Source organism: Anolis sagrei, chromosome 2 (assembly GCF_037176765.1).
Source record: "Anolis sagrei isolate rAnoSag1 chromosome 2, rAnoSag1.mat, whole genome shotgun sequence".
Classification (NCBI taxonomy): Eukaryota; Metazoa; Chordata; class Lepidosauria; order Squamata; family Dactyloidae; genus Anolis; species Anolis sagrei.
This window is the reverse complement of record NC_090022.1, coordinates 178428629-178550524: the sequence shown is the minus strand read 5'-3', so window position 1 is coordinate 178550524 and position 121896 is coordinate 178428629. Positions and strand designations below refer to the sequence as shown.

The 121896-nt window shown below is 42.6% G+C and overlaps 5 protein-coding genes across 5 annotated transcripts; 4 read left to right on the top strand and 1 right to left on the bottom strand.

Moving 5' to 3' along the window:
- The first annotated feature begins 1778 nt into the window (after nt 1–1778).
- PIM2 (Pim-2 proto-oncogene, serine/threonine kinase) lies at nt 1779–18956 on the top strand. The gene is made up of 6 exons (XM_060763137.2): nt 1779–1951; nt 9702–9808; nt 10763–10813; nt 11825–12197; nt 16513–16689; nt 18299–18956. Exons 1-6 carry the CDS (start codon nt 1912–1914, stop codon nt 18472–18474), a joined length of 924 nt encoding a protein of 307 aa, XP_060619120.2. The 5' UTR covers nt 1779–1911; the 3' UTR covers nt 18475–18956.
- An 11596-nt stretch (nt 18957–30552) lies between these two features.
- On the top strand, nt 30553–52075 carry SLC35A2 (solute carrier family 35 member A2). Its single transcript, XM_060763138.2, has 5 exons — nt 30553–30769; nt 34558–34740; nt 35866–36017; nt 37919–38646; nt 49996–52075. The coding sequence occupies exons 1-5, from the start codon at nt 30700–30702 to the stop codon at nt 50021–50023; spliced, it is 1161 nt and encodes a 386-aa protein (XP_060619121.1). The 5' UTR covers nt 30553–30699; the 3' UTR covers nt 50024–52075.
- A 1733-nt stretch (nt 52076–53808) lies between these two features.
- Nucleotides 53809–61591, bottom strand: PQBP1 (polyglutamine binding protein 1). Its single transcript, XM_060763139.2, has 7 exons — nt 61430–61591; nt 59422–59628; nt 58348–58459; nt 57747–57856; nt 56197–56307; nt 55805–55865; nt 53809–54022 (listed from the first exon to the last, which is right to left on the bottom strand). The coding sequence occupies exons 2-7, from the start codon at nt 59486–59488 to the stop codon at nt 53866–53868; spliced, it is 618 nt and encodes a 205-aa protein (XP_060619122.2). The 5' UTR covers nt 59489–59628; nt 61430–61591; the 3' UTR covers nt 53809–53865.
- A 2295-nt stretch (nt 61592–63886) lies between these two features.
- On the top strand, nt 63887–77541 carry TIMM17B (translocase of inner mitochondrial membrane 17B). Its single transcript, XM_060763140.2, has 6 exons — nt 63887–63994; nt 69295–69394; nt 71565–71628; nt 74140–74268; nt 74378–74488; nt 77101–77541. Exons 1-6 carry the CDS (start codon nt 63969–63971, stop codon nt 77187–77189), a joined length of 519 nt encoding a protein of 172 aa, XP_060619123.1. The 5' UTR covers nt 63887–63968; the 3' UTR covers nt 77190–77541.
- Nucleotides 77542–106559: 29018 nt separating this feature from the next.
- On the top strand, nt 106560–117268 carry CDK20 (cyclin dependent kinase 20). Its single transcript, XM_067464203.1, has 8 exons — nt 106560–106660; nt 106759–106872; nt 108518–108706; nt 108831–108952; nt 109797–109859; nt 111345–111468; nt 112009–112164; nt 116513–117268. Exons 1-8 carry the CDS (start codon nt 106586–106588, stop codon nt 116699–116701), a joined length of 1032 nt encoding a protein of 343 aa, XP_067320304.1. The 5' UTR covers nt 106560–106585; the 3' UTR covers nt 116702–117268.
- Nucleotides 117269–121896: the final 4628 nt, after the last annotated feature.

Below are 121896 nucleotides of genomic sequence, written 5' to 3'. Positions count from 1 at the left end.
GGGAAGTGTGGGCCTGCTTTTGGCTGATGAGATACGACTGTGGTTGTTGTTGTTGTGTGCTTTCAAGTCATTTCAGACTTAGGTTGACCCTGAGCGAGGGCCGGGTAAATGACCTTGGAGGGCCGTATTCGGCCCCCGGGCCTTAGTTTGAGGACCCCTGAATTAGAGGCATACTCTCCTGACGTTTCGCCTGCATCTATGGCAAGTATCCTCAGAGGTAGTGAGGTCACTACCTCAAACTACCTCACTACCTCTGAGGATGCTCACTACCTCTACGTGGGGTTGCCTTTGAAGACGGCTCGGAAGCTCCAACTAGTCCTGCGTTCGGCAGCCATGATACTAACAGGAGCGGAGCACAGGGAGCATACAACTCCTTTGCTGCACCAGCTCCACTGGCTGCCGATCTGCTACCGGGCTCAATTCAAAGTGCTGGTGTTGGCCTATAAAGCCCTAAATGGTTCGGACCCAAGCTACCTATCTGAACGTATCTCTGCCTATGAACCCACCAGGACTCTAAGATCTTCTGGGGAGGCCCTGCTCTCGATCCCGCCTGCATCACAGGCACGGCTGGCGGGGACGAGGGACAGGGCCTTCTCTGTGGTGGCCCCTCGGCTGTGGAACGCCCTTCCCATGGACATTAGATCAGCCCCTTCGCTAATGGTGTTTCGAAGAAAACTAAAAACCTGGCTGTTTGAACAGGCATTCGGATAAATAGTGCAACGAACACGATGAATATAGGAAACAGAATTTGGATGACGAATTGGATCACGATTTTAGTTACGAGACGTTAATGTGCTGTTATTGAGATGTCATTAGTTTGTATTTTATACTGTTAATGGTTTTAATATTGTATGTTGTTGGATGTCTTTTGCTCTTGTTGTGAACCGCGTTGAGTCGCCTACGGGCTGAGAAACTGCGGTATACGAGCAAAGTAAATAATAAATAAATAAAATAAATAATAAATAATAGATGCAGGCAAAACGTCAGGAGAAAATGCCTCTAGAACACGGCCATATAACCCGGAAAAACCTACAACAACCCAGTGATTCCGGCCATGAAAGCCTTCGACAATACATGTATAAATATGTGAGAGGAAGTCAAAGGGAGCAAGCTTGTTTTCTTGTTTTCTGCTTCCCTGGAGACTAGGATGCAATGGAGCAATGGCTTCAAACTACAAGAAAGGAAATTCCATCTGAACATGAGGAAGAAATTCCTGTGAGAGTTGTTTAGCAGTGGAACTCTCTGCCTCAGTGTGGTAGAGGCTCCTTCTTTGGAGAGGCTGGATGGCCATCTGTCGGGGGTGCTTTGAATGCAATTTTCCTGCTTCTTGGCAGAATGGGGTTCCAACTCTATGACTCTGAATTTTTGATTCTTGTCCGCCTCTCCTCATGACTTGAGGCGGATTACAGAATAATTCAAACACATAAGCATTGCAAAAACACAACTGATACACATATTTAAACGTATTCCTATAAAACCTAGATATTAAAACCCATTTCTATAGAATACATATTAAAATACACCAATGGTGTCAAGCAGCATCCATTCTTCGCTGCAGGGAAATCTACACAACAGAATTTCCACGACGTGGCCTCTCTTTTTTTCCCGCCCTTTCCTTCCCTTTGGTAACCATTGCGCAAAAGCGCTTTCCCAAGAGAGCGGGGAGAAACCCCAGAGCGCGCGCTTCCTCCTCTTTCCATATAAGGAAAGGGCTCATTTGCATTCCGGGGCGGGGCTATGCAAATCAGCCGGGCTCCCTGATAGGCTCCGGCGCGGGCTTGGTTTCGGGCAGTAGGGCTCGAGGTTAGAGTCGAGGCAAGTTGGTTTCTGGACTTGTACCGCGATGATACCGTCCGGACGGGAGTAACCCGGCTTTTGAGGACGTTTCGCGGATAAGTTGCCTTTGGGAAGATGGTCCCCGAAAGGAACGAAGTGACTTGGAGTCCAACAGGTAAAAACCTGATGGTTTTCATGTGATTTTAACGATTTGGGATAGTTTTGATGTGTTTCCAAAGTCCCTCATATCATATAGCAAAGTTATATCATATTTTATAAATAGTTGTTATAGTGATATATGTTAATACTATATATATGTGAGTGTGTATATATAGAAATATATAAAAATATTATATATATTTATTATATATAAATAATAAAATATAATATTTTATATATATTTTATATTTTTATATATGTACACACACACATACATTTTATATAATATTTCCTATGTTTTAGCTACCATTTCCCATTCCTTTCCTACCTATAGCACTTTTGGGATGCTTTGTATTATAAGTCTTGAATTGTGTTGTTTTGAGTGTTGAGTGCCCTTTAAGAGAAGGAAGCAGGAGACTAAATCATCATCATCTCTGAGAACCTTGCTTCTTCCTCTCTGGGATTTTGGGTACGTCTACACTCTGGAATTAATGCAGTTTGGCACCACTTGGACTGCCAAGTGTGTTTTCCTTTTAACCTCCTCTGCCAAAGAGGATTGGGGCTTCGCCAAACAATCGGGGCCAGCTAACACCTCCCAACAAATCATTCCCTCAGGCAGGAAGCAGCCAGGCTTTGAAGCTACAAGGCTGTTCAGTGCTAATCAAGCTGGCAATTCACACTTGCCACAAGCAGACGAGAGTTCTTTCTCCCACCCTTGACATTCCACAGATATATAATAATAATAATCATAATCATAATAATAATAATAATAATAGGTTCTTGTGGGTTTTTTCATTCCACAGATATATAAACCCTTTTTCCTAGTTCCAACAGACCTCACTACCTCTGAGGGTGCTTGCCATAGATGCAGGCAAAACGTCAGGAGAAATGCCTCTAGAACATGGCCCTATAGCCCGAAAAAACCCACAAGAACCTAGTGATTCCAGCCATGAAAGCCTTCGACAATACAATAATAATAATAATGTCGAAGGCTTTCACGGCCAGAATCACTGGGTTGTTGTAGATTTTTTCAGGCTGTATGGCCATGGTCTAGAGGCATTCTCTCCTGACGTTTCGCCTGCCTCTATGGCAAGCATCCTCAGAGGTAGTGAGGTCTGTCAACCGAAAACAACCCAATAATAATAATAATAATAATAATAATAATAATAATTTTTTTGTCATGTCAGGAGTGACTTGAGAAACTGCAAGTCGCTTCTGGTGTGAGAGAATTGGCTGTCTGCAAGGACGTTGCCCAGGGGACGCCCAGATGTTTTATCATCCTTGTGGGAGGCTTTTCTCATGCCCCCCCATGAGGAGCTGGAGCTGACAGAGGGAGCTCATCTGCACTCTCCCTGGATTCGAACCTGCGACCTGTCGGTCTTCAGTCCTGGCAGCACAGGGGTTTAACTCACTGCGCCACCGGGGGCTCCATAATAATAATAATAATAATAATATTTATATACCGCTCTATCTTATCAAATAAACTCATAGCATTGATTCCTTCCATAGGATTGAGCCAAACTGGGGTCAAACTGCAATAATTCTGCAGTGTTGATGCTCCCTTTTATTGAGACACTTAGGGTCCTTCCACATAGCCATATATCCCATAATAGCAAGGCAGGAAAACCTACCATATCTGCTTTGATCGGGGTTATCTGAGTCTATACTACCACTACTTTGAACAGGGTTATCTGGGTCTATACTGCGATATAGCCCAGTTCAAAGCAGATAATGTGGGATTTCTATTCAGCTGTGTGGAAGGGGCCTAAGAGATCAAAGCAGATAATGTGGGATTTCTATTCAGCCTAAGAGATCAAGCAATGCCCAATGTATAGTAGTGGTGTTTGTGCTCACCTTCTCTGCCTTGAAGGATTGGCTGTTGTTTTGTCACATACCGGGATTCTTCCTCCTTGCTTTTAGCTAAATATTTTGGGTGCCGAGTTACAGCGCCGGAGGCAAACAAAACAAACAAGCAAGGTGCATCTGCACAATAGAATGAATGCAATGTGACACCACAATGGTTCCCATGACACTATACCAGGCCTGGGCAAACTTGGGCCCTCCAGGTGTTTTGGACTTCAACTCCCACAATTCCTAACAGCCTACCGGCTGTTAGGAATTGTGGGAGTTGAAGTCCAAAACACCTGGAGGGCCCAAGTTTGCCCAGGCCTGCTCTATACTGTGGATTCCTAGGATGTAGGCTTCTCATCAAACCTTCTACAGCGCTTTTTAGTCGAGGTGTCTGAGGCCCTTGTGAAACTAAAAATTCCAGGGTTTCATAGCACTGAGCCATGGCAGTTAAAGCAGTGCCAAAGTGCACCAATTCTACAATGTAGATGCACCCCTAGTCACATCGTATTTGGGCTTGGTAGAGTCTGCTTCTACTGCAGTGGTTCTCAACGTGTGGGACCCCAAGTGTTTTGGCCGACAACTCCCAGAAATCCCAGCCAGCTTACCAGCTGCTAGGATTTCTGGAAGGCCAAAACATCTGAGGACCCACAGGTTGAGAACCACTGTTCTAATGTATGCAGGGATGCATGAGAGTGTTTTGATGGGAAAAGGAACTGAGTTCTAGCTCTTCCAGTCATTGTCTGGTGTGATGGAATTAGAATAAACCTTAGGAAGGAGACAATTAAAGCATTTGGCTAGTTGAGGTTCAATAAACAGGACTATCACCGCAGTTATTTGCCCATTCTTTCTAAAGTTTCCATCTACTGCAGTGGCGCAGCCCTATGCCAGCAGGACTGAAGACTGACAGGTCATGGGTTCAAATCTGGGGAGAGCGTAGATGAGCTCCCTCTGTCAGCTCCAGCTCCTCCTGCGGGGACATGAGAGAAGCCTCCCACAAGGATGGTAAAATATCAAATGATCCGGGCGTCCCCTGGGCAACGTCCTTGCAGACAGCCAGTTCTCTCACATCAGAAGTGACTTGCAGTTTCTCAAGTCACTTCTGACACGACAAAAAAAAAAATCCACACTGTAAAATTAAAGCAGTTTGACACTCATTTAACTTCCATGGCTTAATGCTATGGAATCTGAGGAGTTGTAGTTTTACATGGTGTGTAGCCTTTGCACCACTTTCTAGAATTCCCTACCCGTTAGCCTTTATTGCACTATATGTGAAATCTGTTCCTGGTTTGAAAGTGCTATTTCCTGTTTAATTGTGCGGTGCTTACATTGAAAGTAGCTGTAATACTCCAGAAACTTTGTTTTTGTGGCTGCCACAAAGTATATTGAATTGATTGAGACTCTGACATGGGTCCTCAAACTTTTTAAACAGAGGGCCAAGTCACAGTCCCTCAAACTTGAAAAAAAATGAATGAATTCCTATGTACACTGCACATATCTTATTTGTAGTGCAAAAAACACTTAAAACAATACAATAATTAAAATGAAGAACAATTTTAACAGATATAAACTTATTAGTATTTCAATGGGAAGTGTGGCCGTGCTTTTAGCTGATGAGATAGGATTGTTGTTGTTGTGTGCTTTCGTTTCAGACTTAGGTTGACCCTGAGCGAGGGCCGGTTAAATGACCTTGGAGGGCAGTATCTGGCCCCCAGGCCTTAGTTTGAGGACCCCTGCTCTATGAGATGGTCATTGAAAAACTATAACAAAATGTGCAGCAGGATGTCCTGCAAAACAAAGTTTTGCAGTTTTTAAAAATCATGCTTTTGTGAGAGAACTAATTAGGAAATGAGTTTTATAACCCAGGAACAAAAATTGTATTGTCAAAGGCTTTCATGGCTGGAATCACTCAGTTCTTGTGGGTTTTTCCGGGCTATATGGCCATGTTCTAGAGGCATTTCTCCTGACGTTTCGCCTGCATCTATGGCAAGCATCCTCAGAGGTGACCTCACTTCTGAGGATGCTTGCCATAGATGCAGGCGAAACGTCAGGAGAAATGCCTCTAGAACATGGCCATATAGCCCGAAAAAACCCACAAGAACTGAACAAAAATTGTGTTGCATAGTATTATTAAAGTGGTTTCAAACTATATTCTTTCTTTAAGATATAGGAAGCCCAGTTCTCCATGGCATCTAGTCACCTTTGGGTGTAACTACTTGATAGGTAGGGATCAGAGTACTATATGCAACCAGGGGCTGGTGAAAGGGCACAACACCTAGTAAGTAAGCAAGCAAGCAGCAGAGTTAGAAAGGTCTTTGCAGCTGAAGCATCCTTCCCTGGCATTTGACTCTCTGCTGCCCCCTGCCGAGAGGAAAGTGTATGTGCACAAACGAGTTCAAAGTTGGCAACATTGATTCCCATTCACCAGGAATCCGAAATCCCAAATGCACGGAAGCTGGCCAACCAAATGCATAAAATGCCTTGCGCCAGCTTTTGAAGCTTCACTAGCTTCTTCATCAGGCAAAGATGTTGGAAATCATACAGGAGAAGAAAAGCAATGTTGGGTTGTGGTGAGTTTTCTGGGCTGTCTGGCCATGTTCCAGAAGCATTCTCTCCTGATGTTTCACCCACATCTATGGTGGGCATCCTCAGAAGTTGTAGGGTCTGTTGGAAACTAGGCAAATTCCATATATCTGTGGAATGCCCAGGGTGGGAGAAGCAGACACTTGTCTGTTTTAGGCAAGTGTGAATGTTGCAATTGGCCACCTTGATTAGCATCAAAATCTATATAAATAAAAATGTAATGTTCGTTTGTGGGAGTAACATAATTCAAAAACCACTTGACTAATAGACACAAAATTTGGACACAATAGACCTATCAGGCCAACAAGTGACCATCACTTATAAAAGCACGGAAAAACACAGCAGAAAAGACTTTAAAAAACAAAAAACAAAAAAATACACTAGCACATGTGCTCCAGATGATGCTAATACATTACAATGCATCCCAAAACCACACACACACACACACACATATATATATATATACACGCAAACACACATATACACAAATATATACACACATATATAAACACACAAAACACAGACTGGGCCACAGTGACGTGTGGCAGGGGATGGCTAGGAATAATAATAATAACTTTATTAGTATACCCCACCAACCATCTCCCCAAGGGGACTTGGGGTGGCTTACAAGGGACAAGCCAAAAATTTACAAATAGAACACAACCAATTAAAAGACATCAGATAAAATATTAAAAACAATCACAATTGTAAACAACATCAAAACAATATGGCTGAGAAAAAAACATAACTGAAGTTCAGGCTCCATGAGTGCAATACATCCTGAAGTGTGCACAAGGAAAGTGCAACAATCAGGTAGCCAGGGCTGGGAATAGTGTCATCAAAAGTGTTGAGGTGGACAATAAGAGGGCCGACATAAAGTGCTGAACTTGAAAGTAGGGACAGGGTTAGGGTTAGGGTTAGTCTTGCAGCTTCAAAGCCTGGCTGATTCCTGCCTGGGGGAATCTTTTGTTGGGGGTGTTAGCTGGTCCTGGTTATTTCCTGTCAGGAATCCCCCCCCTTTTTTTTAGTGTTCCTCTTTATTTACTGTCCTGATTTTAGAGATTTTTAATACTGGTAGCCAGATGTTGTTCTTTTTCATTGTTTCCTCCTTTCTGTTGAAATTGTCCACATGTTTGTGGGCTTCTCTGTGTAGTCTGGCATGGTGGTTGTGAGAGTGGTCCAGCATTTCTGTGTTCTCAAATAATATGCTGTGTCCAGGTTGGTTCATCAGATGCTCTGCTATGGCTGACTTCTCTGGTTGGAGTAGTCTGCAGTGCCTTTCATGTTCCTTGATTCGTGTCTGGGCAATGCTACTGCGTTTGGTGGTCCCTATGTAGACTTGTCCACAGCTGCATGGGACACGGTAGACTCCTGCAGAAGTGAGAGGATCCCTCCTGCCCTTTGCTGAACATGGCATTTGTTGCATTTTCTTAGTGAGTTTGTAACTTGCTTGTAGATTGTGTTGTTAGAGTCAAGCCATGCATTTGGTGCTTATATTGTCAGTTGATTTGGATGGGCACTTGATAACTTGGAATCTCTATTTGAATTTGAATGAGATACCTTAAAGGTGTTTCCAGTTTTTGGGGGTTTTTTTGTCGTGTCAGGAGTGACTTGAGAAACTGCAAGTCGCTTCTGGTGTGAGAGAATTGGACGTCTGCAAGAACGTTGCCCAGGAGACGCCCTTGCAGATGTCCAATTCTCTCACACCTGAAGCGACTTGCAGTTTCTCAAGTCACTCTTGACATGACAAAAAAACAAAAACAAAAAAACTGGAAGTGCCTTTAAGGTATCTCATTCAAATTCAAAGAGGGATTCCAAGTCATCAAGTGCCCATTTACAAACAATAAACTCCCTTAATTGAACCATCAACCAAGCATCCTGGAACTAATTAACAGATAATCTGCCGAACAAAGGGATGCTGCCATAGGAAAAATGGCTGATGGAGAGGTTTCTGTGACATGGATTGTAAAGTATAGTAAAGGCATTCCTTGTGCCATTTCCCTCTTCTTTTTTTCTTGGAAGATCTCTCACTTTTAATTTCCTGATTTCAGCAGATAATGTTTTGAGTCTCTTTATGCTTTGAAAAGGAGGGAATCATCAGGTAAACTCCTATCTGTAGGGCTATAAAAGGCAGGGAGGGGAGCCACTGGTGTTATAGTTTTTTACTTTTGTTATCTCTGCAAGCACAGATGTGGCAGGTTCTCAGTCGGGGTTGTTGTAAGTTTTCCGAGCTGTTCCAGAAGCATGCTCTCCTGACGTTTCACCCACATCTATGGCAGGCATCCTCAGAGGTTGTGAGGTCTTCAACAATATAGGTTTGCTATAGAGAGGACTTTATAATTCCCTTTGCTGCTTTATCTGCTGGAAAGGTCCAATACTTTAGCCAGCTGTGCAACAATAGGTGCAGCCTTCTCTATTGGGTTGTTGTAGGTTTTTTGGGCTATATGGCCATGTTCTAGAGGCATTCCCTCCTGACATTTCGCCTGCATCTATGGCAAGCATCCTCAGAGGTAGTAGAGCTCACTACCTCTGAGGATGTTTGCCATAGATGCAGGCGAAACGTCAGGAGAGAATGCCTCTACAACATGGCCATATAGCCTGAAAAAACCTACAACAACCCAGTGATTCCAGCCATGAAAGCCTTCGACAATACAGTCTTCTCTATTGTTGAATCATCTTTTCTAGAGAAAGCTTCCCCTGTTTACCTTTGCCTTGCTTCCCAGATGTTAACAGTAAAGGAACGGCCATTCATGAAAAGGATGACTAAAAAAGAATGCCTCTCCATTCACAAATGTCAACATTACGCCCAGATATCAGGAGTCCAGAGTCCTCCCCTCCTCCCCTCTTTCTACCTTCATATCTTACCTGGGCCAAGAGCTGTTTAATTAAAAGACACTGTGTTGAATTTTCGTAGTTGCTAGGCTGGGGAAGCCGGTTCCCGTAGGGTGGATTTGTCCGTTTCTGTGAGTCATTGTAAGGATTGGAGTGGCTTTGCCATGACACATACTTCTGGCAGGAGACATGGGAATTTAACCAAAGCCTGTCTTCTGCTTGTTTTGCTTAGCAGTCCACTCCTTCAGTGCTCTGTAAACTCTGATTTGGGCAGCTAGCGATGTCTTTCCCCCTCTAATTGATCAAGAACTAGCACTTTCTTTGTGCCCATTAACTTATCAAGAGCTATATTTCCTCTTGGAAGTTTTGACCTGCTGATGAAACAGCTATGGTCTAGGTATGTCTGTAACTGGGCCATGACAGGAAGCTGGAGCTTTGAAAGCCCTCAGGTGCCTTACTGGAAATCCAATCTATTTATAATGTTGTTTTTGTGTCTCTTCTAGGGAAAGACAAAGAATCTTTTGAGGCTCTGTACAAGAGAGGGACTCTGTTGGGCAAAGGTGGCTTTGGGACAGTCTACGCTGGACACAGGATCGCTGATGGACTTCAGGTGAGACTGGTGTGGATAGCAACTGTAGGGTTGCTTCATTGATCATATGCCAACAGATATTAAGTTCATGATTGTGTGGAGTAGAGGAAATAAAAACCCAAGGACTTCCTGTATCCCTGTTGTAAAGTTCTCCCTTTGATGAACTACCACTCTCAGAATCTGCCCCCCAACCAACACTGAGATAAATTAACTTCTTGATGCTCTGGTTGTAATGTGCTTGAAGATTGTGGCAATAATAAGCAATGAAGGCCTCTAGTAGTAGTAGTAGTAGTAGTAATAATAATAATAGCCATTATTATTATTATTATTATTATTATTATTAATAATACCAACAACAACAACAACAAATGCCATCAGAGCCAGAATTAAAAAGTCGACAACAGATCCCAAATGTAGACTCTGCAAGGAAGCAGATGAAACAATAGATCACATCCTCAGCTGCTGCAAGAAGATCGCGCAGACAGACTACAAGCAGAAGCACAACACCATTGCTCAGATGATTCATTGGAATTTGTGCCACAAATACCATCTGCCTGCGACAAAGAACTGGTGGGATCACAAGCCGAGAAAGGTTACAGAAAATGAACACGTCAAACTACTCCAGGACTTCCAAATTCAGGCTGACAGGGTTTTGGAGCACAATACTTAAGTTGAAGGCCAAAACATCTGGGGACCCACAGGTTGAGAACACTGGCATAGAGTCTCAAATAAGTAAAGAAGGAATGTTGGCAGGTGCTGCTTAAGTTAAAGAGTCACAAAGACTGTGCCTGTCATGAGGAATTGGTAGTATTCCTCATGACTTTCTGGCACATGAATACATTGTATGTTTAGTGAGGAAGAACTCTGTAGAACTTCAGTAGTTCTGTCTCTGACCTTGCTGCTCTTCTTGGGAGTGAAGAGAGGTGTCAGTGGTTTGACTTAGGCTCTTACCTCTCCATTTGTTTTCCTCCACAGGTTGCGATCAAACATGTTGCCAGGAACAAGGTTTCAGAGTGGGCAAAGCTGGTGAGTTTCAAGAGGACCTCCCCATGGTTATTCAAATGCACTCCACCTCCAGAAAAATCTAGAGTGCCATAGATTTTACCCTAACCCATGCTTTCGAGGAAACCGTGACATTTACTTACCAGTTTAAGCTCATAGTATAGATCTTTTGTTTCTTTTGGTTTGGATCTGAGTCAGGGGTGGGCATCTTCTGTCCCTACTGCAAACCCCACCCATCTTGAGAGATAATGGAATCTCTCTGTGTGTGTTTCTGTCACCTGTAGGCATATGGGAACCTAGTCGATTTCACAGTGTTTCCTTAGACAGGCAAAGGAAATAACTGGTTGTGCCAGTTCCTATAAGATACATCATATAGCACCTGGTATTCATTGGTAGTCTCCTATTCAAGTACTGAGAAAGGTTGACCCTGCTTAGCATCCAGGTTCAGACAAGATCTGGTGTCTTTAGGGCAGTGGTTCTCAACCTGTGGGTCCCCAGGTGTTTTGGCCTACAACTCCCAGAAGTCCCAGCCAGTTTACCCGCTGTTAGGATTTATGGGAGTTGAAGGCCAAAACATCTGGGGGCCCACAGGTTGAGAACTACTGCTTTAGGGTTTTTAGTAGTCCAGCTGTAGCTGGAGGGCACATATGTCTCATCCTTGGTTGCTTATCCAAAATAAGCAACCATTACCTTCCAGTTGTTTTGAACCAAAACACCATAGCCTCTTGCCAGTGGCTAGACTAGAAAGGGCTGATCAGAATTGTAGTCCAAAACTAGCTAGAGCAGTGGTTCTCAACCTGTGAGTCCCCAGGTATTTTGGCCTTCAACTCCCAGAAATCCCAACCAGTTTACCAGCTGTTAGGGTTTCTGGGAGTTGAAGGCCAAAACATCTAGGGACCCACAGGTTGAGAACCACTGAGTTAGAGGACCACATGCTCCCCATCCATCCTGGAAGGACCACTGAATGGAGTAGGCTTTTAGGACTTTCATTTTTTTCATCCTTGTGCTGATTTTTCCCCACCTTCTTTTTTGCAGCCTAATGGGATGGTGGCACCTATGGAGGTGGCGCTGATGAAGCTTGTGTGCTCGGGAGCCGGGCACCGTGGCGTGATTCGGCTCTTGGACTGGTATGAGGCTCCTGAAGGTTTCTTCCTGGTGCTGGAGAGGCCCGAGCATTGCCAGGACCTCTTTGACTACGTGACTGAGCAAGGGCCCCTCCCTGAGAAGCTATGCCGGCAGTTTTTCTGCCAGGTGGTGGAAGCGGTCTGCCACTGCCATGCCCAGGGGGTGGTCCATCGGGACATCAAGGACGAGAACATCCTGGTGGACTTGCGCACTGGCAACATCAAGCTGATCGACTTTGGTTCTGGAGCCATCCTGAGGGATTCTGTCTACACAGACTTTGATGGTAGGTTGCAAGAATTGCTGGCTGCTTTTTTGGTGTGTGTAAAAGCAATATAAAACTGAGTCTAAGGGCCCTTGCACACAGAATATCAAGGCAGAAAATCCCACAATATCTGCTTTGAACTGAGATATCTGAGTACTGTATATACTCGATTATAAGCCTAGTTTTTCAGCCCCCTGAAAAAACTCCACTCGGCTTATACTTGAGCCAAAGTTGTTTATTATTTTACTCTGTTATTAGTATTATTTTATTATATTTATGTTATTACTCTATTATTATTTTTATTACATTTATTATTTACTCTATTATTATTGATATTATTACATTTGCATTATTTTACTCTATTATTTTTATTACATTTATTATTTTACTCTATTATTATTATTAACTTTATTATTTTGCTCTCTTTATTATTATTGGAAGGATACGTAAGCACATTTACATTGAAGGTGGCTAGAATAATGGTTTCATCAGAGCTGGACAGTCTTACATTACAGTTTTATGTAAATATTCAAAAACATTTAACCTACTGGTACCTCAATTAATGTAATTTTATTGGTATCTAGTTTTATTTTGAAATTGACCAGTAGCTGCTGCATTTCCAACCCTCGGCTTATATTCGAGTCAATACATTTTCGCAGTTTTTGTGGTAAAATTAGGTGCATCATCTTATATTCGGGTCGGCTTATACTCGAGTATATACGGTATTTACTTTTTTACTTGTAAACCGCTCTGAGTCTTCTTCGGGGTGAGAAGGGCGGCATATAAATGTCGTAAATAAAATAATAATAATAAATAATCCTTCCACACAGCCATATAACCCAGAATAGCAAGGCAGAAAATCCCACAATATCTGCTTTGAACTGGGTTATCTGAGTCCACACTGCCGTATATTCCAGTTCAAAGCAGATAGTGTAGGATTTTATTCAGCTGTGTGGTAGAGGCCGAAGAAGTAGAAGAAAAATCACTGTGTGCGTATGTGTAGTTATATATCTGTATTTATGAGGCAAGACTATCAGGATGTTCTCTCGGCACGATTTATGTAGAAAGGCTTTGCCTGTGTATTCCTCTAAAGCTGAGAGAGTGTGACTTGCCTAATCTCACCCAGGGGATTTTCATGGCTGAGTTTTGAACCCTGTTTACAAGAGTCATTGCACAGTACTCAAGCCATTACACAGCCCTGGGTCTATATTTCTAGCTAGATAGATATGTTGTTGTGGTGTTGTTTGCTTTCAAGTTGTGTCTGACTTATGGTGACCCTGTCATGGGGTTTTCTAGAACTGAGAGTATGAGGCACTCAAAATCATAACGCATTGCTGAGCTGGAATTCAGACCCTGTTCTCCAGAGTCATAGTTCACAATGCCACACTGGCTCTATATCTATAACTAGATAGATGTCCAGTAACCTAATTGGGTAGACATCATTTTGATGCTGCTTCCAGGACCATCTTATTCATATTCCTATAGCTTTTAACTTATTTTTCCAAAATAGATACAATTATGCCACAGTTCTAACGATTTTTAAAAACCCAACAACTTGACTTTCCCAGAAGATTCATTGTAAAACGAAATCTAATTTGTGCTTAATGTTGTTCTATTCATTTAAAGATGACACTTCTTGCTTTTTCCCGAATTTTGCTAGCAATTTTCAAGCTGAAATTAACATCTGCAGCTACACTTAAGTGCTCCTAATCACTTTAGGTTGTTTAATACTAGAACAATTGAATTTGAAAAGGGATAATTAATATCGCTCCTTCCAATTTTCTGAATCCATTTTTTAATATACTGACTCATATCCTATGGACTAGTCCGAACTAGAGTGTACCCTTTGACTCGTTGCTAAAGGATGAGTCAATACTTATGGAAATCACGTTGATTAAGTGAAGCAATAAGTTGAATTCATGCCCATTTCTAAATTTCCTGGTTCTAATTTGGATGCTGCTTTTAGTGCTTTGTTTTTAGGAAATTCACTTAAGTTGCATACCTTCCAAATGTCCTCATACGGAGAAAACAGTATTAATTCTGTGCATTGTCGAAGGCTTTCATGGCCGGAATCACTGGGTTGTTGTAAGTTTTTCGGGCTAGAAAATGCCTCTAGAACATGGCTGTGCTGGTACAGCTGTACCAGAAGCCTAAATTTCCTTTCTATGCATGGGTTTGTTTTGGCCATGCATTTTGCGGTTGGGTGGTTCCTTCCAGGCTGCAGCCATAGGGCCAGCCACCTGCCTATCAGCGTTAAGTTCTTTAGTTTCGCCCCTTTCCCCAGGGTTCTGGGAGGGAAAAGAAAGTTTTTAGTTCAGTCTTACAATTTAGAACAGGGGTCCACAAACTTTTTAAACAGAGCGCCAGGTCATAGTCCCTCAAACTGTTGGAGGGCTGGATTATAATTTGAAAAAAAAAATGAATGAATTCCTATGCACACTGCACATATCTTATTTGTAGTGCAAAAAACACTTTAGAACAATACAATAATTAAAATGAAGAACAATTTTAACAAATATAAACTTATTAGTATTTCATTGGGAAGTGTGGGCCTGCTTTTGGCTGATGAGATAGGATTGTGGTTGTTGTTGTTGTGTGCTTTCAAGTCGTTTCAGATTTAGATTGACCCTGAGCGAGGGCCAGGTAAATGATCTTGGAGGGCCGTATTCGGCCCCCGGGCCGTAGTTTGAGGACCCCTGGTTTAGAAGCTCAGTTACAGGACATGAGAGCTTTCCCCACCTGTAGAGAAGCTCAGTTTCTTACAAAACTCTGGGGGGAAATAGTCCCAAAGCCTCTGGGGAAGACAGCCCTAAGGCTTCTGAAGAAAACAGTTTTACAGATAGATCCAAAGGTCTCCAGCTGGAAAATCTTCAAAGTTTTGGCCGGTAAGGTATACTCGGGTACCCAAAAATCAAATTGGAACCGGGAGTAAGGCCCCACGCCAGCCAGCCTAAAGACAGATTTTCCAGGGAGGGGTCCTTGTAAAAGAAAGAAATAGTTCACGAAGCAAACTGCCTGTCCTTTGTGGGCAAGTTAAGAAGAATGTGTGTGTTTTGTTGAAGATCTAAGCATTAATAAAAAACTTTGTTAAACTTTCCAAGTTTCTAAAGACTTTGTTTAGGAAAATCCATAGGGCCTCTCAGCCGAGGCACCCTGGCATCCCACTGGGCACAAAGAACACATCCTATTTTAAAAGGCAATTGCTATAGGCCCAGCACATGTCAGCACTATGGCCATATAGTCCGAAAAACCTACAGCAACCTACAACAACCCAGTATTAATTCTGTCACCTTCCTTTCTTGTGGGAAAAGCCTCCCACAAGGATGATAAAAACATCAGATCATCCTGGCGTCCCCTGGGCAACATCCTTGCAGACGGCCAATTCTCTCACACCAGAAGAGAGTTTCTCAAGTCACTCCTGACACGACTATATATATCTCCCTTTCTCAGTTGCTTTTATAATGTTTTTCCTCCCATGTTTCCCTTTGTCCTTTTGCTGTCTGAATTCAACGTACAAAATAGCTTGCACACAGTTGATGTGCTGCAGTAGGAGGAAAATAAAAGTTCACTCTTCATTATAATTCAGGCAAAAGCAAACTGCTGCAGCCTCTCCTAGTTTGTATGACAGGGGTCCTCAAACTAAGGCCCGGGAGCCAGATGCGGCTCTCCAAGGTCATTTACCCGGCCCTTGCTCAGGGTCAACCTAAATCTGAAATGACTTGAAAGCACACAATTACAACAACAATCCTATCTCATCAGCCAAAAGTAGGCCCACACTTCCCATTGAAATAGTAATAATATTATATTTGTTAAAATTGTTCTTTTTAATTATTGTATTGTTTTTAAATGTCTTTTGCACTACAAATAAGATATGTGCAGTGTGAATAGGAATTCATTCTTTTCTTTTTTTTCAAATTATAATCCGACCCTCCAACAGTTTGAGAGATTGTGACCTGGTCCTCTGTTTAAAAAGTTTGAGGACCACTTTTGTATGATCTTGGTCACATCCTAATGCTGCTAGGCCACATTTTCCACATTTCATCAGTGTTGTGTTGAAGGGTATGAAATTCATGGGTTCACCCTAAGCCATGCCTGTATAACCTGTGGTCCTCCCAGAACTCTAGCCAGCTGTTCCAATGGTCATGAATTCTGGGAGATGAAATCCAAAACACCTGGAGGGCCTCAGGTTGTTTAGACCTGCCCTAAATTGACACGTGACTTGAAGGCACACACGTGCACACATTAACACAAAGTTGTATGTGCAGAATCGTCCTTCTATTAAGATGTTGCCTGATGGCAGAAGTAACCTGTTTGTTCTTGCCTGCCTTTCTTTCAGGAACACGTGTATACAGTCCTCCTGAGTGGGTGGAAACTCAGCAGTACCATGCTCTTCCGGCCACAGTCTGGTCCCTGGGCATCCTCCTCTATGATATGGTGTGTGGCGACATCCCCTTTGAAAGGGACGAGGACATTCTGGCTGCCAGCGTGGAGTTCCGCACCCCGGTCTCTGCTGGTGAGTGCGGGGTGGTGGTTTCTTGCTGTTTTTCGGCATGGATCAATACAGTTTTAAATCAGGGGAGGGATGACCCCTATCATTAGACAGAATGAAGGACCTGCCTCATGCAACATACGTTCTGAGTGTGAAATGAAGATTGCAAGATCTTGTATAATTATTATATTATACAAAGGGACTTTTTGCAGCTTAGAGACTTACAGATAGTGAAGTTGGAACAATAAAATTTTGTAGACTTAAAGTATAAGGTAAAGGTTTTCCCCTGACTTTAAGTCCAGTTGTGTCCAACTCTGGGGTGTGGTGTTCATCTCCATTTCTAAACCGAAGAGCCAGCGTTGTCTGTAGACACCTCCAGGGTCATGTGGCCGGCATGACTGCATGGAGCATAAGATATACCTACATTGTAAAAGTAATGTAGTTTGACATCACTTCAGCTGCCATGGCTCAATGCTATGGGATCCTGACAGAAAAGGTTAAAGAACTTGTGATTACAACTCCTGTGATTCCATAGCACTGAGTCATGGCAGTTAGTGGATGCGAAACTACATTTTCTATAGTGTAGATCAGCGGTTCTCAAAGGGTGCTCTGCAGAACTCTTCTTTCTTTTCTTTTTTTGGACTGTGTTAATTAATTCACATAAACACACTCTATCCATCTGCCACTGCCCTGGCCCATGCCTGATATATATACATGATATCTAATATAATATGTAAACATATTAGATATCATGTGTGTGTGTGTGTGTATATATATATATATTTATATATCTTGTATATATATTTCTTGGGGCTCCACGAGAAATTTTTGCTCCTTTTTTGTTATTGTGAGGAATAGGAGAAGACTCTTCCATGGATGTTAAAATAATTTGGCAGGCTCTGTGTACCTTGACTTGTCTTGGAGAATAGGAAGAAAAGACAGTTAAGTTTTCAATAGCATCGGAAAAGACCATAAGAGCCATTCAGTCCAACCCCCTGCCATGTTTTGGCTAGGCCAGGTCTGGACTGGGAAATCTAAATTCAGTCAAGTGGTGCTCATCCCCATTTCTAACCCAAAGAGCTGGCGTTGTCCATAGACACCTCCAAGGTCATGTGGCCAGCATGGAGCGCTGTTACCTTCCTCTCGGAACGGTACCTATTGATCTACTCACATTTGCATGTTTTTGAATTGCTAGGTCGGCAGGAGATAAGCCTAACAGTGGGAGCTCACCCTGCTCCCCGGATCCAAGCCACCAACTTTTCAGTCAGCAAGTTCAGCAGCTCATTGGTTTAACCCACTGTGTCACCGGGGGGGGGGGGGGGGGGTTATGTTCGATATTGAGTTGATAGTGATGTTTGGTAGTGAGGTGATTTTATAGAGATATACATTTGTCTTGCAATAAAAATGGCTATAATGCCAATTCTTGATTATAGTTGGGATTGATATACCGGGGATAGGTTGAATAGCAAAGATCCTACTTCCAACAGACCTCACTACCTCTGAGGATGCTTGCCATAGATGCAGGCGAAAAGTCAGGAGAGAATGCCTCTAGACCATGGCCATACAGCTCGAAAAAACCTACAACAACCCGATGCCTGGCTTCCTTCTGACTCTGTCAATTCTTCTTTCTTAGATTGCCAAGATCTCATCCGATGGTGCTTGGCCCTGGAGCCTTCCACGCGGCCCACACTGGAGCAGGTGCTCTTGCACAAGTGGCTAAAACCGGACCCCCTTCTTCAAACCGAAGAATTGAAGACGTCTACATCTCTCAGGGCCACACTTTGCAACAGAAACAACGGAGAGACCTAACTCTTCTTTTCTTGCCTTCTCCCCCCAATGGGACGGATCGGTGCTAATGGGACTGTTGCTCACTGAATCTCAGGCAGACAAGCTTGGTTACTGGCCGAGAAAAAAAGTTAACCTGGTTCTACAGGTTTTTTAAAACAAACTGAATGAATTAATGAGGGAAACAGGGCTGTGGAAAGGAATTGTAGCATTCCAACTCAGAAGTCTTGCTCTCAACAGCCCAAATGATGTTTGACCAGACATCTCCATAAATGTAAATACTTGTGTATTGTTATTCCCCTGACCTATGGGGAGAAATGGACTTCAGGCATGGTTTCTACTGGCCCTCAATAATTATTTTCATTCCCTCTGGGACTTACCAGAGACTTATATGTGTGTGTTTATGTATTTTTGGGTGTGTGTGTGTCCTTTTATTTTATTTTTTAAGGAAACATTTGCGCAGACAAGTTTTGTCCAACAGTGAAATCTATTTAATAAATTTAAAAATCATTTTGTAAAATGTCTCCATTCTTAAATCTCTACGGTCGAAGAACCTTTTCGTCTCAGTTCACTGTCTCTATTCCTCGATATACTAAAGGGGGAGGAAAGTGGAAAGCGAGTTCTCATAGCACAATGGCCAAGAGGGAAGGAGGATGTAAATACATAGGCCCCGGTCTTGTACACTGGATCTCCCACTGCAAATATTTTGTGGTTCCTGCAATCCCTGGTGTCCACCTTCTTGGCAATTGGAATGTATAATGAGTGTTTCCAATCTATGGACCATTGTTTTGTTTACCATATTGGTTGACAAATTTTAGTTAGAAACTAGCCGTACCCTGCCACGCGTTGCTGTGGCCCACGTGGGGGTTCTGTGTGGGAGGTTTGGCCCAATTCTATCGTCTGTGGGTTCAGAATGCTCTGTGATTGTAGGTGAACTATAAATCCCAGCAACTACAACTCCCAAATGTCAAGATTCTGTTTTCCCCAAACTCCACCAGTGTTCACTCCACCAGTGTCCAATTCTGGGCACCACAATTCAAGAGAGATATTGACAAGCTGGAATGTGTCCAGAGGAGGGTGACTAAAATGATCAAGGGTCTGGAGAACAAGCCCAATGAGGAGCGGCTTAAGGAGCTGGGCATGTTTAGCCTGAAGAAGAGAAGGCTGAGAGGAGATATGATAGCCATGTATAAATATGTGAGAGGAAGCCACAGGGAGGAGGGAGCAAGCTTGTTTTCTGCTTCCCTGGAGACTAGGACGCGAAACAATGGCTTCAAACTACAAGAAAGGAGATTCCATCTGAACATGAGGAAGAACTTCCTGACTGTGAGAGCCATTCAGCAGTGGAACTCTCTGCCCCGGAGTGTGGTGGAGGCTCCGTCTTTGGAAGCTTTTAAACAGAGGCTGGATGACCATCTGTCAGGGGTGATTTGAATGCAATATTCCTGCTTCTTGGCAGGGGGTTGGACTGGATGGCCCATGAGGTCTCTTCCAACTCTATGATTCTATGATTTACATTTGGGCATATTGAGTATTTGTGTAAAGTTTGGTCCAGATCCATCATTGTTTGAGTCCACAGTGATCTCTGGATGTGGGTGAACTACAACTCCAAAACCAAAGGACACTGTCCACCAAACCCTTCCAGTATTTTCTGTTGGTCATGGGAGAACTGTGTGCCAAGTTTGGTTCAATTCCATTATTGGTGGGGTTCAGAATGCTCTTTGATTGTACGTGCACTATAAATCCCAGCAACTACAACTCCCAAATGACAAAATCATTTTTTTTTAGTGAAGGACATACATTGGGTTGTTGTGTGTCTTGTGTCCAAATTTGGTGTCAACTCGTCCAATGGTTTTTGAGTTAATCCCACAAACGAACATTGCGTTTTTTATTTATATTAGAAATAAAAGTTCGTTCTTTCTGCATAGCCTGAAGCAGCTATTGCTATGCCAGCTATTCCTAGTTATTTATTTTTCCCAACAGCTCTGAGTATATCTTTCACTTTCTAAAATTGTAGTTTCATCTCCAATGGTTCTTCCTTGAGTGAATCTGTCATACTTTCTTCTCTTTTATATAGTTCTTCTATGTATTATTTCAATCATCTTTGCATTTCTTCATGGCCATGTAATGCATTTATGTGGCATTGAATTCTTGCCTTTTGTAAGGCTGCTCTGAGTCCCTTTCAAGGTGGAAAGGATGGGGTATAAATACAGTAAATAAAATTCCCAGATGATTGTAGAGCAGTCCCACTTTTCCTTTAAATTTCTCTTTGATTTCTCGGATCTTGTGGAATATATTATTATTATTATTATTATTATTATTTATTTATTTACTTTGCTTATATACCGCTGTATCTCAAGCCCGAAGGCGACTCACAGCGGTTCACAAACAGTAAAAACAGTAGAAACAGCAGTGGTTCCATACAACATATAACAATTGACTTAACACATTATCCATAAATTACCAATAAGCAATTACAATGCACAATTATTACAAAAAACAACCGTACCCAATCTTCTCATCATCCAAGCGTAGTCCAGGTTCGTCGTCCATTGTTCCATTTCTATGTTCCATTACCAGATTGCACTAAATTACTCAAACGCCTGCACAAACATCCAGGTCTTCACCTTTTTGCGGAATACCATTAAAGATGGTGCTAGTCTAATGTCCGTAGGAAGGGCGTTCCACAGCCGAGGAGCCACCACCGAGAAGGCCCTATCTCTCGTCCCCTCCAGCCGAGCTTGAGAAGCAGGCGGGATCGAGAGAAGGGTCTCCCCGGAAGATCTCAAAATCCTGGTGGGTTCATAGGCAGAGATGCGGTCAGATAGGTAGCTTGGGCCAGAACCGTTTAGGGCTTTAAAGGCCAACGCCAGCACTTTGAATTCAGCCCGGTAGCAGATCGGTAGCCAGTGGAGTTGGCGCAACGGGGGTTGTATGCTCCCTGCGCTCCGCTCCTGTTAAAATAATGGCTGCTGAGCGTTGGACTAGTTGGAGCTTCCGAGCTGTCTTCAAAGGCAACCCCACATAGAGAGCGTTGCAGTAGTCTAAACGGGATGTAACCAGAGCGTGGACTACCGTGGCCAAGTCAGACTTCCCAAGGTACGGGCGCAGCTGGCGCACAAGCTTTAACTGTGCAAATGCTCCCCTGGTCACCGCCGAAACCTGGGGTTCCAGGCTCAGCGATGAGTCCAGGGTCACACCCAAGCTGCGAACCTGCGCCTTCAAGGGGAGTGCGACCCCATCCAACACAGGCTGTAACCCTATGCCCTGTTCGGCCTTGCGACTGACCAGGAGTACCTCTGTCTTGTCTGGATTCAATTTCAATTTGTTCGCCCTCATCCAGACCGTCACAACGGCCAAGCACCAGTTCAGGTCCTGGACAGCCTCCTTAGTAGCAGGTGGAAAGGAGTGACAGAGTTGGACATCATCATATATCTCTTTTTCTTTCCTTTTATTCTCTTTTTCTATTTCTCTGCATTGATTATTATAGTACTTTGCATTCAGGGTTCTGATTCATTTTCTGTCACCTTTTGCTTCTCATCTGGCCTTGACTGCTTGGAGGGTTTCATCTGTTACGCACTGAGCCTTCTCTTTATCTTTGGCTGCAGATGGTATCCCTTTGCCTGCCTTCCTGACAATGTCCCTGGCTTCAGTCCAGAGTTTTAGTACCTGAGTGACTGGGAAGGAAGGAGGAAACAAATACCTGTACATATACCGCCTGGGGAGTATTTACAAGTTGAAGCAACCCATAAAGCCTTGCAAAACTTAGTAAGCTGCTGTTTTACTAAGCTGCACAGCCTAATTGTAAAGCTGAGATCACCAAACATGGAGAATGCATACCCTCATCTCCCACCTGGAAAGCTAGAAAAAAGAGCCAGAGCCTGATATCTGACAACTCTAGTTAAAAACTATAAACAATTGGATGGTTATCAAAGCATTAGGTTTTTCTGCCTGCATTTCAGACAAATCCCTAGAAAAACACCCATGTTTTCATGGGTAAAACACTGCATCCTAACTAGCTTTCTCTTTCCATCCACGCCAGAGGCAAAACAACAGACCTTTACACTTAATTCATTATCTAAAGTCAAAAAAGTTGGCACATAAGGCAGAAGAGCCCTCAAACAACTCTTCTTTAGTAAGCTTTTTTTCATGTCAGAAACTTGAGAAACTGCAAGTTGCTTCTGGTGTGAGAGAATTGGTCGTCTGCAAGGACGTTGTCTAGAGGACACCCAGATGTTTTACCACCCTGTGGGAGGCTTCTGTCATGTTCCCGCATGGGGAGCTGGAACTGACAGACAAAAACTCACCCCGCTCCCTGGATTTGAACCACCGACCTTTTGGTCAGCAGTCCTGCCGGCACAAGGGTTTAACCCATCGCGCCACTGGGGGGCTTCTGGTAAGAAGATGAAAATCAAACAGGTTTTTGGTTTTGGTTGTGCCAGGAGTGACTTGAGAAACTGCAAGTTGCTTCTGGTGTGAGAGAATTGGCCGTCTGCAAGGACGTTGCCCAGGGGATGCCTAGATGATTTGATGTTTTTATCATCCTTAGCTATGCGGATCTTTGCTGTCAGTGTGATGTCTCTACTTTTCAATATTTTATCGAGATTGGTCATTGCTCTCCTCCCAAGAAGGAAGCATCTCCTGATTTCCTGGCTGCAGTCTGCATCTGCAGTCATCTTTGCACCTAGAAATACAAAGTCTGTCATGGCCTCCACCTTTTCTACCTCTCTTTCTCAGTTATCAATAATTCTTGTTGCCATAATCTTGTTTTTTTTATGTTTAACCGCAACCCAGCTTTTGCGCTTTCTTCTTTCACCTTGATTAGAAGGCTCCTCAGCTCCTCCTCGCTTTCGGCCATCAAAGTGGTGTCATCTGCATATCTAAAGTTGTTAATGTTTCTTCCAGCAATTTTTACCCCAGCCTTGCATTCGTCAAGCCTCGCACATCGCATGGTGTGTTCTGCATACAAGTTGAATAGGTTGGGTGAGCCCTCTAGATGGGTTGGGTTCTCATTTCCAACATTAACAACCAATTCTACCCAGAGATGTTGGGAATTGTAGCGTAACACAGCTGGAAGGCAGATATATTGGTCATTAAATTCAGCTCCGTTCAGACAGGAAATACGAGTTTTTCAGGCATTTGCGAACTGCAGCTCCCATCATTCCTCATCAAACCATGGCTGTCAGAAGGTGCACTCCGACAGTGCCTGGAAAACTGCAGGTTGTCTATTCCTATAAGGCACTGAGGCTGGATCTACACTGCTCTAAAATCCAGTTTCAGAATATGGATTAATTGCAATGATGCGGATTATGTGGCCGTGTAGACTGACATAATCCAGTTCTATGAAGTTAATCCCCATTCTGAAACTGGATTATAGGGCAGTGTAAATCCAGCCAGAGTCTTATGCATGAGATAGAATCATAGAATCATAGAATCAAAGAGTTGGAAGAGACCTCATGGGCCATCCAGTCCAACCCCCTGCCAAGAAGCAGGAATATTGCATTCAAATCACCCCTGACAAATGGCCATCCAGCCTCTGCTTAAAAGCTTCCAAAGAAGGAGCCTCCACCACACCCTGGGGCAGAGAGTTCCACTGCTGAACGGCTCTCACAGTCAGGAAGTTCTTCCTAATGTTCAGATGGAATCTCCTCTCTTGTAGTTTGAAGCCGGTTCTCTTGGTTCTCTTCTCTCCTGCTGCTTGCCACTCCCTTTGTGAGAAGCAATGCCAGGTGGAAGGCTCACAAGAGGAGAGTTTCCCGTAAATCCTCTCTGCTGGGGATGTCCGTCCAGGAACGGATCAAGAAGTGACGCACCACAGCACCCAGACGTCAGTCCAGTGTTTACTTGCCCGCTCGAGTACACATTTCCCTGCCACACCTTGCTACAGGGCCTGTGCCACCCACCTGAATAGCTCCTGAATGAGTGCTCTGGATGCCTGTCTTGGCCCTTCCCTGTTGCAGCATCCGGTCGGAGGTTGAAATTCAAGAAATGAGTGACAGAGACAAGAAAATGGGTCACCAGTGGCTTTCAAAGAGGAAGATTTAGGGTTTCGAAGAAGAGCGTCTGTTACAAAGCCAAGTAAGGGAGAGGCCAATAGCAACCACTAAGCTATTATTACTTGTAGATAAGGCTTCCTTAACTTCTTGTGCCCACTAGATGGGTTGGGCTCTCATTTCCAACATTCACAACCAATTCTACCCAGAGATGACAGGAATTGTAGCGTAACACAGCTGGAAGGCAGTATTTTATTTATTTATTTATTTATTTATTTATTTATTTATTTGGGGTTCTTTTACCCCGCCCTTCTCACCCCGAAGGGGACCCAGGGGGGCTTACACAGTAAAGGCACGATTAGATGCCAGCATCACAACAATCATCTCAACTTACAGTAAAATTCACAATTACTAACATCTTCATGCATTATTCCAATAAAAATCAATAAAATCAATACAGACCTAAATTCCTCCCTTACGTTGTCAGTGTTTGCTGTCTCATAGATCCGTTTTTAATACCATTTCGTCCATCCTGCTGGTCTTTAATTGCCTGGTTGCCCAAAGGCCTGGTCCCATAACCAAGTTTTCACCCTCCTCCTGAAGGAGAGGAGGGATGGTGATGCTCTGATTTCCCCGGGGAGTGAGTTCCACAGGTGAAGGACCACCATTGAGAAAGCCCTGCTCCTCGTCCCCACCAGCCTCACTTGTGAGAGTGGTGGGGTCGAGAGCAGGACCTCCCCAGATGATCTCAAGCTCCGAGGTGGGACGTAGCGGGAGATACGTTCGGACAGATACAGTGGACCGGAACCGTACAGGGTTTTATAGGTCAAGACCAGCACCTTGAATTGTGCTCGGAACTGAACCGGCAGCCAGTGGAGCTGGCATAGCAGGGGGGTGGTATGCTCCCTGTATGTCGCCCCGGTGAGCAATCTGGCTGCCGCTCGCTGGACTAGTTGAAGTTTCTGAACAGTCTTCAAGGGCAACCCCACGTAGAGAGCGTTGTAGTAGTCTATTCGGGATGTAACAAGAGCGTGGACCACCGTGGCCAGATCAGACTTCCCAAGGCAATACTACAAATTAAAGGCCAACAGCAGGCCTGTAGCCAGGATTTTGATTCGGGGGGAGCTGAATTTGATTCGGGGGGGGGGGGGGGGCTGAGTTTGAGTGAAAGAGGGTTTACCCTAACAAACCTTTTGTATCGTTAAAAGATTGCATGACAAAATGGGTGGTACACTTTGGACACTCAATAAAAATGGAAAATGGGAGAACATCTGGAACACCTGTACAAATATTCATAGGATCTCCAAGAAAATTCGTATAAAATGATGTACCAATGGTACATGACACCACAAAAATTGACCAAAGTGCTATAAAAACATCAAGGACCAATGCTGGAAATGGGGAACCCATGTGGGTACATTTTATCATATGTGGCGGGGCTGTAAAAAGACTACTGGAAGCGCATCCATGAAACAATACAGGAAATATTTAAAACAAAATTCCAAATGAAGTTGGAGTTTTGTTTTGTTTTGCTAGGAATGACTGACACAAATTTCAACAAGAATCAAGTGGTTGTATTAAATTATATGGTCATAGCAGCCTGAAAATGGAAGAGTGAAGAATTTCCAACCAAAGAACGGACATTGAAAATATTAGATATCATGATCATGGACAATCTAACATATCATCTGAGGATCCATCAAGGCAAAATGAAAACAGCAACAGACTGGACAGCTCTCAAAAATTATTGGAAACAAGAAAAAATATTGTAAACTAGCCGTCCCCTGCCACACGTTGCTGTGGCCCAGTCTGTCTATATGTGTTTTGTGTGTGTATATATATTTGTGTATATATGTATATATGTGTGTTTGCATATATATGTATGTGTGGTTTTGCACATGTGTTAGTGTATATATGTGTGCTTATATATATATAGTTTTGTGCATGTGTTGTAATGTGGTTTTGGGGGGGGGGTTGGCTTTTTAAGTCCCTTCAACTGTGTTTTTCAGTGTTTTTATGAGTGATGGTCACTTGTTGGCTTGATAGGTGTATTGTGTCCAAATTTGGTGTCAATTTGTCTAGTAGTTTTTGAGTTATGTTAATCCCAAAAACGAACACTACATTTTTTATTTATATAGATGTATAAAGACGGGGTGAATAAAAGTAATATGAATTGAATTAGATCCAGATGAAAAGAATGGAAGTCAAACAAACTACTTTGGAGACCACCTTTTTTTTACTTCTTACTATTTTGCTTTTTTTCTCTCTTCACTTTTTTCACTTTTATTACTATTATTATTACTATTATTATTTTTTCACCCACTCCCATACCCCTTTACCCCCATACCCTAACTCAGGGATCCTCAAACTAAAGCCCAGGGGCCGGATGTGGCCCTCCAAGGTCATTTACCCGGCTCTCGCTCAGGGTCAACCTAAGTCTGAAACGACTCGAAAGCAACAACAACAATCCTGTCTCATCATCCAAAAGCAGGCCCACACTTCCCATTGAAATACTAATAAGTTTATATTTGTTAAAATTGTTCTTCATTTTAATTATTGTACTGTTTTTAAGTGTTTTTTGCACTACAAATAAGATGTGTGTGTATAGATATGTGTACATGTGTGTGTGTATGTGTGTGTTTGCATGTATATTCTAATAATAATAATGATAATAATAATGATAATAAACCTTTATTTGTACCCCGCTACCATCTCCCGAAGGACTCGGTGCGGCTTACACTAGGCCGAGCCCAAATACAACAATAAAACAGAAGCAACAACAACAACACAATAACTCAAAAAACAAAGCAATAACAATAACAACACCCAGTGACGCAATTAAAAACACTGGCCGGGCCAAATGTAATAATTAAAATTAGAAGTGCTGGGCATGACAAGGTGGGGTGTTTGGAGGAGGATGGGCATGCAGATATTCTAGATCTCTGATAAAGTGCATTGGGACATAATGCTAGGAGTTTCCTTATTCTGGAAAGGCACACTGGAACAACCACGTTTCTAAGCTCCTCCTAAAGATTGCTAGCGACGGGGCCTGTCTGATGTCCTTAGGGAGAGAGTTCCAGAGTCGAGGGGCCACCACCGAGAAAGCCCTGTCCCTCGTCCCCACCAATCGCGCCTGCGATGCAGGTGGGATTGTGAGCAGGGCCTCTCCAGATGAATGAAGAGATTGTGTGGGTTCATACACAGAGATGCGGTCACGCAGGTAGGTGGGTCCCAAACCGTTTAGGGCTTTGTAGGTAAGCACCTGCACCTTGAATTGGGACCGGAAAATGAATGGCAGCCAGTGGAGCTCCTTAAACAGGAGGGTTGACCTCTCCCTGTAAGGAGCACCAGTTAACAACCTGGCCGCCGCCCGTTGGACCAATTGAAATTTCCGGGCCGTTTTCAAGGGCAGCCCCACATAGAGTGCATTACAGTAGTCCAATCTGGAAGTGACTAAGGCATAATATAATATAATATAATATAGTATAACATAATATATTGTATATACATATAATGTTTATAATATTACAATGTAATGCAATATAATAATATATTATAGTTACAATATAATAATATGATATTATAGTTATATAGTTATCTTACATGTAATATTACTAATAATATTATGATATAGTGGTATGGTGCAATATTGCAATGTTTAATGCTGATATTGTACTATGCTAATAATATAATATATTGTATGTAATATATACCCTGTAAGTCGCTCTGAGTCCCCTTAGGGGTGAGAAGGGCGGCATATAAATGTCGTAAATAAATAAATGAATAAATAAAATATGTGCAGTGTGCACAGGAATTCATTCATGCTTTTTTTCAAATTATAAACTGGGCCTCCAACAGTTTGTGGGACTGTGACTTGGCCCAGCTTGAGGACTCCTGCCCTAACTCTTTAAAATAAAAATTATTTTGAAAATGAACACATTCTGGCTACCAGTATTTAAAAACTCTAAAATCAGGACAGTAAATAAAGAACAATAATCAGAAATCACGGGAATTCCAGACAAGAAACAATCAGGGCCAGCTAACACCTCCCAACGAAGGATTTCCCCAGACAGGAAGCAGCCTGGCTTTGAAGCTGCAAGGCCATTAAATGCTAATCAATATAGCCCATTGCAACATTATTCCACAAATATATAAACCTAATTTCCTAGTTTCCAACAGACCTCACAACCTCTGAGGATGCTTGCCATAGATGTGGGCGAAACATCAGGAGAGAATGCTTCTGGAACATGGCCATACAGCTCAGAATACTCACAGCCATTCAGGTTATCTGCTTTGAACTGGAACTAGCTTGGGGACCCGGCGTTGCCCGGGTTATTTGAGAAAGGACTATTGTATCCAGTTTGGCCTTTATCAGTTATTTATATGGCTGGCAGTGGTCTCAGGAAGTTAGTGATGGTACTGCGAGTCGCATAATCTGTGGTCCATCCTCCTCCAAACTGCATCAGGATGTAGAGTGGATCATGGGGGCTCTGTGTGCCAAGTTTGGTCTTGATCAGTCATTGCATGAGTGTCGCTGTGGTCTCAGGAAGTGAGTGGAGGTACTGCAAGTCCCATTATCCATCGTCCATCCTGCTCTAAACAGCACCGGGATGTAGAGTGGCTCATGAGGGGTTGGTGTGCCAAGTTTGGTCTTGATCGGTCATTAGATGAGGGTTGCAGCTGTCTTGGGAAGGGAGTGGAGGTACTTGAAGTCCCATCATCCATCGTCTGTCCTGCTCGAAAGAACACCAGGATGTAGAGTGAGTCAGGGGGGCTCTGTGTGCCAAGTTTGATCTTGTTCAGTCATTGGTGAGGGTCTCAGTGGTCATAGGAAGTGAGTGAAGTGATTGCAAGTCCCATCATCCTTCTCCAAATTCTTCTAAACCGCACCAGGATGTAGAGTGGGTCATGCTGGTTCTGTGTGTGAATTGTGCTCTTGATCCATCATTGTTGGCAGTTGTATTGGTCTCAGGAAGAAAGTGGAGGTATTGGAAGTCCCATCATCCATGGTGCATCCTCCTCCAAACCATAGCAGGATGTAGAGTGCATCATGGAGACTCAGTGAGCCAAATTTGGTCAGCAGTGTAGATTAATAAAATCCAGTGTAGATTGATGAGCAGTGTAGATTAATATAATCCAGTTCATACAGATAATATGGATCTGCTTTGACAATCTGGATTATATAGCAGTGTAGAAAGAGCCTTGGTCAAGTCACACTCTCTCACTCGGTATAATATTCTTAGAGGCAATTTTTAAGAATTTCCCTGAGGTCCAACTTTTGCCTTAGAATCATAGAATCAAAGAGTTGGAAGAGACCTCACGGGCCATCCAGTCCAACCCCCTGCCAAGAAGCAGGAATATTGCATTCAAATCACCCCCGACAGATGGCCATCCAGCCTCTGCTTAAAAGCTTCCAAGGAAGGAGCCTCCACCACTCCGGGGCAGAGAGTTCCACTGCTGAACAGCTCTCACAGTCAGGTTCTTCCTAATGTTCAGATGGAATCTCCTCTCTTGTAGTTTGAAGCCATTGTTCCGCGTCCTAGTCTCCAGGGAAGCAGAAAACAAGCTTGCTCCCTCCTCCCTGTGGCTTCCTCTCACATATTTATACATGGCTATCATATCTCCTCTCAGCCTTCTCTTCTTCAGGCTAAACATGCCCAGCTCCTTAAGCCGCTCCTCATAGGGCTTGTTCTCCAGACCTTTTATCATTTTAGTCGCCCTCCTCTGGACACATTCCAGCTTGTCAATATCTCTCTTGAATTGTGGTGCCCAGAATTGGACACAATATTCCAGATGTGGTCTAACCAAAGCAGAATAGAGGGGTAGCATTACTTCCCTAGATCTAGACACTATGCTCCTACTGATGCAGGCCAAAATCCCATTGGCTTTTTTTGCCGCCACATCACATTGTTGGCTCATGTTTAACTTGTTGTCCACAAGGCCTTCCTTTGCGTTGCTTCAAATCGGAGTGATTACACTCTGAGAAACCCAGGGTGGGGAAGAGTCAGAATCAACTCGGAAGTTGGACGCTTTGTGTCACTCTACTCCTTTAGTAAGACTTTGTTGCTTTCATCGCCCCGCCCACTGCAAGCGTGGCGCTCGATGGCACCTAGCATTCCCCGCGCACCTAGCATTCCGCGCGCTGCCCCCTTCCGGCCTTTCCTCTCCTTCTCCGGAAGCGGAAGTCGTCTGGCGACAGGGGGATGCGGAAGTGCCGGCGACGGCGGGGCAGCTCGGTTGCCCAGCGGTTGCCACCATGGCAGCGGCTGAGGGCCCGGGAAAAGGCAATGGCGGCGGCGGGAGCGGGAGCCCGGCGGCCTCAGGAGGTGAGCTTGCCTGGGCCGGAGGAGCCCTTCCTTGAGGGGACAGCAGACAGCACACAACGCCAAAGGGGTCGCTGGCAAGGCTTATATACAGAGGGCTCTGTGGAGCTTGTTTTGCCACAGGTTTTTATGTCAGGGAAACCGCACATGTGTGGCCTGGGGGAGCGGGTGCCCTTATTTACTGCATTTATTTCTATTTTAATTATTCTATTTATTTATACACCCCTATGCCTCAAAGTGGGACCCACAGATACAATGAGTAAAAACAGTACCACGAAGGTTGTTGTAGGTTTTTTCGGGCTATATGGCCATGTTCTAGAGGCATATTTTCTCCTGACGTTTCGCCTGCATCTATGTCAAGCATCCTCAGAGGTAGCGAGGTCTGTTGGAAATAGGAAAAAGGGTTTATATATCTGTGGAATGACCAGGGTGGGACAAAGAACTCTTGTCTGCTGGAGCTAGGTGTGAATGTTTCAACTGACCACCTTGATTAGCATTTGATGGCCTGGCAGTGCCTGGAGCAATCTTTTGTTGATTAGATGTCCCAAATTGTTTCTCTTCTGTTGTTTAGCTGTTGTAATTTTAGACCTTTTTTTAATACTGGTAGCCAGATTTTGTTCATTTTCAAGGTTTCCTCCTTTCTGTTGAAATTGTCCACATGCTTGTGGATTTCAATGGCTTCTCTGGCCATCAAATGCTAATCAAGGTGGTCAGTTGAAACATTCACACCGAGCTCCAGCAGACAAGAGTCCTTTGTCCCACCCTGGTCATTCCACAGATAAATAAACCCTTTTTCCTACTTCCAGCAGACCTCACCACCTCTGAGGATGCTTGCCATAGATGCAGGTGAAACGTCAGGAGAAAATGCCTCTAGAACATGGCCATCTAGCCTGAAAAAACCTACAACAACCCAGTGATTCTGGCCATGAAAGCCTTCGACAATACATAGTACCATGAAGGCTTAGGAAGAATCTCTTCCTCAAAGGGAAGGAAGGAAGTTGTGTATTTGTATTTATTTATTTATTTCCTATCCATTCCCTGCCATGCGTTGCTGTGTCCCAGTCTGTGTATATGTGTTTTGTGTGTGCATGTATTTGTGTATATGTGTGTTTGCGTTGCAATGTAATTTTTGTTTTTTGGCTTTTTTTTCTGCTGCGTTTTTCAGTGTTTTTATGAGTGATGGTCACTCGTTGGCCTGATAGGTGTATTGTCTCCAAATTTGGTGTCAATTGGCCCACTGGTTTTTGAGTTATGTTAATCCCACAAAGAAACATTATATTTTTATTTATATAGACTAGCTGTACCCGCCATGCGTTGCTGTGGCCAACCTTCTCTCCTTCTTTCGCTCCTTCCCTTTTCATCTTTCCTTCTCTCCTTCCTTCTTTCTCTACCGCTTTTTTCCCTCCCTTTTTCTTTTCCTTCCCTTTCTCCCTTTTCTGCCTTTTTCCTTCCTTCCTTTGCCTTTTGCTTCCATCCTTCCTTCCCTCCCTCTTTCTCTTTCTTTGTCTTCTTCCTTTGCTCCCTCTTTCCTTCCTTTCCTTTTTTCTTTCCTTCTCTCCTTCCTTCTTTCTCTACCCATTTCTTTCCATTACTCTTCTCTTCCTCTCTTCCTTCCTTCCTTCCTTCCTTCCTTCCTTCCTTCCTTCCTTCTTTCTCTCTTTCCTTCCTTCTTTTCCCCTTCCTTCCCACCCTCTTCCTTCCCTTTTTTCTGTATTTCATTTCTCTTTTCATCCTTTCCACTTTGGGGGGGGGGGGGGTTATGAGTGATGGACACTCATTGGTCTGTTAGGAGTGTTTTGTTCAAATTTCATGTCGTTTCGTCCAGTGGTTTTAGAGTTATGTTAATCCCACAAAGAAACATTACATTTTTATTTATACAGATTGCTTGTTTGGCTTATGTTAGCTTGGCCTATGTGTGTGTGTTTTCCTTTTTTTATATCTTAAGGTGTTGTATGTTTTTTCCCCTTTTTCCTTTTTTCTTTAATTCTAACAATGTATATTATTATTATTATTATTATTATTATTATTATTCACAAAGTGTACTTATTATAACAAAATTGTCTATATACAAAGTCACCAATGAATAGTAGTAATTTTACACTTTCCGATAACAGTAATAGCCATGTGTACCATTTGAAAAATGGGATCCTACACCAAGATAGCATCTTACAATAACAATTATAAGAATCATAATAATGATAGTTTTATTTCTTACCTGCCTCCCCTTGTGGCTCAAGGCAGCTAACAGTATATTTAAAACACATACAAATTGTAAAAAAAAAACAAAAAACCTCAGTACACATATTAACATGTATTTCTATACAATATTCATATTAAAATGTATTTCTATAAAATATGTATTAAATTACACAACACGTAGATTAAACAAAGGACAAATGTCTAAAATTCATGTTTAAAACAGTCTAGGTAGGTCTGCCAGAAGAAATAAGTCTTTAGATGGTTTTAAAATTCTGAGCTTCATTTAGGTTTGGTTCCACAGTTGTGGGGCAGTTGTGGGGCAGCCAATTGAAAGATCCTCTGCTTTAAAACCGCAAGAGGAGGAGACCCCACCAAACTCCAGAATAGCACTTTGGGGATAAACATGAAAACATCACGCTCCTCATTAAAGAATTTTTGTGAGCAAGTGGTTAGCTGCAGTGAATGATGAGGCAGTGGATTAAATAAGCAGAAGTGTTTGCCTTAATGCTACTGTTGTAATCCAAAAATAAATAAATCTCAGAATTGGGATGTAGAAGATATCAGTTAGGACCTCAGTGACCGATAATTGAATTGTGGTTCTAAATTATTGAATGCCTACCCAGTCCTTTACTGTAAAACATTTATTTGCTTTGTTTTTCATTAAATTTTATTATTTTCCAGGAAAGAGATAACTACTATTCCCAATAATTGAATGTTGTTTCCCTAGATGTGGCTGTTCTGTTGTCTTGTTCTCATTTCCTGCTAGGTGTTATCTTCCCTGGCAGGTGCAAGGAAGTGTTTGCAAAGCCACATAGAACAGGATCCTGGCTCTTTCTTGGATCCTGTTTAAGCATCAGCAAAGCAGCATGTAAACCTCTGACCTTGATTTCTTCCATGTTTTTGGAGTCCAAGTCACCTAGATCAACAGATAGGGAGGGCAGTATGGGGATTTTGTTCTCTATCCATGATTGAGCAGACAGAGTCTTTTTTTGTCTACTGTTGTAGCAATTTCATTTTCCAGTTAGATTAAGAACAAGTTCAACATGACCTAAAGTGGGTTTGCCTCTAATAATAGCTAGTCTGTAAACCTGTTATTACTTCTTATGAATGCTGATCTTGCCTGCATCTTTAAAGTTTTGGCCTTTGTTGTCACTCTTTGTAGATACCAATGCCTGGCTTGATTCCGACAAAGTCTTGGCATGCTGGTCAGCAGCTTACTATAGGTCAAGTTAATTTCAGGGAAGTAGCAATTTGTGGATCAAGCTAATTTAATTGTCCAAATGGACTACTACCATTCTTCCTCTCTGGGTTGAAGGCTGCAGGAGGGATGAGGTGAAGTTGCCAATTCCAAGAAATGGATGGGCTGTTGACATGACTCCAGTTTTTTGTGTCTACCTTAATGACTTTTGGCATGTGGAATCCTGTAAAAATCAGGCTGTTCCATTATATTGTATTTTCTGTGTTCTTTCTCTGCCATCTCTAGTATTTTCGCTGTAAGGGTATCCTCTCAGACTTGTACCTCTCTTCAGCACTAGGTACTTTTGTCTCTGAAGGGCAAAATGCTGAGATAATTCCTGTTCTTTCATTCTCAGGTAACCGACAGCTGAAGTACATCAGCTTAGCTGTCTTGGTGGTGCAGAATGCCTCCCTCATCCTCAGCATTCGCTATGTTCGCACGCTGCCTGGGGACCGCTTCTTTGCCACGTCAGCAGTGGTCATGGCTGAAGTCCTTAAGGGAGTCACCTGTCTGCTCCTTATCTTCATTCAGAAGAAAGGTGGGCATCTTATACCTCATGCTACATGCAATAATCACCCCATTCTCGTTTCTTGTTTCATAGGATGCATACACTATGGAATTAATGAAGTTCGACACCACTTCAACTGTTTTTGCTAAATCATGGGCAGTATTGTTCATAAGATCTTTGGTCTTCTCTTCCAAAAAGTGTTGGGTCTTCAGCAAACTACAAATCCCAGGATTCCACAGCATTGGGCCATGGCAATTAAAACAGTGTCAAACTATATTGATTCCACAGTGTAGGTGCACCATTAGTCAAGAGTATTTCTTTTGAGCTTTTGCCTTTTCAATCTAGTGACTCATTTGAAAAACCTAAAATGTTTTTCAACTGTAATCCTTTAGATGTATTATTGCTACATCTGGAATTGCCTGGTTATGATTTTGATGATATTGCTATAAAGATGAGAATGTTATGGTCCTCTTTCCCTGTGTGTCAAAAATAATATCTCTGTTAGAAAATAAAAATTCAATAATCTACTCAGATAATTAGGCCACAGAGTTAAATAAAGAGAAATCTGTACTTATAATAGTATGTAGATGATCACAAACATAAATTCCATTTAAAGGGGACAGAATGGAAGATTCCTCTGGCTATTATCTGCAATGGCAACAACGTATCATATTTCATTGCATAATAGTCACTTTTCTCCCCTTTTTGTTTGGTCAAAAAAGGTGGGTGCTACTATTATGTGAGCAAAAGGGGCTTTTTTTGTTACAAAACAGTAATTTTTTACTCAATCAATGTTAAAAATAAAAACGTCACTTACTTGCTCATCCATCCACAACTGAGTGTGTGTGTGGGTGAGTGTGTAGGTTGTTGGGTGAGTGGGTGGATGACTGTGTGTAGCGCAGTCCTAACTTTCTCAGCATGTCAGTTGCTTATATTCTTGTGTATTCTCCAAGACAAAAGTGGGCCTCCCTGTGCCATCACTGTTGTTCAGGCTAGAAAGGATGGGAGTGAAGAATCCTGTTTACCTTGCATGAGGGAAGGGTCACTTGGTGCATTCCTGAGCCATTATTATTGGCATTCCAGGCCTTTCTTGGCCCTTGTTAAAAGCTTGTTAGCAACCAAAGCAGTAGATTCTGACTGTTTCTCCTTCTCCAGGTAACGTGAAACAGTTTGCCAGCTCCTTGTATGACTCCATCGTGGTGCAATACATGGACACACTCAAACTAGCAGTGCCTTCTCTCATTTACACCCTCCAGAACAACCTCCAATATGTGGCTATTTCCAACCTGCCTGCAGCCACGTTCCAGGTGAGACACAAGCTCTGGGACTATACTTACATGCAGGGTTTATCAAGGCTTAGGCATTAGAAACTCATGTTTAAATTATTCACAAGTATCCTGCTTAAGTTTTATTCAATCACACTATACACAAGAGCCATTCCAATCCCTGTATCATCACCTCGAATGGTGAATATTCTGAATTGTATTACTTGATACTTTTAAACCCCCGTAGTAACTGTCAATAAAGTCTTATGGAAGTGGCTAGAAATGTCCTTTATTCTTTGCTTCTTTATTTTAATTCCATAATCTTTCATTCATTATACATGTAATCCCTACCCAGTGGAAACATTTGCTGTAGAAAAGTTTTGCTAGAAAAGTAGGTACCCAATGCTGCAGTGGAAAATATTATTTTTGGGCAGGATGTATGAGAGACAGTGTGTTCTGCTCCCCAAAAAGATGGATTATGTGATTATATACATTATACAAATCAAATAAATGGTAGGTTCTTAAGTTGAATTTGTTTGTAAGTAGGAACACATTTTAAAATGTAACTCTAGCCAAATATAGGTAGGTAGGTAGATCTTTGCACAACATAGGGAGGGTTAACACCCCTGTGGTGTTTGTTTTGCTGTCTCTGTACCTGTTCTGTACCTGTTCTGAAATGGAGCCCCCGGTGGCGCAGTGGGTTAAACCCCTGTGCTGGCAGGACTGAAGGTCGCAGGTTCGAATCCGGGGAGAGGCGGATGAGCTCCCTCTATCAGCTCCAGCTCCTCATGCGGGGACATGAGAGAAGCCTCCCACAAGGATGATAAAAACATCAAATCATCCAGGCGTTCCCTGGGCAACGTCCTTGCAGGCGGCCAATTCTCTCACATCACAAGCGACTTGCTCCTGACACGACAAAAAAAAAACCTGTTCTGAAGATTTCATTGCACTTTCTGTACCTGTGATAATTAGATTTTTAAAAATTTGGCTTGTTATGGAAACAAGGATTGGTGATAAAGCTTCAGTGGAGACACCTTTTCCCCATGATAACTTTTTCAAGAATGAATTTCCTTTTCCTATTGGTAGTTTTCTCTCACTTCTTGTTGTCTCACCTGAGTCATTTTTAAGTCGGGTGTTTGAAAGTTGGTAACTACCTGTATTCTGGTTTTGGTAGCTGGAAAAAAGAACCATCTGCACAAATACTGTCCATTTGTTCTCAACTATGTGGTTAGGCAATCATAAGGGCGAGAAACTTTATTAATGTGAACACAGATGTGGTTCGTAGTGGCTGTGCTCCCCTACTCCTGCTCTGCATTCTTTGACTCTCCCACCCTTTCCCTCGAATCACAGTAGGAATACACAGATTTAAGCAATCTGGTTATGCCTTTTTGACTAATGGGGAAGAAGAAAAATCTAGCACTAAGCTTTTGTAGACTTGTTTCATCATCTGCAAGTGAACAATCACATATGATGAAGTTGTCTGAGGTCATAGCAGTTTATGCTAAAAATGAATTTTTCCCATTTAGTCTCAAAGGTGCTTCAGGATCTCTATGTCTTTTTGTGCTCAAACTGATTGACAGGCTGTATTTCTGAATGCTATAGTATACACTGGTTTTGAATAAGCATTTCTGTTCCCCTTTCAGTTCACCAGCCCCTCCCTTATTGTCATAAACTTAAACTGTTACCTGAGTTTGTTCCCAATTTTATGAAATTGTTGCATATAACACACTCTCTAATGTTATATGGATAATGAGATGCAATGTGGACAGTGTTATGAGGCTAGATACACCCTCTCATCCAATGCATTTATCTGATCTCAGTAAGGGAGTCTGAATTTCCATAGCTATCTAGAGACTATGCATAGACAGAGTCCTGCCCTGACCGACAGCTGTCCTATTTTGTGACATATTGCGATGCCTATTAAACTGCACTGCCTTTTTCAGGTCACTTACCAACTGAAGATCCTCACCACAGCTGTCTTCTCAGTGCTAATGCTCCGCAAGAGCCTATCCCGTCTCCAGTGGCTCTCCCTCATGCTCCTTTTTGCCGGTGTGGCCATTGTCCAGGTGGAGCAGCAGCAGGCAGGGGGCAAAGGAACCCCTGGGGGCCAAGGGACACATCAGCAGCAGAGCTACATTGTGGGGCTGGTGGCTGTGGTGGTGTCGTGCCTCTCATCCGGCTTTGCCGGAGTCTATTTTGAAAAGATCCTCAAAGGCAGCGCAGGCTCAGTCTGGCTCCGTAACGTCCAACTGGGCATCTTCGGGACCTTGCTGGGGCTGTTGGGCATGTGGTCCACGGATGGGGCAGCCGTAGCTGAGCGTGGATTCTTCTTTGGCTACACCTCGCTGGTGTGGGCCGTGATTCTGAACCAGGCCTTCGGGGGCCTTCTGGTGGCAGTAGTGGTGAAATATGCGGACAACATCCTCAAGGGCTTTGCCACCTCCTTCTCCATCGTGGTGTCCACCGTTGCTTCCATCTACCTCTTTGACTTCCACCTCAACTTGCCCTTTGCTCTAGGAGCAGGGCTGGTCATAGGGGCCGTCTACTTGTACAGCTTGCCCAAAGGACCTTTGACCAGCCGGTCCTTAATGGGGACTGCTGTGCAGCAGCAGGGCCACCCAGCACAGAGCAAGGAACTTCCTTCCGTGACGACAGACGGCTTCCTGACCAAGTCAGTGCTGGTCAATTGAGAACAACAGACCACATTCTTCATACTTACCCTGGTTTTTGCAAAAAGTTTTCACAACACTGGGCTACCCCACCCCAGTCTCCTATGGTTCCCATCTGATTTTCTCTCTCCCTCATTTTGCTCTTTTCTTTTTCAATTGCTTTTTTCTTCCTTGACTTTGTGCAAAACTGTACGCATTCCTTTTCTGTTCCCAGCTGCTCCTTTGCTAGTCATCTTAACAGATCTCTCTCTTTCATTGGAACTGCTTCGTAGCACTTATGTAGCTCTTCTCCTAAAAGCTGCTTCTGCCATTGACCAAATCAAGCTATCCAACTTCTCTCAGCTCCCTCACACTTTTCTTGTTTTTTCATTATCCCTGTTTAAGAGCACTGACTGCTCCAGATGAAGCAGTTAAGGGGGTGGCTTTTGAATTGCTCACACCCTTTACTCTAAGACCTTTCAAGTTATCCCTCTTGTTTGGTCTACAGGGAGCAAATTTACAAAGAGATGTATTTTTATATGAACACTTTGAATGATGGATCAAAGTGGTGGTGGTGAGGGGGGAATGTGATATCCTTGTTTTTTGGACGGTAGAAGGAGATCTTACTTGCCATTTCAAGTCTACCAATATTCTGTGTGCGTGTGAATGGGGGTGGGTGTCTAAAGGTCACCTCAATGAAAGTGGTCAGTGGGGATTTGTCAAATTTGCCTATTATGGCAGATGTAGTTACTTAGAGTGGGAGAGAGTTGAGTACAGAGGGGGATTATGAAAAAGAACCCAACTCCGTGTGTGTAAGTTACCAAAGTATGGGATGGATGGGTTGTGAGTCCTGCATGGGGAAACTGACAATAGCTGGATTACTCTTATCTCCAGCTCTGGGTGTGTAATGAGACTTGTTGAATCATAGTGGAATGTGTGCTGAATCTGAGGCATCATTTATTATTTACTTCTTTCAGTGTATATTTGATGTCCATAAGCATCTGAAGGTCACTTGGGGTGGGGCATGGGAGCATAATCACTAGTTACTAATTGAGATTTCACCATGGGTGAAGGGCAAATGAATTGTCTCATTGAGGCATTTGGCTTGGAAAGAGCTTTGAGGAAACGGACTGGTTTACACAGGCTTGCCAAGTGTGGGTAGTGTGGAAGATAGACTTCCATCAACTCGAGAATGGAGTCAGGCGAGAAATCCTTTATATCACATATTTGCTGCTGCTGAGTGGAGATACTTGGAAACTGAAACTTGAATGCCAGTTCTTTTGGAACTGAAGGGTGCCTGCAGGGGTGAATGTATAGCAGGACAGTGAGTAGTCATCCATTTATTTTATGAAACGGGGTTTGAGTGTGTCCATCAATTGCAACCAGGATTCCTGGTCAGCTCTCAGCCACATACCATATCCGGTTGCAGCTTGGACAGGCTATTTTGCTGGGATGGCGAATACCAGAATTCTTCAATTGGGATGTTTCTGAGATTCTGGAGGTAGGAGTCCAAAAAAACAAACAAACAGCTGTATTGTTGAAGGCTTTCGTGGCTGGAATCACTAGGTTCTTGTGTGTGTTTTTGGGGCTATAGGGCCATGTTCTAGAGGCATTTCTCCTGACGTTTCGCCTGCATCTATGGCAAGCATCCTCAGAGGTAGTGAGGACCTCACTACCTCTGAGGATGCTTGCCATAGATGCAGGCGAAACGTCAGGAGAAATGCCTCTAGAACATGGCCCTATAGCCCAAAAAACACACACAAGAACCTAAAATATAGCTGCCCTTGAGCTCTGTAGAGGAGCCACTAAGTTGAAGGTAGCATGCCTCTGTAGCCTGCCAAGCATTTCCACATGTCCTTGGCTTTGACCCTCCAAGTAGTCAGTGTAAGAGGCCCTTGCAATCTGGAAAGCATGGTAATGTGGCAGTGGTGAGCTTAGTGGATCAGTTGTTTATGGCCTTTGCCATAGCTTTACAACTGAAGAGCAAACAGGGCAAACAGGCAGGTCATGCCCACCATGATACCTGTTTCCCAGCTGGCCGGGTTGAGGATTACTGCAGGTTGGCCTGCCTTTATGTATTTTCTACTGATTTGGGGCTGCTTGTTGGGTGGTGGGTTGAGGTGGAACGGGAAGCACTAACCCCTAGAGGGCCTGGGGATGGGGGTTTGGCGCCGGCAGTACAGGTTGGGTTTTTTTTGTGCTGGAGCGTGGGGAAAAGATAATCAGAAAGTAACACAGTGTATATAAATGGGATGGTTTTTTTAAAAGACGGTTGATTGTTTTCTACAAATCCTGCTTTTTTAAAAAGGAAAAAACAAAACAAAAAAATAACCTGTACTGTTTGCCAATGTACATAAACCACAGATGAATAAAGAGAGTGTATTTATTTAGCCTTATTGTTGAATGATTGAGGAAGCCTTGAATTGGGCAGCTTTCTGTCTCACTCACTGCATGTCTAACCCTATTAACACTGGGAAGGGATTGGGTTGGTTTCGTGGGAGAGGGAGGGGGCTTTCCTTCCATGGGGGCTTGGTCTGGGGAGGGAGCACAGTCAAAAGTCACAAGAGGCAAGCAGGAAAGGGCTGGTTGAAGATGTAGCAAGGCTTGGTGCAGGGCTGTTTTGTTTCTCGGAACACAAAGAAAGAAGGAAGCTGCTCACCATTGACTGGCTCTGGTTTACTTTTTGCTCATCGCCTGAAGTAGCTGCAGCAAAACCCCAAAAAATTAAGACTAGGATAAACAGGGTAACCTGCTGGCTAAATACATTTGGATTCTACTTTGTTTAGTTAATGTCAAACTTATAAACTAGTGGGATGGCTCTTCTGCAGAAATGTTAACTATAGGGATAGGAGCAAAATGAGTACCAATAAGAATTCTGACGCCCAACACACATGACATTTTTCCTCAGCCCCCAAATTGCTGGCATTGCAGAGACTCAGAAAATAATTCACACCTTGAATTCTCATTTTTGGGGATGCCTGAACTCTTTTTCCAAATTTTCAACTTAAGTTTCTAATTACTGCAATGTTTAAAATTTAGGGAGTAGAGGAAAATTTCACTACGGCAGGGACTGAATTCTTATTGGAAGGGATGCCTTCATTTTGCCCCCTGCAACGTCCTTTGTAGATGAGACCATTCAGCCCTGGTTTTCTCAAGGAATGATGGAGGTCTTCGTAATAAAGAGGTTCATAGATTGAATACTGAACTCTTGGGCTAGCAGGCTGCACAACCTGTGACCCTCTAGGTGTTTGGAACTTTAAATCCCAGGAGCCCAAGCCAGTTGTTCCAATGGTCAGGAATTCTGGGAGCTGAAGACCAAATACCTGGAGGGCCGCAGATTGTGCAGCCCTGGAAGGGTCTCACTTCAGCAACTCCTTATTTAAAATATTAAGATGTGGGAGCATACAATGACAGTCCAGAGTAACGATCTGATGCTGCATCTCCTGTTGAGATTGTTACAGAGTCAGAAAGATGGATTGTAAATGGTCTTTGAACGTAACCTTTACAATATTTATTTTTAATACGGCACATCCTATTATCTGGCTCCTATCCCGACCTTATGTTATTAAAGGGTCCCGTTCTGGGCCTGGGCCTGTTCAACATCTTTATTAATGACTTAGATGAAGGGCTAGAAGGCAGGATCATCAAGTTTGCAGACGACACCAAATTGGGAGGGATAGCCAATACTCCAGAGGACAGGAGCAGGATTCAAAACGATCTTGACAGATTAAAGAGATGGGCCAAAACTAACAAAATGAAGTTCAACAGTGACAAATGCAAGATACTCCACTTTGGCAGGAAAAACGAAATGCAAAGATACAGAATGGGGGACGAGAGCAGTACGTGTGAAAAAGATCTTGGAGTCCTTGTGGACAACAAGTTAAACATGAGCCAACAGTGTGATGTGGTGGCAAAAAAAGCCAATGGGATTTTGGCCTGCATCAGTAGGAGCATAGTGTCTAGATCTAGGGAAGTGATGCTACCCCTCTATTCCGCTTTGGTTAGACCACACCTGGAATATTGTGTCCAATTCTGGGCACCACAATTCAAGAGAGATATTGACAAGCTGGAATGTGTCCAGAGGAGGGCGACTAAAATGATCAAGGGTCTGGAGAACAAGCCCTATGAGGAGCGGCTTAAGGAGCTGGGCATGTTTAGCCTGAAGAAGAGAAGGCTGAGAGGAGATATGATAGCCATGTATAAATATGTGAGAGGAAGCCACAGGGAGGAGGGAGCAAGCTTGTTTTCTGCTTCACTGGAGACTAGGACATGAAACAATGGCTTCAAATTACGAGAAAGGAGATTCCATCTGAACATGAGGAAGAACTTCCTGACTGTGAGAGCCATTCAGCAGTGAAACTCTCTGCCCCGGAGTGTGGTGGAGGCTCCTTCTTTGGAAGCTTTTAAACAGGCTGGATGGCCATCTGTCAGGGGTGATTTGAATGCAATATTCCTGCTTCTTGGCAGAATGGGTTGGACTGGCTAGCCCATGAGGTCTCTTCCAACTCTTTGATTCTATGATTCTATGGAAGATATTCTTGAGGTACTCATTTTTTAAGTGTGCAGTGCTCAATTTCAATTCATATTCCTGCCATGCATTTTTCAAAGAAATTCAGGATTGGTTGTTAATTGTGACTTGGAAGACACAATTGCTAGGTGGGGGGTTCTGGGAGTTCTAATTCAAAAAATGTTAAAGCCTTCATTTTTTAACTGGAAGTTGGATGGGAAAGAGCATAAAAGCGAACTAGTCCTGGATGTAAAGTCAGAGTGAAGTTTACAAAAGGTGCCTCTACTACAACTTTGAAATATTGGAAAGGGATGTTAATATGAGCCACCCACACCAGAGTTCAAAGGACAGTTCTCATTACACTGAGGGCATTTATAATAGTCTTCTGAGTGGATGACACATTTTACTAGGTTCCTCTATTTTCACCCCAACTTTGTGAAAGCTTGGAAAACAACAATCTTATCCTGGCTGGGGGATTCTGAGAAATATAGTCAGAAGAACAGCCGGTTTGGACCATACCACTTCAGCCTGCAGGTGAGGAGGGACCATGTGCTTGAACTGAACCTCTATACAACAAACTCCTTACAACTAGGGAATGAGATTCAAAAAGGTCTGGCCTAGATGCAGAAGGACCAGTAGTGCTTTCCTATTGTACCTCCTTTGTAAACAGAAAGTCCATCACTGTCATCTCTGGATCTGTTTGAAGACCCAAGAAAGACTGAAACAAGGAGAGATGATGCCAGAAGAGAGAGTATAATATTGGAGAACCTCAGCGATGAGACAGGACAGCTTATGTTTTGCACATAATTTTTTTTTAAAGTAGAATGGATAGCAAGCCCACTCTCAGTGGAACAATCTATGAACAGTAGTTACTAAAATAGTCTATTCGGTCTTCAGTCCCCTCATCCCCCTTCCCCTGCAGTTTAGAATCACAAAAATATTACTGTCAGAAAACTAAAACAGCATCAAAGCAACAATCTTTATAATCAGCCACAAAATAGGGGGTTACCAACTAATTTACTCCTGGTGTGCCCTGGACCTTGATTTGGTAAATACTGGTATTTTAGCTACCTGTGCTATCCAGGCCCAAAGCTTTGACGTATTACATACCCTCCAAACACCTTGATCCCACTTTTTCAGCTGTATTTAAAATACCTGTTTCTCCTCCTCCTCTCCTTTTTTTATCCTCCGTATGCTTCAAGTGCCAGAAACTGAATTGAAAGAGCACAAGTAGTTTGCACTCTGTTAATTCAGCAGGAGGAAAAAGAGGATAAGTATCTTGTTTTCCCAGTAATTTCAGGCAAAAGCCCACTGCTGTGTCTTATCTTAGCATCTTTCCATCTTGACCATACATTGATATTGCTTGGACAATTTTGCTTCCAGATTCCATTTGTAGTGTGGCATTACCTTTTCGGGAGGGTATACTGTCCCAAATTCCCACAAACGGCATTCTGGAAGTTGTAATCCTCCCCACTACCCAGTCACTTGCTGTCGCCTAGCTGCTTTAGTTGGGAAAAGCCAAAAACAGAACAGCTAATCGCAATCCAAAACTCTGCTTTTCAACACCAACTTGGGAATCCTTGAAGTGGTGTCCCAATTGAACAAAGACACCTAACTGAGGAAATGTCAAAATATCAGGCTTTGATTTACTCCCCCCCCCCCCCAGCTCTATGTGAGATAGCAGCCATGACATAAAAACATTTCTATGCTTTTAAGCATTCCTGACTTCGCACTCAGCAATATTTGCATTTTGATTACGCAATGAATAGGATTTCATTATGGTCTAGGAAATACGCAGTTGGTAGTATCAGGGGAAATGTTCAGGAATGGGAAAAAAGCCTTTTGTGGCATCATTGCCAACTTCCTCATTTCTTTTAGTTATTCTATATGCTAACGTCATACATATTTCTACACTGATGGTTTCATTTCCTCCCCATGTCCTCCTGCTACACCTAAAAACCAGATTCTTTGGAAATTACAGCTGTAAAACCAGCTAAATATTGCAAAACGGGGGAAGTGCTTAATAATGCCCCAGAGGAGAACTGTAAACTTCCTGGTTTATAATGTGGTTTCTTTTGGGTCATACGTATGCTATCCTGTCCCAGGATCTGGAAATTGTGGTGCATAAAAGTGACCGATCAAGGATTGTGTCTGCCAAAGTATTAAAAGGGTGAGCAATGCCTCCTGAAAAGGTAGCATTCTCAGAGTTAAGGGCCTAAATACTCCTAAATCCCTAGATCCTATCTGATCTTAGAAGATAAGCAAGGATCAACCTGGTTCGTACTCATGTAGGAGATCACCAATGAGTACATGTGCTGTTATTAACTCTTATTTCAGAGAGAGGAACTTCTCAGTATCCCTTGCTGCAGAAAACCTAAAAATGAACTGTGTCACCATAAATTGACAAGCAGTTTGAAGGCACGCATACATGTAGTTGCAGCCTCTAGTTACTAGGCTTGGGCAATCCATGGTTCTAACAAAACTAAAGTTCTGGTAGTGAAAATTTCAGAACTCTAACAAAACTCTCAAAATTTCATGATAAATGGCAGTTCCTAATTGGTTCTGTCATTAAAATCACCAATAATGAAATAATAATTAAATTTTGAAAGTTTTGTTAGAGTTCTGAAATTTTCACCACCAGAACTTTAGTTTTGTAAGTACTTTAGAACCATTTAGAACCATGGATTGCCCAAGCCTACTAGTTACATCTTTGCCTCTCCATGTAGCTGGTTGAGGAAGGTGAATGTTTTTTGTCAAATAAGCGAAGTGACACATCGTAGCTTAATGTATATATTAATTTTGATACTGATGAATATTTGTAAATCAGTTGCTCCCTCTTTCAACATTTCAGGTGTTTTAAATTTATTGTTGTGAACCTTCAGATAGTTTCCAATTTACAGGGAACCTAAGGCAACTCAATCATTATTTTTGAGGCTGAGAGTATGTGACACATTTAAGATCACCCAGTGAGTTTTCATGACTGAGCAAGGATTTTTTACCGTGTTTTCCAGAGTAGTAATTCAAACCGCTATGCCACGGTTTAATAATGAGTGTGTGTAAGTGAGTAACTGGGTTTATTTTCCCATGAAGAACTGCCTGAGTTAGTATTAACCCTTTTGCCTTCCTTGCCTCATTAACCACAACAATGTTCCCTTCAGCTAAAAAGTAAGCTCAGCAAAAATAGCATCTTTGATTTTAAGCAATAGGCCTTACTGTCATATTTGCTTCTATCTCATGCCTAGTTTCAGTCATAGAGAAAAAATGAATGAACAGTAATAAACAACTAACCTGTCCAGGCACTTTGCTTAGATCAGGAGGCCTCAAACTTTTAAAACTGAAGGCTGGTTCATGGTCCCATAGACTGTTGGGGTTTGGACTATAGTTTGAAAAAAGAAAACATGAGCAAATTCCCATGCACACAGCACATATCTTATTTGTAGTGCAAAAAACATGAAAGAACAATGCAATATATTGTCAAAGGCTTTCATGGCCAGAATTACTGGGTTGTTGTAGTTTTTTTGGGTTATATGGCCATGTTCTAGAAGCACTTTCTCCTGACGTTTCACCTGCATCTATGGCAAGCATCCTCAGAGGTAGTGAGGATGCTGAGGATGTTTGCCATAGATGCAGGTGAAACGTCAGGAGAGAATGCCTCTAGAACATGGCCATATAGCCCGAAAAAAACTACAACAACCCAACAATACAATATTTAGCCAGCATAAACTTACCAGTATTTCAATGGGAAGTGTGGACCTTCTTTTGGCTCATGAGACAGTCAAGTTAATTGGGATTGTTGTTGTTGTGTGCCTTCAAATTGTTTCAGATTTACAGCAATGCTAAGTCTAAGGTGGGTAAATGACCTTGGAGAGCTGCATCCACTCCACGGGCCTAAGTTTGGGGACCCCTGGTTTACAATATCAAATTTGGCATATCCCTCACACTTTAAACCAGGGATCCTCAAACTAAGGCCCGTGGGCCGGATATGGCCCTCCAAGGTCATTTACCCGGCCCTCGCTCAAGGTCAACCTAAGTCTGAAACGACTTGAAAGCACACAACAACAATAACAACAATCCTTCTCATCAGCCAAAAGCAGGTCCACACTTCCCACTGAGATACTAATATGTTTATATTTGTTAAAATTGTTCTTCATTTTAATTATTGTATTGTTTTTAAGCGTTTTGCACTACAAATAATATATGTGCAGTGTGCATAGGAATTCATTCATGCTTTTTTTCAAATGATAATCCGGCCCTCCAACAATTTGAGAGACTGTGATCTGGCCCTCTGTTTAAAATGTTTGAGGAACCCTGCTTTAAATACTCATGCTTTGATGTGTTTTTGTGCTCATAATCTGGAGAGATAAGCAACGGGGCATACCATGATGTTCCCCAAATGTTTTTACCTTGCTTATCTGTAACATTTGTGCTTGAGTCTGTTGCTTAGGGTAGCAGGGATGACTTACTAACTGATCACTTTGTGTATCTCCCTCCCAAATAGCTATTTTCAGACAAACCGTACAAAGTAGTTCAGGCTGCAAGGGGATGCTTTGCCTGTGATCAATGATTTGATTGCACACCAGAAAAACTCCATGTTAATGGGGCTTTGTCTCTTATAGCCATGGGAGGAAGTGAGCTCTTGCCGAAGACGCAAACTCTGGCCTTGGCTACTGGAAATCTTATCTGGTGCTTATTGTTGAACTGTAGATTTTACTCCTATATATTGCTGAGTCTATCTCTGGAGCCAGGTGCATTTGGTTTGTAGGTTTGTTTGTTCAATGAAAACTGTATTTTTGGCAAGTTTTGAATTCTGCTCCCTAGTGATAGATTCCACAATCATGGAGTAACATGGATCCTTCTACTATAGGCACATACCAAACACTGGGTTGTTGTAGGGTTTTCGGGCTATATGGCCATGTTCTAGAGACATTATCTCCTGATGTTTTGCCTGCATCTATGGCAAGCATCCTCAGAGATAGTGAGGTCTCACTACCTCTGAGGATGCTTGCCATAGATGCAGGCGAAATGTCAGGAGAGAATGTCTCTAGAACATCGTCATATAGCCCGAAAAAACCTACAACAACCCAGTGATTCTGGCCATGAAAGTCTTCGACAATACATTATACCCAACACTCTGTGGTGGAAATATGACATTGTCACCATGCCCAGTGCTCCCCAAATTTGGGTGCTCCAGGGTTCCTGGAAATCCTTATTCATCCTCTGCAGATCTCAGAGAGAATGAGAAATTGCACAAGGACATCAAGACCAACTTTGGCTTTGTTGATGACAGACAGGATTTCCAAGTGTTCAGAATTCCAGAATGAGATTGTTGTTATATATTGAAAATCATGTACAGTAGAGTCTCGCTTATCCAACATAAACGGGCTGGCAGAACACTGGATAAGCGAAAATGTTGAATAATAAAGGAGGGATTAAGGAAAAGCCTATTAGACATCAAATTATGTTATGATTTTACAAATTAAGCACTAAAACATCATGTTTTATAACAAATTGATAGAAAAAGCAGTTCAATACATGGTAACGTTATGTAGTAATTACTGCATTTATGAATTTAGCACCAAAACATAACAATGTATTGAAACAGCTGTGGATCCAGGCAGAAGGCAGACTGCGTTGGATAATACAGAACATTGGATAAGGTTGGATAAGCGAGAGTCTACTGTAATTATCTGTTAGCTTTCTTCCAGGAAGCTCAAAGTTAGTGTAGAATACTTCTTTTCCTGCCACTTTTTTCCTCACACAGTAATCCTGTAAGGCAGTGGTTCTCAACCTGGGGTCCCCAGATGTTTTTGGCCTTCAACTCCCAGAAATCCTAACAGCTGTTAAATTGGCTGGGATTTCTGGGAGTTATAGGCCAAAAACATCTGGGGACGCCAGGTTGAGAACCACTGCTGTAAGGTAAGGTAGATGTAAAGAAAGTGACTTGTTTGAGGTCTCACCAACACTGGCATAACCTGTTAGCTCAGGGGCAGCTATAGCTTAGAACAGTGTTTCTCAACCTTCCTAATGCCACGACCCCTTAGTACAGTTTGTTATGTTGTGGTGACCCCCCAAACATAAAATTATTTTCGTTGCTACTTCATAACTGTATGTTTTGCTACTGTTATCAGTTGTAATGTAAATATCTGGTGTATTTTCATTGAACCAAATTTGGCACAAATACCCAATACACCTGAGTTTGCATACTAGTGGGGTTGAGGGGGGGGGGTTGATTTTGTCATTTGGGAGTTGTAATTTCTGGGATTTATAGTTCACCTACAATCAAAGAACATTCTGAACTCCACCAACAATGGAATTGAACCAAACTTAGCACTCAGAACTTCAGTGACCAACAGAAAAATTGTAAAGGTTTGGTGGGCATTGCCCTTGAGTTTTGGAGTTGTAGTTCACCTACATCCAGAGAGCACTGTGGACTCAAACAATGGTGGATTGGAACCAAACTTGGTATAAATACTCAATATGTCCAAATGTGAATATTGGTGGAGTTTGGGGGAAATAGATCTTGACATTTTGGAGTTGTAGTTGCTGGGATTTATAGTTCACCTACACTCAAAGAGCATTCTGAACCCACCAACAATAGAATTGGGCCAAACTTCCCACACGGAAATCCCATGACCAACAGAAAATACTGTGTTTTCCGATGGTCTTCAGCGACCCCTCTGACACTCCCTCGCGACCCCTCCAGGGGTCCCGACCCCCAGGTTGAGAAACACTGGCTTAGAATAACCTGTTAACCTGGGATAAATATAGCTTGCTATAGGCAATTTGCTTGAGGGCAGGGAACCAAATAAGTGAATTGCACTCTTATCTTAACTTAATCATTATTTGCTTTCCTGCTTTCTCCTAGGATTTCATCTAAAGAAAAAGGATCCTAAAGTATTGACAGAGACAACCGGCAAGACCTCAGTAGGGTTTCATCTCCGGCACTTTGAAGGGCTGAAGAAATCCAAGTTACAGATTTGGCTTTGACACTTCGTAGGAGTCATATTTTACATCTGTTCAGAAACCTCTCTTATGATGGCAGCTTTTTGGCTTTGCCCGTCATATAGAAGAGGAATCCACATGCTTTCAGTTCAAACTGGCTGTCCTTTGAGGCCTGGTTCACACCAGCACAATTCATGCCAAAAAGCAAGTGAGATCGAGCAATGGTTTTCCATTTGTGACCATCACAGAACAGCTATCCAACTTATTATTTTTTACGTAGTGGGGCAGCCATGATTGCCTCTCAGTCCCAGTCATCAGGACTTGTTTTGGACTCCGACTTGCACCTTCTGAAGGTCTGATTTGGTTTACATTTCAAGAACTTCTCCTGCACTCCATCATAAAACATTGTCATAGGTTGCAGCATTTGAGACACTGCCGTATGCCTGTTTCTCTCCATGCTCATGCCTCTTTTTCCATCGTGAAGAGACTCATAATGCTCAAATTATTTGTGAAATTTTGAGCAGTCCTGATAATGTGTTATCTTATCTGGTTGTGGTTAAGATTTTTATATATTTTTTTCTTGGACCAATTTGGGGAGGAGAGCATCACAGCTCTGTTGCCTTTTCAAGTGGTCTCAAACAAATGCTTTTCAGTGGAGTCCATTACCTGATGCCAATCATAGCATGGGATTTAGAGGTACATTAAGGAGTTTATGTCTATACACATTTTGTGACATAGGAATCCTCTGAACGGCATTTTGTTTGTGAGGATTTAAATGTTCGGTCCACTACAGCCTGGGAATCCTCTGGCCAACCAGATGTTGAACTACAACTCACAGCAGCTTTAGTAAGGATCATGAATAGAGAGGAATGTTGGGAGCTGCATATCCGGAGAGCCAAGGTTTTTATCTTATCCACATCTTTCTGCATCTGTGGATAGGGATTGATTTCCAGTTGAAGGTTACTCCCTTGAAACCGCAAGCTCAAAACCAGTGTCTAATTGGTGCCAAAGCTTGGTTTGTTCTGCTGAGAGCAGAACAACTTAACCAAAGTGTTGTTGAAGGCTTCCATTGCTGAAATCACTGGGTTGCTTTGAGTTTTCCATGCTGTATGGCCATGTTCCAGAAGCATTCTCTCCTGACGTTTCACCCACATCTATGGCAGGCATCCTCATTGGCAAGAGAGGATTCTATATCTGTAGAATGTCCAGGGTGGGAGAATGAACTCTTGTCTGTTTGAGGCAAGTATGAATGCTGCAATTTATCACCCAATGACATTCCACAGATATATAAACCCCACTTGCCTAGTTTCCGACAGACCTCACAACCTCTGAGGATCCCTGCCATAAATGTAGGCGAAATGCCAGGAGTGAATGCTTCTGGAACATGGTCATATGGCCCGGAAAATTCACAGCAACCCAACTTAACCAAAGCCCGACTCATGGATAAGAAATGTGTGGACCTCCAAGATGTTGCTAGATCGCAGCGCTTTAATTTCCTTACAATTTAGTTATAGCCAATGGCAACTGTAGCCTTGAGTTGGGCATTTGCTCACCCCTACTTTAATGGCACTGTTTGGGTTTTGACAGATTTGTCATGTAAAAGAATGGGACCAACGCATTGTTTGGAATCGGGCATTTCCGATCTTGCGACCCACAGAGAAGATGAAAGGTTAACATGGACTTTTGAGCAGCTATTTGTGACTCCAGGAAACCAAAAGCCCTGATTTTTTTAAAAAATTGCCATCCCTGGCTCATTGCTTCTTACCTCACATTAAGAGGAGGAATTATAGTATGCAGTAAGTAGGAATTACAGTCCCAGCTTATCTCCTTCCTCTTTCGTTGTTGTGGGACTAAAGCATTGCACTCAGTATTAATTATCTTATGAAGAAACTGCTTAACGAATTCCATGCTCGGAGTTCTATTTTAGGTGCTCATGATACTGCTTGTTTCACTGACGTTTTTTAACTTTTTTATGTAGACATTAATACAGCTTTGTAAGCAAACACATGTGGAATGGTCATTTAATCTGAGCTGAATCTCTGTGGCTATGGTTGTAAAATGGGCATTTCCTAAGGGCAGCAAAACATTAGGAGCCAAGTTCAAATTGGGCTTTCTTATCTTGGCTTTTATGACAAGACACGTATTCAGCATCTCAACTGAAGGAGCCAATACAACACTTTGCTTATAGGTGAGTGGCCATGATGTTCAAATATAGGACATTGTTTGGGGGGTGGGGGAGGCGTTCATCATAGTGGGAACCTTTATACCTCTGGAAAGATGTTGGCTGGCTTTCTGTATTGCAATTCATTGTGACAACTCCGTTACACTGCTAGGAGACTGAAAACATTTTTCTTGCATCTCAATTGGCAGCCTAACAAACTTTTATTTACTCAGTGGAGCTATAAAGATGAGAGGTCAGGAGGCATTACTTAATTATGAATATGGAATGGAATAGCTAATGCAGGATACTGACAGTATCATTAAGGTCAATATTATTACACTAAATGAAGATGGTCTAGGAGCTGCTTCTGAGTTATAAGCAAAACGGGAAAAGGAAGAAAAGAATTGCAGGTAGGAATGGAGGTACTTTTTGGAGTAGAAATTAGTGAGATTAGGAAACCCCCGAAACATTTGTAATTCTGCCCACTCTGGGCCCATCTAAACTGCCATATAATCCCGAATATCAAGGCAGATAATCCACACTATCTGCTTTGAACTGAATTACCTGAGTCTACATTGTCAGATAATCCAGTTTAAAGTAGATAATCTTGATTTAATAGAGTTGTGTAGAAGAGGCTTCTGACTTGTCTTGCAACACGGCGGAATCTCCTGCAAGCTCCAAATAGGGGTGGAAATGATGAGGCCTTCACAATGTTTGACTGTAGCTCCCAGCAGCTCTAGTAACTGGAAGGACTATGGTTGTAAGCGCGATTGGTGGAGACGAGGGATAGGGCTTTCTCGGTGGTGGCCCCTCGACTCTGGAACTCTCTCCCTAAGGACATCAGACAGGCCCCATCGCTGGCAATTTTTAGGAGGAGCTTGAAAACATGGTTGTTCCAGTGTGCCTTTCCAGAATAAGGAAACTCCAAGCATTATGTCCCCAACGCACTTTATCAGAGATCCAGGATATCTGCATGCCCACCCCCCTCCAAACACCTCACCTGGTCATGCCCAGCACTTTTTAAATTTTAATTATTACATTTGGCCCTGGCATAGATTTTAATTGTGTCATTGTGTGTTGTTTATGTTATTGCCTTGTTTTTGAGTTATTTTGCTGTATTGTTGTTTTTACTGTTGTATTTTGGCTTGGCCTCTTGTAAGCCGCACCGAGTCCTTTGGGAGATGGTAGCGGGGTACAAATAAAGGTTTATTATTATTACTATTATTATTATTATTATTATTAGGACCCCCCGGTGGTGCAATGGGTTAAACCCTTGTGCTGGCAGGAATGCCAACCGAAAGGTCAGCAGTTCAAATCTGGGGAGCGGGGGGAGCTCCCTTCTGTCAGCTCCAGCTTCCCATGTGGGGACATGAGAGAAGCCTCTTACAGGATGGTAAAACATCCAGGCATCTCACGGGCAACGTCCTTGCAAACGGCCAATTCTCTCACACCAGAAGCAACTTGCAGTTTCTCAAGTCGCTACTGACACGAAAAAATTTACTGGAAAGTCAGTTGTCTATCACTGTCATAGAGCCTCTATGATCTTTGTGACATAAAATTACCCTACCCCAAATGTGTTTTTCCTGTAACTTTATTATCAAATATATTAGGGAAGGTGAGGGAATGGGTGTCTCAGTCCTGCTGCTTGGCTCGGGAAGCTTCAGCATTCGCCCGCAAGACAGCGCCAGGGCTTGGATAGGGACGCTGCTGGAAGAGGGGCCCAGCTGCAGTGGTGTCTGCCCCAGTCTTGGCTTCATTTCGCTTGGGCAGCCCCGTGGACCAGGTTCCCCTTGAGCAAGATAGACAGACAGAGTTAGAAACCATATAGAATCACACCAGATGATCTGCCTTGCCTGTTTTCTATTCTAACATCACACAACTCTTTGGTCCAAGTCTCTCTCTGCCATTCCTGCTTGGATAGCAATACGGTGGGACCTCCATATGAAGGAGGATGATTCCAGAGACTTCATATAAAGCTCAAGCACCACCTGATCCTTTCCACCCCAATTTACGCCCCAAAAGTAATTGTCCCCAACTTTCCTTCTCCATTTTGACAACCAGATGCTTCTCTTCCTCATTCTGTCTCTGCAAACTTGAGCCAGTCCCAAACTTTCTTTTACATACTATCAACTACCTCTTTCTCTTCCTACCCCTCACTCTCCCTTCCATGCGTGCATAAACCTGACATCCTGACAATCAAATCCTTCTCTTTCAACCTCTCATTTTGCTTCTCCTGCATCAGCAAGTTTTATAATCCTCGCATAAGGCCACTGGGTGGCGCAGGAGAGAAATTAAACATCCTGCATTCCTTTTTGTTCAATTTTTTGAAGACTATATATATATATATATTTAATACAATATTGATTTTTATAAAAATTGTGATTGGGTCGAATCTGTGGATCTAAAACAGATCCACAGATTCGACAAGTCTGCTCTATGCCTATCCCTTAGTTTCTTGGCTTCTAGAGTTTTAAAACTTTTTGAAATGGCATGAGACTCTCAAAATCCTATGAGTAGTGCAAAAAAAGCACTTAGCAGTAATGCTGCATGTATGAACACATGCAATTTTTAGACTGATATCCAGTGCAAAAATTTAAAAGCAGGTGTCAAGCTGCCAGAGGCTTAACACACAGTTAAAACTGGAATAGCAATGCCTGTTCAAATCTGTGATGTGCCGAACTTGCTAGGAGCCTTAACACATCAAATCTAGAGTTGGAAGAGAGCACAAGGGCCATCCAGTCCAACACCGTGCCACACAGGAATACCCAATCAAAGCACTGTTCATAATGTTAACATCTCACATATTTAACATTTCACTGCTAAATCTGTGACATGCTAACATTATGAACATATAACACTGCAATATGCAATTCATACCAATATAAATGTTGATATGGTATCCAGAGTCTCTTCAAGATGGATAGGAAAAGGTCCTTCCTGCTAGAGGGGAGTTTTAAACTGAAGGTGCCATTAGCACAGCGGTTCTCAAATTGTGCTCCGGGGAGCCCTTTGGGCTCTGCAAGAGGTGCTCAGTAGCTCCGCAGGCACCCCACCTCCTCTGGGATTTCTGCTATTGTTATTATTGTTACTACTACTACTACTACTACTACTACAAAGGCTGGATGGCCATCTGTTGGGGGTGTTTTGATTGTGCTTTTCCTGCATGGCCCCAGGGGTCTTCCACTGAAATACTGTTACATTTATTTTAGTTTTTCATTTTTTTAACTGTGTAAATTAGTTCACACAAACACTCTCCATCCACTGGCCTGGCCCATGCCTGAGATAGATAGATAGATAGATAGATAGATAGATAGATAGATAGATAGAATATTATAAATATTAGGGCTCCTCGATAAACTTTTGTTTCAAAATGGGCTCCACGGCTGAAAACGTCTGAGAATCCCTTTATCAGCTGAACTGGAGTTCTTAGATGCAACCCAAGCATAGGCTCCTATCCCTGAACTGGATGCAAAAGGGCACACCAGGCCTGCTTGTGATCTTCCATCTGTTCTCTATTCATTTCTTTGCTGGGAAACTAAGCTTTAATGAGGATGGCACTGAGCAGACTCACCGAGGTGCATCAGAGTAAGCACTAGGGTCCATGGGGTCGAGTTCTTCGTCCTTCCGGCTGGCTGCAGAGAACAAACAAGAGAGATACAAGACTCTTGTCATAACTCCAAACTTTCCCCTCCACCGAGCTGTAGGCTTGGGGAAACTTTAGCTCTCCTGAGGTTTTGGACTTTAGCTCCCTCAATCTCTTATCATTAATGGTGGATGCGGCTGATGGGAGTTGATGTCCTCAACACTTGGAGTGTTGAAGGTTCTCTGTCTTTGTCTTAACAGGACCCCAAGGACCAAGGGCCCCCAGAAACCATGCCTCAAGGGTCTGGCATGACCAAGAAGTATATTTGGGGTTTGGAGTCCACTGGCTGCATGTCATGACACAAAGGCAGCTTCACTTACATTTCTTGCTCTTGGGATAAGGGGCCAGCTCCTCTCGTCGGTGGTACCGGCGCTCCTTCACCTCTTCCCGCTCCACCTTTTCATGCAAACGCTCTGTTTTTTCCTCAACATCTGTAAGGGATTCATGTAGTTTGTATTTCAGTTCCCAGAACTCCACCTTCCCCTTGACCCTGCAGACTTGAAAAAGGGTTCTGTGCTCCCCATTTCTTTATAAACATGGTGAGACCTGGAATTGAGGTTTGTCAATGGTCCTGAAAATTGCCTAGTGTGCTGACAGATTGTTCCTTGCCATATTTTAGAACTCTTAACATATTGAAACTTGGCCTATGTTTAGCTGGCACTTAAGATTAATTTAACAATATGAGATTTTCACCATGTGAATCTCTGGGCAGTTGCAACCCCCAAGAGTTGTCAGACTACAATTCTTATGATCCTTCAGCAGGGAAATTTCAGTTCTCTTCTCTTTCTCACAATCAAATGAAATACTATTCATAAAGGACTTCTGTTTTATCAGATCCCAAAGACATTGGCCCCCTGGAGGCACAGCAGGTTAAACTGCTGATCTGCTGAACTTGTTGACCAAAAGGCTGGCTATTCGAACCTGGGGAGCATGGTGAACTCCCACTGTTAGCTCCAGCTTCTGCCAACCTAGCAGTTCAAAAATATGCAAAATGTGAGTAGTTCAATAGGTACGGAACTCCATGCAGTCATGCCGGCCACATAAACTTGGAGACATCTACGGACAACACCGGCTCTTTGGCTCAGAAATGGAGATGAGCCCCACCCCCCAGAGTTGGACATGACTGGACTTAATGTCAGGGGAAATATTTGCCTTTTAAAGACATATGGCCTTCCAGATGCTGTTGGACTGCAGCCCGCCAGCTTTAGTCATGATTACTAATCCATGGGACAATGGAGCTTGTCGTTCAATATCTAAAGGGCCCCACATTACCCACACCTAATCTAAAGACTAAACCGCTTTGAGTCCCTCTCAGGGTGAGAAAAGCAGTATACAAATACTGTAAATGTAAATAAATAAAAAAAATTTAATCAGGTGGCTCTAACTATTCTCTCCTTCTTCAATCAATAATCAATTCTAATTTACCCCAATAAAAAGAATTAAATGCATCAACATCTCACAAAGGGGAATACTGGCCAAATCTTTGTCTTAAAATGCAAAGATGATACACAGATCAATATGGTACAGTTGCAAGAGTCCCAGGAAGGTAGCAGAGAACAAAACCTTCTACTTTACCAAACAAAAATACATGCCTCATAATATCCCTGCAGCTTCATAGGCAGATAACAGAAAAAGGAAAACATGCCTAATAATTTAATGTACGTATTCTAACAATTGAAGGTTAGCTCAGCTAGAGCAGGCCTGGAAACCACAACAGCTATCAGCCTTAGCCAGAGTTAAACTTCTGAATCCAGTTTTCTGTCCCTTGAAGAAGTCAATCCTGCCCTCTTAACCTGGTTCCCACTGCCACCATGCCATCTTACTCAAATTGGTAGCATATACCATCAGAAACAGAAACACAAAAACTCACCCAAACTGTTCTTCAATTTCTTGGCTGCTTTGGTCACCACAGAGTTGGGATCATTGGGTGAAAGCCATGAAACCAGATCACTCTCTAGGTTCCAGTAGTAAGGGAGTCCGCTATGGGGGAAAGAGGGGTTCATGCATTTGATACCACAGCCCACACCAGCATTTCTAGACATCAGGAGTTTCTCTGTCCTATGATGACAGTGAAACATTACTGCCTTTGAGAGTATAATATAAACCCATTTGGGGTTGGGACCCACAGTTTAAGAAGCAGTGCTCTAGAGGGCCTATGGCAGCGAATGAAGTAAAAGCCTGCCACTTTGACCAAGAATAGAGCCTTTTTAGAGGTCATTCTGAGTTTAAGAGGATTATAATTTCCAGGATTTTGAGGATTATAATTTCCAGAATTTCTTCTCTAGCACTACTGCTGGACATTTTGGCTGGATGATTCTAGGAAGCATAACCCACAAAAAAACTATTAAAAGTTCTGGTGATATTCTCACTATGCTGAATGAACCAACTTTGTAAACATAAATGCAAAGCATCCTAATAGAAAAACAATAATTTCTGGAAGAAGGAGCTCTGCACAGCTTCTCTGTTCTTACCAGACAGGATCGACGACTTTGTACCAGCTTGGGGGAAGGTTCTCCATCCTAGTGGCTTCATAATCAACGTAGTCATCGTCATAATCCTCTGCAATGATTTCTTCCTCTGGTTCTGATGAAGAAGATGGAAGGTAAGAAGCAGGGCCCATCTACACTACTATATAATCCAGTTTCTCAAAGCAGTTAATCTGCATTCAGAATTTGGATTATACAGGGTGAGGCAACATAACTTCCTTTTTTCAAAACTTAATAAAACCCATTGTATGAATCAGAATTTTTTTTAATAATATAGGCACATACCTAAAGTTTTGTTTTATGTTGTTTTGAAGATCAAATTAGGTAGGTGATGTCCCCCATTCTCCATACACTGAGTAAACCGATTTCTGGCGTTTGTTATGACTCTTGCCAGCATAGCAGGCGTTATGTTGGCAATTTCTTTCTGGATGTTGGTCTTCAAATCTTGTAGGGTCCTTGGATGGTTCACATAAACACGGGATTTCAAAAAACCCCATAGAAAAAAATCACAAGGGAGCAAATCTGGAGAACGGACCGGCCACTCCAAATCCGCTCGAAAAGTAGGCCTCAACGGCAAAAGCACGCTCCTCACTGTTCCAACGCATGATGGCGACTGAACTGTGTCAGGACAAAACTTTATAATCCCGCTTCTCGAATGAGACCACTAGCGCTCCGCTATATCTTCAACCAACTGAATGATGCACATTTAAAAAAAGGAAGTTATGTTGCCTCACCCTGTATGGCAGTGTAGATCCAACCTTAGAAACATGTATCATGTATCATGTTATGAGCCACCACAGAAAATCAAATATCCATATAGGACCTGTAATGCTCTGATACTGGGACTGCTCTGTGGAAGACAGATCCACCACCATTGCTTTAGAATCTAAAATTAAAATACTTTTAAAATCCTAAACATTGTCAAACTTAAACTCTCACCATCTCCAGCTACTGGCTGGGTCAATGGGTACTGAAGTAAAAAACAAACAGCTGGAGGGTGATATGTTTCCCATCCTAGAGCCCCTTCCTTTTGCAAGGAAAGGATATTTCTGTCCTTACCAGGCTCCACATGTTTCAGCAGACCTCTTCTGGCCAGGCGAGACTGCAGCGCTACTGGCAGCGGCATTGGGGAGCCTCCAATCCAGGAATGATAATGGAAAAAACACTTCTCTTGTGCACTGGATCCTCAGAAGAGGAGGGGAGAGATCTGCAACAGCTCCAGGACTCTGATCCACTCAGGACCCAAGCTCGGGGCGAGGGGGTGGCCTGTTAAAATAAAACAATGCCACAGTTATCACACAATGATTCATTGATTAAATTTAATTGATTCAGCTGCAGCCATAACACCTAAACTAAAAAGAGACTGAGAAATTAGATTTACAGGTAGCTCCTGATTTAGAAACGACTTAAAGTTAAGAATGGAGGTATGACAATAGAAAGAGAGAAATCTACCCCTCAGAAGGGAAATTCACCCCTGGAAGAGTTATCCTGAGGAAAAGAGATCTCCATTGAAGCTTTCCCACCAATCCTTGTTTCCACAACAAGCCATTTTTTTCCAAATCCTATCATCACAAGGACAAAAAGTGCAACAAAATCTTCTGAACTGGGGCACAGACAGCAAAACAAACACCACAGGAGTGTTAACCCTTCCCTGTGCTGTCAAAAGCGCTCCCCCCCCCTTATACACACATATTTGGATGGCTGGAGTTACAATGAAAAAATGTACCTGTTCCAACTTACAAATAAATTCAACCTAAGAACAAACCTACAGAACCTACCTTATTTGTAACTTGGAAACTGTCAGTACTGTGAAAGTTCATTCTGGGATAGTAGGAGGAGCAATCCATTGCAACTGGGTTTAACTGGACTGACTCACTCGTTTTCAGTTGAACCATTAAACTCATTCCTCTTCTCCAGCAGATTTACTATCAAACTATAACCTAAAACCCAGGCCCCTTCTACACTGCCATATAAAATCCAGATTATCTGCTGTGAATTGGATTATATGGCAGCATCATAATAATAATAAAAATAATCATCATCATCTATATAAATAAAAATATAATGTTTGTTTGTGGGATTAACATAACTCAAAAACCACTGGACGAATTGACACCAAATTTGGACACAATAAACCTATCAGGCCAACAAGTGACCATCACTCATAAAAATACTGAAAAACACAGCAGAAGGGATTTAAAAAGCCAAAAAATAAAAATTACATTACAATGCATGCGCAAACCCATATATATATATATATATATATATATATATATATGCACACACATACACACACACACACATACACACACACACACACACACACACACATATGCAACCACACATATACATACACAAAATACATACAGACTGGGCCACAGGGGATGGCTACTAATAATAATAATAAAAAACTTGAATTATATTCCACCCTCTCTCTCCTGGGAGACTTAGGGCAAATTCCAACAAATAAAAAAACAAACATTCAATACCTCAATAACAGTAAATACAAATATAATCCAGTTCAAAGGAGATAATATGAATTATCATCTGCGTTGATAATCTGGATTATACGGCAGATTGTTCCTCTTCAAAATACATCCCTTCTGCTTATTGAAGCTGCCCTTGACTGGAGGTAAATCTATACAGTATTTTAACAATGTTGTGCCTGAAACAATGTACCTTGGAGCATCAGCAAACCCATGTGACACATTTTGGATAATTTGGATTACAGAGAAGGAGAACTCCACTGGTTCCTCAGTACAGTAATGTCTGAATGTGGGTGCATCTACACTGTAGATTTAATCCAGTTTGACACCACTTTAAACTGCTATGGCTCAATGTTATGGAATCTTGGAGCTGCAGTTTGGTCTTTTGGCAGAGAAGGCGAAGCAGATTATAAAAAATTTAAATCCCAGGATTCCATAGCAAGCTGGTGTCAAACTGCATTAATTCTGCAGTGTAGATGCACTCTATTCTTCAAAGCTTTAGCTGAGCATCATTGGGTGCCCCCTCTTCATAAATACAAAGGTAAAAACAACACAAACATTCTGTTTGAAGAAGCTCATACCTGATTCCCTGCTTTCAGTCTTTTCGTCGGAGCCAATCAAACACAAGTCCACTCAACACAACCGTTTCCAATATTAAAAGCTTTTTGACCCGACAAAGCCGCCGTCCGTAAGAGCTTAAGCTTCCTTTCCCCCTCTGCACGTGACACCACCGCAGCCTATCGGAATTCGGCATCTATTTTTTCCCTCCTTATATTATTGATCGTCAGGTAAACGGGCAATGCACCAATGCGAGGGAAAGCCTTTCACGTCAACCCGCCCCTTAAGTCCCTCTTAGCCTATCAAAGACAATCTTCTTTTCTTAACGAGATGCCCTCAAACAGAAACGACAGGCCTCATTGGTTGGTTGGATTATTTCTCTAGAGATATAAGGAAATTGTCAGCAAATATGGAAAACACAAGAATGGCCATCAGACTGGAAAAAATCAACCTATATCCCCATACCAAAAAAGGGAAATGCGAAAGATTGCTCAAACTTCCGTACAGTGGCCCTTATTTCCCATGCCAGTAAGATAATGCTCAAGATCCTGCAAGGAGGACTCTAGCAATACATGGAGCGAGAGTGGCCAGATGTACAAGCTGGGTTTAGGAAAGGCAGAGGAACGAGAGACTAGATTGCCAGTATCCGCTGGATAATGGAGAAAGGCAGGGAGTTTCAGAAAAACATCTATTTCTGCTTTATTGGCTATTCTAAAGCCTTTGGCTGTGTGGATCATAATAAATTGTGGCAAGTTCTTGGTGGGATGGGCATACCAAATCGCCTTGTCTCTCTCCTGAGGAATCTGTATGAGGACCAAGTAGTAACAGTCAGAACTGACCATGGCACAACAGACTGGTTCAAGATTGGGAAAGGTGTATGGCAGGGTTGAATACTCTCCCCCAACCTATTCAACTTGTATGCAGAACACATCATGCGATGTGCGGGGCTTGAGGACTGCAAGGCTGGGGTGAAAATTGCTGGAAGAAACATTAACAACCTTAGATATGCAGATGACACCACTTTGATGACTGAAAGCGAGGAAGAGCTGAGGAGCCTTCTAATCAAGGTGAAAGAAGAAAGCGCAAAAACTGGGTTGCAGTTAAACATTAAAAAAAAACACCAAGATTCAGGCTGATAACTGGCAAATAGAAGGAGGAAACGTGGAGGCAGTGACAGATTTTGTATTTCTAGATGCAAAGATCACTGCAGATGCAGACTGTGGCCAGGAAATCAAGAGACACTTACTTCTTGGGAGGAGAGCAATGACCAATCTCGATAAAATAGTGAAGAGTAGAGACATCACACTGGCAACAAAGATCCGAATAGTTAAAGCAATTATATTCCCCGTAGTCACCTACGGATGTGAGAGCTGGACCATAGGGAAGGCTGAGCGAAGGAAGATCGATGCTTTTGAACTGTGTTGTTGGAGGAAAGTTCTGAGAGTGCCTTGGACTGCGAGAAGATCCAACCAGTCCATACTTCAGGAAAGAAAGCCCGACTGCTCATTTTGAGGGAAGGATAGTAGAGGCAAAGATGAAGTATTTTGGCCACATCATGAGGAGACAGGAAAGCTTGGAGAAGGAAAAAGGAAGAGGGGCCGACCAAAGGCAAGATGGATGGATGGCATCCTTGAAGTGACTGGATTGACTTTGAAGGAGCTGGGGGTGGTGACGGCCGACAGGGAGCTCTGGTGTGGGCTGGTCCATGAGGTCACGAAGAGTCGGAAGTGACTGAACGAATGAACAACAACAAGAGATTCCACATTTGCCCTACAAAAACAGAACCCGGAATTTCCAATGCAATTTACCATCCTTTTCTGTTGTCACACTCCTCACATAACACTTTGGTAGAGGGTGTGTGTACCACTTTACACCTAATGCAGAATGGGTTGTTGTAGATTTTTTTCGGGCTATATGGCCATGTTCTAGAGCAGTGGTTCTCAACCTGGGGTCCCCAGATGTTTTTGGCCTACAACTCCCAGAATTCCTAATAGCTGGCAAACTGGCTGGGATTTCTGGGAGTTGTAGGCCCAAAACATCTGGGGACCCCAGGTTGAGAACCACTGTTCTGGAGGCATTTTCTCCTGCATCTATGGCAAGCATCCTCAGAGGTAATGTGGTCTGTTGGAACTAGGAAAGTGGGTTTATATATCTGTGGAATGACCAGGGTGGGACAAAGCCCGAAAAAACCTACAACAACCCAGTGATTCTGGCCATGAAAGCCTTCGACAATACTAATCCAGAATTCTGAGATTTGTAGTTGGGGAGGAGACTTTGACATCCTCAACTGGAGAAATCCTGGGCCTTCCTAAACTACAAACCCCAGAATGCTGAAGGAGGAGACAGCAGGATTTAAAGTGGTAGGCACAGTCTTGACCTAACTGTACTGTAGTCTTGTATTCCTATCTCTATGGTGACGACCAACCTGTTGGCGGCGCTTCCACGCGGAGAAGTTTGTCCCCGCCTCACGCGCTGACCGGCAGCCAATCGGAGGCGGTTGGGTGATCCGGGTCTTTCTAGTTCCTCCTTTCACGTGACCGGCGCTACTTTCGCCTGGGAGCGATGGAGGAATATGCCCGGGAACCCTGGTAACTGGACTTGGGCTGGGGTTTGGAGGGGGAGGAGGAGGAGGCCTTTCTTGCTTTATCATTACCATGAAAAGGAGTTGGGCTGGGTTGCTCGCCCTGGACAAGGGCCTTCTGACTTTCTCGGGGAGGGAACTGAATCAGAGGCCTTTTTTGGCTGCCCTTGAGAGGGAGACATCTTTCTCTACCAATACGAAAGGAAACAAACCTCACAAAAGAGGATTGAGCCGACCCACCTGTAGTTGCTTTCTTCTTTTTCTTTCTACCTCACTAAGCGTTATTGACTTTCCTGGCGAGTCATCTTATAGGAGAGTTTCAGGATACATTTCCACTGTAGAATCATAGAGTTGGAAGCTGCCCTACAACTCCCACAATCCCTTACTATTCACTATGCTTCACTAGAAACTGAAAAGTAAAGAAATCTAAAAGTAAAGGTTTTCCCAGACATTTTTTTTTGTCGTGTCAGGAGCGACTCGCTTCTTGTTGTTGTTCATTCGTTCAGTCATCTCCGACTCTTCGTGACCTCATGGACCAGCCCACGCCAGAGCTCCCTGTCGGCTGTCACCACCCCCAGCTCCTTCAAGGTCAGTCCAGTCACTTCAAGGATGCCATCCATCCATCTTGCCCTTGGCCGGCCCCTCTTCCTTTTGCCTTCCACTTTCCCCAGCATAATTGTCTTCTCTAGGCTTTGCTGTCTCCTCATGATGTGGCCAAAGTACTTCAACTTTGTCTCTAGTATCCTTCCCTCCAATGAGCAGTCGGGCTTTATTTCCTGGAGGATGGACTGGTTGGGTCTTCTCGCAGTCCAAGGCACTCTCAGGACATTCCTCCAATACCACAGTTCAAAAGCATCTATCTTCCTTTGCTCAGCCTTCCCTATGGTCCAGCTCTCACATCCATAGGTTACTACAGGGAATACCATGGCTTTGACTAGGCGGATCTTTGTTGCCAGTGTGATGTCTCTACTCTTTACGATTTTATCGAGACTGGACATTGCTCTCCTCCCAAGAAGTAAGCGTCTTCTGATTTCCTGGCCACAGTCTGCATCTGCAGTAATCTTTGCGCCTAGAAATACAAAGTTTGTCACGGCCTCCACATTTTCTCCCTATATTTTCCAGTTGTCAATCATTCTTTTTGCCATAATCTTGGTTTTTTTGATGTTTAGCTGCAACCCAGCTTTTGCGCTTTCTTCTTTCACCTTGATTAGAAGGCTCCTCAGCTCCTCCTCGCTTTCGGCCATCAGAGTGGTGTCATCTGCATATCTGAGGTTGTTAATGTTTCTTCCAGCAATTTTCACCCCAGCTTTGCATTCCTCAAGCCCCGCGCATCGCATGATGTGTTCTGCATACAAGTTAAAAAGGTTGGGTGAGAGTATGCAGCCTTGCCGTACGCCTTTCCCAATCTTGAACCAGTCTGTTGTTCCGTGGTCAGTTCTTACTGTTGCTACTTGGTCCTTGTACAGATTCCTCAGGAGAGAGACAAGGTGGCTTGGGATGCCCATCCCACCAGGAACTTGCCACAATTTATTATGATCCATACAGTCAAAGGCTTTAGAATAGTCAATGAAGCAGAAATAGATGTTTTTCTGAAACTCCCTGCCTTTCTCCATTATCCAGTGGATATTGGCAATCTGGTCTCTCGTTCCTCTGGCTTTTCTAAACCCAGCTCGCTTCTGGTGTGAGAGAATTGGCCGTCTGCAAGGACGTTGCCCAGGGGACGCCTGGATGATTGAATGTTTTTATCATCCTTGTGGGAGGCTTCTCTCATCTCCCTGCATGAGGAGCTGGAGCTGATAGAGGGAGATCATCCGCCTCTCCCCGGATTCGAACCTGCGACCTGTCGGTCTTCAGTCCTGCCGGCACAGGGGTTTAACCCACTGCGCCACTGGGGGCTCCTCACCTGTGAGGATGCTAGCCATAGATGTGGGTGAAATGTCAGGAGAGAATGCCTCCGGAACATAGCCACACAGACCCGAAAACTCACAGCAATCCAGTGATTCCAGCCATGAAAGCCTTCGACAGCATATTATAAAATGTACAGTGAGCACCAAAATAGAGAATTGTATACAAATACATAACTATATAACTAATGATCTAGGTCAAGAATATATTCTGAGCAGTCTGCAAATCGAAAATTCTGGTAGGTAGTAACTGTTGAACCTAGCCGTCACAGAAGCTAAAACTTTGTTTATACAAAACTACCCGATTCCTTACTTTGTAAAGAAACTGATGCTTGAAAATCCACTCAAAATTTGATGAAATATATATTATACTTAATTAGTACTTGCAATAGGAATCTTGTAGCACCTTAGAGACTGAACAAGAATAAAGTTCATAAGATTTGAGGACGTAGACTCAGGCTGGATCTAAACAGCCCTATGTCCTAGGATCTGATCCCAGATTATCTGGCAGTGTAGACTCACACATTAAGTTCAGTTGAGTCCAACTGTGTGTGGTGGTGCTCATCTCCATTTCTAAGCCGAAGAGCCGGCGTCGTCCATAGACACTTCCAAGGTCATGTGGCCGGCATGACTGCACGGAGCGCCCTTATCTTCCCCTCGGAGTGGTACCTATTGAGCTACTCACATTTGCATGTTTTCAAACTACTAGGTTGGCAGAAGCTGAGCCTAACAGTGGGAGCTCACCCCGCTCCCTGGATTTGAACCAGCAACCTTTTGGTCAGCAAGTTCAGCAGTTTAACCCCCTGCGCCACCAGGGGAACTCTTAGAATCATAGAATAATAGAGTTGGAAGAGACCACATTGACCATCTAGTATTCTAGGCCAATCCCCTGCCACGCTGGAAAAGCAGCATCAAAGTACCCCTGACAGATGGTCATCCAGCCTCTGTTTAAAAGTTTCCAAGGAAGGAGCTTCCACCACACTCCAAGGCAGAGAGTACCACTGCTAAACAGCTCATACAGCAGTGGTTCTCAACCTGTGTCCCCCCAGATGTTTTGGCCTCCAACTCCCAGAAATCCCAACAGCTGGTAAACTGGCTGGTATTTCTGGGAATTATAGGTCAAAACACCTGGGGACCCACAGGTTGAGAACCAGTGTCTTACAGTCAGGAAGTTCTTATAGAATCATAGAATTGGAAGAGACCACATAGGCCATCCAGAAGCAGGAAAATTGCATTCAAAGCACCTAATTCTTCCTAATGTTTAGGTAGAATTTGAAGAGTTTCAAAGGCATCAGAAAGCAAGCCTGTTCCCTCTTCCTTATGACACCCTTTCACATATTTATACATGGCAATCATGTTTCTTCTCAACCTTCTCTTCTGCAGGCTAAACAGACCCAGTTCTTTAAGACGTTCCTCATAGGGATTCCTGGTCTCCAGACCTTTGATCATTTTAGCCCCCCCTTCTTTGGACACCTCCCAGCTTGTCAATATCCTCCTTGAATTGCAGTGCCCAGATTAAGACCCATTATTATACCAGGTGGGATCTGATCAAAGCAGAATAGAGAGGCACCACGATTTCCTTCAATCTAGACGCTATACTCCTTTTGATGCAGCCCAAAATCGCATTGGCTTTTTGAGCTGCTGCATCACACTGTTGGCTCATGTTCAAGTTGTTGTTCATGAAGACTCCAATGTTTTTCTCACATCACCCATCCTGTATCTTTGCATTTCATTTTTTTCTACCTAAATGCCATATCTTACTTTTGTCTTTGTTGAAATTCATTGTGTTAGTTTTGGTCCAGCTCTCTAATCTGTTTAGGTCCATTTGAATTCTGTCCTCTGGAATATTAGCTATCTCTCCTAATTTGGTGTCATCTGCAAACTTGATAAGCATGCCCCTTAAACTTTCATCCAAGACATTAATAAATATGTTGAACAGCTCCTGGCCCCAGGAGCAAACCCTGCAGTACTCCACTACTCACTTCTTTCCAGGATGAAGTGGAACTATTAGTGAGCACCCTTTGGGTTCAGTCACTTAATCAATTATAGATCCACCTGATAGTAGTATTGCCTAGCCCACATTTGTCTAGTTTGCTTGCAAGAAGGTCATGGGTGACTTTGTCAAAGGCCTTATTGAAATCAAGATATGCTACATCCACAGCATTCCCTGCATCTATCAAGCTATCCATCCTAATTTGGTGTTATCTGCAAATTTGATAAGCATGCCCTCTAAACCAGGGGTCCTCAAACTTTTTAAACAAAGGGCCAGGTCACAGTCCCTCAAACTTTTGGAGGGCTGGATTTTAATTTGAAAAGAACATGAATTCCTATGCACACCGCACATATCTTATTTGTAGTGCAAAAAACACTTAAAAACAATACAATAATTAAAAATATAAACTTATTAGTATTTCAGTGGGAAATGTGGGCCTGCTTTTGGCTAATGAGATAGGATTGTTGTTGTTGTTGTGTGATTTCAAGTCATTTCAGACTTAGGTTGACCCTGAGCAAGGGCCGGATAAATGACCTTGGAGGGCCATATCCGGCCCAAGGGCCTTAGTTTGGGGACCCCTGCTCTAGACCTTCATCCAAGTCATTAATTATTGCAGTTTGACACTACTTTTAACTGCCATGCCTCATTGCTGTGAAATCATGGGAGCTATTGTTTTACAAGGTCTTTAGCCTTCTCTATTAAGGATGGATGCCTCACAAAAACTATAATTCCCAGGTTCCCATAACATTGAGACATAATTCTGCAGTGGAGATGCATCCATGGGGGAAAGATTGTGTAGAAATAGATGAAAGAACAATCCCACTGCCATGAAAAGATTGTGCCACACTTTTAAGTGCCACCAGTCCATCTAGACTAGAGCTTTCCAACCATTTCCAACCATTTCCTGTTGGGGATACACTTTTTTAGACATGCATCATATCATGACACGGTAATTCAGTTTGCTAGCGAACTGGGAGTTAAACCTACTCCTTCTAAGAAATTCGGAGACATAGATTAATTGTAGTAACAAAATGTATGGGGATGCAATCTATCTTTTGAAAAGATACAATTTGTTTCACGTAGACTTGGAGTCCTTCCACACAACCAGAATATCAAGGCAGAAAATCCCACAATATCTTCTTTGAACAGTGTTATCTGAGTCCACACTGCCATATATTCCACTTCAAAACAGAAAATGTGGGATTTTATTCAGCTGTGTGGAAGGGGCCTAAGTCTTCTGTTGTTTTTTTGGTTTTTTTTACTACAATCTCCAATGTGATTAATGACTATTCCAAGACATATCAAGCCTTTGACTATTTCAGGGCCACTGTAAAGTTGTTTCACCACACCAATCCCCAGGGTGATTGTTCAGCAGCCTGCGCTAACTCTCCTTCTCATTCCTTCTGGCAGCCCATGGCGGATTGTGGATGATTGTGGTGGCGCCTTCACCATGGGCATGATTGGTGGGGGTGTCTTCCAGGCTGTGAAAGGCTTCCGCAATGCTCCAGTGGTGAGTTCCAAGTTTTAACCTCTTTTTTAAAAAATCACTCCAAATAGTAAATCTAGCACTTTTGAAAATTGCCTAGTTCTGTCTTAGAGATGCCTCTATTCTCTCACTTTTCATTTCTGCAGTACAGAGATGGTAGTTTAATATTACTTCATATAACTTTTTTTTAAAAAATCCTGAATATATACTGTAATGTATATGCTCTGGTTTGCATTTTCTTTGCAGCTTGCTTTTCTTCCTCCTTATAAAACTTTCTCACTTGTCCGTCTTTCTTTCTTCCCTTGCTTTCACTCATATACTTTTCCTCCCCATATACTTTTCCTTCCTCCCTCCCTCCCTCCCTTCATTCCTGTCCCCTTCTTTTTCTTTTTTCCTCTCCTTTTTTGTCTCCTTTCCACTTTTGTCCTCTTTGATGCCATCTTTCTCTTTCATCTCTTTCCTCATATCTTTATTATTTATTTATTTACGGCATTTATATGCTACCCTTCTCACCTCGAAGGAGATTCAGAGCGACTTTCAATATATATTTTCATACAATATATTATATTATTAACATAGTACAGTATCAGTATTATATATTACTATATTGCACTATACCATTATATTGTAATATTATTAGTAATATTACATGTAATGTAAATATATAATTATAATATTGTATTATTATTATTACTAGTATTATATTGTATTATATTATAATATTATAAATATCATATGTATATACAATATATTTTATAATTAGTAAAGACAAGAGGGAACTGTCTTCTGCTCCCCTCTGTCTTCACTCTGGCCAGAGCAGCAGTTGGTGCCAGAGGGGGGAAGGGCCTCCCAACTGATGATATAGGCAGAAGACAAGATGGAAATGTCTTCTGCTCCCCTCTGTCTTTGCTCTTTCCCCCTTTCTTTCTTTTTTCTTCCTTCATTTGGCCATTTGCACAGTCCTCCAGTGCAGTTTTGTCATGTATACAGGCACCAGAAGCTAGGTGTTGGTGTGTGTGTGTGTGTATATATATATATATATATATAGAGAGAGAGAGAGAGAGAGAGTTATATTGTATTATTTTGTAGTTTTTCATATGTAACTCATTGTTTTACAAAGATAGTTGAGAGAAAAATGCAGTAAACAAGTGAAGAAGCAAGATGTCTTGGACTGCTTAGGTGGTGGGGTGTTATTATATTGAACACCTGCTTGAAACAGTTTCAAAGTGGGTTTTTGATTTTTTTAGTATTTTTCCAAGTCATTTTCGAGTTAAATTCCCTCTAAGATAGTTTAAAGTTGGTCTTCGGTCTGTACCTTGCCTTGAGATCTTTCTTATCAAGTCGTATGTAAATATATTAATAAATAACTATAATATTAAAGTATATTCAACACCAAAAAGATTGCAAAAGTGGAGACTCTTTCTGTGGTCATTGTTTATCAACATTTCACTTTTGAGAGCGGTGGAAATAAAACATTCATTGGTAGCAAGAAACACAGCAGGAGAGAGCTGGTGTAAATGGAAAGCAGTTGCCTTGTACAGCTATCATAAAGATCAACAAATGGCTGAAAACGAACAGTTAACTGGTAATACTGGTTTGTGGCTCCGTGGTAATACTGGGATTGGGAAATGAGATGTGAATCATAAGACCTGGAGAAACTGTTATGTTAATCATAAGAATATTTATTTCTTCCCCACCTCTCCATGCAGATCAAGGCAGGGAATAGCAACAAATAATATAACAAGCATAGCATCAGTTGAAACAGTATATAAAACCAATACTTATTAAAATTCATCAAAAACACTTTAAAAACTATAATTTAAAAAATAATTTGGATAGGCCCATCTGGAAACTGGTCTTTACTGCTGATTTAAATTCACATTGCAGCCAAAGCTTCTGGCAGATCATTCCAAAGGTGGGGTGTCCAAAGATAATATCCTATAGATCATCGTCCTTCCAGATCTCCTGGGAAATGTTTACTTCAGGTTAATTTTGGCTGACTGAAGTAGACATCTCCCAAAGTTCTCTTGCTTCTCCATTGGTCTATACTTTTTGCAATCTTCTATGTCCTAAATTAGAATTCTTCCGCATTCATTTGAAACTGTCCTCTCCCACTCTTTTGAGCTTATTAAGTCCTCTGTATAAACCAAGGAGGCCCATGCCTAAAGTAGATGTTGTTTCTCTTCATTTCTAGGGGGTCAAGCATCGATTCAGAGGCAGTATTAATGCTATCAGGGTCAGAGCACCACAGATTGGAGGTAAGGAAGGGCCCGAGCCCTTTGGACTGTATGTGTGATGTGTGACTCTACAGACAGGGCAGAAAGGTTGTAAGTTTAGGGAGAAAGGGAATTAATGTTGTTTTTAGGGGAAGAACTAAAAACCTTGTTAATGAGTTGGATCAAGACTGAGGAGATTTGGGCTAAAATCTATAGGCTCAGAATACAACAATGGACGAAGCTCTGTTTCCTTCTCTTCCATACCTGGACCTGTCCTTTCTGTCTGGCTTATTGTGAGGATAAAATGAGAAGTAACAATTTTATTTATTTTTTTGGAGGAAAGGTGGAATATAAACTTAATTTACTTAATATATATAAAGAAATCACTGGAAAAAAAGGAAAGGGAAATTAAGGAGAAAGGCAGGTGTCAAATGGAGTACTGGTGTTGATTCATTCATATTTCGTTACTTTTATAGCCTACTCCCATCTTGTTAGTGCCTGCTTAGTCCCACTGGATATAGTGACAGGAGTGTCCAAGAAAGTGTGAATTGCAGCCTTAAAGTGAATGGCCATCTATATAAATAAAACTGTAATGTTCGTTTGTGGGATTAACAGAACTCAAAAACCACTGGACGAATTGACACCAAATTTGGACACAAGACACCTAACAACCCAATGTATGTCCTTCACTCAAAAAAAATGATTTTGTCATTTGGGAGTGGTAGTTGCTGGGATTTATAGTTCACCTACAATCAAAGAGCATTCTGAACCCCACCAACAATGGAATTGAACCAAACTTGGCACACAGTTCTCCCATGATGAACAGAAAATACTGGAAGGGTTTGATGGGCAGTGTCCTTTGGTTTTGGAGTTGTAGTTCACCTAAATCCAGAGATCACTGTGGACTAAAATGATGGATCTGGACCAAACTACATGAATGCTCAATATGCTCAAATGTGAACACTGGTGGAGTTTGGGGAAAATAGAATCTTGACATTTGGAAGTTGTAGTTGCTGGGATTTATAGTTCACCTACAATCACAGAGCATTCTGAACCCCACCAATGATAGAATTGGACCAAACCTCCCACACAGAACCCCTATGTGGGCCACAGCAACGCGTGGCAGGGGACAGCTAGTAGTAAATAAAAATGCACACTTAGCTCTCAGGCTCACCATAAAACAGTGGATTATCTATTGGAGTACATAAAAGTGAAAAGACAATCTGATTATCATTATGACTGGGTTTCTGAAAACCAGGGTTACACTTTGTAAATTGTTGTTTTGTAAATGAGAGGTGGGATTGGCGGGTGGGCATGAGAAGAAGCTTCTCTCCAGGCCCCTTGTTGTTGGAACATGCTACAATCTCTAAGAGCCGCCGCAAACTAGGTTATTGCGGGAGCAAACCTTGCTAGCACGTCCCTGACGTCATGAGACTGCACCTCTCTCCCCGCCCCTTTCTCTGCCCTTTCTCCGTGTGAGAGTGGTTTTTCCTTTGCTAGGGCAGCATTGCCCGCATATTCTCTCAGTTGAATTCTGCCAACTGAGAGAGTACGCTGGCAATGCTGCCCTAGCAAAGGAAAAACCACGCTGGCACGGAGAAAGGGGCGGAGAAAGGGGCGGGGCGAGAGGCGGAGTCTGATGACGTCAGGGACGTGCTGGCAAGGTTTGCTCCTGCAGGAACCTAGTTTGCGGTGGGTCTAAGGATGTTGGAGATTGTAAGCTCTTTAGCCTGTTTGTGTCTGCTTACATGAAACTCCAGGAACCTGTATAGAACTTGAGTTCTTGAGTCAAATTTCGTTGTAGGTAAATACGAAGAATTATTATAGCTGGGTTGTTGTAGGTTTTTTCGGGCTATATGCCCATGTTCGAGAGGCATTCTCTCCTGACGTTTCACGTGCATCTATGGCAAGCATCCTCAGAGGTAGCGAGGTCTATTGGAACTAGGAAAATAGGTATAATATGTGGAATGACCAGGGTGGGGCAAAGAACTCTTGTCTGTTGGAGCTAGGTGTGAATGTTTCAACTGACCACCTTGATTAGCATTTGATGGCCTGGCAGTGCCTGGGGCAATCTTTTGTTGAGAGGTGATTCGATGTGCCTGATGGTTTCCCCTCTGTTGTTTGCTGTTGTAAGTTTAGAGTTTTTTTAAATACTGGTAGCCAGATTTTGTTCATTTTCATGGTTTCCTCCTTTCTGTTGAAATTGTCCACATGTTTGTGGATTTCAATTATTATAGCTCATTGTTTCTAAGTTTAGTTTGAGAATCTGTTATTCAACAGGATAAAACATCTTTGTGTTCTGCACTGTCTGTTATCCCCAGGAACTCAGGCTGAATTCTCTTCCCTTTAAGTCCTTTGTGCGCTTGTGATTTTTTTTATGCCAGTGCCGCTCATTCTTTGTCAGTGGATTTTAGGCTTCTGGCCAGTCTCTGTACAGTTCAGCACTTGTGTCGAACATGCATAACACAAAGCAAACATTTTTGTTTGGTACAGAATATTGATCTTGTAAGGAGTAGCTCTGGATCCAAATCCTCCCCTTCTTCCTCATAATAGGCAGCTTTGCTGTGTGGGGTGGGCTCTTCTCCACCATCGACTGTGGCCTGGTGAAGATGCGGGGAAAGGAGGATCCTTGGAACTCCATCACCAGCGGAGCACTCACTGGGGCTGTGTTAGCATCTCGGAGTAAGTGATGGTCCTTGACCCTGGAAATGTAGCCCCCAGCCCTTTCCCCTCATGATTAAGTGATCTGAGTCTCAAACAGGGTTTTGTAACAAGTTATGGTTCCTCTCAGGTGGGCCCCTGGCCATGGTCGGGTCAGCCATGATGGGAGGCATCTTGCTTGCTCTGATAGAAGGCGTCGGGATTTTGCTGACGAGGTACACAGCCCAGCAGTTCCAGAATCGTAAGTGTTGGAGAAATGAGATGCAAAATCAAATAATAGGGAACTTCAGATCCTCCTAAAAAATGTATTTGGATGACTTTTTTGCTGGGCGCAGACATCCTCACAAGAACCTCCTGTCATTTCCTGTTGTCTGTATCCCAAAATGATGATTATCTATATAAATAAAAATGTAATGTTCGTTTGTGGGATTAACAGAACTCAAAAACCACTGGACGAATTGGCACCAAATTTGGACACAATACACCTAACAACCCAATGTATGCCCTTCACTAAAAAAAAAAGATTTTGTCATTTGGGAGTTGTAGTTGCTGGGATTTATAGCTCACCTACAATCAAAGAGCATTCTCAACTCACCAATGATGGAATTGAACCAAACTCGGCACACAGTTCTCCCATGACCAACAGAAAATGCTGGAAGGGTTTGGGGGGCAGTGTCCTTTGGTTTTGGAGTTGTAGTTCACCTTCATCCAGAGATCACTGTGGACTCAAACAATGATAGATCTGGACCAAACTTTGCACAAATACTCAGTATGCCCAAATGTGAACACTGGTGGAGTTTGGGGGAAATAACCTTGACACTTGGGAGTTGTAGTTGCTGGGAGTTATAATTCACCTACAATCAAAGAGCATTCTGAACTCCAGCAATGATGGAATTGAACCAGTCTTGGCACACAGCACTCCCATGACCAAAAGAAAATACTGGAAGGGTTTGGTGGATCTGGACCAAATTCTACACAAATACTCAATATGCCCAAATGTGAATACTGTTAGAGTTTGGGGAAAATAGAATCTTGACATTCAGGAGTTGTTGTTGCTGGGATTTATAGTTCACCTACAATCACAGAGCATTCTGAATCCCACCAACGATAGAATTGGGCCAAACCTCCTACACAAAACCCCCATGTGGACCACAGCAACGCGTGGCAGGGGATGGCTAGTATGTGGATTAAAATCATAAAATGATGGAGGGGAGCTCAAGGATTAAGTAGCCCAACCTATGTCAAAACGAGAACCCACAAGCAAAGCATCCCTGATCTTAAACCCCCTTAAAACATATTTTATGTAAAATTAAAATTGTCGTGATTAGATTAATTTGTCACAGAGGGAGTGGCTGAGAAATCAGAAGGATCCTGCTGTGGGGCAGTGTTCAGCTTTTCTGCCTTGTTTAATGAAAGGCTATTGCCAGGATTGTATTGCATTTGCAGGTGGGGTTTGGTTCTCTATCGCATGTGGGGCTTAGTTCTCAGTAGCTTGCATTGGGTTTGGTGGATTAAAATATAGAAGAGGAATTCTGGATCTCAGCTGGGAAAAGCAAATTTTATGCCAGTTAACTGATGTTGTCAGGGGCAAAAAGGATATTGTTAGGGACAAAACATATTCCTTTATATTCCATCCTTCAATATCTTGTAAGGGAAAAGTCACCGTTTCCTCATATGAGCAGAGAGGAATAGAAAGAACTTCCAGAAGTTTCTCTTCTCCCCACCTCATTATGCAATGTGTGCACCTTCCTCATCCAAGCCCCTTCTCAAAGTGACTGGCACTTTGGTAGTGATTATATTCACACTGCACTGCCTTCCCACAGCGTCTGACACCTTTCCCCCTTTCCTTTTAGAGGTGTAAATTTCAACCTGTTTTGTAGCAAGAAAATTCAAAAGTTGGGCTTTCTCATATCTTTGTGTGCCAGAAGCCTGATCTGGCCACAGTGGTCCACGCTCTTGTTACATCCCGAATAGATTACTGCAATGCGCTCTACCTGGGGTTGCCTTTGAAGACTGTTCGGAAACTTCAGTTAGTCCAGCGGGCAGCAGCTAGATTACTCACTGGAGCATCATACAGGGGGCTCACCACCCCTCTGCTATGTCAGCTCCACTGGCTGCCGATCCAGTTCCGAGCACAATTCAAAGTGCTGGTCTTGACCTATAAAACCCTATACGGCTCCGGCCCAGCGTACCTGTCCGAACATATCTCCTTCTACGTCCCATCTCGGAGTTTAAGATCTTCTGGGGAGGCCCTGCTCTCGGCCCCATCTTTATCACAAGTGAGACTGGTGAGGACGAGGGACAGGGACTTCTCGGTGGTGGCCCCTCGCCTGTGGAATTCACTCCCCGGGAAAATTAGGTCATCGACATCCCTCCTCTCCTTCAGAAAGAAGTTGAAAACATGGATATGGGTAATCTGGCAGACCGACAAGGCAATGGCGACCAGAGTTTGGAAAGGATTATGATAATGACAATGATAATGTTGAATGAACTTACGGATTTTAGAACTTGGTGAACGTTGGCCAGTAGATTGGCTTTTCTTTTTAGTTGTTATTGTATTATTTGAATGTTTTAACTATTTATAATTGTTATATTTTTACTTTGTTGAATGTGGCATCGAATTGTGCAGATTGTAAGCCGCCCTGAGTGCCCCCTTGGAGGTTGAGAAGGGCAGGGTAGAAATACTCGAAATAAATAAATAAATAAATTTGTTATTGAGTCAGCCTCATCTAAATCCTCACCACTCTCTTCCCAATAGAAATTGGGAAGAGAGTTCTGATCCCGAATGCCCTGTCTTGAGCTGCCTGACCTCTTTTGCTTGCCACTCACCAGTCTTTCACCTTCACTTTTCAGCCAACCCCTTTGGAGAAGATCCCAGCCAGCTGCCTCCCAAGGACGGCTCACCGCCAACAGGATATCCAGGCTATGGACACTATCAGTGAAGCAGTTGTGAATCGAGGATCTTTCTGAAGTTTGCAGGGACTGAACAGGATTTTCCCCTCGAAATTCCTTGAGACTTTCACCCAGCAGCAGAAACAAGCAAACAAAGCCCGCAATGGATGTGCTTCCTAGAATTTTCCTTAGGAGAGAAGAAGCAGGGGAAAGGATTAGAGGATTTATGAAATATCTACCTCTCTGGGGTTAGGGAACATCTTGGGCCAGTGAAGCGATGCACCTCATGATCAGTTCTATGCAAGAACTTACCCAGCAACGATTCCCAAATAATTTCTCATCTTGTAAGTCCCAGAGTATGGTAATGGTTCATTGACTGTAACAAAGAACTTTTAAAAGGGCTACCTTGTGTGTAGGCATGTTTGTGCTTCTTTCTTCTGAGTACATTGGAGAGTCCTTCCCTTGCGGATTTTCAAAAATCTGTAGGAAGAACAGTCTGTGCCTTTCTTTCCCAGGTCTTGTAGGTAAGTAAGGGCATTAATGCGTGCTCCGAGCTTGTATCTGGTGACACAGCAAGAACCTGCAGTTCAAAGAGATCCATAGCTTGTTGCAGGCCCCTCCTGATTAGAATCCATGATTTCTGAGGTAACTAAGCCAAAATGTAGCCCTGCTGCCATATTGTGAAGCCTTTCGTATCGGGTGATCAGTAACCCCCCCCCCCCCGGGCCCTGCTTGATTCTGCAAAATGTTGGCAGATCCCAACAAGAACATTGCTGGCAGGTTGTCCTCCATTTAGAGTAAATATATCTTGCAGCCAAGATTTATTGTGAAAGCACAAGTGCATACATTTGCAGCATCTTTAAAGTTATGAAACAAGATGACTTGAAGGGCCGGAAAGAGAGATTCATATCATCCCAAAGTTTTTATACAGTCTGTTGAAGCAGCCTTCTAGTTGTGGAGGTAGAATGACCCAAAACTGTTGGGTAAACCAGATTTATGTGAGCCCCCACATGTATGCCAGGCTGCCCCTGAGAGGCCCAGGCATCCATATCATCAATACAAAGGGCTACAAACATGGTGTATATATATCCATCATGTACTTCCTTTTTAAAATACATTTGCTGTGATACATTAAAATGAGAATGCAGACTGGCTTGATATAAAAACCAAACCTGGCACATCAGGCTTGATTTCCCTGTCCTTTGGGTTGCTTATCTTTCAGGATTATTCAAAAATATTTTGTGTAATAGAATCATAGAGTCGGAATAGACCTCATGGGCCATCCAGTCCAACCCCCTGCCAAGAAGCAGGAATATTGCATTCAAAGCACCCCTGACAGATGGCCATCCAGCCTCTGTTTAAAAGCTTCCAAAGAAGGAGCCTCCACCACACTCCGGGGCAGAGAGTTCCACTGCTGAACAGCTCTCACAGTCAGGAAGTTCTTCCTCATGTTCTGATGGAATCGCCTTTCTTGTAGTTTGAAGCCGTCGTTTTGCATCCTAGTCTCCAGGGAAGCAGAAAACAAGCTTGCTCCCTCCTCCCTGTGACTTCCTCTCACATATTTATACATGGCTATCATATCTCCTCTCAGCCTTCTCCTCTTCAGGCTAAACATGCCCAGCTCCTTAAGCCACTCCTCATAGGGCTTGTTCTCCAGACCCTTGATCATTTGAGTCGCCCTCCTCTGGACACATTCCAGCTTGTCAACATCTCTCTTCAGTTGTGGTGCCCAGAATTGGACACAGTATTCCAGATGTGGTCTAACCAAAGCAGAATAGAGGGGTAGCATTACTTCCCTAGATCTAGACACTATGCTCCTATTGATGCAGGCCAAAATCCCATTGGCTTTTTTTGCCGCCACATCACATTGTTGGCTCATGTGTAAAATATTTTGTGTAATCCATGTACGCTAGTGTAAATACAGTTGAGCTCTTTGGCCCCAGTCCTTGAATATCTGCTTAAATGTGAGAATAAGTAATAAGGTGAGAAGGAAAAGAACCATTAGGTGCATTGCATCAGGAAACCTCTGAACAGATGCCTCAGTGCTGCTAATTTCCTCTCATAAGGCTGGGAGATCTCCTATTCCACTGCCTGTATCCAAGAGTAGCAGTCCTTAAGGAAAAGGCAGCCAAAGGCCAATCTGTAAGCTGCTTTCCAATCTCAAGATTGCTTGATCTTTCCTATAGTCATGCAGTAACAAGGTAGGTTCTTCCTGTTCCCCACTGTGCTTTTGCCTTATCCATGAGCTATAATGAGATTTGTGTTCATTTCCAGCTAATGTCCATAGTAGAGTCTTTGGCCATTATCAAATATCCATCTTCAACACTTAGAAGACATGTGTTTTTTGTAGTTGCAGACTTCATCAGTATCTGGGGTGGATCTGAAAAAGAAACCAGGACAAGTCATTAACTGGGGCGTGGAGTATATTTCATCTCTGTGTCCCAGGAAACTCATTGGCTAAAACCTCTACAGCAGTGGTCCTCAACCTGTGGGTCCCCAGATGTTTTGGCATTCAACTCCCAGAAATCCTAACAGCTGCTAAACTGGTTGGGATTTCTGGGAGTTGTAGGCCAAAACATCTGGAAACCCGCAGGTTGAGAACCACTGCTCTACAGAGAGGAGAGACCACAGAGAAAGCGAGAAGAAAGGTGTTCACAAATGTGCCTCTTAAGGGCACGAAGAGGATTAGTACCTTGGTAGTTTTGACACGGTTCCCAAGCGAGCACATCCAGCCTGAGTTGTCAGGCAAAGCTTTGCACTCTTCTCCAACCAGGCAGGGCTCCATGTCACACCACCACTTTCCTGTCACGATCGAGGCTGCAAAGAAGAAAAGCATCGCTGTTTGTTCCTATAGCTGTTCACTGGCATTTCAAACTTGCTCCATAGTAGGAGTCAATTGGTGGAGGCAAAGTGATACGCACTTCTGTAGTGAGGGATTTTGCCTTTAATATGATCTCTAAATGGATGGCTCTCCATGACACCAAGGCATGATGAGCTTATAGGGAAAAAGCTAGGCCGTAACTTCTTTCTCTAGCTAACTTGCTCTTTCTGAAGAGCTTGAAGCAAGTGATGATATTAGGATATCATATGATGGTTGCTTCACAGCTGTTTTTGCAACCATTCATCCCTCTGTACTGGTCTTTTTTCTGATCTGACCCCCAAATCCAAATCTTGACATGGCCATTTCAACTCTCAGATTGCCTCATAAGCTGTTCAACCTCAAAATACATGTCCAAAAACAGAAACTAACCTCTAGCAACGTAGACACCAAAATACAACACTGCCTGAGCTCTGCGGGTGCAGCATTTTTCCGAATGAAGCAGAGAGTGTTTGAGGACCGGGACATCCGTAGGGATACCAAGGTGCTTGTTTATAAAGCTATTGTCCTCCCAACCCTGCTATATGCCTGCGAAATGTGGACTGTCTACAGACGTCACATGCAACTCCTGGAACGATTCCATCAGCGCTGCCTCCGGAAAATCCTGCAAATCTCTTGGGAAGACAAGCGGACAAATGTCAGTGTGCTGGAAGAAGCAAAGACCACCAGCATTGAAGCGATGGTCCTCCACCATCAACTCCGCTAGACCGACCACATTGTCCGGATGCCCGACCACTGTCTCGCAAAGCAGTTGCTCTACTCTGAACTCAAGAATGGAAAATGGAATGTTGGTGGGCAGGAAAAGAGATTTAAAGACGGGCTCAAAGCCAACCTTAAAAACTCTGGCATAGACACTGAGAACTGGGAAGCCCTGGCCCTTGAGCGCTCCAGCTGGAGGTCAGCTGTGACCAGCAGTGCTGCAGAATTTGAAGAGGCACAAATGGAGGGCGAAAGAGAGAAACGTGCCAAGAGGAAGGCACATCAAGCCAACCCCGACTGAGACTGTCTTCCACCTGGAAACCGATGCCCTCACTGCGGGAGAAGATGCAGATCAAGAATAGGGCTCCACAGTCACCTATGGACCCACCAGAACACTGATCCTGGAAGACTATCCTACTTCGACATCGAGGGATCGCCTAACTAAGTGGACTACAGAAATGAGGCCAGTAGCTAAAGACTTACTATCCACACAAGATGGTTTGCCCCGAGTTGTCCCGGCCACTTTCCCTGGGAGGCAGGAACACTGGATGGTTTGCGACCGTTCTTCAATGTGATTGTGGTTACAACAGCGGCGAACAGCAATCACCTTGCAGGTACCTCCGCCTTGAATGGGGACCAAGAGGAGAAGAAAGGTTGGAGAGTTACTGAAAGGAGAGAGTTACTGAAATCTCCCCCTATTTTCTCTTGATGTCGTCATCTGCATTGGTCAACTACCTCCACGGCCTATAGCTGATACTAAGAACCTAGGTTCTTGCCCATGTCCCCTATTCTTGTGAGATTGTTCAAGCAAAGTCAGGTTGCTATCCCTGAAACAGCTGAGTGTCACTTGCTTGAAAGTTTTCACTCCCCAAACTGTTTCTGTGCTTATGCTGAGAATTGCAGCATAAGCTGTGAGTAATTCTGCTTCTGTTCACATTCTTTTTAGGGAGGAGATCTCATAGAATAATAGAATCGTAGAGTTGGAAGAGACCTCGTGGCCATCCAGTCCAACCCCCTGCCAAGAAGCAGGAAAATTGCATTCAAAGCACCCCTGACGGATGGCCATCCAGCCTCTGTTTAAAAGCTTCCAAAGAAGGAGCCTCTACCACACTCCAGGGCAGAGAGTTCCACTGCTCAACATCTCTCACAGTCAGGAAGTTCTTCCTAATGTTCAGATGGAATCTCCTTTCTTGTAGTTTGGAAAACAGAAGACTTGAAGCAGCAACAAACAAGCTTTAGTCCCTATTGATGTATTGAGCTGTAACCGCTCTGAGTCCCCTTCTGGGTTAGAAGGGAGGCATATAAATGTCATAAATAAACTCCAAGAAGCCCCACAAAACTCCCTGCATTGGGAGATCGTAGACCCAGTATGGTGTAATGGTCTAGGGATGAATACGACTCCAAATCAAGATTTGATTCCTCAATCAACCCTAAACTTGTCATCTAAAATATATAAAGAGCCAAAGGCTACCCCGTCCAGAAGTCTGCAAATTACTGGTATATTTGACTATGGCCCCACACAGCTGAATAAAACCCACAATATCTGCTTTGAACTGGAATATATGACAATGTGGACTCAGATATCTAACTCAGTTAAGGGCAGATTTTGTGGGATTTTCTGCCTCAATGTATGGCTGTGTGGAAGGGCCCTAAGTGTGCATATTTTTGGAGCTGTTTAGTAAGCAAAACAACAGTGTCATATTACCATTTCTTAACATGAATGGATTACTTTAGTTTTTGCTCATATAACACAATCGTACCACCGTATTTGTCATGGCAACATCCTAAGGACTCCTAGGGTTTGGAGTGTAGTGAGGCACCAGAACTTTCTGGCACAAAATTCCAAATATCTCACCAAACTGCAATTCTCAGAATTGTGTGGGTTGCTAATTATCAAGTTATGATTATGTAATGTGAAATACACTTGAAACCTAAATTCAACTTGGGTTGTTGTAGGTTTTTTCGGGCTATATGGCCATGGTCTAGAGGTATTCTCTCCTGACGTTTCGCCTGCATCTATGGCAAGCATCCTCAGAGGTAGTGAGGTCTGTTGGAACTAGGAAAAAGGGTTTATATATCTGTGGAATGATCAGGGACAAAGGACTCTTGTCTGCTGGAGCTAGGTGTGAATGTTTCAACTGACCACCTCGATTAGCATATAATGGCCTGACAGTGCCTGGAGCAAACTTTTGTTGAGAAGTGATTAGATGTCCTTGTTTGTTTCCTCTCTGTTGTTGTGCTGTTATAATTTTAGAGTTTTTTTTTAATACTGGTAGCCAGATTTTGTTCATTTTAATAGTTTCCTCCTTTCTGTTGAAGTTGTCCACATGCTTGTGGATTTCAATGGCCATTATATGCTAATCAAGGTGGTCAGTTGAAACATTCACACCTAGCTCCAGCAGGCAAGAGTCCTTTGTTGCACCCTGGTCATTCCACAGATATATAAACCCTTTTTCCTAGTTCCAACAGACCTCACTACCTCTGAGGATGCTTGCCATGGATGCAGGCGAAACGTCAGGAGAGAATGCCTCTAGACCATGGCCATATAGCCCGAAAAAACCTACAACAACCCAGTGATTCCGGCCATGAAGGCCTTCGACAATTCATTAAATTGAACTTCCTATATCTTTCTAAATCTAGCTTTCTTACATCTTGCTTGCCTGCCCTCAAAACTCTACAAAGAGCAACTCACTGATTACTGGGATTTGATCCCCTGCAGTCTGGTACCAGTACTGTTCATGATGGTGCTGTTGACTGTGAATGGGGACCTGCTGAGCACCGATACCTTGGCACAGCAGAGTGACACAAAAAACCCAGATTATGAGAGCAGATTGACACATTGTGATAGATCTGCAGAGGAGAACAGAAAAGAAGGAAAAACACATCAAGGAGAGAAGATAAAAACAAAGAACACCTTGTACTTCTCTTTATCTCTTGTAGAACTTCTTGAATTAATTTTCTTTGACCAGTTTTTTTGGGTAGGTTAGACGTAAGGTTTTCCTCAATTTTATTTGGAAGGGAAACAACCCCTTGAAACCTGTGATATATAATTTTCCAGAGTTTTTGGACTGGTTCTAAAGAAAAGTTGGTAGGACTCATGGGCTCTCAGTGCCACCTCCTCCATTTTCCAAAACGGATACAATAAATGCTTTTGTTCAAGTGCAATATAGTACAGACTGAGTATCCCTTATCTGAAATAGTTAGGACAAGAAGTATTTTGCATATATGCACATAATGAGATATCTTGGAAATGGGGTCCCAAGTTTAAACACAAAATTACCGCATATACTCGAGCATAAGCCGACCCGAATATAAGCCGAACCACTTAATTTTACCCCCCCAAAACTGGGAAAACGGATTGACTCGAGTATAAGCCGAGAATGGGAAATTCAGCAGCTACTGGCACATTTCAAAATGAAAATAGATACCAATAACATTACATTAATTGAGGCATCAGTAGGTTAAATGGTTTTGAATATTTATATAAAATTGTAATTTAAGATTATTTTTTTGTTGTGTCAGGAGCGACCTGAGAAACTGCAAGTCGCTTCTGGTGTGAGAGAATTGGCCATCTGCAAGGACGTTGCCCAGGGGAAGCCTGGATGTTTTGATTTTTTTATCATCCTTTGGGAGGCTTCTCTCATGTCCCCGCATGAGGAGCTGGAGCTGATAGAGGAAACTCATCCACCTCTCCCCGGATTTTGCATATATGCACATATATGCAAAACCTGCGACCTGTCGGTCTTCAGTCCTGCCGGCACAGGGGTTTAACCCACTGTGCCACCGGGGACTCTGCAATTTAAGATAAGACTGCCCTAACCCTCTTCAATGTAAATGTTCTTACGTATCCTTCCAATAATAATAAAGACAGTAAAATAATAAATGTAATAATAGCAATCATAAATAGAGTACAATAATAAATGTAATGATAACAATTATAAAATAAAATAATAAATGTAACGATAACAATAAAGTAAAATAATAATAGTCATAAATAGAGTAAAATAATAAATGTAATAAAACTAATAGTAATGACAGAGCAAAATAATAAATCACCTTGACTCGAGTATAAGCCGAAGGGGGCTTTTTCAGCCTAAAACAAGGGTTGAAAAACTTGGCTTATACTCGAGTATATACAGTAATTGGTGTTCCATGCACACTTTATGTACATAGCCTGAAAAAAACTTCATATATAATATCTTTTAAAAATATGTGCATGAAGAGTATTTCAAATTTGGGGATCATTGTTAAGGGATGTTTAGACTGTATATAAATCTTGATGATCTGTAATTTCTTTAGTGCGGATAGCTCTTCAACTATTATGTACCATTCTTGAGTCTGTACATGCTGTGACCCGTTCATAAAGTGGAGATAATCCTCTCCAGAACTATTAGGCTGGTCTTTCACTGTTAGGTGGCAATATGTTGCTTAGGACACAAAGTCTTAACGGCTTACATTTCTTGGTGGCTGTGAGTTTTCCAAGCTGTCTGGCCATGATCCAGAAGCATTCTCTCCTGACGTTTCATCCCCATCTATTGCAGGCATCCTCAGAAGTTGTGAGGTCTGTTGGAAACTAGGCAAATCAGGTTTATATATCTTTGGAATGTCCAGGGTGGGAGAAAAAAACTCTTTGTTTGTTAGAGGCAAGTGTGAATGTTGCAATTGTCCACCTTGATTAGCATTGAATAGCCTTGCAGCTTCAAAGCCTGGCTGCTTTCTGCATAACAAGGGATTTGCTGTACAGTTTTCTTCATCACTGCCATCTGGACAGTGACATCTCCAGCTCATCCCCTGTTTGGATGTCAGCCAGCACGTCAACAACTTAAATCAAGAAATAGTTTTCTAAGATCTACAGAGACACTCGCTGGAACACCTCAGCAAGCGAGAGTCCAAAAGTGGCAGGCTCAAACCCAGAACCTCAACCAATGGCTGATATCAAATGAGAGAAAACTGGGCGACTTGGAAGGCGCTGAACAGACTGAGCTCTGGTACCACGAGATGCAGAGCCAACCTCAAGAAATGGGGCTACAAAGTGGAATCCACGACATGCGAGTGTGAAGAAGAGAAAACTACAGACCTGCTGCAATGCAACCTGAGCCCTGCCACATGCACAATGGAGGACCTTCTTGCAGCAACACCAGAGGCACTCCAAGTGGCCAGGTACTGGTCAAAGGACATTTAATCAACTATCAAACTCTGTGTTTTGTTTGTTTGTTAAAAAATGCAATGCAACTGTTGGTCTGCCCTTGACACGATAAATAAATATATTATCTGGACAGTCTTCAAAACCATTGCATCGGAAGTGGCCAATGATACAGTGAATTTCTGCCTGAGGGAATCCTTTGTTGGGAGGTTTTAGCTGGCCTTGAGGATGCCTGCCGTAGATGTGGGTGAAACGTCAGCAGAGAATGCTTCTGGAGCATGGCCTGAAAAACAGCAACCCAGTGATTCCAGCCATGAAAGCCTATGGCTTACATTTCATTACCACATCCTTCACAAACCTAGGGCCACTTCCCTGCCATCATGGTGGAAAACCTTGGAGAAATCTTCCATCTGCTTAGGCGCAGAAATATAGGGAGTTGTGTTATGGAAACTCATAAATCTTCCCCGATAATGGCATCTGCCTTTTTGAGAAAGACTGCACACATGCATGTCTGCCAGGTAGCATATGACAAGCACATCTTCAGTATAAGAAATATGCACATATGTTGATTACAAGAGTTTTTACTAGTTCTGCATGCCTACCATATGCCCAGGTATTTATCCCATGAGGCAATGTGGGTTTGATATTTTTACACACATCTTAAGAAATTTAAATTCCCAGGCTTGCTATTGTTTTTCAGGGTTTAGGTCCATTCCAGAAATGAAATACAAATGGAGATGCCTTCAGCATGTGCTCTCTCCTTCCCCCGTGCCTTTGGTTTGCAGAACACCAAGAGGATCATGCTGTTACTCAACACATGAGGGACAGATTTAGAAAGACCTCTTTGTGCTTATTTGGTATGGATTATGAAATGTACTTGAGATGTCACATTTTTTTCATAAGTTTTCAGAGTGGCAGGACATGAGTCTTCCGTTCTCTGCCATGGCACGTCAGAGCAGACCTGGTGGCGGACACTGCGGATCTTCGGATCATCTGTTGAACTTACACCAGTTGGAAGCGTTTTGGATTTCCTCTGAATTTAGCCTGTGATGTCAAAAGAGGGAGCTCAGTTGCTGGGCAAATTTAAATCAGCACCTAGGCTTTTGCAGCTTATCAGACAGAGGGCTGTTCTAGGATATTTATGTATTTATTTATGTATTTATTTATTTATCTTGTATACCGCTACTCCCAGTTTGGCTCGGAGCAGTTTACAGAACAGATTAAAACAATACAATTTGCTTTAAAAATAACCATAACAATAACAATAGGCAGCGAGAACAGGCATAGCCCGGATTGCTCACCCATCAAAAGCTTGCCGGGGAAAAAAAGTTTTACAGGCTTTCCGAAAAGCAAGTAGGTCTCAGATGGTTCGAGTTTCGACCGGGAAGGCATTCCATAAATAAGGGGCTATGATCGAGAAGGCTCTATGCCTAGTAGATGACAAATGATAGGTCCGGATGTTAGAGACTGCAAGCAGATTTTGGTCTTCAGACTGGAGTAATCTGTGGGGTTGGTAGGGGGATAAGTGGGCCCTCAGGTACGCCGTCCCCAGACCATATAAGGCAGTGTTTCTCAACTTTCCTAATGCTGTGACCCCTTAATACAGTTCTTTATGTTGTGGTGACCCACAACCATAAAATTATTTTCGTTGCTGCTTCATAACTGTAATTTTGCTACTGTTACGAATCATAATGTATATATATGCAGGATATATTTTCATTCACTGGACCAAATTTGTCACAAACACCTGATCCACCCAAATTTGAATACTGGTAGGGTTGGGAGGGATTGATTTTGTCATTTGGGAGTTGTAGTTCCTGGGATTTATAGTTCACCTACAATCAAAGAGCATTCTGAATTCCACCAACAATGGAATTTAACCGGTCCTGACACACAGAACTCCCATGACCAACAGAAAATACTGCAAGGGTTTGGTGGGCAATGATCTTGAATTTTGGAGTTGTAGTTCACCTACTTCCAGAGAGCACTGTGGACTCAAACAATGATGGATCTGGACCAAATTTGGCATGGATACTCAATATGCCCAAACGTGAACACTGGTGGAGTTTGGGGGAAAATAGACCATGACATTTGGGAGTTGTAGTTGCTGGGATTTATAGTTCACCTACAATCAAAGAGCATTCTGAACCCCACCAATAATAGAATTGGGCCGAACTTCCCATAGAGAACCCCTATGACCAACGGAAAATACTGTGTTTTCTGATGGTCTTTGGTGACCCCTCTGACACCCCCTCACGACCCCTCCAGGGGTCCCGACCCCCAGGTTGAGAAACGCTGCTCTATGCCTAGTAGATGACAAATGACAGGTCCGGATGTTAGGGACTTCAAGCAGATTTTGATCTTCAGACCGGAGTAATCTCTGGGGTTGGTAGGGGGATAAGCGGGCCCTCAGGTATGTTGGCCCCAGACCATATAAGGCCTTAAAGGTTAGTACTAGCACCTTGAAAGTGATCCGGTGCTCAATCGGTAGCCAGTGCAGCTGTTGGAGAATTGGGGTAATATAACACCTCGCTGGCACCCTAGCAAGAAGACAAGCCGCCGCATTTTGCACCAGCTTCAGTTTCCGGATCACTGACAAAGGAAGGCCAATGTAGAGGGTGTTACAGTAGTCAAGCCTCAAGATGACAGTCGCCTGGATCACCGTAGCCAGGTCGTTCCTAGATAAGTAGGGAGCCAGTCGCCTAGCCTGACGTAGATGGAAAAATGCAGATCTGCTCACAGCAGAGACCTGGGGCTCCATTGTGAGCAGAGGATCCAATAAGACACCAAGACTTTTTACAGAAGATGACGGACGTAGTGTCTCGCCATCCAGGGTAGGCAGCTGGATCTCCCTCCCACCCGGACGGCCCAGCCAAAGGATCTCCGTCTTTGCTGGATTCACCCTCAACCTACTGACATGCAATCATCCAGTAACGTCCTCAAGGCACAGATGGAAATTTTCGGGTACGGAATCCGGCCAACCCTCCATTCTCAGAATGAGCTGAGTGTCGTCAGCGTACTGGTGGCATTCAAGCCCAAAGCTTCGCACCAGTCGAGCAAGTGGTCGCATGTAGATGTTAAACAACAGAGGAGAAAGAATGGCTCCCTGCGGGACACCAATTTGCTTCTTGGGTGCAAATTAATCCTGCCAAGAAAAACAGTGGCCAGACATAGGGGTTTGCTCCTTTAGCTGGTTTCTGTCCAAGTCTCAAGGCTAAATGACGCTTTCTCTGTCTGTTCTCTGTGACCGTGAACACAGCCATATAATTACACGAGTGCTTTGCCATTGTTTACTATTGATGAGCCTTAGTCATTGAAAGCTTTCTACTTCTCTGACTCATACAACACTTCTTATGTTCTTTAGCAACAGTATAGGTTTCTCGAGATCTAAAATTACAAGTTATGTAAGTCTGTATTTTAAAATATGACAGTGGAGAACTTGCCTTTTGAAATGTTACATTTTTAAAAATAATTCCTTCTGACTTATTTTAGGACCTTCCTTCCCCCAATCCCTTTCATCCTGTTGAAAATGTGTTTGCATGATGTACCCTTTAATACAAAAATGGATAGATGTATTTAAATCAAGTAACAGCACCTATTTAGGGCTGCTCGACACAGATTACTTGTGGTTCAAGAGATCTGAAGTTGCTCTCAAATTTTGTTTCTCTAAAACACACACAGATTGAATCTGAGGTTTTATTTTAAACTAGACATCCCCAGCCATGCGTTGCTGTGGCCCAGTCTGTGTATATATGTTTTGTGGGTGTATGTTTGTGTATATGTGTATATATGTTGTTTTGCGCATGCATTGTAATGTATTTTTTTATTTTTTTTATTTGGCTTTTTAAGTCCCTTCCGCTGTGTTTTTCAGTGTTTTTATGAGTGATGGTTACTTGTTGGCCTGATAGGTGTATTGTGTCCAAATTTGGTGTCAATTCGCCCAGTGGTTTTTGAGTTACATTAATCCCACAAATGAACATTACATTTTTATTTATATAGACTAGCTGTACCCGCTACGCGTTGCTGTGGCCAACCTTCCCTCTTTCTCCCCTTCTTTCCCTCCTTCCTTCACTCCCTCTTTCCTTCCTTCCCATCCTTCCTTCTCTTTTTCCTTCCTTCTCTATCACTTTCCTTCCTTCCCCCTTTCTCTTTCTCTTCTGCTGTCTTTCTTTTCTTCCTTCTGTCTTTCCTTCTTTCCTTCCCTCCCTCTTTCTCTACATCTTCCCACTTCCTTTGCTCTCTCTTTCCTGCCTTCTTTCCCTTTTTTCTTTCTTCTCCTTCCTTCATTCTCTAACTTTCCTTCCTTTCCCCTTTTTCTTTCCCTCCCTTTTTCTCTCCTTCCTTCCTTCTCTCTTTGCTTCCATGCTTCCTTCTCCCTTTCCTTCTTTCCCTCCCTCCCTCCCTTCTTTTCTCCCCTTCCCTCCCTCTTTCTGCCCTTTTTTCATTTAGCTTTTCGTCATTTAGCTTTTGGGGGCTTTTTAAGTCCCTTCTGCTGTGTTTTTCAGTGTTTTATGAGTGAAGGACATACATTGGATTGTTAGGTGTATTGTGTCCAAATTTGGTGTCAATTCCCCCAGTGGTTTTTGAGTTCTGTTAATCCCACAAATGAACATTACATTTTTATTTATGTAGATGGCATCCTTACTATGCACTATTTTGAGTCCCATTTGTGGGAGAAAGACAGAATAAAAGTAAATGATGATGATGATGATGATGATGATGATGATGCAGCACTAGAACTGGGCTCTGTGCAACCCCTGAACCTCATATCTAAATCCTTCTAGACTCCCCTCAATGTCGTTTAAGCACTGGATATGACTTCTGATGTGTTGTGACTTAGTAATATGTCACCTGTAGAGGAAAACATTGTCCCATGCTCCTTGTACAATTGCCCATTCCCATACATACAGTCCAGAGTTTAGGAAGTTAGTTTCAAAGGCGATTCATTCTAGTTAGAGTTCCTGTTGTTGTTACTTGTAGGCAGGGGCGGCTCAACCCATTATGCAAAGTAAGCATTCACAGTATACTTGATTTTGCCCAGGGGCGCTCTTGGGGGAAAATAGACCTTGACATATGTGAGTTGTAGTTACTGGGATGTATAGTTCGCCTACAATCAAAGAGCACTCCACCAATGATGGAATTGAACCAAATATGGCACACAGAACTCCCACGACAAACAGAAAATATATATCAGTGATTGGTGGGGGGGGGGGGGGGGGCAAAATACTGTTTGCTTACCATTGAAAATTACCTAGGGCTGCCTCTGCTTGTAGGGTTGTAATGCTGGTACATTGGATAGTTTGTTAACACTATTGTATTTCTTCCATTCTAATGAGCACTTTTTCATATACAAACATTTCTAAAATGGATACGTTTAGAATCGGTGGTGGTGGTACTGAAATTAGGATGTGTTTTAGAATGATAACATCTTGCAATTGAAGAAATAGTGTACTTACTGCTTTTTGTTTGCACTTAGAGAGGGAAAAGTATTTATGTATTATGTATTATATTTATACCCTGCCCTTTTCACCCCTGAGGGGAGACTCAGGGCGGCCTCACAAAAGCACCATATGGTGTCATCATCATCAAACAATCAACAGTACATTAAAATATTAAAAAATATTAAAACTGTTAAAACATTCGATTAAAATAATAATAATAATAATAATAATAATAATAATAATAATAATAAGCTTTATTTATACCCCGTTACCATCTCCCCAACGGGGACTCAGGGTGGCTTACATGAGGCCAAGCCCATAGAACATATTACAGCAAAATCAAACCAAAAACATAAGCAACAAGCAACAGCATCATAATTACATTAAAAATATGAATACAATAACAATATAACATTACAATAAACACAATCACAGTGACAGTGGGCAGGCCCCATGTGCAGGATAAAATGTTAAAAAACTCAAATGAGATAAGAAGAGGAGCAAGTTATTACAAGAGGAAGCTCATAAAAAACACAGGGTTGTGGAAACAAACTTTCCCATTTGGGGGGTGGGATTCTCCAGTGACAGAAATGTTGGGGGGAGCAGTAGTGTCATGCTGTGCACCTACTCACCAAAGGCACAGCAGAAGAGCCAGGTTTTAAGGTTCTTTTTAAAGGTTTCTAGGGTAGGGGCTTTCCTGATCTCTCCAGGTAATGAGTTCCAGAGTCGGGAGGCCACAGAGGAGAAGGCTCTCTCCCTTGTGCCCACAAGACGAGCTTATGAAACTGGTAGGGATGAAAGGAGGGCCTCTCCTGAAGACCGAAGGGCCTGGGTTGGTTCATGGAGAGAGATATGGTCATGAAGGTAGGCGGGTCCAAACTGTTTAGGGCTTTATAGGTGATAACCTTTACCTTGAATTGGGCCTGGAAAATAAATGGCAGCCAGTGGAGCTCCTTAAACAGATTAGATTAACACACACCAATTAAAAATCGGAATCAGAGACCTGCATTGAATTTGAAAAAAAAAATCAGTGTAACATTGGTACCGAACTAAAGATTGTTCCAGCCCTATAATAAAGAAATTTCATCTTTAATCATGACTGACAACATTGTTGTCAGACCTCCACATTAACAAGGGTTAGAGGTGCACCCACAAAAGTGGTGAAATACTGGATTAAAAAACTTCTGTGGGACATCGGTGGGAGAATGGTGTGGGAGGATCTTCCAATGCCTAGAAAAGTGTTCTTTCTAGAAATATCTAGGTCCCCCAGAAAAAACTGTTGGCAGAGGCTGGCCACAGAGTGGTTCTGGAAGGCTTAGAGATTCCTAGAGAAACACCATATTAAATCTGTGATTAAGGAAATCTTCAAAAACAGCATTACTTGTAAATAATTAAATCATAACTATGGCACTATAGTTAAACTTAACAATTTAATCTATGGTGGCACAGCAGATTAAACTGCTAACCTACACTACTTGCTGACCTGAAGGTCGGCAGTGCAAATCCATGGAACAAAATGAGCCCCCATTCTTGGCCCCAGCTTCTGCCAACCTAGCAGTTTGAAAATATGCAAATGTGAGTAGAGAACCTAGGTACTGTTTTGGTGGGAAGGTAACGGCGCTCCATTCAGTCATGCCAGCCACATGACCTAGGAGGTGTCTATGGACAATGCCAGTTCTTCAGCTTAGAAATGGAGATGAGCACTAACCCCCAGAGTCCAACCCGACTAGACTTAATGTCAAAAGAAACCTTTACCTTTTTATAGCGCTATCTACTGTATTACATTCTGGGAGGCCTTTGGGATAATTGCTGCTCACATTGAGTTCAGAAATCTAAAGACTGCTAGACACAATAAGTTCTTTCTCCATGGTGGGAGAAAGAACTCTAGTTGGCTTGAGGCAAGTGTGAATGTTGCAATTGTTCATTTTGATTAGCAGTGAATTGCTTTGCAGCTTCAAAGCCTGGCTGCTTCCTGTCAGGGGGAATCCTGATCTGAAGCAATCAGGGCCAGCTAACACCTCCCAATAAAGGATTACCCCAGACAGAAAGCAGCCAGGCTTTGAAGCTGGAAGGCCATTCAGTGCTAATCAAGGTGCTCAACTGCAACATTCACATTTGCCTCAAGCTGACTAGAGTTCTTTCTCCCACCCTGGACATTCCACATATATATCAACCCCACTCACCTAGTTTCCAACAGACCTCACAACCTCTAAGGATGCCTGCCACAGATATGGGCAAAATGTCAGGAGAGAATGCTTCTGGAACATGGCCATACAGCCCAGAATACTCACAGCAACCCAGTGATTCCAGCCATGAAACCTTTTGACAACACAATATTAGCAATGTTTAAAATGCTTTATTTCTTGCTTTATTGTGGCTGTTCCAATTCTTTGACAACACAATATTAGCAATTTTTCAAATGCTTTATTTTTTGCTTTATAGTGGCTGTTCCAGGTGTTTTTCCATTGCTCTAATATGTCCGTATTTCATTTATGCACAACAATCTTGTGAAGTAGGTTAGGTGAAAAACAGTGATCCAAATGCTAATCAGAAAGCACTCATGTGTGGCTCAAAAGTGTCACGGTTTCTGTCTGGACTCTTTAGCCACCTCAGTATTTTTTCTCGATCCAATTTTTTTCAAATCAAGAAAGATTAAGGTGCTAATTATTTGAGACACACAGCGAGAAGAGATGATGTGAGTTCTTATTCAAGCATATACTTCCCAACTTTAAAAGAGGTTCTTTAGCTATAGATGTTAGTAGCCGCACCATAGTGGGATACTACTGCATTTTAATTCAACTTGTTTGTAAAAATTTAAATCAGCTCAGCAAAAAGGTGACAGTTACTTATTTTTTTGCCTTTGGTCGTGCCAAGACACCTACAGATATCAATTACAGAATTCTTGAGAATAGAATCTTACCTGTGACCCTGTCCTTGGTGCTGAAGTTTCCTCACCTCTCCATTCGGTCCATGGACAGTGCCTTTGAACCCTGTAGCATCATCCTTCTTTCCTCGGTTTGTTCCCTTTCCAAGGGCGATGGGGAGAGAGAAGCACTGAGCACAAAGTCCTGGATCCAAAGTAACTGTTTAGGCAGCTTTGATCTGGATCACAACCCTTTTCTAAACTCGCAACTCAACTGCTCTCCCATCCATCCAGATTTGGGGATGGAACCCAATGTCCTGGCTCTCAGCCCTCCTTCTGTAACCCAGCAGATGGTCTCTGTGTCTGTGTGAGATTGGGAATCTGGTTCTTCTTCAGCTTCAGAGCTTGATTGATACGCCAGAGAGAGAGAGAGAGAGAGAGAGAGAGAGGGAGGGAGAGGGAGTGGGAGTGGGATCTACAGGCTGCCTGTCTCTCTTCCTCCTTCTCCCATATATGCTCTGTCCAAAACCACTCCTAGCACACCCACTCACAAGGCCTCCTCCCACGGCTTTGGCATCCTAGCCTTACTTTCATTGGGAAAAGAGCCTAGGATATAACTTTGCCAGCCTCTTTCTCTCTCTCTCTTTCCCTTCCCATCACAACTTCTCACTTTAGGGTGAAGTGCTAAACAATTGGCATCACACAGAATGATATTTTATAGGGAGCCGGCTAAATATTCCTGTGGTTCAGAGTCGGGCAAAGTGCAGGCCGTGGGCTATTTTTGTGATTTCAAGGGACCTTCAAGGAATGTCCAGGCATAATAATAATAATAATAATAATAATAATAATAATAATAATGAAACAACTCTCACAACCACCATGTCAGACTACACAGAGAAGCCATTGAAATACACAAGCATGTGGACAATTTCAACAGAAAGGAGGAAACCATGAAAATGAACAAAATCTGGCTACCAGTATTAAAAAACTCTAAAATTACAACAGCACAACAACAGAGAGGAAACAAACAAGTCACCTCTCAACAAAAGTTTGCTCTAGGCACTGTCAGGCCATTATATGCTAATCAAGGTGGTCAGTTGAAACATTCACACCTAGCTCCAGCAGACAAGAGTCCTTTGTCTCACCCTGGTAATTCCACAGATATATAAACCCTTTTTCCTAGTTCCAACAGACCTCACTACCTCTGAGGAAGCTTGCCATAGATGCAGGCGAAATGTCAGGAGATAATGCCTCTAGACCATGGCCATATAGCCCAAAAAACCCCCTACAACAACCCAGTGATTCCGGCCATGAAAGCCTTCGACAATACATAATAATAATAATAATAATATTTATTTATACCCCGCCATCATCTCCACAATGGGGACTCAGAGCAGCTTACATGAGGCCAAGTCCAACCAACAATTTACAATAAGATAAAACCAAAAACACAGACCAAAAATGCAAACAATGAACAACAACAGCATAATTACATAAAATATGTGAATACGTAGCAATATAAAATTACGATAAACACAATCACAATGACAATAATAATGGGTGGGCTACATGTAATGATTAAAAGAGAAACTGATTAAGACTAATTAAAAACTTGGGCAAGATAAAAGAGAGACAGATTAGTTGCGGAGGAGGACTCTTTGTAGTGGGGGTTGTGGAATCAGGCTTTCCCCCGAGAGAGGGCAGGACATATACTCCAATGGAAAAAAAACCATTGAGGTTAAGCAATAATATGAGATTGTATACCTACTCATCAAAGGTGCTGCAGAAGAGCCAGGTTTTAAGGTTCTTTTTAAAGGTTTCTAGGGTAGCGGCTTTCCTAATTTCTCCAGGTAGTGAGTTCCAGAGTTCGGGGCCCACAGAGGAAAAAGCTCTCTCCGACCCTTGTGCTTACCAGGCGAGCTTGTGAAATTGGCAGGGATTTTGCTCTGAAACATTTTTTGTGGAGGGTATTTCCACTATTTTTGGAGCCCCCCTCCTCACACAAAAAATGTCTCCTGGAGCACATAACAGGCATTCCCAACACATTTTGCTCCTGTGGGTCAACTCATGTCTAGGAAGGACCTTTTCTGAATTAAAAAGCAACATTCATTGACTTTCCATGGTTTAAAAAGGCTCTTCATATCATCTAAAGCAGTGGTTCTCAACCTTCCCAGGTGGTTTGGCCTACAACTCCCAGAAATTCCAGCCAGTTTACTAGCTGTTAGAATTTCTGGGAGTTGGAGGCCAAAACATCTGGAGACCCACAGGTTGAGAACCATTGCTCTAAAGTATGGCTTTATTTATGGGATTGTTTGTTTCGCAGGAATTAGTAGAGTGGTGGCCTAAAAAACTATAGCCACATTGTTAACTGGGGCTGCGCACAGGGAGCAAACAATTCTCCCTCTGGCACCAACTGCTGCTCTGGCCAGAATGAAGACAGAGGGGAGCAGAAGGCAGTTCCATCTTGTCTTTACTAATAATATAACATAGTATATTGTATATACATATAACATTTATAATATTATAATGTAATACAATATAATACTGGTAATAATAATGCAATATTATAATTATATATTTACATTACATGTAATATTACTAATAATATTACAATATAATGGTATAGTGCAATATAGTAATATATAATAGTGATATTGTACTATGCTAATGATATAATATAAATATAAATGCCGTAAATAAATAAATAAATAAATAGCTCCATGTTGCAACCCAGAGCAGGAAACTGGACCCTCAGACAACAATCCACCACACTTGACTTCAGGAAAAACAATCCTTTTTTATTGAAGAAAGATGAGTACAAAAATAGAGGAAATATGCAAGGCAAAAATCCACAGTAAAAATCAGCAACAAGAAATGTCCATGAACAAGATCAAAAACCCACAGTAACACTGCTAAATCCTGGAACCTGTTACCAATCCACTAACCGTACTTGAAGCAACTAGGAAGCCTCTTAGGAATAAGGCCACTGGAATCAGGAGACCTACCAAGGATGATGCTTGAATCTGGAACGATGCCTGGTCTGAAGATGCATCCAGGCGAGAGGTACTTAAGGCCGAGAAATCTATTACGTGACACGCCTGCAGGCTTTGTTTGCATTTCTCTCAGTCTAGCTGACCTTCGTAAACTTTGAGATTCTCCCCTGTTCTGCCAAATCTGCCCTCTCCTATCCTCATTAGAGAGACCAGGTGTCAGATTCTCTGGAGAGCTAAGACTGGGAGGAAAAGAGAGTGAAAGTTCATCGCTTGGCTCTGAAATATTTCACTTTCCAAGGCTGCAGGAGTTTCACTACACAAACCGTCATCTTCTACATTGCCCTCAGAATCAACATCTTCATTAGCATCAGGAAATACAATCAGAAAATCAGGTTCAGGTTCACACACAGGCTGAACCCCAACACTCCACTCGATATTGGCCTGTTTCGGGGCAAAATTCAAAGTGCTGGTGATGACCCATAAAGCCCATTATGGTTATAGTCCAGGCTTTCCGAAGGACTAAAACTTTGTGTTGTTGAAGGCTTTCATGGCTGGAATCACTGGGTTGCTGTGAGTTTTCCGGGCTGATGGCCATGTTCCATGTTATTGTCAAATATATGTGTGTGTTTTGATTAAGTGTATTGTAGTTTTCAAAGTTAGTGATTGTGTGCTTAGAAATGTAATGCTTTGTAATGCAATGTTCCAGAGATTGTAATTCTTTTGTGGAAAGGGTTAACCGTATCGTGAATCTCAGTGCGGAAAGTGTTGTATGCTGTCTTGCGTCGAGAGCATTGTACGTCATCACGTCACTGAGGAATGTGGGAATGCGCCGTATTCTAGATTGCAACGAAAAGCCGAGCCATGTAGACGTTTTTGTTTCTTGTTCTGCTTAGTTCTAGTGTAAATATGTTTTGTGTTAAATAAACTAGCTTTTAGACAAGAAGATGTGTTTCAGTGCCTTGTGTGTCCTGAGATCATCGCCGTTCCATTAACAGTTATTATGCCATTGTGTTTTCTGAAGAAGTCTTTCTGAGTCCCATCAATTTCTCAGACTGTTTTGGTGATGTGATAGATTCCTTCCCAAGCTGTCCCTGTTGTTCCAATGAGTGACACAGAGAGAGATGGCACCAGTGCACCCTGTTCCTTTAGTCCAGTAACAGTAGTCCTAATAAGCATTCACTGTGCTTATAAGTTGGCACACAGTATCCATGGCTTGAAAATATTCAGAAATAAATCCTCAAAGCCAACCTTGATCTTGTTGTTTTATATAAGAAGCAACATTTTACTGAGTCATTGTATATAATGGGATTTGAACAGTATTTTTTTTTTAAAAAAAATGGGACTTGAACATCCACAGATTTTGGTGTATGTGGGGCGAGGGAGGGGGGGGGGCAGTTCCTGCAACCGTACCTCGTGAAGGCGGATCTGGCCAGGGTGGTCCATGCCTTAGTCATCTCCAGATTGGATTACTGTAATGAACTCTATGTGGGGATGCCCTTGAAAACGGCCCGGAAATTTCAATTGGTCCAACGGGCGGCGGCCAGGTTGTTAACTGGTGCTCCTTACAGGGAGAGGTCAACCCTCCTGTTTAAGGAGCTCCAATGGCTGTTGTTCATTTTCCAGTCCCAATTCAAGGTGCAGGTGCTTACTAGGGCTGGGCGGTTTCATTCGTTAATTTCGTAATTCATTATTAATTCGTTATTTTTTTTTGATAACGAAGCGATATTGAACCATTCAGGAGCAACTAAAAATCGAAACGAATTTTTCAACTCGTTTCGTAATTGTTTCGAAATCGTTTCGAAATTGTTTCGAAATTGTTTCATTATTATTTCCGCATGTCTGGTGCAAGTTTTATAGTTGTTGTTTGTTTTATCAGTGAAAAAAAATATAATTATCACACCAACAGTCAACAACAGAGGGAGAGGGAAGCTTCAGAAGTTCCCCTTGTCCCATTTGGAGGTTTTTTTAGCGTATTGCGCGGCCGCGTCCGCCATTAACAAATCGATTCGTAATTGTTTCGTAATTTCCAAAATTTCGTAAATTTCGAACTTTTTTAAAGAAAAATTTCAGAATTCTTTTAAAAATCGAAACGCAAAACCCCCCTAAAAACGAATCGAGTTTAGAAACAAAATTTTCCATGGTTGCCCAGCCCTAGTGCTTACCTATAAAGCCCTAAATGGTTTGGGACCCACCTACCTGCGTGACCACATCTCGGTTTATGAACCCACACGATCTCTTCGATCATCTGGAGAGGCCTTGCTCACAATCCCACCTGCATCGCAAGCGCGATTGGTGGGGACGAGGGACAGGGCCTTCTTGGTGGCGGCCCCTCGACTCTGGAACTCTCTCCCTAAGGACATCAGGCATGCCCCAACGTTGGCAATTTTTAGGAGGAGCTTGAAAACGTGGTTGTTCCAGTGTGCCTTCCCAGAATAAGGAAATTCTAAGCAATATGTTCCCAAATGCACTTTACTAGAGACCCAGGATATCTGCATGCCCCATCCCCCTCCAAATACCTACCCTTTTCACCTGGTCATGCCCAGCACATTTTTAATTTTAACGATTACATTTGGCCCTGCCATAGATTTTAACGCGTCGTGGTGTTTTGATAATGTTTATTGCTTTGTTTTGATTTCATTTTGTTGTATTGTTGTTGTTGTTGTTTTTACTGATGTATTTGGGCTCAGCCTCATGTAAGCCGCACCGAGTCCTCCGGGAGATGGTAGCGGGGTACAAATAAAAGATTATTATTATTATTATTATTATAAACTCCAGCAGTTACCAAGAGCCCATTGTATTTTCAGACTATAGATCCCATCAACCGTCACCACTGGCTATGGTAGTTAGGACTGATAGGAACAGTAAGATGAACAATATCTGGAATGCCAACTTCTGTACATGGAAACATCTTTTTTGTTGTTGCTTAGGTTAAAGGCACCATCTTTGGGGAAGGTAAATTGTGCATCATGTTTGCCAGCAGAGGCTCTGACGTCAATTAAAAATCAGGGTGTGAAAGAGTATATGGGACAGAGTCCTTCAACCTTGAATACGGATTTGGATTTAACCCAATAATTCTGAAGTGAGAAGATGATGACAAAGTGTGCGTGGAATGCACTGTTTATTAATTAGACCAAGGATAAATTGGCACAAACTGTTCATTTACTTAATGAGGCTTTGTGAAGTGCATCTCATGAAGAAACAAGGCTGAATGCTGAAAACCATAATGTTTTGCTGCTGTGGAAACAATAGACCATTATGAGGGCTTCAAAAAGATCTGAGGTTGCTGATTGGACATAATCTGAATTTGAGCCCTAAAACCAGTTTTTGATGATAACAATAAATATTATATCTCCAAGATTTGCTCTTAACAAAGCCAGTCAGACATATAGAATAGATGTTTGCCTTACGGTCTTGAAGTTGATTATTAATTCTGTCACATTATGTGTAATGTGTGTGAAAAATCTAAAATTATAAGCTTTTGTTTTCAGAAGTGTGCTCGATTCAAAATAAATAATAATTCAGCCTGACTAAAATAATGCTTTTTGTACCATGCATATTAATGCACAATCCTTCCAGATGATATGTATAAATATGGAAATTGAGGTTGCCATTATATATCTGTTATCCTTGAATCCTATGGTGATCTTTGGGCCAGCCCAAACAATGCAACAATACTCAAGGTCATAGTCCAAAAATCATTCCAAAACCAAATCCTAGTCATATCTATGCAAAGAAAGCCCAAATTGAGCTCTATGGGTCCTATAGGGGAATGCAGCATGAGGTTTGAAGACAGTGTGGGAGCCATGTGGTCCTCCAAGCATTGGAAGATGCTGGCTCTCTTATCAGGGGAAGTTCATGGCCCTACTCCAGGTTTCAGACTTTAAAGGAGGTATCCAAAAACACCGAACCCTTTCCCCAAAACATGTTCAGCACCTTGGACAGTTCTTTTTCAGCTATGCAAACCCAGGAATGGATTCAGTGGCCCACTCACTTACCTCCAGATAACTGCTGGACTGCAGCTCCCAGCGTCCCTTCCTATGGTCTGTACTGGATAGGGCTACTTGGGATTGCAATCCAATATCTAAAGGGCCCCGTGACTCCTACTTTTCCTATGCAGTCTATTAACATTTGTATTGCACAAGACTAATACCCAGCAATCCTAGAAATGGCAAAAGACATTGAAGTATCTAAAAACCCCATGAAGTTTGTGTATTTTATATAGAAAGCTAAATCAGAATTTCTTGCAGAGCCTATACTAATCTTGTGTGCATTTTTTCAGATACATGTACCAGTATATATATGAATATGTATGTACATGTATGACTGCATGTGTATAGATGTGTGCATACATGAATATACATGTGCATATATGTGTGTACTTGTACATACATGTGTGTATGAGTGTATATGTATGTACATGTGTATATATTTATGTGTGTAAGTGTATATACATGTATGTGTATACATTTGTGTATGAATACAAATATGTACATGTATATGTGTGTGTATATATATGTATGACTGTACATGTACATACATTTGTACACACATATATATATACACAAGTGCATATGTGTATGTACTTGTATATACCAGTGTGTACATGTGTTTATATATACATGTGTGCATGTGTATGTGTGTACACGACATATATGTGTATAGATTTTGTTTTGTTTTTTGTCGTGTCAGGAGTGACTTGAGAAAATGCAAGTTGCTTCTGTGTGAGAGAGTTGGCTGTCTACAAGTATGTTGCCCAGGGGACGCCCGGATGATTTTATGTTTTTATCATCCTTGTGGGAGGCTTCTCTCACGTTCCCGCTTGGGGAGCTGGAGCTGACAGAGGGAGCTCATCTGCCTCTCCCCAGATTCGAACCTGTGTCCTGTCGGTCTTCAGTCCTGCCGGCACAGGGGTTTAACCCACTGAGCCACCGGGGGCTCCATATTATGTGTATAGGTAAAGGTAAAGGTTTTCCCCTGACATCAGTCATGTCCGACTCTGGGGTTGGTGCTCATCTCCATTTCTAATCTGAAGAGCCGGCATTGTCTGTAGACATCTCGAAGGTCATGTGGGTGGCATGACTGCATGGAAAGCTGTTACCTTCCTGCTGGAATGATACCTATTGATCTACTCACATTTTGCATGTTTTCGAACTGCTAGGTTGGCAGTAGCTGGGGCTGACAGCAGAAGCTCACACCACTCCCCGGTATCGAACCTGCGACCTTTCAGTCAACAAGCACAGCAGCTCAGCGCTTTAACCCACTGCGCCACCAGGGGCTCCTATACATGTGTATATGTATATATAAAATATGTTTGTACATGTATATATGTGCGTGCATATATATATATATATATATATATATATATATATGACTGTACATGTATATACATGTGCATATGTGTGTGATTATATATGTGCATGTATGTGTGCACATACATATGTGTATGTTTTTTATATGTGTGTACATGTATATGCATGTGTGTATGTATATATGTATATATTAATATTTCTGTACATGTATATAAAAGGTAACAGTTGTCCCCTGGCATTAAGTCCAGTCATGTCTGACTCTGGGGTGTGGTGCTCATCTCCATTTCTAAGCCGAAGAGCCTAGCGTTGTTACTGCATGGAGCGCTGTTACCTTCCTGCTGGAGCGGTACTTATTGATCTACTCATATTTGTATGTTTTTGAACTGCTAGGTTGGCAGAAGCTGGGGGTGACAGCGGAAGTTCACGCTGCTCCCCAGAATCGAACCTGTGACCTCTCGGTCAACAAGCTCAGCAACTCAGCGCTTTAACCCACTGTGCCACTGGGGACCCTTTATATATGCTATTAAGAAAAGAGCAGATTTCCTGAAAGAAGAACCAGGAAAATAAGATTCTGACTATAAATAGAAGGTCGGCTGCTGTCTTCACCTTGTTGCCTTGCCTTGATCAAATAAATAAATATTATTATTATTGTATATATATATATATATATATATATATATATATACACACACACACACACACACACATGTGTGTGTGTATGTATGATTGTGCATATATATGTGCATACATGTATATACATGTGCATGTGTGTGTGTGCTTGTACATACATGTGTATATGTGTGTACATATATATTCATGTATGTGCATATGTGTGTGTATATAAGTATATATTGTACCAGGGGAAAAAGTAATTCTGATCCAGCATTTTTATTTAAAAAACAATGAAGAAAAGGGATTTCTACAGCTCTCTTGAAAATCTCCCCAAAGAGGATGGGAAGCATTCTGCCTGGATACTATGCAGTGTTCCCCAAACCTTGCCTTGGACTCCAACTCCCAGAAGCCCCAGCTACCTTGGCCAACAGCCTGGAATTCTGGGAGCTGAAGTCCAAAAAACCAAGAGGTCCTAAGTTAGGGCACACTACTTTAGATGGAGATCCAGCATTGAGAAGGAGTGGGGGGCGGGGTGTCAGACGCAATGGCTTTCCAGGTCTAGGATATTAATTTTTAAAAAAAGGTTTCTATGCATTTCCAGATCAGAGAGGATGCTACCAAGTGCGATTAGGAACCTGAAATTTTATTTGATTACCATCCTTATCGAGCCCTAGATTCTAACCAAGAGGAGTCAGTGGCTGGGAGAGCGATGCATGACGGGAAAGGGGGAAAAGGCAGAGCGTTGTAACTGCGCATGTCAAGATTTAAAGGCGCCGGGCCCAGGATGGGAGCCAGGGGTCGCCTTGTGTAGGAAGGCCCAGGAGCTCTTCTTAGGCCTGCGTGAGTTGGAAGTGTTGTGGAGGTGGCCCTTCAATTGATGGGGACCCTGGCCAGATTTGTTTGGAGGGGGTTTGCCCTTGCCTTCCTCTGAGGCTGAGAGAGTGTGACTTGGGTTTCCATGGCTGAGCAGGGGTCAAAGCCAGGTTTCCAGGCTGGGGCTTGTGCTTGGAGTGTTCCCATTGGCCCTATACCAAACATAGATGGTTTGTAGGAAACCTAAATGAATTTCATTCAGAGAGAAAGACACACACACACATACTTATGTGTGTATATCAATGTATGTTTAAATATATTTGTATATGTACTATAAATCCCAGTAACTACAGCTCCCAAGTGTCAAGGTCTATTTCCCCCAACTCGATCTGTGTTCATATTTGGGCATATGGAATATTTGTGCCAAGTTTGGTCCAGGTCCAATGTTGTTTGAGTCCACAGTGCTCTCTGGATGTAGGTGAACTACAACTCCCAAACTCAATGCCCACCAAACTCTTCTAGTGTTTTCTGTTGGTCATGGGAGTCCTAGGTCCCATTTCATCATTGGGCGAGTTCCGAATGCTCTTTGATTGTAGGTGAACTATAAATTACAGCAACTACAACTCCCAAATGACAAAATTAATTTTTTTTAGTGATGGTCACTCCTTGAGTTAGTAGGTGTTTTGTGGCCAAATTTGGCAGCAATTCGTCCAGTGGTTTTTGAGTTATGTTAATCCGACAAACGAACATTACATTTTTATTTATATAGGTGTGTGTGTGTGTGTATGGAGCCCCTGGTGGCGCACTGGGTTAAACCGCTGAGCTTTTGAACTTGCTTACCGAAAGGTTGGCAGTTTGAATGGGGTGAGCTCTTGCTGTTAGCCCCAGCTTCTGCCAACATAGCAGTTTTAAAATGTTGGGTAGATCAATAGGTACTGCTCTGGCAGGAAGTTAACATCAGTCCATGCAGTCACATGACCTTGAAGGTGTCTACGGACAACGCCGGCTCTTTGGCTTAGAAATGAAGATGAGCACCACCCCCCAGAGTCGGACATGACTAGACTTGATGTCACAGGAAAACCTTTACCATATATATATAAATGTTCGTTTGTGGGATTAACATAACTCAAAAACCACTGGACAAATTGAGACCAAATTCGGACACAATACACCTATCAGGCCAACAAGTGACCATCACTCTAAAGAACACTGAAAAATACAGCAGAAGAGACTTAAAAAGACAAAAACAAAAAAAAAGCATTACAACGCATGCACAAAACCACATATATACACACACATGTATACACATATACACAAACACCGAACTTGGAGGACAATCTTACTCGGACAATGAGGGATCACCCAAGTAAGTAAGTAAGTACAAGTTAGTAAGTAAGGACCTCACAACCTCAGAGGATGCTTGCCGTAGATGCAGGCGAAACATCAGGAGAGAATGCTTCTAGAACATGGCCATATAGCCCAAAAAACCTATAACAACCTGTTTTATTATCTGGTTGGAGGCCACTAGGGGGTGCTAGAGAGAGAAGCATAGTCCATTTTACACGGGTGGAGGGTGAGTTGAAGGAGTAAAACTGATTTCCTGTTATTTTCCCCACCCATGTCCCCGTTGTGGAAACAACCCTCGCTTATGATATCGGAAGTTGGGAGGGGGAATAACCAGCGAAAAAAGGGGAAATGGTTTGCCTCTTTCAACTGCCCCCCATGGACTATTGTATTCTCTCCAGCACCCCCTAGTGGCCTTCGCCCAGATAATGGAAGAGTTCCGAAAAAGTAATTAAAACAAAATCATTTTTAGCCAAAATGTAAAACTTAAGTTTGTCTTTATTTGTGTTTTATTACAGTATTCATATCAAGTTGATACAGAGTTTATGTTTATGGTATAGCATGGAGTTTAATATTCATTAGGTCTATTTTTAATAGCAACTCCCACGCAACCGGAAACTACATTTATCCAGCATTTACCAATCCCCATGGGTGCCAGTTAACTGAGTGTCAGCTGTGTTTGAGATCTTGCAATTATGGTTAAGTGTATTGGGGAGATCTGCACCTTTAAGGCTTTAGACTTAGCCAGTATATCCATTGGTGAAGAATGATGGGAATTCAAATAAACATGGCTCTGAAATGTGTTGTCGAAGACTTTCATGGCCAGAATCAGTGGATTCCTTAAGTTTTTCGGGTTGTATGGCCATGTTCCAGAAGCATTCTCCCCTGAGGTTGTGACCTCACAACCTCTGACGATACCTGCCATAGATGCAGGTGAAACGTCAGGAGAGAATGCTTCTGGAACATGACAATATAGCTCGAAAAACCTTCAGCAGCCATGGCTCTGGAATATTTTTTTAAAAATCCAAAAACCAAACCTAGATTTTGCCACTTGCTGACCACTGTGATAATGTGTATGCATAGCTGTTTTTTCCCCTGCCATTTCATTGATCCTCAAACTTTCTCTAGTATTAATTTGAGTAGTTTGTCGTTTCAAAATAAGGACAACATTTTACTATTTCATTTCATAAAGTGGAATTTGTGCATCCAAGGATTTTGGTGTCCATTCAACGTCCTGGAAGCAAACCCCAGTGGATATCTAATGCTCATTCTACAATCTTATTGTCATAATATGCATCTCACAACTAAGAAGGCAATGTGTCTTTTTTCTCTTTCCACTCTTAGAAGCACCATGGACCAGTACAGCATCCTGGGCCGCATTGGAGAAGGGGCCCATGGCATTGTTTTTAAAGCCAAAAATATAGAGGTAAGTGGGATCTTTCTTGTCACCACAATTCAACTGCTTTCTCAAATATGGAAGTTAAGACCTGTTTTTGGTTTTTACTATACTCTCTTTCTTGACAGACTGGGGAGACAGTTGCCTTGAAGAAAGTGGCTCTCCGGAAACTAGAGGACGGGATCCCCAACCAAGCACTTCGGGAGATCAAGGCCCTGCAGGAAATTGAAGAAAACCAACACGTGAGTAGTTTGTTGAAGTGTGTGCCATCAAGTGGATGAAATGCACTAGCCCTCCAGGTGTTTTGGATTTCATTTCCCACTGTTGACCATGCTGTCTGGGGCTTCTGGGAATGCAAAGATCAAGGACTGAAGAATGGGAGGAAAGTGTGGTTTGCACGAGGTGTTCTTGGAATCAAATTTGTATCTGATGGCTGAAGATGGGCTGATTTTCTTTCCATTTTCTTAAGTCAAAGGTTCTGGTGTTCTATCTTAGCGTAATGTGATTTGAGTAGTGTATGGAAGAGGTTTTCTGATTTGTAGTTTGTTCCCTTTGGCATGAGACTTTAGAGCAGCGGTTCTCAACCTGGGGGTCGCGACCCCTGGGGGTGTCGTTTGGCCATTTTTGGGTGGTCGCGAAGCTGCCTTAGACAGTCCCGCCCCCTCCAGAATGGCTGCCGACCCCCTGAGCCAGCCAAATGGCACTCCTGGCAGGCTCCTCCTCCTGCTCTTCCCACAGACTTGTGCGTAGTCAGGAGGAGGAGCTTTGGAGGCAAACGCACAGGGGAAAAAGACTCCCCTCTGTTCAGACCTGCAAGGTGAGTAAACTTCTCCCTGCCGTCCTCAATACCTGGCCATCCATGGAGCCTTCACCGCCCGGCCTTGCCTCCATCCGAGCTCAGAAGGGGTTGGGGTCGGACGGAGGGAGTTCTCTGTGCCAAGTGTGAGTCCATCCCATGGCTACATGAGTTCAGAATGCTTTTGGATGGGAGGAAACTATATAACCCAGCAACTCCCAAATGCCAAGGTCTATGTTCCCCAAGCCTCTCCAGTATTTTCTGTTGATCATGGGAGTTCTCTGTGCCAAGTTTGAGTCCATTCCATGGCTGCATGAGTTCAGAATGCTTTTGGATGGGAGGGAACTATATATCCCAGCAACCCCTAAATGTCAGGAAAATAACCCCAAAACTCTCCAGTTATTTCTGTTGGTTATGGGAGTTCTGTATGCCAAGCTTCTTCAATTCCATTTTTGTTGGAGTTCAGAATGCTCTCTGGTGGCAGAGGAACTATAAATCCCAGCAACTGCAACTCCCAAATGTCAAGATCCATTTCCCCCAAACTCCACCATTGTTCAAATTTGGGCATATTGATTATTCATGGCAAGTTTGGTCCAGATCCATAGTCATTTGGGTTCACTGTACTTTTCGGATGTAAGTGAACTACATGTCCCATAAATCACTGTCAGTTCCTCCCAAACCCCTCCAGTATTTTCTGTTGGTCATGGGAGTTCTGTGTGTTCAAGTTTGGTCCAGGTCTGTAATTCGTGGGCGATCTCTGTGGTCTGTGAAAGTCAGAGCTGAATTGGTTGAAGGTACTGCAAATCCCATCATCCATTGTCCATACTCGCCCAAACATATTGTTTTTGTGATTAATCACTATTCTTTAATTATGTTCAATTTGTAACAATGAAAATACATCCTGCATATTAGATATTTGCAGTAGAATTCATAAGAGTAGCAAAATTATTTATGAAGTAGCAACGAAAATATGGGTGGGGGTCACCACAATATGAGGAACTTTATTTAGGGGTCACCGCATTAGAAAGGTTGAGAACCACTGCTTTAGAGTCTGCAAAACCTATGTCAGGTCATTCCTTCTCTCTCTTTAGGTGGTGAAATTGAAGGATGTCTTTCCTCACGGCACAGGCTTTGTGCTGGTGTTTGAATACATGCTGTCTGACCTGTCTGAGGTGATCCGCAACTCCGAACAGCCTCTCACTGAGGCCCAAGTGAAAGGCTACATGCTTATGCTGCTCAAGGGAGTGGCCTTCTGCCACGCCAACTCCATCATGCATCGGGTAAGCGCCAAGTCTAGTCTGATTATATTCTTCGTCAGGGTTCCTTTTCCTGAGCCTGTGCTCACTTCCCATCTTTTCCCACGAACACCTGCAGGTCTTCTGAATCTTTGTCTTTTCTTTACAGGACCTGAAACCAGCCAATTTGCTGATCAGCTCCACAGGTCAGCTGAAAATTGCTGACTTTGGTCTGGCCAGGGTCTTTACCAGTGATGGGGAGAGACTCTATAGCCACCAAGTAGCCACCAGGTGAATAGGGATTGGCAGGGAGTATGGACTGATAATTATTAAGGCAAAGTGTAGTAGTTTGACCATTGGTCTTCAACTCAAGATCGGGGTTCTGTTTCATGCTCAATCATGAAAACCCATTATGTAACCTTGGGAGAGTCACACACTCTCAGGCCCAGATAAAGTCACCTTAGGGCAGTAGTTCTCAACCTGGGGTCCCCAGATGTTTTTGGCCTACATCTCCTAGAAATCCCAGCCAGATTACCAGTTGTTAGGATTTCTGGGAATTGAAGGCCAAAAACATCTGGGGACCCCAGGTTGAGAACCACTGCCTTAGGGTAAAAAACATGAAGGCATGCAACAACAAATTAACATCAGCCCCCACCCAAGTACATATTTTATTCCAATACTCTTTAAGTCTAGCTTGGAAGTGTAGTTCTCACTCACAAATAATTCTACCCCCCTATCACACCCTGAGTTTTTAATAATTTTATGTACATGCGGCCCGCTCACTGTCATAATGTTTGGTTTACTTTAAAATATATATTTTTTTCCATTTTAGTCATATGTTCTGTATCTTTCTGCGATGTTGTTTATTTTATTGTAACTTGTATCTTATTTTATTGTAATTTGGCCTCATGTAACTGCCCCGAGTCCCCATTAGGGAGATGGTGTCGGGGTATAAATAAAGTTTATTATTATTTACTATTATTATAGCTGTGGAGTAGCACTGGAGTAGGAGGATGCTGAAAACTGTGGCATAGATTGTATGAGAAGAGTGGAGTCTGGTGTGTAAGTAGTGATAGAGATGAATGGGTTTGGATCTCCTCAGAGTCATGACTTTTGTGATCTTCTTCTCCATGAGGTGGTATCGGGCTCCTGAACTTCTCTATGGTGCTAGGAAATATGATGAAGGTGTGGATTTGTGGTGAGTATCTTTAATGATGATGATGATGATGATGATGTTTATTTATATCCCACCCTCTCTCCCCAGAGGAGTCGGGGCTGCTTACAACATAAATAATACAATAAGTGCAATACAATAAAATACATAAAATGGAGCAAACAATAACATATCAAATCAATATAAAACACAAAATACAGAACAATCAAGTAACAAAATTAACAATAAAAATACAGTCGTTCCTATGAGCTAAAAGAACTTACTACCCCATTGAGGTAAATCCATATCCTAGAGTTTGACTAATCATTATTAAAAGCCCGTTTAAATAACCAGGTCTTTAAGTCCCTCCTAAATGCTGTGAGGGTGGATGCCTGTCTACTCTCCTTGGGGAGGGTGTTCCAGAGTTGGGGGGCCACCACTGAGGAAGCCCTCTTCCTCGTCCCTGCCAACCTTGCTTGCAAAGGAGGTGGGACTGAGAAGAGGGCCTCCCCAGCCGATTGTAAGGCCCGACCGTATAAATAGGCAGGACCCATTTACTTTTTTTGCTGCAAGAGTCCTGATCCTCTCATCTGGACACAATTTTGTGGGTATTCTTTATTGAGAATGAAAAATTAACCCCAACCTATTGAAACTGCAGGGTTAGACAACAAATAGGGAGAATTTTGGATTCCATGTGTAGTTAAATATAGCATATGTAACAATAGGTCAACCTCATAATAAGGTGAGGGTAGGATTGGGGGCCAAAATTATGGATTTTGCTATGATCCATGGCTCAGTCGAGAATAAAATATTGGGGCGTGTACAAACAAATCCTTTCCTTTTAAAATGTATAAAAGGAATTTACTTAGAAAGAACTATAGAGAAGGAGATCTGTTTCTTTGTGGTATTACAATGGAGAGGGATATAAATTGCATTGCTAATCTTAAAATGTCTACACTTTAAAAATACACATAGGAAAAGGAAAATAAATGAAAAATGGGGAGCAAGGGGAGAAGGGCAAGAAAAGCAATCTGACTCTATTATGGCCCCAGTGCTAAGATAGTGGCAAGAGACAGAGGAGAGAAGCTCCCATCCCATTACCAATCCCTTGTCGAAATTAGAGAAAGAATGGCAGCCCTCCCTCCTTCCTCTCCTTTCCCCCCTGCCCCTAAATAGCATTTAGTAGCAACACGGAGGAGCTCAAAGAATGCATCTGTCTTGGCTCTTGGGGTGGAACTGAACAGCGGTAGCCATTTTTAAAATAAAGGCTTGCTGCATTATTCTCTTTGTAGAAAGACCATGATGGCCATTTTTAATAGAAGCAGAGAGGCTTTGGCAGTAAGTCCCTATTAAAAATGGCTGCCATCAAAGAGGATAACATTTTTGGGGGGGAGGAGGGAAGCCGCAAGAAAGAATCTCATTCCACAGCAGTTTGAACCGAAGAACTAGGATTTAGTAAGATTCTGAAATGTAGATGATTCAGCTTCACCTCCTGTAATTTGGGCTACCGATTTTCTCTCCTTTGATCAGGGCTGTGGGCTGCATCTTCGCCGAACTTCTCAACAATTCCCCCCTCTTTCCTGGGGAGAATGATATCGAGCAGCTATGCTGTGTCCTGAGAGTGCTTGGGACTCCAAACCAGAAGATCTGGCCGGTGAGACTTAGTTGTCAGGGGCTCAAGGGTGAGAATCATGCTGCCTTCCAGCTATCTTTGGACTGTAACTCCCATCACACCTAGCCAGAAGTGAGGAATACTGGGAGTTGCAGTCTGAAAGCATCTGGAGGTCTATACTTGCTCTCCACCGCCCCCTTCCCTTTAGATAACTTGCTAAGACAGGAACTGTGGTTTTTATTTTATTTTTTATTTACAGTATTTCTATCCCGCCTTTCTCAGCCCAAAGGCGACTCAAGGCGGCTTACAAATTGACAGCAATTTGATGTCACGATAGTCATAAAAATACAATTAAAAACATTATAAAAATCCATACAAAAAAACCATTAAAAACATAATCACCAGTGCCTTCCTGTTAAATTAATTTTTCCAGTAGCAACGTCTAGCCGTTCCATGTTCGCTCTTCCATAGTTTTATGTTTATCTATTACGCTGCATTTCCAAAAGCTTGCTATGGCTATTCCTCCATGGGAAGGATGGAGATTTTCAAAGTAAGAGAGATATTTTGTTGTTGTTGGGACAGGAGATCACTGAATTGCCTGATTACAACAAAATCTCCTTCAAAGAGAAGTTGCCCATTCCTCTGGAGCAAGTAGTACCCGATGCCTCTCCACAAGCTGTGCAGCTCCTGAAACAGTTCCTGGTCTATCCTTCCAAACAGCGTGTGCAGGCAGCAGAGGTAAGGCTGAATACACCCTATTTTCCATATTAGCAGAGGTTCCTAGCTGGTTTTCATTGCTGCTAGAATGTTGCAGGTGAGGAATTCTGGAGTATCATAGTCAGCAAGTAGCGGGGCACGTGGGCCAGCAGCATGCTGGTGAGCTATACAGGTGGAACTGAAGCTTATGACTGCACACAGATGCCATCATAACTCGCGTGTGTGTAGTCACGTATCAAATGTATTAAATAGTCAAACCTGTGGTAGGAAATATCCATTCTCATCTTCCATAATTTATTTATTTACAGTATTTATATACCGCCTTTCTCACCCCTGGGGGGACATAAATAATGGCAAAATTCAATGTCTTTCATTGGGCACCGATTTGATGGCAATACAAACAATTACAATAGTAAAACCACAATTAAACATAAATTATAATTAAAACAACACATCAACAAGTATTAAAACAATAAAACAGTTTCATTAGTCGAATCGCTGTTCCAGTCAATGTCCCTCTAAAATGCTACATACATCTACTGTCCGAAGGCCTGGTCCCGGAACCATGATTTTAATTTTTTTCTAAAAGCCAGGAGGGAGGGAGCGGATCTTACCTCATTTGGGAGTGTGTTCCATAGGTGGGGGCCACAGCTGAGAAGGCCCTGTCTCTCATCCCCGCCAGACGCATTTGTGCTGTTGACGGGAGCGAGAGCAGGGCCTCCCCGGAAGATCTTGGATTACGAGGTGGGACGTAGGGGTGGAGGCGTTTGGACAAGTAAGCTGGGCCAGAACCATATAGAGCTTTATAGGTCAAAACCGGCACTTTGATTTGGGCTCAGTGGAGCTGGCATAGCAGCTGACTATGCTGACTATGACTCTCATACCAAATCTGGCTCTCTAGGATGTAGCTCTGTCTCCTTGATCAGCTACATGGTTGCTCTTGGATTCATTATCGGTGCTCCTGAGCACTAAAAAGGAAGGAGTAGTTTTATACCATGGGTGGAGTCTGCTTCATCTTCTCTTAGTAGTCAGAATTAAGCAGAAAGAGAGTTGTTGATGAGTGGCTGAGGTGATGGAACTGCACTGCGGGAAGTGGCTGGACAGAGGGAGTAGCTCCTGCTGTGTCTTGTATAAACACTGATGGAGACTGCGGCTTCACAATTGTTACAACTGGCAACCATATGCCCAAAAGTTCCTACAAAATTTATTAAATAGTCTACTAGGGTGCAAGCCCCGAATCTGTAGGGGATAGATTCCAGGTGGCTGCATCAAAAGTAATGGGGAATCCAACTGAATAAATTGCTTCTCGCAGAAGAATACCATGGAGTTGTGTGGAGGATCTAGGAAATGCTTAGAGGACACCTCTCTAAGTATTTCCTCCAACACAACTGTATCGTCAACATCCAGCAGAAGCTAGCCTGGATGCCTATGATGTGCTGAGGAAATACATTAAATAAATGAGACTGCAGATAAAGGTCTCGCAGATACGAAAGGCTTGTCCTTTTAATTGTAGTTCATTTGAGTTTGCCACTTATTTTTGCATTCCTGTGTGAGCAGCGAAAGCAGGCAGCATATTTAAGGCAGGCATGGGGAAAGTGATTCTTGAAGCTTTTAATTGTTTGTTTATACCACCTCATCAGCAGCAGCAGATGTGGTGAAACCTTAGGCCAACTGAAAGAGCACTTGCTTATTATTCTTTCACCTCTTCCCTAGCCTTTCTGTGTTGTTTCTTTTTAGATTACGATCCTGCAGTCTGAAGTTGTCTTGTGTTCATTTGTATATAAGCAACTCAAGGAGATTTTTTTGGCTGAGGTTGAAAAGGATTGTGTTTGTTTGTCAGTTTGTTGCTGTGTGCTTTCAAGTCATTTCCAACTTTTATTTTGAATCTAAGATTTGGTCAGGGGGCTTGTTTTTGCTTTCCTTTGAGGTTGAGAGAGTGTAACCTGCCCAAAGTCACCCAGCAGGTTTCTATAGCCGAGTAGATATTTGAATCCAGGACTTCAGAGTCATAGTTTCATGCTTAAACCACTACGGCCCACTGTAGATGCATAAATATCTCCTGTAGGCAGATGCAAAGGTAGTGTTGGTGTCTCGAGTGCTTCTGGCATGAAGCTAATGACTATTTCAAGTCCAACCACTTGGAGGCACCCTGCACTTCCTTTCCTATTGTTTAACATGGGAAACAGTAAGAAAACTGGGGGAGTGTGCTGAATGCAGGCTTCCAAAGAAGTTGCCATGCAGATCTGCCTTCTTTAAAAAGTATGCATTCTGCCAGGTGTCAATGTTGGAACACATGGGAAGGGTGAGAGGGCTTTCAATGAAATGGCAGCTCTAAACCGACTAATTTGCCTTTTTATAGTGAAATTAGGTTGTGCATCCATTATCTAGATTTCCACAATCCAAAATATCCAAATTCTGAAATTAGGAGCTGAGTTAGGGCCCTACCACACAGCCATATAATCCAGATTATCAAATCAGATACTCCACAATATCTGCTTTGAACTGGGTTATCTGAGTCCACACCGCCATATAATCCAGTTCAAAGTAGATAATATGGGTTTTATACAGCTGTGTGGAAGTGGCCTTCGTGACACCTTTGCTTTCTGATGGTTGAATACACACACACTTTGCTTTGTGCTCAAAATTATTGCAAAGTAATGAAACATTAATGAATGTTGTATTTAATCTTGGGTCCCATTTCCAAGATGTTGTTGTTCATTCGTTCAGTCGTTTCCGACTCTTTGTGACTTCATGGACCAGTCAATGCCAGAGCTCCCTGTCGGTCGTCACCACCCCCAGCTCCTTCAGAGTCAAGCCAGTCACTTCAAGGATGCCATCCATCCATCTTGCCCTTGGTCGGCCCCTCTTCCTTTTTCCTTTCATTTTCCCAAGCATCATTGTCTTCTCTAAGCTTTCCTTTCCTTCTCATGATGTGGCCAAAGTACCTTATTATTTATTTGCAAATATCCAAAAATTTAGAATATGGAACACTTCTGCTCCCAGGTTGAATATCTGTTAACCAAAATAATTGGGAGCAGAATTGTATTGTAACTTTTAGTAGGACTAGAGTGGTGACTTCCTAATAGGGACTGAGTGAAATGATACCCTTCTCCATTGGCTTGCTTGTCGCTGTGTATTTAAACCAAGGGTGAACGCTACTTCACTGAAATGATATCTTCTTATTTAAAGTCCTGCAAAAATCAAAAATCAAAACAAAACTTCAGTCTTCAAATTTTACTAGGACAAACTTTAATTCTTCCTCCTTTACTAAAGATAAAAACAACTCCTAGTTTTTTAAGAACTTTCCCAACAATTTCTACCTAATCAGGGAAAGTAATTTGCCCATTTCAGCCATTCTGAACTTTTAAAAATCCATTACCCTTTTGTTTTGTTTTTTTCCATTTCTGTCCGTACAACAGTCTTACTGCAGTGTCATATGACATGTCGCCTTAAAATTAACACTCTTAAATTGCTCATTTGACAATCCAAAGAAAAATATTATAATATGCATAATAGTTGTGTGAGTTTAAATGCTTCCTTTCTATAATTTCAGGGACAATTCACATGGCAACATAAGATGCTAATTCTAAATTTTAAGAATAGATGGGACTGATGTACCACACGGCACAACTCTGGATGCAAAGAACTAATTTGCAGAATAGGTGTCATCTTGGATCAGTTGACTATTTTAAAGAGGGTTGCAAGTACGCTGTATTCTGAACCAAGAAATGCATTTTCAGCAGTCAGCAACTAAGAGTCAGGCAAACAAGAAATAGCTGTGTGAATAAAGGGACTAGACTCATACAGCAGTGCATTGGCATGCTATACTTTTAGATCACGCATTCTACATCTGTGGCCCTCCAGCTGTTTGGGCCTCCAACTCCCAGAATTCCTGACCATTTAACAAGCTGCTTGAGGCGTCTTAGAGGCCCAAACAGCTGGAGGGCCACAGTTGTTGAATGCCTATTTTAGATGGTACATGCCTTTGCACTGCACTTTCATCCCATGCCCTTGTTTCCTTAGCTACAATTAGCACTATCCCATTCCCTTGTCTTGTTTACAGTCTGGCCATGTCTTATGATAATTGTCACCATTGGGCATTGTTCTGAGTTTAAATTGTTATTTTATATGCTATATGTTTTACTTTATGGTGTTGTACAGTGTGTTTATTTTATACTTTATTTTAGGCACTTTGTGCCATATGTAATCCCTGAGACCCTTTGGGGAGATGGAGGAAGGGTACAAGAATAAAGTTGTTGTCGTTGTTGTTATTATTCCTGTGGAACTCCTTGGGGCTCTCCTTGGCCGCTCTTTGATCAGGTGGCCCATGGCCAGACTGAGACCATGTTTGTTTACTTTTCCTTTCCAGGCCCTCTTGCATCCTTATTTCTTCACCCCTCCACTGCCTGCCCATCACTCAGAGCTGCCCATTCCCCAGCGTGGAGGCAAAAAAGCCCGCCAGGGGCCCCAGCACCAGCGTGACTTCCACGTGGAGCAGCCGCTGGAAGAGTCTCTCGTGGATTTAGAACTTGTGGCACCGTATGTGATTGACGTGTGAAGAAAGGATTTCTTTTGTTCAGATATGTGTGGTGTGTATTTCTTATTGAGGGGCTGCCTCACTCTAAAGAGGAACTCATCCTTTCAGCTAATAAGAGGGACCCACAAGGTTGGTGGAGCTTCTACTCCCGCAAGAAATAAAATAGTTGCTCATGCCCAGAGCCTGCTTTTATGCAAGCATGAAAAGCAGGGAAGGAGGAGGAGATGCCCTTTGTATGTTACTGAATTTCAACTTCTGTGATCCTCCTATACTGGCTACCACAGATGAGAGTCAGCATCCTACAATATCTGGTGGGGAATTGGGGGGAAAAGACAGAAGCTGTGCTCATTGTGGCAGATTTCAGCATGGGTAACCCTTCCTGATCTTACACTTTGCCCATTGGCAGTATTTCTTATTTCACTGAACCAGTGTCAGCACAGTAAGATACCAGGGAGCTTCCCTACCCTTTTTAGCACTTTCTTGGACTTCAAGGACATTCCAGTTTTCTGCAGTTCTTCTGATGTTTTGTAAAAGCACTGTTTTTTTTGCAGCATTGTAAAGTTTGATAATTAAATACTTATTTATAAACATTCCTGAACTCTTTTTTCAAATGACCACTGTGAACTCTTTGGATCAGTCAGTGTTGGCTTTCTCAGAGATGGGACATCTGCTAGGCTTGCTGGAATGTGTTTTTGTCGTTAAGAGTGTGTGTGTGTGTGTGTGTATCAGCTTGTGTTTGCCTTCCAATTGCCTATTGGCTTATGGCACCCCCATGAATTTCATGGGGTTTTCTTAAACAAGGAATGCTCAATACTGGTTTTAGAATCATAGAGTTGGAAGAGACCTCATGGGCCATCCAGTTCAACCCCCTGCCAAGAAGCAGGAAAATTGCATTCAAAGCACAGATGAGAGTCAGCATCCTATAATATCTGGTGGGGAGTTGGGGGGAGAAGACAGAAGCTCTGCTCATTGTGGCAGACCACAAGGTCATGAGTTCAAAGCCAGCCTGGGTCGGAGTGAGCTTCCAACCAATTGTGTAGCTTTTTGTCGACCTTCGCAACCTGAAAGACAATTGCATTTGTCAAGTAGGAAAATTAGGTACCACCTATGTGTGGGGAGGCTAATTTAATAAAATTTACGAGGCCATAAAAAAGACTCCAGCAAAGCATTCAAGCAAAATCATGCGGGGAATGCAGAAGTACTTCATCAGCGTCGCAGATGGATGATGAAAGCGACAGCTCCCCTGGTGGCCAGAAAAAGTTAAATAGCCTCTGACTGTTTGTCTATTTCTGTTGTGTGTCTTTGGCATTGAATGTTTGCCATATATGTGTACATTGTAATCCGCCCTGAGACTCCTGCAGGATGAGAAGGGCAAAAATAAATACTGTAAATAAATAAATAAACACCCCCAACGGATGGCCACCCAGCCTCTGTTTAAAAGCCTCCAAAGAAGGAGCCTCCACCACATTCCAGAGCAAAGAGTTCCACTGCTGAACAGCTCTCAGTCAGGAAGTTCTTCCTAATGTTCAGATGGAATCTCCTTTCTTGTAGTTTGAAGCCATTGTTCCGCGTCCTAATCTCCAGGGAAGCAGAAAACAAGCTTGCTCCCTCCTCCCTATGACTTCCTCTCACATATTTATACATGGCCCTCACCATGTCTCCTCTCAGCCTTCTTTTCTTTAGGGTAAGCATGCCCAGCTCTTTAAGCCGCTCCTCATAGGGCTTGTTCTCCAGACCCTTGATCATTTGAGTTGCCCTCCTCTGGACACATTCTAGCTTGTCAGTATCTCTCTTGAATTGTGGTTCAATTGCGGTGCCCAAAATTGGGCACAGTATTCCAGGTGTGGTCTGACCAAGGCAGAATAGAGGAGTAGCATGGCTTCCCTGGATCTAGACACTAGGCCTGGGCAATGCATGGTTCTAAATAGTTCTAAAGTACTTACAAAACTAAAGTTCCGGTGGTGAAAATTTCAGAACTCTAACAAAACTTTCAAAATTTAATTATTTCATTATTGGAGATTTTTATGACAGAACCAATTAGGAACTGCCATTTATAATGAAATTTTGAGAGTTTTGTTAGAGTTTTGAAAATTTCACCACCAGAACTTTAGTTTTGAAAGTACTTTAGAACCATTTAGAACCATGCATTTCCCAGGCCTACTAGGCACTATACTTCTATTGATGCAGGCCAAAATCCTATTGGCTTTTTTGCCGCCACATCACATTGTTGGCTCATGTTTAACTTGTTGTCCACGAGGTCTCCAAGATCTTTTTCACACATTTTATCAGTTACTTCCTCTGAAATATGACCCACAGCAAGTGGCATTCATTGACAGTCTCCCATCCATGTACCAGGGCTGCCAAGATCAGATGGGATCTGGTGATGAGGTTATTTGTATCCATCTAGCTCTCTCAAACATACAGTTAAAGTTTTTCAAGTCTTGGTGTGGTTTAATATCCTGCCCTGCGAATCAATTCCCACCATAGTCAGGCTTCTTATGAGCTGGCTAGATCACTTCTCTCAGGTATCAGAATGGGAAGACTGGTGAATTGAGTCCTGCCTTCTGCCTCCACTCCTGAAGAACAGCCATCTCATGGGGGACATACTCATCACCTCCTAGAATTGTAATGAAAATAATTCCAATTCCAATCAAGGAGGGAGGGTTCGGCCTTCCAGACTTTTTTATATACAATCGAGGATATCTCTTAATTTCTCTGCATATCCACATAAAGTAAGTCATCTGCCATGAGCATCCCTGAAACCTTCATTTTTGAACTTCTATTGAAATAGATAGTTTCTGATTCTCTCTGTATTACAAAAGGGCAGTGTTTTGCCAACAATTTTATCGCCATTAGAATTGTGTTGGCAACTATTGTCTCATGAGTTACAATTTGACCCTTATGTTCATGTCAAGTTTTATGGGGGAATCGAGGTTTGAAAATGAACCATTTATATAAAAGGTACTAGATCAGAGTTTCTCAACCTGGGGGTCGGAACCACTGAGGGGGTCACGAGGAGGGACTCAGAGGGGTCGGCAAAGACCATTAGAAAACACAGTATTTTTATTTATTCTGTTGGTTATGGAGGTAGGTGAACTAAAACTTCCAGACTCAACGTCAATGCCCACCAAACCCTTCTAGTATTGTCTGTTGGTCATGGGAGTTCTGTGTGCCCCAAGATTGGTTCAATTCCATCATTGGTCGAGTTCAAAATGCTCTGATTGTAGGTTAACTATAAATCCCAGCAACTACAACTCCCAAATGACAAACTCAATTTTTTGATGGTCACTCCTTGGATTAGTAGGTGTCTTGTGGCCAAATTTGGCGGCAATTCATCCAGTAGTTTTTGAGTTATGTAAATCCCACAAACTAACATTACATTTTTATTTATATAGATGGGCTGATATAGAATTGTTTCTCTAAATCAGATACTTGGTATTGATGATGGGTCTTTGCATCTTTTTAGTTTTGCAGGACCAGTTTAAAAAACTTCTATCAAATAAAGTATCGTATTTATAGTTGCAATATATGTTATAATCCAGATTTGGCACCGAATCCAAAGTTCCCTAAATATTAGAGGTATGAATTGTAGTCAACCAAGTATCTAAACCAACAACAACACACACACACATATCTCTATTATCTATACATAAATATAATGTGTGCATTTAAAGCAAGAATTGTAAACTTCACAACTTATGACAGTAAAGCTGACTGGAAACTCAGGCCTCATTTTGAGCCTACGGTTCTTCCCATCTTGGCTCAGTTAAATCAACCTTCTGCCAGTTCATCTTAAACAGGAAAAAAACTTGTGCAAGTTAAACAGAGGAAAGTGGTTTGATGATTTGATCTTTGAAGGCCATCATATTTGACATTTTAGAAACAAACTTCATGTAACGGAAGCAGCAATAATTCATCAGAGATAGCAATGTTATGCTGAAAAGAGGGCAGCGTGAAAATATAGCTGAAAAGAGGGCAGCGTGAAAGTAACGAAAGGAAAGAAGACAGAAGTATGAATGGAAACACCAAAATCTGTATATGCAATGCTTGTAAAAATTACTTGTTTGAACACTAACTGCAACCCTGGCTCAAAGAGGAACTTTTCCAGGCTATGTTCAAGCTTATTACATTCAAGCTCTTTCTAAGGCATTGTCAAAACCCAGCATTTAAAATAAGTATTTATTTCTTTATCTTATTTATATACCACCTTTCTCAACCCAAAGGTGACTCGGTGGTTTACAAACAGCACAATTCGATGCCCCCCAACATAAAAAGCAAGTATTGTTGTTTATGCTGTTTTATGCTATTTTATTGTGTTATTGTTCTGTTTTTAATTGTATGTTGCCCTGGGCTTGGCCCCATGTAAGCTGCCCCGAGATGGAGGCAGGGTAGAAAAATAAAGTTCTTCTTCTTCCTCTTCCTCTTCTCCTTCTCCTCCTTCTCCTTCTCCTTCTCCTTCTCCTTCTCCTTCTCCTCCTCCTCCTCCTCCTCCTCCTGCTCCTCCTCCTGCTCCTCCTCCTGCTCCTCCTCCTGCTCCTCCTGCTCCTCCTGCTCCTCCTGCTCCTGCTCCTCCTGCTCCTGCTCCTGCTCCTGCTCCTGTGTCAAATAATTAGCATAAAAAACATCACACAAAGCAGTAAAAACCAATAAAAACATACATGTGCATGCACATGTATGTTGCTGCACTTCAAGGAGTGCAGAACCCATAGTCCCAACTTGCTGCACTTCAAGGAGTGCAGAACCCATAGTCCCAACTTGCTGTACTTCAAGGAGTGCAGAACCCATAGTCCCAACATACACGGGTTGATCATCCCTGATCCAGAATTGAAAAATCCAAAATCCTGCAAAATTGTCATCATGAGTTTCACCTTTGCTTCCTGATGGTTCAGTATACGCAAACTTTGTTTCATGTGATGTCAAAATTCACCTATGATTATTTTGCATGATGTGCTTAGAATAATAGAATCATAAAGTTGAAAGAGACTGCATGGGCCATTTAGTCCAACCCCCTGCCACGCAGGAAAAGCACAATCAAAGCACCCCTGACAGATGTCCATCCAGTCTTTGTTTAAAAGCACCCAGAGAAGCAGACTCCACCACACCCTGAAGCAGAGAGTTCCACTACTGTTGAACAGCTCTTACAGTCTTTGTGCTTCCTAATGATCAATCCAATGAAAAACATACCTGAGTAGAGATACAACTCTTTTTTATTTTTC

Bases quoted from the DNA above. Each gene is read 5' to 3' on its own strand.
- PIM2 (XM_060763137.2), top strand. From the start codon at position 1,912: ATGGTCCCCGAAAGGAACGAAGTGACTTGGAGTCCAACAG. The intron at 9,809-10,762 runs GTGAGACTGGTG...TTTCCTCCACAG, and splicing joins GGATCGCTGATGGACTTCAG to GTTGCGATCAAACATGTTGC. The intron at 12,198-16,512 runs GTAGGTTGCAAG...CCTTTCTTTCAG, and splicing joins TGTCTACACAGACTTTGATG to GAACACGTGTATACAGTCCT.
- SLC35A2 (XM_060763138.2), top strand. From the start codon at position 30,700: ATGGCAGCGGCTGAGGGCCCGGGAAAAGGCAATGGCGGCGGCGGGAGC. The intron at 30,770-34,557 runs GTGAGCTTGCCT...TTTCATTCTCAG, and splicing joins GAGCCCGGCGGCCTCAGGAG to GTAACCGACAGCTGAAGTAC. The intron at 34,741-35,865 runs GTGGGCATCTTA...CTCCTTCTCCAG, and splicing joins TATCTTCATTCAGAAGAAAG to GTAACGTGAAACAGTTTGCC.
- PQBP1 (XM_060763139.2), bottom strand. From the start codon at position 59,488: ATGCCGCTGCCAGTAGCGCTGCAGTCTCGCCTGGCCAGAAGAGGTCTG. The intron at 55,866-56,196 runs GTAAGTGAAGCT...TGTTCTCTGCAG, and splicing joins TTATCCCAAGAGCAAGAAAT to CCAGCCGGAAGGACGAAGAA. The intron at 54,023-55,804 runs GTGAGTCTGCTC...ATCTTGCTCAAG, and splicing joins GCTTACTCTGATGCACCTCG to GGGAACCTGGTCCACGGGGC.
- TIMM17B (XM_060763140.2), top strand. From the start codon at position 63,969: ATGGAGGAATATGCCCGGGAACCCTG. The intron at 69,395-71,564 runs GTGAGTTCCAAG...CTTCATTTCTAG, and splicing joins GCTTCCGCAATGCTCCAGTG to GGGGTCAAGCATCGATTCAG. The intron at 74,269-74,377 runs GTAAGTGATGGT...GGTTCCTCTCAG, and splicing joins GGCTGTGTTAGCATCTCGGA to GTGGGCCCCTGGCCATGGTC.
- CDK20 (XM_067464203.1), top strand. From the start codon at position 106,586: ATGGACCAGTACAGCATCCTGGGCCGCATTGGAGAAGGGGCCCATGGC. The intron at 106,873-108,517 runs GTGAGTAGTTTG...CTCTCTCTTTAG, and splicing joins AAATTGAAGAAAACCAACAC to GTGGTGAAATTGAAGGATGT. The intron at 108,707-108,830 runs GTAAGCGCCAAG...TTTTCTTTACAG, and splicing joins CCAACTCCATCATGCATCGG to GACCTGAAACCAGCCAATTT.